The sequence below is a fragment of the Rattus norvegicus genome, chromosome 5, assembly GCF_021556685.1.
Source record: "Rattus norvegicus strain SHRSP/BbbUtx chromosome 5, alternate assembly SHRSP_T2T, whole genome shotgun sequence".
NCBI classification, from domain to species: domain Eukaryota; kingdom Metazoa; phylum Chordata; class Mammalia; order Rodentia; family Muridae; genus Rattus; species Rattus norvegicus.
The window spans coordinates 159407330-159526922 of NC_141538.1; the positions used below are offsets into that span (position 1 = coordinate 159407330).

General features: G+C 48.8%; 4 protein-coding genes and 1 long non-coding RNA gene across 28 annotated transcripts in view; 3 read left to right on the forward strand and 2 right to left on the reverse strand.

Annotated features, from left to right (window-relative positions):
• Spata21 (spermatogenesis associated 21) overlaps positions 1 to 12699 on the forward strand; it is a 25823-nt gene extending 13124 nt beyond the window's left edge. For 6 of the 10 annotated variants that reach the window (XM_087550251.1, XM_087550255.1, XM_087550252.1 and 3 more), the window contains exons 8-15: positions 2247 to 2701; positions 3175 to 3263; positions 4263 to 4400; positions 7186 to 7257; positions 7371 to 7488; positions 11267 to 11442; positions 11965 to 12148; positions 12532 to 12699. In XM_087550251.1, the coding sequence (XP_087406377.1) occupies positions 2247 to 2701; positions 3175 to 3263; positions 4263 to 4400; positions 7186 to 7257; positions 7371 to 7488; positions 11267 to 11442; positions 11965 to 12148; positions 12532 to 12589 (1290 nt within the window). In that variant the 3' untranslated portion in view covers positions 12590 to 12699. The remainder of the gene's footprint in view (positions 1 to 2246; positions 2702 to 3174; positions 3264 to 4262; positions 4401 to 7185; positions 7258 to 7370; positions 7489 to 11266; positions 11443 to 11964; positions 12149 to 12531) is intronic. The other 4 variants (XR_015619949.1, XR_015619948.1, XR_015619947.1 and 1 more) reach the window with 2 other exon arrangements.
• Positions 12700 to 12884: 185 nt separating this feature from the next.
• Szrd1 (SUZ RNA binding domain containing 1) lies at positions 12885 to 37423 on the reverse strand. 5 transcript variants are annotated; one of them, XR_015620033.1, is made up of 5 exons: positions 37346 to 37423; positions 20045 to 20094; positions 18255 to 18506; positions 16367 to 16469; positions 12885 to 15766 (listed from the first exon to the last, which is right to left on the reverse strand). XR_015620033.1 is itself a non-coding variant. In XM_087550729.1 (4 exons), the coding sequence occupies exons 1-4, from the start codon at positions 37394 to 37396 to the stop codon at positions 15664 to 15666; spliced, it is 456 nt and encodes a 151-aa protein (XP_087406855.1). In that variant the 5' UTR covers positions 37397 to 37423; the 3' UTR covers positions 12885 to 15663.
• Positions 37424 to 45315: 7892 nt separating this feature from the next.
• On the forward strand, positions 45316 to 103594 carry Fbxo42 (F-box protein 42). The gene is given in 10 exon segments (NM_001395590.1): positions 45316 to 45578; positions 65982 to 66248; positions 67662 to 67778; positions 76992 to 77126; positions 92704 to 92857; positions 94105 to 94215; positions 96769 to 96865; positions 97305 to 97361; positions 98448 to 98564; positions 99007 to 103594. Coding segments are annotated over 9 exon segments (2154 nt in total). The 5' UTR covers positions 45316 to 45578; positions 65982 to 65998; the 3' UTR covers positions 100123 to 103594.
• LOC134487028 (uncharacterized) lies at positions 53026 to 60986 on the reverse strand. The gene is made up of 3 exons (XR_015621293.1): positions 60092 to 60986; positions 56599 to 56699; positions 53026 to 53190 (listed from the first exon to the last, which is right to left on the reverse strand). It is a non-coding gene; the product is annotated as an uncharacterized LOC134487028 (long non-coding RNA).
• Positions 103595 to 109535: 5941 nt separating the features above from the next.
• Positions 109536 to 116973, forward strand: Cplane2 (ciliogenesis and planar polarity effector complex subunit 2). 11 transcript variants are annotated; one of them, XR_015620037.1, is made up of 8 exons: positions 109536 to 109635; positions 109895 to 110044; positions 113241 to 113393; positions 113900 to 114024; positions 114362 to 114498; positions 114690 to 114967; positions 115443 to 116260; positions 116429 to 116973. XR_015620037.1 is itself a non-coding variant. In XM_087550732.1 (7 exons), exons 2-6 carry the CDS (start codon positions 109933 to 109935, stop codon positions 114937 to 114939), a joined length of 777 nt encoding a protein of 258 aa, XP_087406858.1. In that variant the 5' UTR covers positions 109536 to 109635; positions 109895 to 109932; the 3' UTR covers positions 114940 to 114967; positions 115443 to 116973.
• The last annotated feature ends 2620 nt before the right edge of the window (positions 116974 to 119593 follow it).

Consider the following 119593-nt stretch of genomic DNA (forward strand, 5'->3'; position numbering starts at 1 on the left):
TGGGCAGCCTAGTCTCCATAGCGAGTCTGAGACCATGTCTCAAGATCAATCCATTAGTCAATAAATACGTTCATTGCTGAGGTCAACCCCAGGACTCACACTGTGGAGACAACTGATTCCCCAACTTGTCCTCTGTCTTCCGAGTGTCCAACACGGCACATGCATGTCCACCTATGTCATGCACGCAAAGACTTTATAGAGCTATTTTGACTGAGGCTCCCCCTCCCTCCCACACCCATCTTCCCTGGGCTTAGAGGCCTGGACCTCAAGGCCCTTCCTTCCTAGTCTCCCTCCATGGTGTTCTGGCCCCTCCTCTGCCATCTGTACTTCTTCTGGAGGACCTCAGTCAGTCCCTCCCGGGTGACTCCCAGATCCACATCTCCAAGTCAGACTGTGCCTTGAAACTCCCCGCTCCTATACCCAGCTGCCAGACGGAGTGAACTCACTCCCCAGACTGCAGACCAGAGCAGCGTCCTGTACCCTCCACTTCCCACTTACCCCTGACCCAGTCTTCACCTCGGTAAAGGATGCCCTAGCACTTCACCCAGAGGCTCATGGGAATTAGCTCCACATTGCTCCTGATTCCTCTGATCCCTTCCCAGTACATCAGCAATCCCTCTCGGCCCTACAAAGCCGTTTCCGAGTCCATCCCTTCCCCGCCCCCCATCGCCTAGCCCAAACTTCTCCCTCATAGAACAAGACCCCAAATCTTCAACCAAGCACGCAAGGCTCTGTGTCTGGCCACTCTGGTGGGATTTCTACCCTTGGACCTTTGCACATGCTGCCCACTAAGCCTGTCTGTCTCTCCATAGATAGAGCCATGGCTAAGTCCATGGAGTTACTCAGGCTTCGTCTTAAATGCCACTCAGCAGTTTTTCCCCGATCATCCAGGCTGAAGTATCCTGTCAGCCATGGGCACTCTATTAGCATGTTCATATTTTCGTTGTCTTTTGGGGTGGTGGGGGGCTGTTTGCAGTGTTTGCCTGTATGTACCACATGCATGTGGTTCTCAAGGAAGCCAGAAGAGGGCGACAGATGCCCCGGAACTAGAGTTACAGACTGAGGAATGTCGTGTGGGAGCTGGGGTTAAAGGTGTCATGGCCAATGGTGCCTTGCTTCGGCTAAAGGAGGAGTGAGTTAGGGATGCAAGCACTCCTATCATCACTGAGGTTTCACGTTCGATCCTTAGCACCGAGAAAAGGCTGCCAAGGAGAATATGTGAGGGAGAAAGGCAGGTCAGGCTGCCTAGCTCAGGTTATCCTGACTTGGAGATGAGAGGGACCAGATGTAGGCATGGCTGGCTCTAGGTAATGGATGAGAAACAGTATCTGAAGTGTCCATTACGTGCTGGGACACCTGTGTGACCCAGGCATCGAGAGTGAGAAGGTCACAGCTGTGTGGGCTGCTATAAGGGAAATTGGCTCATTCATGAGTATAGCCTGCAGGTGGGACGTGGTGAGTTGCTGGTGGGTCAGAACCCTCCGGATGGGGCCTGGAGTGGTACTCAGAGATTCGGAGTACCTCCTCCAGGCCTTTGGAGAGAAAAGGACAGTTTGAGTATCCCCAGAGGCTCTGCGGGAGGCTAGAACCACTGTAGGCCAGACTGTCTGTCTGTCTGTCTGTCTGTCTGTCTGTCTGCCTGCCTGCCTGCCTGCCTGCCTGCCTGCTTATCTGTCTGCTTGCCTGCCTGCCTGCCTGCCTGCCTGCCTGCCTGCCTGCCTGCCTGCCTATCTGTCTGCTTGCCTGCCTGCCTGCCTGCCTGCCTGCTTATCTGTCTGCTTGCCTGCCTGCCTGCCTGCCTGCCTGCCTGCCTGCCTGCCTGCCTATCTGTCTGCTTGCCTGCCTGCCTGCCTGCCTGCCTGCCTGCCTGCTTATCTGTCTGCTTGCCTGCCTGCCTGCCTGCCTGCCTGCCTGCCTGCCTGCCTGCCTGCCTATCTGTCTGCTTGCCTGCCTGCCTGCCTGCCTGCCTGCCTGCTTATCTGTCTGCTTGCCTGCCTGCCTGCCTGCCTGCCTGCCTGCCTGCCTGCCTGCCTGCCTGCTTATCTGTCTGCTTGCCTGCCTGCCTGCCTGCCTGCCTGCCTGCCTGCCTGCCTGCCTGCCTGCCTGCCTATCTGTCTGCTTGCCTGCCTGCCTGCCTGCCTGCCTGCTTATCTGTCTGCTTGCCTGCCTGCCTGCCTGCCTGCCTGCTTGCCTGCCTGCCTGCCTGCCTGCCTGGAGGTATCATAGGTGCCCTCCCCTATCCTCAGGAGGAGAGAGATGTTGAGAAGAAGGAGCTGGGCCAAGGGCAGAAGCAACGGCAGCCGGCCTTGGCAGCTGCAGGCACCCAGGGTCCTGGGAACTTCCGACGGGGTTTCATGAAGTGCCTACTGGAGGTGGAAGAGCAGGAGGAAGCCACCCACAGAAGGACTCTGAAGTCCCGGGCCCTGACAGCCAGGAGGTCCCCCAAGACTGTGACTTCTGTGCCCACCTCAGGCCCCGTCAACAGCTCTGTTCCACCCTTACCTCCGACCCTGCATGAACCTTCCACCTCAGCTCCAGCCACTGTCCCATCCTGGGTCAAACCACCAGCCCCTGGGCAAGCCCCCATCCCTATGGGGACCCCTAGCTCAGTCCTGCCAACTCCTGCCCAGGACCAGAGCTGGAGATGGCCAGAGCTCTTGCCCCAGGGCAATGAGAGAAATCTCAACTATGCCAAGACACGGTAGGAGCCACCTCCACTAGCCTGCCACCTTACCAGGGCCCGGCCTGCAGTCTGTCTCCAACATAGGCCCTTACACTCTGGTCCTTGCCCACATCTCTGCTCATCCCCTTTCAGTCTCCTTTCCGTGCTTCCCAGCAGGGTGTCCCCCAAGTTCTCACCCCTTTCCACTCTTCCTCCCTCCCTCCCTTTTCTTTCTGATGCTGGGGACTCATACTAGGCAAGCACTGTACCCCTGCACCGTACCCCCAGTCCTCCCACAACCAAAGGGACCACCTGTGGCTCCTGTTCTCACTCCCTTGGGTCTCTGTCACTTGTAGCTTCTTGGCATAGTAGAGTCCCTCAGGGAAGTTTCCTGACAGTCTGCTGCCCTGTCTTCCTCTTCCCTGCCCCTGGGTGGCGTTGGCAGGGGCAGGAGCAGGAGCAGAAGCAGGCAGGAGGTGGTTGCAAGCTGTCCTGGGCCCATTCTCCTGCAGGCAGGAGTCGGAAGAGCATGGCCTCTTCAAACTGTATCAGAACTGGGAGGAGAGGACTGAGGAGCACCTTACCCTGAAGCAGGAAGAAGGTGAGCATCTCGAATTATTTACCTGCTACCCCACTGCCCTACACCACTGTTCCACTGTCCCGCACCACTGCCTTCCTGACCCATACTGCTGCCCTCCTGCCCTACACCGTTGCCCCACTGTCCCACACCACTACACTGTTGTCCCACACCACTACATTGCTGTCCCACACTGCTGCCCTGTTGATTCACACTGCTGCCCCACTGTTACACACCATTGCCCTGCTACCCCACTGTCCTACACTGCTGCCCTGTTACTCCACTTTCCCACACCACTGCCTCACTACTCCAGTATCCCATACTGCTGCCCTACTGTCTCACACCACTACTCCACTGTCCCACACTGCTGCCCCACTGCCCCACTTTCCCACACTGCTGCCCCACTGCCCCACTTTCCTACACTGCTGCCCCACTGCCCCACTGTCCCACTACAATAAACAGTGTCTCCAGGGGGTCTACTGCACTTGACCCTAGGACATAGGTGGGCTGCCTCCCCCACTCCCTAGAAGAAGCCTGAAAGAGAGGCAGGGTTCCCCAAGGACCCTACCCATCTTAGACAACCCCTTTCCATTTAACAGGGCCGCCAGCTCTGAATAGGTCCCTACTGCCCATCACACCCTATCCTACCAACAAAACTGGGAAGTGCTCATCTCCCATCCTGGCTGAGGTCTCTGTGGACCCTGTCCTCCCTGCCTCTACTACTCATGGCGGGCTGGCCCTACGAGAATGGGTGTGCACCGTCCTACCTCCTACTCCTTCCTAAGGTCTAGAACCTTGTTGACCACAGCAGTTCCTTTCCTCAGATTTTCTACAATGTTTCACTGACCCAAGTGAATAAAACAAGACACTCGAGGCAGCTACCTGCTGCCCTCCTCATAACATGCACACACAAGCATTCACCAAGCACACCACGCGTGCCACAAAAAAGTCAGAGGAAGAAGAGATGATGTAATGATGATGTTGCAGGAGCGTCCCACTTAGCAACCCTGTCTCCCTTGACAGCCTTCCGAAGCTACTTCGATATCTTCAACGGTCCTGGTGAGGTGGATGCGCGGAGCCTCAAGAACATCTTACTCCTAATCGGCTTCACGTTTACTCCAGCCCAGGTGGAAGAAGCTCTGATGAGTGCTGATGTCAATGGTGAGCCCTGGAGAGGGGCTTCCCCTGCACGAGGCCGTGAGGCCACGTGGGCTCCTTCCTGAAGGGATCCCTGCTTGGCTTAAAGGTCTGGGTCAGAGTTTAGTGTCCCTAAGGTCTGAACCCACTATGCCTGCCTTTTCCTTCCACACTGGGTCTCACCAAGTCTGTAGCAGGCTCTGATTCCAGAAGCTAATGGTCCCCGAGCCACTGTGCAGTGGCAGTTTCTGGGGATGCAGAAGTGACCAGAACTGTGTTGGTGACCTCTGGAATCCTTTCCCTCAGGCCCTACATACCAAGTATTCTTTCACGACTCTTAGACTTCTTCCTTTCTTTTGTTTTTGTTTTTCCGGACAGCATTTCTCCATGTAGCCCTGGCTGTCCTGGAACTTGCTCTGTAGACCAGGCTGGCCTCGAACTCAGAGATCCACCTGCCTCTGCCTTCCGAGGGCTGGGATTAAAGGTGTGCGCCACCCAAACCGCCACCACTGCCTGGCAAGCCTTGCATTTCTTTTTACCGGCCTTCTGGCTTTGAGCAAGTCCAGCAGTTTGCTAGGCCTCAGTTTCCCTGTCTATAAAATAGAACTGATAAGCTAAAATGGAGGAAGCAGGCAAAGGGTGGGGCAGAGCCTGTGGGGCAGGAGACAGCAGCTGCTAGCATTATCCGTGTGGGATGTCTGCTGTCAGTGTTCCTGCCCAAGGATAGAGACGTGTAAGACACAGCCCTGCTATCCTCCAGGGGTTCCCAGGTGATAAAGGTTGGCACAGAAGTTAAGCGAAGCATGGAAACTGTGGTTACGGCACTTTGGAAGATGGGGGTCTGGGAGGAAGGCTTCCTGGAGGAGGTACAACTCAAGCCAAGTGGTGCCAAATCAAACAGTTGTCAGGGAAAGGAGAAGGAAGTAGTAGTCCCTGAGAAATGGGCACAAGACACTTGCATGTGGCAGGGTGTGGCCTGTCAAAGGGGAGGGTAGGGCCACGTAGAAACTGAGTCCTGACCTCTGCTCAGGACTGTTCTGTCTGCCACTGCAGACTCCTCACACACACTTGAAGGGGTGCTGCTAAGCGTATACTGTTAATCTAGGAAGACAAAGGTTCCAGGCCTCAACCCTCACTGACCTAGCTCTGCCTCCCGCCCCATGGGAACTAGGACAAGAACCTTTTCTCTGAGCCTCAGGTCCCACCAGTGGCCAGGGTTAAGTCCTAACTAAGCATTCTCATGCCGGTCTTTAAGGATTGGAGATCTCCTGAGTCCACTGTTAAATTAAGCAGCTCAGAGAGCAGGAACTGAGTTCCCACTGGCTTGAGCCTTGGGGCACAACGTGGGACAAACTGTCCTGTCCTTGTCTCTCAGAGTCTCTTCTAGAGGCTTTTGGAGACAGTCTAGAAAGGGATCTTTTATTTTATTTTATTTTTAAAGATTTATTTTATTTATTATATATATAAGTACACTGTAGCTGTCTTCAGATACGCCAGAAGAGGGCATCGGATCTCTTTACAGATGGTTGTGAGCCACCATGTGGTTGCTGGGAATTGAACTCATGACCTCTGGAAGAGCAGTCGGGTGCTCTTAACCGCTGAGCCATCTCTCCAGCCCTAGAAAGGGATCTTACCTGGTTTGAACTTCTTTGGCTTAGCTGGTGAAGATGCTTGCTGCCTGGGACACTCACGGTGGAAGGAGAGAACAAACTCCCAAGAGACCTCACCTCCACACCTGTGATGTGGCAGGCACATTGGTGCCTCCCCTCACAGAAAATCAATAAAATGTGACAAGAAAAAAAGTTAGATGCCAGGGGTTGGGGATTTAGCTCAGTGGTAGAGCGCTTGGTAAGGCCCTGAGTTCGGTCCCCAGCTCCGAAAAAAAGAAAAAAAAAAGTTAGATGCCAGGCTGTGGTGGCACATGCCTTTAATCCCAGCACCAGGGAGGCAGAGGCAGTTGGGTCTCTAAGTTTGAGGCTAGCCTCGTCTAGAGTGAGTTCCAGTATGGCCAAGGCTACACAGAAATCCTGTCTTGACAAACCAGAAATAAAAAGAATGTTGGAACCTCTAAGGATGTGATGGGGGTTGGGAGGCCATCTGTGGCCAGCTAGCAGCATGTTGAACAGAGAAGAACTTGGCCTTCTGGGAAAACCGATTTAGCAACAGAGAGCTTGGCAAGAGACGAGACTATTGGCTCAGTCTGGTGGGGCTTGCAGGGCCCTCAAGTCTAGCCAGAATATTCTCAGGCAGACACCAGCACTCAGTAATGACAGCTGCTGGCCTTTCGTGCACATGCGCCATGCATGCAGCTGTTAGGACCGTCTCCACTCCATAAAAACGAAAGTTTCCTGGGGCTTGAAACTTAAGCAGGTCGCATAAACGGGAAGTGGTGGGCACGGGCTTTGAACTCACACAGCTGTCTCTCAAGAATGCAAGACCAACACTGAGTGGTTTTCTTACATTCCACAACAGGGTTGTGGAGCTGGCTGTGTAGCCAGGATGACCTTGAAGCATTAACCTTTGCCCCTTTACCTCCAGGTTTATTCGGGAATTGAACCCTTGCACTTTGTGCATGCTAGGCGAACACTCTACCAACTGAGCTACAAAACCTGTCCTGGCCCAATAGTTTCTAACCCGGAAGACTGTAATTTTTGGCTTTTCCATCCCACACTTTCTGCTGATTCAGTATCGATGTTACAGTCCTCGGTGGGTGGGAGGGATGTCCGAGAACACCAGGGTCACTGGATTTCGATACCTGGCCTGCTGCAGAAGAAGGCCCCTGGCCACTCTCATCTCTTTGCCTCTGCAGGAGATGGTCATGTGGATTTCAAAGACTTTTTGGCTGTGATGACAGACACCAAGCGCTTCTTCTGCTCTGTGGGTGAGCCGGGGTCACCCACTGGGCCGCTCAGAGCTGGAAACGGGATCTGGAGGCTGATGGGTTACATTGAGGGGCACCTAAGAGTAATGGCGGCTAATACTTCATGATCCCAGAACAGAATGTCCTGATGGATATGTCGCCCCCGAATCCTTACACACTGTTCTTTGAGATCCTCTCTTTGCTGGTGGAAATGCTGGCCCTGCCAGAGGTGGCCCTAGAGGAGATAACAAAGTAAGCGGGGGTTCTTTGTCAGGGGTGGGGTGGGGTGGGGCGGGTAGCTAGTGCTGTGATAGTAGGAGACTTTTGAGGGTTTGGATTCTCGGTTGCAAGGAAAAGAAAACCCCAATAAAACTGCCTTGGGTGGAGGAGGACTGCACTGTTCAAATGATCAGCCAGGGATTCAGGAATGGCTGGATCTAGGAGAGTAGACGATACCAGGAAAGTTTTACTTCTCTACCTCTCCATCTGAGACAGGGTTAGGGGGGTGGCTTGGGGAGGGGGGGGCTGGCTAGCTGGCTGGCTTCAAAGCTCAGCTAGGTTCTCCCAGTGTTAAGGTTAAGGTAATGGCAACCCCACATGCAGTCTTCCAGGTTCAGAGGTTTCAGCCGGGCTGCAGCGATCCTTCCCTATAAGACTCTTAGAAAAGGAATCATCTTACATGCCTCCAGGAAGGGCGGTGGGTGCGTAGTGGGTGCTCATCCTCCAGGAAGGGCGGTCGGCGCACAGTGGGTGTTCAGAAAGAGATGACTACAGCCTAAATAAACACGATCATTCATTCTCAGGCTAAAAGGTGATGGACGGAGGTGAAGGCCCAGCTAATCTCACAGAGAAGCCTCTGAACCTTGCCCTCTACTTCCTGGCCTGACTGACCATTCTATAGTATTTGCTCAGTCCTATGGTAGGCTTGTCTTGGGCCTTTTGTGTCTTCACACTGTTTGCAGAGTGGCTGCGCCAGGCTGCAGTCCCACCATCAGTGAGAACCCATAGCCTTGCCGGCATGCTGCCAGCTGTTCTCTTGAGCTTTGCCATTCTGACTAGGGCAGAAGATGAAATCTCAAAGTTGCTTCAAAGTGAATTTCTCTACTTGCTTAGGATGATGGAGACATTTTGAAGTCTTTCTTAGCCATTTTTATTTCCGTTGAGAACTCTGTTTAGATCCTTGTGTTTTGAGGTCAGTATATGTTCTGGTTATCAGTCACTCCTGTGAGACAGACAGCTGGCAGTCCCTCCCTCTCTGAGGGCTTCCCCTGCTCTCTGCTCTTCCTTGCTCGTGAGGAAGCTTCAGCCAGGATCAGTGACCGAGGTTAAGACAGATTCCTTTTTCTCTGTATAAGCAGCCAGTGCTGTCAGTGGTTGAACCTGAAGAGGTCAGCCAATGTCACTCATTTTTGAGAAAACATCTACAGAACACCAGGGCGGCTATCCTCCTGTCTGAATAGACTGTGCTTCTCTACCCTTGGCGTCTCCTGAACTGTTCCTCCTCTTTCTCACCATCAACGATCTGATGTCCAGCAAGGAATCTGTGGTTCTTTATGAGCTCATTTGTGAAGGTGCTTTTTCTTGAGAGCAAAAGACCTTGACAAAACACCCGTGGGCCCTAGGAAGCTGTGAGAGTTAAGGTTTTTCTTCCTTGTTAAGACAGGATCTATGGGGTTGGGGATTTAGCTCAGTGGTAGAGCGCTTGCCAAGCAAGCACAAGGCCCTGGGTTCAGTCCTCAGCTCCAGGGGCAGGGAGCAGCAGGGGGTGGGGGTGGGGAGACAGGATCTGTGTTATCCCAGCTGGGCTGGAACCTGAGCTCCTCGGTCACTCTCAAGCATCAGAGATTAGGGGTACGCCTCAATGTGCCCAATAACCAATGGCCAATCATTTTACGTTTGGCCACGTACGTACGTACGTAAGGTAGTCCATGCTTTTGATACTTGTACTCAGAGGCAGTCTACACAGTGTAGTCCAGGGCAGTGGGGCTGTAGAGTGAGACTGTCTCAAAATCAAATTTCACTAAGGGGCACATGTAGCTTAGGCTAGATTCCGAGTTGATATATAGCTGAGGATGCCCTTGAGGTTCTGACGCTCGTCTCGTATCTCCTGAAGTAAGGGTGTGCACAGCCATGCTTGGTTAGTTTGGTTCAGGTGCCTCGAGCATGCCGGGAAAGTCACCTGACCACCCACCCACCACACATGCTCTTTATACTCAGGGCAAACGAGTTCAAGCCGTAGGCTCGATGACCCCTACAATTTGTCGATTTCTTTGATCCTCTCACAGTTACTTCTGTGGGCTCCATACAAATGCCAACACAGAGACCTATTCCCACATTGCTCCATTCCCTGTTCCTTTGCACGCCCTTCCCAATGAGCTATTTGGCACAGCCTAACATGTTATTTTCCTGAAATTCTCATCTTTTGCTTCTTTGAGAGTCTTCAAGAGAGTTGTTTTTAGGGGCTAGAGAGATGACTCAGTGGTTAAAGAGCCACCGGATCCTCTTCCAGCACACGCAGGTTCAATTCCCAGCATCTAAGAGCTGGAGGCAGGGGGTATTGGGAGCTTAAGGTCACCCTTGGCTACACCGTGACTTAGAAGCCAGCCTGGGCTACATGAGACAGCCCCAAGAATAAACAGCCAAACATATGCTGGCCATTCACAGGCCTTTGTAGTCTGCATCAGGCCCTTTTCAGGTGTGGTTCTGTGTGTAAGCCCACGCTCAGGTACCCTCACAAGGCTAGAAGGTGTCAGGTCCTCTGTAGCTGGAATTACCACAAGTTTTGAGCCATCTGATGTGGGTGCTGGGAACTAAATTTGGGACCTTTGGAAGAACGGGAACTGCTCTTAACCACCATCTCTCCAGTCCTGTTCTCCTTCTGCATCCCTTCTACTATAGCACTTCTGTTGTCCATGGGTATACCTTTTTTTGGTTTGTACCAAAGCTTCTTGAGAAACAGTGTATAGGAGGCAGGGTTCCTGAGTATCCACAGCTTCCAGTGCATGTGGTCTTTGTTCCCTGGGTAGTCTAGCTGGGTATAGAAATCTGGTGGGCGTGTCAGTTAGGGAATGGGCCTCCAGTTCAAACAGGACAGTTCATATCTAGAAGCAGCAGGTAGGGAGACAAAACTGCCCAGGCACCCAAGTCAGAAGCCACAAGAAAGCAGAGGGAGGAGCCAGTGATGTCCTTTAGAGCTGTATGCACTCAGTAAAATAAGAGACAAGTTAAGCTTAACACGGTTGACACTGATCAGGACAAGGTGGCTCATGCATATGTCAGCACTTAGGAGACAAGAGTTTTTAAGATCACCTTGAGTTTGAGGCCAACCTGGGCTAGAGCCAGTTCCAGGACAGCCAAGGCCTGTCTCCAAGTAGGAAGGAAAAAGAAAAAAGGCAAGCAAAGCAAGACTGGTTTGGGAGCCTGGCTAGTGCCCAGACAGCAGGTGTTCTGACACCACCATAGACGCTGCGTCTTGGATGAGGCCGCGCTAGCTGCAGGCCGGGGTTTGAAGTCTGTCTTGTTGTTTTGACACAAGGACTTCATGTATCCCAGGACAGCCTAGAACTCAACACTTAAGACAAGGATGACTCTGAACTGAGCGCCCCCACATCCACCACACCCTGAATGCTAGGATGACAGGCACGTGCCACCAAACTCAGTTGAGCTATTTACCAAGGCTTCCTGCATGCTAGGCAAGCACTCTGGCAACTGAACCACACTCCCCAGCCCTGCACAGCTGGTTTATAGGCAGAAATGTTATCTAAGTGAAGGTATCAGTAACAGAAATGGTGGGTAATACATATCGACTTCTAATCTGTATGCACATTCGCCCCTCATCTTAGTGGTGGGAGAGAGCCTCAAGTCCAGATGTCAAGTGACATGCGGTGACACAGCAGATAAAACCATTTCCTCATATTTCCTAAGAGGACTGACTGCATCTCCAGATGCAAATGGCCAGCTAGAAGGGGGCTCAGGAGGAAGGGGTAAATCATCCACAACCAGGCTGAGCTGCTGGGCACTACATCCCTAGCTACTACCAGAAGAAGCTGAAGGAAGGTTCTTCCAAGGCCCGAGAGATGGAAACGGCGATGGGCGGGATTCGGCAAAGGAAGAAGATTCCTTACAGCTCTCAGCAAGTAGAGAACTTGGAAGTCCCAGAACGAAGGGTCCTCAGGATCCTGAGCCGGCTGAAGCAGCAGAACTATGGTGAGGGCCAGTGAGCCGGCTAGACTGGCAAGCAGATCCCTATGTTGCCAAGTTCCCCTAGATGGAGCCCATGGCTTAGCTTGTGGGAGCCATTACCAAAATTGCTGCTGTATACTGTGAAACACCCAGCTCCACGCTTGGACTCTACCTTCCTGCCTTAGCCCAGTGCCACAGCTGTCCCACCAGTCAGTCCTACTTCAAGGTCACCCCACTTGCAGAGATGTGAACCCTAGCTAGTATGCTGACAAGGGCAGTCTGTACTTCGGTCCATCCCCAAATTGTGTGCTTGCCCATCCTCCTGGGCTAGCTTCTCTTTAAGCTGTAGCCAGCCCTACACCCAGCCTTCAGCCTTGTACATCATCCTTGCCATCATCTACTCTGTTCGGCGGGTACCAATATCCTCTCCAACCTAGAGGCTCAGATGCTAAGGTATTTGCCTAAGCCCACTCTGCTGACGATGTGGCGAGTCTAGGATTTCTCCAATGTGGCCATGCTGAGTTCTCTTGCTCCCTCTTACTCCAGCTGCCAATCTGCAGAGCCCCTATGCCCAGGTACCCTGCATCCCACTCTGCCCGAGGCTGGACAAGAAGGCAGTCCGTCGAAAGCAGGCTAGCCATAACCATTCTGTGCTGGATCAGTGTGTCCCCACAAGCCTGGGCCCTGACCTCCATGGCTTCTTCCTCCAGCCAGGACAGCAAGGAAGCAGGTGGGTACTGAGGCCAGAGCCTCTCGGGCCCGTCTACTTGCAGAGGCCTCTGGCCTGGTAACTGGGGAATCCACTAAGACTGTGGGGAAGCTGCTTGCTATGGAAGCCACCCAGGGCAGGGCAGAAACTGACCTTTGTGGAAAGCCGGATACCACTTTCATGGAAGCCTGCGCATCAAGCATCCCTGGACCCGGGACTCAGTGATGCCTACCATCCTCCTTAGAGTGGTGTCAATCCTCCTTTCCCAAGTACGGGAACCTCTGAGTCATGGGAAACTTAGAAACTGGGAAGAAGCGGGTGTTCCCCGCAGAGTCCTTAGGACTTGGGAACTTCTGGCTCCATTGATTGCTTCTAGAAGCCTCTCCCCTCTCATGTCTTCCCAGGGAACACAGCTCCGACAGTAGAAAGTGGCTTAGCTCCGTGCCAGCCCGAACCCACTGATCCTCGGGAACTCTGGCTCCACAAGTTCAAGGCCTGCAGACAGTAGGCAGGGCCTGGATTTGGGAGCTTGCTTTCATGGCCTGGTAAGCCAATAAACACCAAGAACCTCGGCCTCTGTGTTGGACATCAGTGAAGCCCCCCATACCTCCAGGTTTGAGGCTGAGGCAGGAGCCCTACAGTGATGGCTTTAAGCCAAGTACCCCAGAAACCTCAACCTCTGCCAGAGCAGGGAGCCCTCAGGGCCGGACAAGCAGCCACAGTATGAGGTAGGAAGCCAGAAATGAGGACAAGTGTCTGACAAGTTTAAAACATGTATTTAAAATACAATTTATAAAATGCTTAATCTGCCGACTCAGGAGCCCGCGGTGGGGGTTAGGGTGAGGAGCTGCCTGCTACACCAGCAGAGCAAGACTGCAGGGTGCGGCCCTCCCTCCCAGTCCCTTCTGTACAGGTGCCCAAGGGCCCGCCCCCTGGGTCATATGACCAGAAGCAGGACCCCAGAGGTTTTCTTGAGTCTCTGCTTACCAGGGAGACTGGATCAGCCCTGCCGGCCCATCCCTGAGCACAGCACCCCCAGATGGGGCAGAGCAGGGTATGGCAGGGCAGGACAGGGCTGGGCGGGACAGGTGGGCTCTGGAAGGGGCTGATGGCAGCAGATAGGGTGTTGCCTCCTGCCTGCAGGTGGGGAGCACCCTGATTGAGGGGACTGAGAAGGGCTGGTCACCAGACCCGGACCCCCAGCTCCTTTGGTTATAGGCTGACATCAGAGTAGTGGCTCATGGGAAGCGGTTAGCTGGAAGGGCTGAGGCCTGGCTCATGGGGTCCAGGAAGAGCTGGGGGAAGGGACAGTACCACGAAGGCAGACAAAGGGGCAGCAGCCTCAGGGTCCTGCCCTTCATCCCCCTGGGGATTTCCAAGCCAAAGCCTGCAACTTACTCAAAGACAGAAAGAGAGAAAAAAGAAAAAAGAAAAAAAAAAGCACTTATGGAGTTATAGACAACTACAAAAAATGGAAAACACACACACACAAAAATAAACCCCACAAACACACACACAAAATCCAAACCGTTTCCCGCGCCCCCCACCCCCAACACCAGTCTGTTTTCCTTCTTTCCTTCCTTCCTTTAGTCTTGCCCGGCCACCTCTCCATCTAGAAGGCCAAATGCATGACTGCTGGTGGGCTTGGGAGGTGCAGGGGCACTGTGGGCGGGGCCTCCTTTGGCCAGACTGGGATGGGAGAGCCACTCTTGCACACTCTCCATGTGCAGATGCTGCCTGCCCTTGGCTTCCACTAGAGGGGACCAGGCAAGCAGGGTTCTGCACCCTTCTCCAGAGAAAGGACAGTCTGTCCTTCAACCAAAACCACTAGCCCCTGTGGGCGGGCCCTAGACGCTGAGCTAGCAGCCCTCCTGCTGAGGCTCTGTTCCAGCTCACTCACAGATGGCCCCTGGTTTCAGGCAGGTCTAGGGCTGTGTTGGGGAAGGGCTCTTCCCAAGGGGAAGGTGATGTGGGCCATTGCTACAGGGCACAGGCCAGAGGAACCAAAGGCAGTATGATCCTGCAAAACTCAACACCTTGGCTGCTATGGCTGCCCTAATCCCACACCACACCACCCACTCCCAAACCTGAGTGCTGGTCAGGAGAGGGGAGGCTGTCAGGCTGGCTGAGGGATAAGGCGAAGTGCATTGGAAGAGACTACAAAGCCAGAGAGCACCTATCGGGACACAGCCGCCCTCTCAAGCCTCTCCCACCAAGAGCCAAAGCAAACCTCCAGGCTCGGGAACACAAATGGCCTTCATGTCAGCCTTGCTCTGCTAAGGGAAGGGCAGCTGAGCCCTCTGAGGAAACTGTCTGAGGAACCTGTTGGCCATCTGCCTTTGCAATGCAGTTTTTTCCGATGCTTCCCCAGCTGCTCTCGTCCACTCATTTCACCCAGGCTATGCTCCTGTATAGCCCCTGAGCCGGGACTGTCCATAGACGTGGCACGCCACAGGTCCTTAAGCGTTCCATCCAGTCTTGCTGGAAGGGACAGGCCTCTCTACCTTCTGAGCTCTCCAGGCAGAGGCCTGGAGTTCTGGAGCCAGACTCTCTCCTGGGCTTGGGCTGACAGCCAACACTGGACAAGTGTCACCACTGCCTTGCTGAGCCCAGAGTCACTCTGTGCCCTCCTCGAGAAGCAGCAAACCTGGCTGGTAGGGGGCCAGCCCACCCTGAGGGGTGTGGGAAGGGGAAGCTCACCACTTTCCCCATCTCTCACAATACTAACGTGGGGTCAGCCCCTCCCCCAGGTTCTCTGAGCTATCTCTATGTGACTTAGCTGGGACTTAGCTGGAGGAAGATGACTTAGGCACAGATGCTCATCTATGGGGGGCTCCCGAGCCCGGCCTCTCTTCTGGGTGGCAGTAGGAATACAGAAGCTAAGCTCATCAAAATCCTATTGGTTAATGTTTCTAGCAAATTTCCTAGAAACATCTTTTAAGTGACTACTAAACTACCCTTTCTCAATTAAAAATTCATTAAACTGCTAAACCCCTTCCATGCACTTTTTCTTGCAAATCAGGTATTTGTATTAAACAAACAAAAATAGGAAGAAAAAAAAAGTAAGGATATTTTCAATGGAACTTACTTTAAGTGATGGCGACATGCACTTGGGGTGGGTGGGGGAGTTCTCATTTGTGTTTTGAAATCCCAAATTAATGAGCATGATAAACTGTTATTGCTGGCACTGGCTTTACCCCAAGCGGCCAAGTGGCACTGTCTGACCCTCTACTCTGAGTCCTTGGTAGGTTCCCCTAATCCTCCCCTAATCCCCACCCTTTCCCTTTCTATTGACTTGGGACAGCCCTTGTCAACATGCCAATCACAGTGGGAAGGGGGGGAGGCAGAGGTCACAGTGCATGGGGTTCAAGGTCACAGTGGGCGGAGCAAGGGGGATCACAGTGCAAGTAAGTCAGGTTATTCCCTCTGCTCAAGTCCAGACGTCTGCCACAGCAGTGCGACCCATGGCAGACAATCCAGGAGGCGGTGGTGGTGGTGGTGGCGGCGGCGGCGGCAGCAGCCTTTCTGGCCTGCATTTATCTGCGCTGTTTGAAGCCTTGTGACCCGTCAGGACCCAACGGCTGTCTGATCACATTACTGGGCTGCCTGCTATCTTCGGGTTGGGAGATCCTGGTTGGCCTAAAGGAAGATAAAAGGAAGGCTTTGAGGACAGAGAAGATGCCCAGATTCATTTGTGTCTGCCACACTGAGTGTGGGACACACGTGCATAGGTGCATATGTGTGGCCAGAGACCATCAGGTACCATCCTCTATTCTCCACTTCTTCAAGACAGGGTCTTTCACTGAACCTAGAACTCACCAGGGATCAATTTAGGTACCCCCACGCCCGCTGTCCCCCATACCCCCCCCACGCCCGCTGCCCCCCAGTGCCAGGGATACAGTCACTTGTAGCCTTGTTTGGATTTTATGTGGGTGCTGGAGATTCAACTGGGGTCCTCATGCTTATCTTATAGTGCAGGCACTATGGAGCCACGCCCCAGCCTGAAGTCCCTGAACCTTAAAATCAACCCATGGTTGAGGCTGGGGATAGCAGCTGACTTGAGCTGCTGTGCCTGCTTTGACAAACAGGCTAGGGCATGCACTTCCCACTTTGACAGCTCCGGTGGGAAGGAGGAAGCGGTCAGCAGCCGCCCTTCAGGTGCCATTGCTTATCTGTAGGCAGGCAGACTGTTCCAGGGTTGGGCCCCTAGCCATGAGCTCAGGAGTGAGCTGCACCCACCTGGCTGACTCCTGTTTCCCTCCAAACCACGAGGCTAGCTGCTGACTCCTAGTACTAGAGAAGACAGAAGGAGATGGACTTTCCCACTCCAGACAGGTGCAGACTAAGAGGAGAGAACACAACGGACGTTCCTTCAAAACAACGACGGCACTAGACATGGCGGCACCTGCCCGTAACAGTGCAAGGGAGGCAGCAGGACCCGAGTGCGAAGCTGCCTAGGCTACACGGTGAATTACGCCAGCTTGTGTAAAAACTTGGTTTCAAAAAGCCAAAAGCAAACCAGGCATGGTGGTGCAGGCCTTTAATCTTAATCCCGAACCTGGGAGGCAGAGGCAGGTGAGTTCACAGCCAGCCTGGTCTACATCAGGGCTAGACCCTGTCTCGGGAAAGAATAGCCAGAGAAAGCCCTCAAAACTAGAGGACTGGGTTACGCTCAGAGGCTGGCTGCTTGCTTAACAGGTTTGCACCTAAGTGTGCAGTCCTCAACAATGGGGGGAAAAGAAAGAAGAGTCTATTGTGGTGTGGCTGTCACTTTACCATCAGAGAAGCTGAGGCAGGAGAACTGCTAGGCCAGCCCAGGCTACAGGGTGAAACAGTGCCTCAAAACACCAAAATTATGGGTTGGCCCTGTGCCTCAGCGCAGTGCCTGCCAGCATATAGAGAGCCCTAGGTTTGACTGCAGCCCCTGCAGGCGAGAGGACAGCTGTAAGCCCAGCAGACAGGAGGTAGGGCAGAGGGATTGGCATTCAAGGTGGTTATTTCTACAACTCTGAGTTTGAGGCTAGCCTAAGCTATATGAGAGCCTGTATCAAAAACAAAAACCAGGCTTGTGTGTGCCGGCACCAGCATCTCAATCTTCAACCACATCGTCCTCATTTATTACGTGCAGTGTTCTGTCTGCATGGATGTACATGCACTCATGATGCCAGGAGAGGGCACTGGATCTCATCATAGATGGTCATGAGCGCCAGGTGCTTGCTGGGAATTGAACTCAGGACCTCTGGAAGAACAAGCAGTGCTCTTAACCGCTGAACTATCTCTCCAGCCCATCCACACTTAAAACTTTTTAAAACTTATTGTACGTAATACATGCGCACCCCAAAGCACAAGTACCTCCACTGTCACTGTGAGGGTTCCAGAAACTGAACTCCGGTAACCGGCAGGCCTGGCAGCCTGAGCCCAGCTTGGAGCTGGGTGCTGGGATCCTAACGCAGGTCCTCAGGACAGCAAGCACCCCACTGACTGAGCCGCATCTCCAGTCCCCAAAGGCAGGAGCCTTTTTGTTGTGGCCAGGTTTCTCTGTGGCTCTGGCTGTCCTGGACAACTCACTATGTAGACCAGGCTGGCCTGAAACTAACAGAGGTCTAACTGCCTCTGCCTCCTGAGTGCTGGGATTAAAGGTGTGTGCAACCACTGCCTAAAGGTATGTTTAACAATTACTATTTCATCAGAAAGTAACACAATACAAATCTAAAAATCTAAAAAGAGTAAGAAAATTGAAAAAAGACACAAGTAACAATTACTGCAAAAGTCACTGGCATGGGGCTGCTGGAGACCCAGGCAACGATACTGGGCTTTTCTGGGGCCTGGGCAGAATTCAGCACCTCACAGTCATTTGCTCACTCAACGCTGGTGGGCAAGGCTTCGAATGACCCCACCCCTACTTCTGAGATCTGCCATCAGGTTAAGTGGTTGTAACCTGTGACAGAGCCTGACTCAAAGCCCATCGGCCACCACACTTAACACCTGACAGTGCCCTAGGATGGAGAAAACTCTGCTACTCCAGTGCTTGGCTCTTAAGCTAAGGACCTCAGTTCGATTCCCAGAACCCACATAAAGGTGCCCAGCAGGCTGGTCCTCCCTTGCCACTGCTGGCACCTACACTCACCTGTCGAGGATGGGTTTCTCCTGCTCCTCCTCAGGGCTGGCACTGCCTAGGATCCGTCTCCGAGCCTCTGCGTACTCTGCCTCCCGCTGTGCTAGGGACTTGACAGGAAGGGCTGGCCTGCTGGTGGAGTTGGGGCTGCTGACCACACCGTTGCTGGTGGGCCTCTTGAGGATGCGGATCTGTGGAGGGGGCCCCGTGGGAAGGCTATCGTCTTGAATCACAATGGGCACTTTGGGAGGAGATTTGGATTTCCTGCTGACAAAGAGCAAACACAGCTTCATAAATCCCACAGTGAGCAGAAGGCCCATCTGAGCCCCACACCCTCCTCGCTGTCTTCTCCCTTCCTACTAACTCTTCACCTGGCCTAGGACCAGACAACTGGACTCCCACTCATCAGGCAGGACAGCAGCCTTGCCTCCAGCAAGTACTCCAGAGATCTAAGCCTGCAGGTCACCACCCCGTGGTCCTGGGACTTCCTCTCCACGTGCATAACAGACCCAGCAAGCACCATTTTGCCCTCGAGGCCAAAACATTTCACACCCAAAATTCAGTGACTTTGATGAAAACCCCAGCTTCCTTACAGAGACCAGAGTGTAGGAGGTTGGTGAACGGGGAGCCCCTCAGCCCAGGTCTCCCACAGCATGTGCTCGAAATGAGACAATACACAGTTACCTGCCGTGCCACTCAACCTGGCAACAAGCAAGACAAGATTTACCAAACTCTCTCTGCCTTCTGGCAAGTGACCTGTGCCTCTCAAGAGACAGGCTACACCAGACCAGCAAGTTACCGCCACACAAGAGCCTTTGAGCAGAGAAGTCTCCCTTACTGGGGCTCTCTGCTCTAACGGGCAGCGGCGGGGCTAGGATGAAACTGCTTAGCAATGCTCAGAAGAGAAGCATTGTCCAAGGCTGGGAGACGTGCACATCAATGCCAGGTGGCCACAGCAGAGGTCAAACTCCCCAAACACAAAGAGGACCAGCAGCACAGGGAGGGAGCACACAGAAGCCCCAGATGAGAACAGGAGCAAGGCGAGAACACCTTCACCAGCCACCGGTGCTTCCCCAGCTCCTGTTCACAACCATCCAGACAAATGCCAGAGCCTCAACTGTCAGGAGGGTGGAAGCTACATGCTCTGTACCAGATACAAAGGCCCTAGGTGTGTGGGGATGACAGGGAAAGGGTCTGGGGCCCTGGGGAGTAGCTCCTGGGAATCTGCAGAAGCCAGTAGTCTGATCACAACAGCAGGGAGTGTAGACTCCCAGAATCCCCTGGGGGAGGAATTAGTCAGTTCTCTGTTGCTTGTTCCTGGGTTACCTAAGCCCAAAATCACCCTCTGAAACCCACTAACCGTGCTACACAATGGTGAGAAAACAATCCTTAAAGATCTCCAAAGAACTTCCTAGAATCTTCTCTTCCAAGATATTCTCATAATACCCTAAGCTGCCAAGCCATCAAGGACACAGGCTCTTCATGTCACAAAAGACACCAATACCATAGGAGAAACAACTACCCACACCTTGGAGCCACTGGGCACAGCCACACATAAACCCAAATCTTGTCACCTCCCTCTTTCCATCAGACAAGGGTCCAGTGAGGCGGAGACAGCTGCAACAGTCTCACCTCAAAGCCTCCATCCAGTGTCCTCATGGCCCGCCTACTGGGAGGAAGTGCTAGCTGCCCAGGAACCTAACACCTAAGGCTACCAGCCAGCTGGAGAACACGGCCTGCCCGGCCTGCCCAGCTCTCCAGTGGCAGAGAGCACGAGCCCTCACGCCAGACAACAGCCTTACCTCTCCTTTTGTGTGATCTTCAGTTTTTTTTCCAACCGTCTGTCTATTTCCTAGAGGAAAAAAATGTATATAAAAGTGGAAAAAAAATCTCTCTCAAATAAAACCTTAAGTCTTTATTTTTCCAAACTAAGGGCAGTGTTTTCTCTCTTGTCAGGGACTTGGCTGTGCCCTTCAAACAGCCCTGAGGTTTGGGGACCTGGCTCCCTTTGAAGGTCCATCTCCCCTTAGCCCCACGAGCACAGCAACAGCTCTGGAGATCATCGTCAAGTGGGTTTTTTATTTTTTGCACAGCCTCCAGCCAGTCTCCTGTTGTCTCCTTCAGACTCACTCCAACTTTCTCAACACACAGCTAACCAAGCCACCTCCCAACTCAAGTGCTCAAGGGACCACATCTGAGCTCTGCCTCTCCCATCCCCCGAATCTACCCTCCTTGTTTGCACTAGAACAGGACTGAGCTGTCAGTGCCCAGGCCCCACCTGTCTGCAGCCTCCTCAGCCTCCTCAGACCCAGGAGCTCCTCCTCCTCTTCTCAGATCCCACAGTGCGTTGAGTGCCTGCCCCCTGGTGGTTAGCTCTCCCTTTTACATCCCCTCATAGCCACGTGTGTCAACTAGTTCATAATCTAGCACATGAGCTTTCCGTGGCCAGCACTTAGGGCAAGAAGCCTGCTCTTTGTCTCCATGGAATCTGAAGGTGAAGCAGAGGAAAGAGTTCTCACCAGAGCTGTCACAAAGTCACTATTGTAGGAAAGGTAAGAAACGAGCCTGAGGAAGAGCAGGTGAGACTCATCAATACATGGAGGAGCTCAACTCCCAGCACCTGAGCCTGTGGCAGCCTCTACCTAGCGAGAGGAACTCCAGATGCCTGCAGTGAGAGCACAAAGTCTTAATCCCCAGGCTGTGTCAGTCCCTCCCTCTGACAACCAGAGAGCAGCCAGTTCCTGGAGGGGAAGGGCTATGTACTCAGCAAACGGCTCCCTCAAGAGTGGCCACTGGCTACTTCGCTGGCAGGGGATCTGGCAAGGTCAAGACACTTTTTTGGTTGTGACCACAGTGGAGGGTGGCAGTGGGGGCTGTTCCTGGGTGGAGACGGAGTACTCTTAAGTGCCCTGTAATACAGGACTGCTGTGCTCTGCTCAGCACTATGTGCTAAAGTCGTGTGGAGACAGTTCAAGCTGGCCAGTCCCATCCGTCTAAAGCTTCCCTGGCTCACCTAACGATTGCCTAGGGAGAGAAACAGTGTTTAGCACAGACAGCTGATCATCATGAAGTGAACCTGGCGTTCAATCCACTGGTAGAGAGTCAGAGACAATCAGGCCAACTTTCTTTAAGTGTTTTCTAGAAGGTTCTTTCCTAATTTGTGTCTCTTCCAACAAAACAAAATTATACTGCCTGAAGCTACCTTTAAGTTTGAGCATTGCCTCTCATTTCGGGCAACACAACACACTGTGCTCGGGAGGCACAGCAAGTCTCCGGGGCACCTGGAAAGGCGGGAAAACCTTCCGCCCCGTGCCGGCTGGAGCACAGCTGTGCCATGAAAGTCAATGCATACACAGAAGACATGCACAGCAGTAAGAAAGTAGCGAGAACGCTTCTGACAAACACACTGATCCTACACCAAGCCTCACTCCCGCAGAACCATGTCAGTTCAAGGGCAAATCCAAATGTCTTACACTAGCCTAATGCCTGCCTATTCCTCCTGCTTTCTCACAAGCAACCTCTTTATTTGTGGGTGCCAGCGTGTCTCAGTGTCTGTGCAGACATGTGCTGGTGTCCGTGGAGTCCAGACAGACGATGCAGCTGCACTTAGATGTTTGTGAGCTGCCTAGTGTGGGTGCTGGGATTTGAACTTTGGCCTTCATGGCTGAGCAGAAAGTGCTCTTAATCGCAGAGCCACCTTTCCAGTCCCAAGCTTCCTTTGCTAACTCCCCCTGCTGATTCCAGTCTCTCCATCTTAACCACTTCAGCATCTGTGAAATTTAACTTTCAAACAGGATTGAAAGCCAGCACCTGCAACAACCAAGGTAGGAGCGCAGCTTTATTTGCAGGGACAAATTTGGGGCAACAAAGGGGTGGCAGATCACAACTAAAGACAGGGACAGGCTACTGCCACGGCTTGGATGACAAGACTTAGCACACTATTTTAAGAAATTCTCAACTCATAGTTATTACAGGGGAAAAATCTGAATCAGGTGATTCTTACTTTCCTATCACCACAAAGGTCACAGGGTCCAGACAGACACAAGCTGCTCAGACACCCTGATGGAACCGAGCTTCCTTCTTCTCTAGGGCTACAGGAAAGTCATCGGACTGCCCAGTACCTGCACACAGACCTGCATAGAAAGAAGCCTTCCAGAGGACATAAGGAGCTAGCTCTGAGTAAACTCTGTCCCATTTTGTAATAATTAGCACATGCTGCATACAGTATTGCTGTTTCTTTTTTATTTTTTTTTTTTGGTCCGGAGCTGGGGACCGAACCCAGGGCCTTGCGCTTGCTAGTCAAGCGCTCTACCACTGAGCTAAATCCCCAACCCCATATTGCTGTTTCTTTAAAGTAATACCCCGACACTGAGGCGAGCTGCTGGCTGGGAAGGTCTTTAGATTTGATGTGGTCATTCCCCAAGTCACATCACTGGCACTGCAAGAACTAAAACTGTCATAACAGCCATACTGTCAGGCAGGGGAGCCAAGGTGGGGGTGGGGACTCCTGTCAGGTCACAGAGTGACACATCAAGCTGAGCTGCTCTGGTGGAGTGGAGCTAACTGTCCACAGGCTATTCAGGACAGTGAGAAGGGAGCCCACTCTGCACGCAGCTGGAGAGGGAGGGCCCTGCACCAAGTGTCTGTCAGTCTGCTTGCTCATTCTGGGAAACTGAGCCCAGGTACAAGAAGAACAAGCAGGTCTCCTCCAGAGACACAGGCCTATCTGTTGGGTCACATGGGGAAGAATGAGCTTGGAGGGCCCTGCTAACAGCAAGGACCAAACTACCTCTTCCTCTCTCCCTCCCTCCCTCCGTCCCTCCTTCCTTCATTTAAACAATGTCACCAGCCTCTGTCACAGTGTCAATGTCACTGTGGCTAGGGCAATAAAACCTGCAGCTCTGACCCTGCTCTGAGTAGACCCAGGACAAGGAGAGTATGAACATGCATGTGAGCTGACGGTCGTCTGTGGTGCTGTGCCTTCCCCTGGAGAGGTCTCTGGTGGCAGGAGAGGAGACTGCTCTGGAGAGTGAAGTGGATTCCTTTTCTCTGGGTCCACACCCATGTCAAAGATCAGCGCCGAACCCGAATCCCGCATGCTGACAGGCTTTCCGCAGTGAGCGCTGAGCGCGCCTGTGATGCCAGTGTGCGGAGGCTAAGGCGGAGGCTGAGGCGGGCTGAGTTCTGGCTCTTCCTTGGGTCAGTTTCTCCACGGATAAAGCAAAAGATTTCAAAGGCGGAACAACCTAGAAGTAATGCAGCCTACACAAGGCAACCGGGTCTCAGAGACAATGAAAAGAACAAAACCCAGGCTGCTCCCTGGCCGAAGAGTAACAAAGGCAGACAAAGGGGAAGCCTGGTCCGGAGGCAGATGTTTGGGCAGGATGGTCCTTTGGGAGGTAATCGAGTGTCTACACCCCCAGGTGAGTGAAAGCAGACACCACCATCTCCAAGTTTGCTCCTCTGAAGGGTAGCACAGCTTCTCTGGCTGTTGACGCTCTCTAACCTCACAATGATGCTTGTAGAAAGCCTGGCTGGAAGCTGTGGTGGAAGGCAAGAGCATGAAGGGGAAAGGATCATTCGAGGAGGGCAAGGCTATGGAAGGGCCTCACATAGCCTACCTTCTTATTGTTAGTTTTTCGTGTGCTTCGCCTGCATGGACCGTGTCCTGGGAAGCTGGGGGTGGGTTTGAGAGGGGTGAGGGGTGGGGATGGAAAGGCAATGCTTCCACTGTTAAAGCCCTGGCTGCTCATCCACAGTCCAGGTTCAATTCCTAGCACCTGCACGACAGGTTCCAACTGTCCCAGGGGATCTAATGTCCCCTTCCTTCTGCTCTCCACAGGTACCAGGTGTGCACAGTGTACAAACACACCGACAAAGACACCCACACACATAATAATTGGCAGAGTGGCACACATCTTTAGTCACAGTCAGAAACAGGTGAGCCAGCTTGGTCTACACGGCAAGTTCCATGAGAGCCAAGTGTAAGTAATAAATAAGACTTTGTCTTGATAAATAGATTTTTTTTTTCTTTTCTTTTTTTCGGAGCTGGGGACCGAACCCAGGGCCTTGCGCTTCCTAGGCAAGCGCTCTACCACTGAGCTAAATCCCCAACCCCGATAAATAGATTTAAAAGCTTAACATTTACTGTGTGCACATGCTTGTCATGGAGCACGTGCAAAAGGCAGAGACTATCTCCAGGATAGTCTCTTTTCCCTTCTCTCCTCTCTCCCTACCATGTGGGTTTATGAACCGGTCATTACCTGTGTAGGAACAAGGGAGACAAATGGGACCAGGTCTGTGTGAAAGGAAAGGACAATTAAGACCCAAGGTTTGCTCCTGTAACATTAAGAGGTGGCCAGAGCCAGGTATGGCAAGCCTATGCTTGCAATCCTAGCACTGAACAGGCTGAGGTCAGATGCTCATGAGTTACTGGTCAGCCTAGACCACATAGTGAGTCCCAGGTAAAGCTGGGCTACAAGATCCTAAATCAGAAAAACAAAACAAAGAAAGCAAACAAACAAACACCCCCCAATGAGCTGTAGAGATGGCTTGATGGGTAAACTGGGGATTTGAGTTCCAATCCCTAGCACTCAAGACAAAGTCAGGCAGTGCTACAAGCCTATACCCTAGTCCCAGGGGGTGGAGATGGTCAGATCCTAGGGGCTTGCTGGGCAGCTAGTCCAGCTGATATGGTGAGTTCCAGGTTTAGAGAGCCTGTCTCACAGAAGGCATAAGGTAGAGGCTGTGGACCAGACACAGGGGCACAATGTGTAATTTCAGCGCTGGGCTTGGGAGGAGAAAGAGTTGCCATAAGTTCCCAGCCAGTCCTCATGGCAAGACCTCACAAAATTAAAACTGGGCTAGAGACTGCGTGGCGCTTCAGAGTGCCAGCTGCTCTCGAGGAGGCCGAGTTCTGGTATCCACATCAGGTGGTTTACAACTGCCTGAAACTCTAATTCCAGGGGATCTGAAGATCTCTTGTGACCTCTGTAGGCACCAGGATGCATGTATTCATACTGGTTACACAGATACACACACATACAAGTAATAAATCTTAAAAAATAAAAGGGGGAGCCAGGCAGTGATGGGCTACAGAGAAACCTTGTCTCAAAACGCTAAATAAATAAATAAATAGATAGATGGATGGATGGATGGATGGGGGGCTGGGGAGATGGCTCTGTGATTAAGAGCATTGGCTGCTCTTCCAGGTCATGGATTTGACTCCCAACACCCACGTGACAGCTCACAACCATCTACAATGTAGTCGCATGGGATCCAATCAATGCCCTATTCTAGTATGCACACATAAATACAGACAAAATGCTCGTATGGTCTCGGTGTGAAGTGCAGCATGGAGACCGCCACAGTGCACCTTAGATGGGAAGCCCGGTCTCCTCTTTGGTTAACCTAGGGATGGAGCCCTGAGCCACGCACACAGGAGACGGTGAGTAAGCTCCCCACTTAGTCCACAAGGGTAGGAGGGAGTGGCTTGTCCTTTCAGGAGCTTGAACTGCTCTTGCCAGTTCTCCACCCCCCCTGCCTCAGTGTCCAGCCAAGACGGTAGCTGCCTCAACCTAGTGCAGAGCTAACAGGACCTTCTCTCGTGATTACTGCAACCAACCTAACCCAGAACAGCCCCATAAACTGCTTCCAAAGAAACTCTGGCCCTAGATTAGAAAGATCCCCTTTTTACTGGCAATATAGGTAGTAAGTAACTCTTCTCAGATAACTTCTACCTGTCTGTCAGTTTCTGGCTTTCTCTCACACAGTGAGTACGTTCCACAGCTGGGCGGACAGGAAGCACGTCTCCGAGCTGACCAGGCAGGGCTAGGGAACCGGATGTGTGAGGCGAGATGTAAAGAACAACAGGGCTGGACTGGTATTGCCTTTAATCCTAGCACTGGAGAAGCAGAGGTAGGCGGACGTCTGTGTGCTCTAGGGCAGCCTGGTCTATGTAGCTAGTTACAGGCCACAACAGACATAGGTACCCATGTCCCTGGTTCAGGGTGGCCAGTGTTAGAATTCAACAGAACTGTGTCCCTGGTCATGGTATGTCATGGCATGTCATGGTTCCCAGGAACCTGGGCAGGATTCCGGCTCTTCCTGAGGTCCTCAATCTCACTTAGGGACAAAGCAAAGGAATTCATAAACTCAGATGGCTCATGGCTAAACTCCTAGGATATGAGAGCCCGAGGCAGGAGGACTACTATGAATCTGAAGTCAACAACTTCATAAGGAAGAACCCATGTGTAACCCATTTGTAATCACAAGAAGGTTGTGGTGCCCTTAAAGGAGCATCTCTAGTGCAAATGTGCAACCCACAGAGCTCTCCAAACACCTGCAGAGCCCGTCCTGCATGCAGTCCTACAGTTCTACATGTCGGCCAGCAGCGGCCCCTGTTCATTTTACTTACTCTGGCAGCCCCATCCCTGGGGAAGTACCCAAAATTCTGGCACATCGGGTTCAAAAATTAAGCAAAGGTCCAAATGGTCTAAATTATAAATACTGATGTATGTGGTTTTGATGCCTTTTAAAAAAATATTACAAAAGCTCACTTGTGGGGAAAAGTCAAACTACATATGGCTAAGTTCAAGCATCCATCAAATCAAAGCATCCAGAGAGGATTAGAGATGGCCACTGTTTGCCTTTGACTGAGTGAGCCTGTTTCCATTCCGTTCCCCACAAAGCCTCCCTCCCTTCTTTGTTACTTCTGGAGAGTTAATTAAGTGGGTCACCACAGGTCACAGGATCGGTCCCCTCTGAGGAAGTCTAGGCTTTGTCAGTGCCTTCCCTCTGAGTCCACCCTGCTTCCCTAAGGAGGGAGAGAGCTGGGGAGCATCATTTGTGGAAAACCTGCTGCAGCAGATGTCGTCGGTCCTGGGGCCTGGAGGTGAGCAGGCCAGCTAGGCTGCTGGGCAGAGCCAGAGAGTGGGAGACATGAGCAAACCACAGAAGCTGTGTGCTGTGGCAAAACCTGTGCATAGCAAGTGACCCTGCCATGTAATGCACAGCACATGGATCAGATAGAAGCAAGGAGAAAAGGAGCTCAAGAAACTGGGAAGAGGATGAAAAGATTAATAGAGGTAAAGTAGAGGAGACGACGCCTCCCCAAGGGTGCCACTGCAGAACAAGTTTCCTTAGCTGTCAGGGGAAGGTTTCCCTGAAACCCCCTTCCCACCAAGGCACAATCAGCTCTCAGGGTGTCTGCTCTAACCTGGTACTGGGGAGCACTCTGACACTCCCCCCTGCCCTAGATCTAGTTATACACCTCTTAAACGGGGGGCCACACTGAGGTCACTATTAAGTGCCAAATGCACACCAGATTTCCCACTTAATTCAGAATGTGAATTAGTATAGTTATAATATTCTAATGATTAAAAAATTAAATTTTGTTTATTTTATACATTTGAGAACCTACATGGTATTATCTACCATCCAGGTGTCTGGTGCTTGTGGGGCCAGAAAAGAGCATCAGATCCCTTGAACAGGACTTACAGGCTATTGTGAGTCACCACATGGGTTCTGGGAATTGAACCTAGGTTCTCTGCAAGAGCAAGTGCCACTGAGTCAGTTCTAGCTCCATATTTAAAAATCTTTAACATGGATTACATGATGGAATATTATTACTTTTGATATATACAGTAAAATTTAAATTACTAGGCTGGGTATGGTAGGTGCCTTATAAGTTTAAGGTCAACCGGGTCTACACGGCAAGTTCCAGGGCTATATAAGTCTGTCTCAAAACCATAAATAAACAAACAAACAAATGCCAGGAATGGTTGACACACACCTTTAATCCTAGTACCGAGGAGGCAGAGGCAGGTGATCTAGGCAAGACAAGCCTGGTCTAATTAACAAGTTTCTAGACAGCTAGAAGAATATAATAGAGAGATGTTTCAAAACATATCAGACAGACAGACTCCCGTGGCTCACAAGTACTTTCCTCTGAACGTGGCTTTACAGTCTAACAGTATAAGATACGGTCCACCACAAGGGGAGGGCACTGTTTACTGAAGGCCACAGATCTGCCTAAAGCAAGCAGCACTTCCCAGGTACCCACTGCTGGTGTAGGCCCTGCCTGGCTTCAGTCAAGCCGAATTCCTACTCAGCCACGGAGTGCATAGCTGCCAGACTCATAGATTTTGAATTCTCAATCCCTCAGCCTCCCAGAAGCACTGACTATCCACAGCTTCTTCCTGAAGAGCTGTTTCTTGACCCATATACTACTCTTCAGAGCCTGTCTCTGCCCCCAGAGACTCTTTCTCACCCTCTTGACCCCTCCCCTAATAGGCAGGTTCCTTTGCTCTCCTGACCTCTGAAGGCTGGAGGTCCCAAAGTTCAGACCCCTCTGCTACATCCTCCTTGGGCTTGGCTTCTTTCATTTATCTGTTTGCTTGTTTGTTTTATTTCAAGATGGATCTCACTATGTAACTCTGGCTGTCCTCCTGCCTCTGCCTGTCAAGTGCTGGGATTAAGAGCCTGTGCCACTGTGCCTGCCTGCCTTTCTTTGTTTTAATTATGGTTATTTATCTTACACAGGTGGAGGTTAGAGGTTCTCACCTTCTACCCTACCACTTGCCTCAACCACTGAGCCTTCTCACTGACCCTGAATTGGTTTCTTTTTGAGATAGGGCCTTGCCTGTAGGGGAGACAGATCTTAAACTCACGGTAGCCTCAGCCTCAGCCTCCTAAATGCTGGGATTATACAGACACCTGTTACAGTGGCTATACCTCATCTACTCATCTAGGTCCAGAACTTTACAAACGCTGACAGATATTTATAGGGCAGATGGGCTCTCCCACTCTTAGGAGGTATAAACGTAAGACTCTGCCCACCCAAGCCTGCTTCTTCCACCATCACAGCAACACAGACTTGCAGCAGCTCAGGCCAAAGTCTTGGCCTAGTACTACAACTACTGGTTGGTTCTGCTTTCAAAATACACACTAAACTTTCTTCACAGTGGTGGTTCAAGTCATCAACAAACCCTGGCTCCTGCCCATTCCACCTGAATTCTCCATGGAAGGCAGAGTGAGCCTTAAAACTGACTGTGGCTTCCTGCTGCAAGGCAGTACCACACCTAATGTCCCCACCAAATCTGGAGCCCCAGTGCCTTTGACCTCATGGGCTACTTTCCCTCCCCATTTAGCCGCCACATGAGCCTCCATTGTTCCTCAGACAAACACAATTCTGCTCCAGCCTCAATGCCTCCAACCACACTCAATGTCCCCTGCCTGGAATGCACTGGTGGGGCACAACTATTTCTATCCTGAACTCTCATCTTTTATTTTGTCCTGGTAATTTTGGTTTTGGTTATTTAAGACAGGGTCTCTACATAGTGCTAGCTGTCCTGGAACTGGCTATGTAGACCATGCTGGCCTTAAACTCAGAGATCCACCTGGCTCTCTGGAACTTAAAACACCCCTTCTGCCTCAGCCTCTCCAAACCAGAGTTTCAGGTGTCTTGCCATCATAGCAGTCCTTTTACCTTTGACCTTCTCAGACCTAGCTTTACAAAAAACGTACTCTGCCCCAGCCATTCGTGCTTCCTGTGCCTCTAAATCCATTTGCCTTTCTCGGTCAAGCGTTTGTATAAAACATATGCCGGGGATGTCACCAACAGAGCTTTGTGAGCAGACACGTCACACTGGGCCCAGGAGCCTAAAAACAATGCCCTACACACCAATCTGCTAACAGTCCTCATGGAGCAATTCTGGAGCTGCCCCAGTTTTACAGATGGAAGAGAACCAATTCTGAGAGGTTATGTCACAACACAGTTCCAGTGTGGACTGGAGCCAGGATCAACTGGGCTTGTCAGTGTCCAAGGAAGTGACTACACACTTTCAAACTGGAGCTAAGGCTGCTGGGGGTGCAGCTCAGAGGCAGAACATGAAGCAGGCCTGGATGAGACTGTTCAATATTCTCTGTTAGGCATGTGAACCAAGTGTATGTACTCCTCGGTGGGACAGCAGGGTCTGCAGTCTTGTATGTGGCACATCTTCTGGTCACCATCTCCAATCCCTGCTGCAACCATAGGTGCAAATCAGTCTTGCGGCACACTCAAGAGACAACTTGACAAAGGATGGAACCAACCGGCTTCTGCACCAGGCAGGTTCCCGTGAGCCCAGGTTTGTTAAGAAAGGGCCGGATGACTTCATGGCCAGCCAGGCAGCAGCAAAAGGAAATCTCTCTTCAGCAGAAACCAGACCCAGTAATTTAAAAGGACCCCAGCTGAGGTCTTCAGAAACTGCCAATTGCAGCCCTGACACAATGGAATGTTTGCCTTTGGACACTTCATGGCTAAGTGTGGGAGGGAATCCATGCAGGTCAAATAAAACAGGGCAAAGTCTCTAGCACTCCGCTTTGTGGGTTTGCTTTTCTTCATTGTTTTACTAGTTTGGTTTTCACACAGCACTGGGCAACTGTACATTAGTACTCAAAAACATGGAGCAAGAGAACCCCTAGACAGTCTCAGGACTTGTGAGCCCCCAGGGTTTGGAGACACACACACACACACACACACACCCAGAGCACAGCCCTCACACCATCACTCTCCAGCCTCTAGGCCTTCAGGTTTACAAACGAGAAGGAAGCTAAGAGGAGGAAGGAAGCTAGCTGCCCCAGATCAGACCTGGCACCAACCCCCAGGCTAAGTGGCTTCTGTGGCCACACTGGGGGTGAAGAATCCATTCTTCCTAAGGAGGCATCTCCACTTCTCCCAGAGAAACTGACAAGTGGGTGGGCTTTGGAGACTGAATCAAGTTACAATCACAACACCTCCAATTGTATTTGACCCAAGGGTGCGCTTATCAAGTCCAGCTTAGAATCAATCACTTCAGCAGGCAGAAGTGAACACAAATGAGTCACAAGACAAAGAGGGTCCAGAAGAGAGAGCAACCAGGACCCACAGGAAGGCACTCAAACCTAATCATGAGCAAAAAATATTTCTATCTCTCTTTCATCAGGTCAAGTGTTAAAAACGGTATTTCAGGGCTGGAGAGATGGCTCAATGGTTAAGAGCGCTGACTGCTCTTCCAGAGGTCCTGAGTTCAATTCCCAGCAACCACATGGTAGCTCACAACCATCTGTAATGAGATCTGATGCCCTCTTCTGGTGTGTCTGAGGACAGCGACAGTGTACTCATATACATTAAATAAACACATCTTTTAAAAAAAAAAAAAAAAAAAAAAGGTATTTCAAGCCAGATGAAGGAAGGCTGAGGCAGAAGGATCACAAGTTCAAGGCCCACCTGGGCTACACAGCGAGACAAAATAAAGGACTGTCTTGTTTAAGATTTCCAGCAGCCAGGGTTGGGGATTTGGCTCAGTGGTAGAGCACTTGCCTAGCAAGTGCAAGGCCCTGGGTTCGGTCCAAAAAAAAAAAAAGAAAAGATTTCCAGCAGCCAGCACCTCACTGGCAAGTCACTGTTGTGGGTGTTAAAGCTGCTCACCCCTGTTGAAGCAGGTCAAGCTCAGGTGAGAACACGGGAGAACTTCAAAGAGCCAACAAAAGAAGCATGCTGAAGCTCTGACAAGCAAACGGAAACAACTACAACAAGGTGCAGGACCCAGGGGTTCTGGGGCTAGAACTGACCTTCCTTTCTTGGAGCAGGGACAGAGCAACTTCTACCCTCTAGGTTGGTGACAATGAGCACTAAGGTACAGTTAAGGTACAGTCAGACTGACTAGAGTGAGCTCATGCCCCAGTCTCAGCCCTTTCAGAAAAGGGTGGTAGTGTCTGTTCACCAGCGAGCCACGCAAACAGGCAACAGGAGCAGAAGCGCCAGCTGGAGGATCTCCAAAGACCCATAAGCCACGAAGGCCAAGTCTGACTCTCAGGTCCATAAAGAATGACAAGCTGACCTCCACACACTTGCAGACAACTCGCCCCAGCATCAAGGCTGCTACTGTCCACATTTACCACTCTTCTGGGAGCAGAATGGCTTACTTCCTGCGTGCAGATGGGACACGATAATGTGCACACAAACCACTGATGGGACTTGTTCCCTATTTCTGTGGCGTCTGGTTTCTTAATGTTTGGAACCAACAGCCTGCAAGAACGAGATGTTAAGAAGCTGTGTGTCAGAGGCTAGCAGAGTTAAAACTCTTTGCGCAGTGAAATCTCTGGGGTTACTAACAGGGCTTCTGATGGCATGCCAGGTGGTGCTCTTCCCGGCCCCCACGCCACTACCCAAGAACAACAGCGGAGGGCTTTGGCTGTAAGCTCAGTGATACATTCCAAGGTCAATTCCTCATACCAGAAAAAGAAAGAATAAATTAGTTTTTAAAAAATTTTGTACTTTGGCCACAACCAAAGTATTAAACTCAATCTCCTCCTAGGAAACCAACAAGTCAGTCTCAGTCTTGACAGGAGAAAACTAACGCCCACCAGTGAGGAAAGCATTCAGAAAACTGTGCTTTGTGGAGGCTGGCTACCTGCATCAGAGGGCTGCTGCTCGCCGAGGGGGCCAATGTCCTTTAGAGGAGGGACTATTAAGAGGCCTGGCCCCCAGAACATGTCTGGGTCACTACATCTCCACAAAAGCGACTTTCTCTTGCAGGATTTCACCAACAGCTTTAGAGAGACGCTTCTCTCCTGCAGAAGGAAAAGCAAGGCTACAGCCCACGGCAACCATGGCAGCTCCCTCAAGAGCCCAGAGCATGCTGAGAACACGGCCCCCATGCAGCCCCAGTGAAAAGGACTGAGAGCCACTGCTGAAAAGCTCATTGTCCTTCTTTCTCTGAAGCCACAGGAAAGCAGATCTCTTTCCAGAGGTCAGGTTCAGCCAACTCACAGCCATCATGCCTCAAGTGGCCAAAAGCTCTGGGGAGAAAAAAACCTTCAGAGAACACTGTAGATCCCAGGACTCAGGGTTGTGAAAAGAAGGGCAGTGCTGAGGCCTTCAGGCTCAGCAGAGCAGGGTGTCCAGACTAACTCACCTACTGTCTTGTGCCTACTACACAGCCAACTGCACACACTCCAAAAGAAGACAGAATAAAACAAAACACCTTAGAGAATACAGCCACTCCACCCAAGAAAAGGAACAGATTTTATCTCTTAAATGAAAACCCAACTCCCCCTGGCCTCTGCTAGAGTCGGACAGAGGTAGGGAGACAGCGAATTCAGCTTTCCTCCGCTTTAAGGACAAAGTTGCAGCTTCCAGAAGCGAGTTCAAAGCGCCCCTGCAAACCTCTCTGGCTGCATCTTTTTCCACTGCGTCCTGCCAACCTTAGTGTCTCCAGCCAGGAGGAAATGCTTGCAGTGTGGGAAGCTCTCCACACCGCCTCATCTATGTGTGTGCTGGCCACACCACCACCTGCCCAGCGATCAGACAAGGCGGCTCTATTCAGCTCGACTTTCAAATCTTCATTTTTCTTCCCCTCGCCTCCCCCTGCCCCAGTCTTCCCACTTGCCCAGGCTGGCCTCAGACTCATGACCCTATGGCCTCAGTGTCCTGAGCCTTGTGGTTACAGGTGTGCACCACTATTCTTGACTCTTGGTCTTTCAAGGCTGGTGTGGACATAATCTACACAAGACCCCTGGTCCCAGGCATGGCACCCACTCCTTCACCTTCTACAGTGCACACAACTGATACAATGTCTACGGACGCTTTCTCACAGGGCCAAGCATCACTGGCAGGGCAATGTCTGGACAACTGGCTCACAGGAGTGGAAAGTAAAAATGCATTTGAATTCTCAACCCAGAAGACTAGTTACCTAGTTACCTTTTTACTGGAAGACATTTATCGGGCTTGGAAATGAGCTCAGTAGTAATCTCTTGCCTGGCACATATGAGACCCTGGGTTTCATTCTTGGCGCAGGCAACATATAAAGGGCTGGGGAACTGATAATGGAGGCGCACAGCTATGATCCCAGAGGCAGGAGGATCTGAGTTTAAGGTCAGCCTGGGCTTCACAAAGACCCTGCTTTTAAAAAGGAGCTTAAGGGTGCTGATGGCACGTTCAATTCTGGGAACCCATGTGGTGGGAGGAGAGTCAATTCTTCTAAGCTGCTCTCTGACCTCTCCGCATACCAATTCCCCAAAGCACACACACACACACACAACAATAAGTGTGGAAAAGATACATGTTCTTCCCCTTAGCTGCTTAATTTGGGGGGGATATCAAAGGAAACTCTGGGGGTTCATGGATACTGGGAAAGGTCAGAGTGCCTCACAGCCACCAGCCTAGCTCTATCTCTCACCCCCTTTTCTAGTTGAGGTGGTTTATCAACAAGGGAAGATAGGTCACTGTCCATGTATTTCTTTTGTCTAAATAACTCTGTGTTTAACTAGCTTCAAACCATCACTACCGAAGCTGAGTGTGGTGGTACACACCTTTAATCTGAGTTTGAGGTCACCCTGGTCTACGGAAGGAGTTCCAGGACAGCCAGAGCTACTACACAGAGAAATCCTGCCTGGAAAACCAATCGCTGATCTATTTTCTGGGGCAGGAAGCTGTCTTCTAATTACAAACTACTCCTGTTGCCACTAGAGACTTGCTGAGGAGGACAAAGGCCACAGGTCAAAGTTCAAAGCAGATGAAGACTCACCTCAGAGTAGTTAGTGCCTGTGCTTAGCAAGCACAGGCCCTGGGTCTGACCCTCAGTGCCCTCCCTCCCTATCAGTAAGGTGTGAATCAACAATGACTCAAGTCAACATTTTCACATCCCCACCACTCGCATTTCTAAAGAATCATTTCTCGGCAAAAGGCACACTACACTCTCTTTAGAGTGTGGCTGTAATCCCTCAGGAGGGAACACGCAAAGGAGCCACTGTACAGTAGGGAAGCAGTCACAGACGAAGCAGCGGCCTGGTTAAAATCCACCTGAGGTGACCCTTCAAGCCAGCCCTTCCACCAGTGCACACCACACTCTACCCCGGGAACTTTGAAGACACTCAAGGGGGAAAAGTGACGTCAGATCTGACCCAGCCAGAGCCAGCGCCACTGTGCTGCAGGGCAGGGATCCTCTGGATCTGCAGTCTAGACACTCAATTTTACATCCAGCCAACTCCCAGTCACTGATCCCTCTGCTTCCACCTGTTTCCTTCTGTTTGTTTGTTTGTTTAGGGCTTTCTTTTTTGGAGGTCAGGCACATTCAAAACTCACTACCGGAAGGGAGACAGGGTAATGTAAAGCCAAGAATGTTTACACCAGCAACCACCTGCCCCTCAAAGACACCAAAGCAAACATATGAAAAATGAAGGCCAGCGGCTGGAGGGATGGCTCAGGGGTAAAGAAGTCTGCACTGCTCTTGCAGACTAGGGTTTCCTTCCCAGCGCTCCCATCAAATGGCTCACAATGGTCTGTGACCCCAGCCACATGACTTCTGGCATCCTAGAGCACCCACACATCCACGAGTAGAGAATGAACACCCTCACTTTCTCTAGAAATAGTGAGTGGTGCGTGCTTCCAATCCCAACACTGCCCTCAGGAAGCTGAAGCAGGCAGAGCTCTGTGAGTTCCAGACCACCTGGTCTACAGAGCAAATTCCAGGACAGCCAGGGTTACAGGAAACCCCATCTTTTCAAAAAAAATAAAATAACAAATACATAAAAATCAGAAAAAAGTGGGTTTTTTTATCTTTTCTATTTTTTTTAATGCAGGAGGTGACAAGAGGGGTGTCTGGGTGACAATCCTCCCTCCTAGTGGCAAGCCATAAATGCCTGTACCGGAAATTGTGCATTTTCTGGCATAAGTCACTATTGCACACATTTCCTAACAGGCAGCACACACTCGAAAACATTGGTGGGATGAATAAATACCTAAATGACACTTGTCACTCCCTAAAAATCTTATTTGCTGCTGAGTGTGATGGCGCATGCCTTTAATTTCAGCACGCCAGAGGCTAAGACAGTCAGATCTTTGGATTTTGAGACCAGCCTGGTTTCCTGATTTCCAGGACAGCCACGGCTACATAGAGACCTTGTCTCAAAAATACCAAAAGCCAAAAGAAACTCTTTCTTGATTCAAGGGGAATGTATTCCTTCAAATGCTCGTTAATGCTAAGTGGGAGAACATCACCAATCTTTCGAGAAATGCTGAACTAGCGGAAAAAACTTCGAGACCAAGTTTCAACATTCCTGTGAAGATACAGCACTGCTATGCTGGTCAGAAGCGTTAGGGGCAGACAGACCCAGCTCCTCCTCTATCCTTGTTTATGTGACTCCCCACGCATAAGCTTTTGAGGTGAATGTCACCGGAGCCCAGCCCAGCCCAGGCGCGGACACATGGTCACCAAAGAGACATTTCCGTCTCCACGAGGGTTAGCGTCGAACTTCAAACTCTGAAATTACCACGATAAACACGAACCTAAGAGACAAGGTTCCTACTTAGGAAAATATTTTTCATTTCCTATAACTTTTGGAGGCAAGCAAAAACTCCCAAATCATACCGATCGGTAATCTCCCCTTCTCCTAGCAGGCATGAGGCTATCTTACAAATCACACCCTTCTTCCCTTCCCTCCCCTCCACCCAGACGAACGTAGTCCGAGATCCGCCCCACTGCGCAGATCTCTGGGTGGGTCCCGGGGAAGAGCGGATGCTTGCAGAGTTTAGGGGAGCTCCGCTGAGATCCCCGGGAGACTCGGAGTAAAACTGAAAGAGGAAAAGGGAAAGGAAGAGAAAACCCAGGCTCGCTCACTGGGGCGGAAGGCGCACAGTGGCGGGGGATTTCGGCCCAGCGCCCAGTGGTCCCAGAGGACACATGGTTGCTTGCTCCCCGCTGTCTCGGGGCCTCCTCCCGCTCTTCCTCCGAGCCAGGCACGCCGCCCGAACCCCTCCCTCACCAGACAGAGCACAAGAACTTTAAAATGGTCCCTGGGGCGCGGGGACTAGAGAGAGTTGCCCCGGGGTAGAAGGTGGGGCGCCTTGAGCGACGCGCACACCGCTGGGCGGAGAGGCACCCGGCAAAGGTGGAGGGAGAAATGGAACGCGGCCCCTTTAAGAGGCCTTCGCGGCGCTCCGGGACCGGGGGCCTCTCTTCCACCTCCCGCCCGGTGTGGGAGACCCTTCCTTGGGGAAAACTATCCCCAGACCCGCTCCCGGGAGGCTTCCCTCACGCCAGGTCCGCCGGCCCTGCCGCGGGGCGGCAGCTCCTCCTTACCCCGCTGTCTGCCGCCTCCTCCCAGCTCTCAGCGACCTCCTCATCTTCCATCTTACTCGCCGCTTTCCCTCCTCCCCCAACCCCTCCCCGCGCCTGCGCCTTGAAGCGCGCTGGGTCGCGGGCGGAGGCACGCAGGGCTTTCCTCAATGGACCACGCCCCCTCCCTCACTCAGCCCGGAAGAGGCTCCAGACTAGGCCCGCAACTAGTCTGGTCTGCCATCTTGGAAAAGGGCAAGGAAGTCAGATAGATCTCCATCTTTTTTGAGGTCAACACGCTCTCTGGTTTACTGAATGAGAGAGAGTTCAAATGACGTTACCTGCTCCAGTTCCGGAACTGTGTACTTTGGAACCATCCTTTCTTAGGGCAGGCAATGGTTGAAAAAAACTTTTTTTTTTTCAAAATTTGAATCTCAAAAGAAAAAAAGTGAGTCTAAGTTTATCTAAGTTACAGGTTATGCGTTTGTTCTATAATATTCTCAAAACATTTCTATAATTCAACAAAGGATTAAAAATTGGGCTGGAGAGATGGCTCAGCAGTTAAGACTGCTCTTCCTAGAGGTCCTGACTTCAATTCCCAGCAGCCACATGGTGGCTCACAACCATCTGTAATGAGATCTGATGCATTTTCTGATGTGTCTGAGGACAGCTGCAGTGTACTCATATACGTAAAGTAAATATTTTTTTTAAAAGCATATTGTTTAAAAATATCTCTCATACATAAAACATTGTATTGTTTCGATTTGATAGAGTAAAATTATCACTTTTTTTTTCTCATAAAGCAATATTCTAGGAGCTAGAGAGATGGCTCAGCCATTAAGAGCACTGGCTGCTCTTGCAGAGGACCCAGGGTCAGCTCACAACCCTCTGCTAACTTCAGCTCTGGGGGACAGAATGTCCTCATCTGGCCTCTGTAGGTACCAAGTATGCATATGGTTCACAGGCACACAGATACACAAAACATGGCCAAGGACTTTAATCCTAGCACTGGGAAGGCAGAGGTAAGTGAATTTCCATGAGTTTAGGCAAGGCCAGCCTTGTCTACATAGTGAGCTCGAAACTAGCCTAGGCTACGTAGTGAGACCCTGCCTCAAAGTAAATAAATAAAACTCTCCAAAAATTGAGAACAAACAGCGTTTCAATGACCCGACACTGCTTTGTGTCCCCTGTGACTGCGTTAAAATTTTTAGTTAGGCTTCCTAATTCTAAGGGTTGGGGTTGGGGATTTAGCTCAGTGGTAGAGCGCTTGCCTAGCAAGCGCAAGGCCCTGGGTTCGGTCCCCAGATCCGAAAAAAAGAAAAAAGAAAAAAAAATTCTAAGGGTTTTGACTGGGGGTACAGGGCTGGAGGTACCTCGCCTGTCTGTCTCACCTCTCCAATCCTTTCCCCAAACACAGAAGGCAAGAAGCAAGTGTCATGTGTTTTAATGTCAGGGACATGTTCCTTACAGTTAGCTCTATTAAAACATGCTGCAGAGTAGGGGCATAGTTTTAGGGTGCCATTAATCTTAATAAAGGAATGATTTCCTGTTGTGACATTTTGCAGTTTGTTTTCTTAGTGATTATAATTGCAACCACATGGGTAAAATGTTACTAGTTCTTCTCTCCTACTCAAGGGACCTGTTCACCAATTCTGCGTTCTATCTTGTCTTCATGTCTGTCCTCACTCTGCGCTGTTACCTAGAACCTTCTGCTCTATACCGAATACTGTATACCGAAGACTTTCAAGATGATTTCTTTCAAGATATTTCTGAGTCTAGTCTCCCACCACCACCACCCCGCCCTGGGAGGGTTTCACTATGTATCCCTGGCTGTTCCAGAATTCACTCTGTAGACCAGGCTAGCCTGACCAACTCACAGGGGTCCACTTGCCTTGAACGTGTGTACTGCCATGCCCAGCCTATTCCAGTTCATGCAATCAGGCTTCTTCTTATTGACTCACAAGCACTTCAAAACTCAAAGAACTATCTCACTGTCTTCAAGGATAAAGGATGTCATCCTTGCCCTCTTGCCCTCTTCCCCTTTGTCCCTTCTCTCCCCATTCCCCTCCCCCCTTCCCTCCACGTGCTCATGGCCGACCTTTACTCCCCTCTTCTACTTTTCTTCTCTCATTAAACCTCTCCACGTGGAAAAAAAAGAATAAAGGATGTCATATTGTCCCATCTCTGGGGGCTGTATTTACTTATGAGTCTTCTGTGAATTCAATTTTTTTTAACGATATTTGGCTTTTTAAGATTTACTTATATATGAGTACACCGACATACCAGAAGAGGCTATTAGATCCCATTACAGATGATTGTGAGCCACCATGTGGTTGCTGGGAATTGAACTCAGGAACTCTGGAAGGGCAGTCAATGCTCTTAACCACTGAGCCATCTCTCCAGCCCTTGTGAATTCATTTTTGTGTGTGTGTGTGTGTGTGTGTGTGTGTGTGTGTGTGCTCATGCAAGCCAGAGATCGCATAACAGGTGTCTTCCTTGATCACTCTCGATATATTGAGGCAGGGTGTCTTACTGGAACCCTGGCCTATAGGATTCAGCTAATTAGAGATGTCTCTCTCCAACTCTCAGTTCTGTTCAGTGGTTCCAGGCATGCCCTCACTGTCTTTTATGTGGTGCCGGTGATCGGAACCCCAGTCTTAATGCCTACACAGCAAGTGTGTTACATGGTGGCCTCTGAATACATTTTTTGAAGCAAATTCTCTCGGAAACAGTGAAGTGAATGAAACTCTTAACACCAACATTTGGAGAAATGGACGTTTTCAGCCTTGTAGTTACAGAGTGCGGCCAGCAGAGGGAAGCAGTTTCTTATAATTCCTAAAGGCAGGATGATCTTTAGCTCTGATTTTCAAGAGAATCAGAAAGACATAAATCTTGGGAATAATTTGAGGGTGCTGCCAAAATAATCTTTGTTCCATTTAAGTGAGCAGCCAAGAGGCTAGCAACCCCTTGAGACCTGAGGCCAGCCCTTTCTTCGGTTGGACTGTTCGCTTCTCTACAAAAGGGGGTGAAGGGACAGAAACTTCACAATTAAGGCTGCAGGGCAGTTTTGTTTTCCAAGGGGAAGCCCCAAAAGTTGAGATCGTGGCACGAGTCATGTGTTGGCAGAGACCCTAAAACACATGCTTCTGTTTCTGGCAAAATGTCTTTAGCCACACGCTTGGCTTGTATGCTAGGAAATTGCCTTCGAACCAGGTGTGGTAGGAATGCAAGCTCAAAGACCACAGTGAGACTGTCGCTGGCATAAGGTGAGGATGTGTAGACAGGTAAGGTTTGAGTAGTGGGCACACGAACAGACAGGAGTGTGCCTGCACTCACCCATACACATGTAAAAACAAAACTAAACAAATGAACAGAAAACTTAAATGCTTGGCTTCATGTGGTTCTCTCTCCCTCTCCCTCTCCCTCTCCCTCTCCCTCTCCCTCTCCCTCTCCCTCCTCCCTCTCCCTCTCCCTCCTCCCTCTTCCTCTCCCTCTCCTTCCTCCCTCCCTCCCCGCTTGTTAAGCAAAAGAGAAGTTGCCAGGCAGAGCTCAGGAGGCAGAGGCAGGCAGATCTCTGAGTTCCAGACCAGCCAGGGGTGACACAGACCCTGTTTCAACAAACAGACAAAAAATTGCTGATACTGAGTCATCTTAAAAAATATATACATTTTCCCCCATTTATTCTCACCTGTAAATCTCTGGAAAGGCGTCAGGGGGTTTAATAGAAGTTGATTTGGTGTGACCAAAAATATCTGAGAGACTAATAGGAGGCTTAAAAAGATTTATTTTATGTATATAAGTGCTTTATCTGCATGTACACCTGCATCAGATTGCATTACAGAACCACCATGTGGTTGCTGGGAATTGAACTCGGGACCTCTGGAAGAGCAGCCAATGCTTTCTTTCCTCCAGCTACCTCGTTTGTTCCTCTTCTTCCTCCTCCTCCTCTTCCTCCTCCTCCTCCTCTTCCTCCTCCTCCTCCTCTTCCTCTTCCTCCTCCTCCTCTTCTTCTTTTGGATGTTGGGTTTCTCTGCGTAGCCCTGGCTGTCCTGGAACTCACTCTGAAGAACAGGCTGGCCTTGAACTCACAGAGATCCCACATGCCTCTGACTCCTGAGTGCTGGAATTAAAATCATGTACAGATCTGAGGATTCTAGGCAGGCTCTGCACCACTGAACCATGCCCTCAACTCCAGTTTCCATTTTATTATACTTCCTGTTTCGCTCTTGAATGCTGTGCTATGTGCATGTATTACCTCACCTAAATAACTAAGACCATAAGACGCTCTCTGTAGCTATTTGGACAGACTCTAAGAAAAGCAGGTTTGACTTACTGGACCCATCTGAGCGCCATCCATCCTGGTCTCAGCCCTGACCTCTCGCCCTGTCCCCCATTCTCTGCCCCAGGCTTTGTGTGCCCGAGAGACAAATCTGAACCATTATCATATATTCCCTCCCCTGTTGGTTGGAGGTCATAGTCAGTTCCCCTGATGGTCCAGGTCGCATGGAACCAGGCTTAGCCTCTGGTTTATCAGAACTCTTTCAGAGTTCAAGAGCCTAGGCTTTGCGGGCTGGGGATTTAGCTCAGTGGTAGAGCGCTTGCCTAGGAAGCGCAAGGCCCCGGGTTCGGTCCCCAGCTCCGAAAAAAGAACCAAAAAAAAAAAAAAAAAAAAAAGAGCCTAGGCTTTGAAGCAACAAGACCATGTAGCCTTGAACCCTGCCTGTTTTGGTGAGCTACTTAACCTGGAGAAGACTGTTTCTCCATTTGTATGAGGGGCACAAGGGTGGCACCTGGGTAGCAGTGTTAAGTACCTAATAAAATGAAATTGAGAGAGGCTGGGAAGAGAGAGGGCTCATTGGGAACATGCTTACAACACAAGCATGAGGAAGGACTTAAGTTTAAAAGGACAGGGCCTACCTAAATCTGAGCATAGTAGCATCTGGTGTCTGTAAAGGTCGCTGTGATCTCAGTGTGCCTACCGTGAGACAGGAGCATCGCTGGATGCTTATGGGCCAGAGAGCCCTGTCTCAACTGAGGTGGAAGGGAAGGACAGACAGCTCAAGTTGTCCTCTGATTGCTACACACATACCGTCGTATTTACACATCGTAAAAATAAAAACTATTGGAGAACGTGAACTGATTAGTATTAAATGATTCGCTTTAATAACTTTTATGTGTATCGCATTGAATATGAACATATATTTATTGTCTTTCTCATAAGAGCTCTTTAAGTATCACGGACCTTGTTACTTTTAGTTACGTCGCAGGCTGGTGAGATGGCTCAGTAGGTAAAAGCACTTGTCGGGGTTGGGGATTTGGCTCAGTGGTAGAGCGCTTGCCTAGGAAGCGCAAGGTCCTGGGTTCAATTCCCCAGCCCCGGAAAAAAAAAAAAAAAAAAAAAAGAAAAGCACTTGTCAATCCTGACAACCTCAGTTTGCTCCCTTGGAACCACGTGGTGGAAGGAGGCAGCCAACTGCTATGGGTGGGCTTTTCTCTGACCTCCATCCTCTCCCCTCATATACACTCTCAGAAATGTTAAAATCCTGATATATATATATATATATATATATATATATATATATATATATATATATATGTGTGTGTGTGTGTGTGTGTTTATATGTAGGCTGTACACATATATACGCGTGTATATATGTCAGACTTATGCTGTAATCCCAGCACTTGGGAGGCTGAGGCAGGAGGGTCACTTTTAAATTCAGAGTCAGTCTGTACTACATAGGAAGTATAAGGCTATCCTGTTCTACAGTGTAAGGCTTCTCATCAAAAACCCTCTGAATGGGCTGGGTATGATCACAGTACTTGGGAGGTAGCGGTGAGAAGATCTGAGTTGGAGGCCAGCCTGGTCTACAAAGAGAGCTCCAGGAAAATTAGGATTACACAGTGGGACTCTATCTCAAACAAAAAATCCAAACAAAGAAACAAACAGAAAGACATGTCACATACTCTGGTGCATAGTAGGTGTTCACTAAATATGCATCCACTGAATTCCCTTAGTTCTCAAATTCCCAGTTCATCATTCTTTTATTCAACAAATATTCAGTGAGTCTCTACTGGGTACTAGTCTGTATGAGATGGTTATTCATGATAAAGGTTTATGCCAAAACAACAAAACTCCGTGTCATCTTTGAGCTAAGGGTAAAATGGTTCTGTATTTGAACTTTAACGTGACCTAGCAGTTCCCCCAACCCCACCCCCAAGTCAATGTTTCTCTGCGTAGCCCTGGCTGTTCTGGAACTCACTCTGCAGACCTGGCTGGCCTCAAACCCAGAAATCCTCCTGCCTCTGCCTCACGAGTACTGGAATTAAAGGTGTATGCTACCAACACCTGGTAGCAGTCTTGTTTTAATTATTTTAGATTTTGTTTTTATTTATGGTTGTGTGTGTGTGTGTGTGTGTGTGTGTGTGTGTGTGTGTGTGTGTAGGGTGGGTGGGTGGGTGCCCAAAGAGGCCAAACAGGGTATCAGATCCCCTGGAGCTGGTATTAGACAGTTGCGAGTTGCCTGAGGGACTGGCAGCTGAACTCAGGTCTTCTAGAGAGGGGCAGCTGGCTGAGCTATCTCAGCCCAGCTTGAGTTTTTAGCACTTGTTTATAATTTAGATTACAGGGCTGGAGAGATGGTCAAGATATGTGCTGCTCTTGAAGAAGGACCCAGGTTTAATTCCCAGCACCCACATGGTGGTGGTGGTGGGTCACAACTGCCTGTAATTCCAGTTCCAGGGGATCTGACACCTTCTTCTGGCCTCCGAGGGCACCCACCCATGTGGTGCACACAATATGCTCAGGCACACACAATAGTCACGGTCTATATGTTCACAAGTGTCAATGAGAATGAAGATCAGAGGGCAACCTGTGGGAGTTTGACATCTTTCTCCCTAGAACCATGTGAGTTCCAGGGATTGAACTCAGGTCTTCAATCTTAGGGGCAAGCACCCTTACCTGCTGAGCCATCTTGAAGGCCAAGTTTTTGGTTGTTTTTTGTTTTTTTTTTCCCCTCTTTGAGACAGGGTCTCATTATGTAGACCATGCTGGCCTTGAATTCAGAAATGTACCTACCTCTGCCTCCCAAGTTTGGGGATTAATAGTCAACTACCATGCCAGGCCAACAGAATTTCTTAAGTTAGTTTCTCACATACTGTGTGCCAGAGTTTTTTTTTTTTTTTTGAAATGTTCATTTGAAGAACATATTTTTTTTTTTTGTAGATTGAAGTTCCTCAAAGTAGTTTCAAACACCTGGATCAAGTAATTCTTGCCCTTAAACTTCCTGCATAGTTGGGACTTCAAGGAGGGTCGCCAAACCTTGAGGTGCTTCTGAGCCTATGTTTCATAGGCTACTAACCTAGGAGGTCTACTTTATCCCAGGGCTATTTGCTTGATGTCTCAGAATGCTCCGATTGCACAAGGGGTGAAGCCCTTGAGCTCTCTGTATCTGGCATTCCCTTAAACCACACCTGTAGGGATAGGTTCTAGAAGGTTCTCACCTACACACAGCTTTCTTGAAGTGAGACTTTTGCGGGAGTGGGACTCTACTCCTCCGTGATGGCCACAGTGGGAAGCAAAACACACAGGCCTGTTTCCTCCCGGGCTCCGATCTACATGGGGAGCTTTGAGACTGGGTTTCCTCATTTAAAAAAAAAAAAAAAAGGTGGTAGCAACAAAGCTGCTACTACAGTTTCCAGACGCTTCTAACGCGGTGACATCTAAAAGGCACTTACATTAGCCACTGCCCTTTCTCTATGCTCAATATGTAGGTACCTGAGGACACAAATGACTTAGTCTAAGTCTGTAGCCTCAAACAATCGGGAAAATAGCTCAGGGACCGCCGATTCCAAACAAGAGTCCTAGGAAGCTCCGCTCCCTCGGTCCTTCTCAATATGGCGCCGCCCAGCGGCCACCGCGCGAAGGCCGGCCGTGCTGACGTGTGTGCGCGCGCGCTTCCTCCGCGCCCCGCCCCGGCGCATGCGCACTGCGCGCTGTCTTCTCCCAGTCTGAGCAGCAGCGGCGGTGGCATCAGGGACGGCGGCGGCGGCGGCGGCGGCGGCGGCGGTAGCCGCGACGGCGTTTCAGTGGAGGAAGATGGCGGCTCCGGGCGACCCCGGGTTCCGCCAGCTGTGAAGATCCCCGGAGCACAGCAAGCACCGGCCTGAGGCAGAGCGGCTGTGCTCTGGCCCTGGCCCTGGCTCCTTCGCCACCTTCACCGGAGACGCGAAACCGAGAGCGCGGAGCGGGCTGGCCCAGGTGAGGCCTCTCCCGGTGCCGGGCCGCGGCCAGGCGCCGACGCCTCCTGCGCTTTATGCCTGGGGACCCGGGGGCACCCCGAGTCCGGCGCGGGCCCTGTGTCCTGCGCGGGCGTGGGTCTTGGCGGGCCTGGGGTCTTGCTGTCGTCATCCTCGGCTTCCCGGGCTGAGGTGGGGACAGGCGCCCCTTTGCAGCCACCCCTGGGATGGGTGCAGACCTGTGCCCTCTTCTCAGCAGGGTGGTCCTGGGTCCTCATCCGGGCCGGGAGAGGATGCGTGGCCAGGGCAAGAATGGCTTTCGGGGTGTCATGGAGCCTCACCCCGCCCCCTGAAACCCTTAAGTCCTCGGTGAAGAGCGGGAGACCGCTGCCCTCCCGAATTGGGGCTGCGGCGAGGGGGCCGGCGTCTCGGAAGCTGCAGCTGCAAAGAGATGATTTTTTTTTTGGAATTGGCTGACGAAATGAAACACAAGCAGTTCCTTCCCTGACCCCTAGCCATTTGAGTGTTCTCTTAGGAGTGGGAACTGCAGCTCTCCCGGCTGGAGACAGCAGTCCACGTTGTGACTGAGGAAGGCTTGCCCTGGTGAGAATTGTTTGTGGAGAGAGAACTGTGGAAGGTGGCAAGGAGTTTGTAAATCAAGAAAACCACAATTAGGTGAGATCCCGATAGTATCAGCAGAGAAACTTCAGATGCTGGAGTTGGTTGGAAACCTTTGGAATAAACCGATTGCTTTGTCTGTTGGATCCCCTTGAGTTTTAATAGGAAAATAAAAGCATCGTTTTGTTTCTCAATGGCCAATACGTCTGCACTTTTCTGTGGTAGCGTTCTTATGGATCTATATGGAGAACCAGACACATTCCGGGTTTTCCCTTGCAGGAGGCAACACTGGACCATTTTTGTTGTTTATTTATTTTTCTCAGAACTTTTTGTTGTTGTTGAAACGGTAGTAATTGAGACTTCGGTTTCGTTTCTCTAGGGTAGAGAAGATGTTTGATGCCGGGTGGCCTTTTCATTGAGCAAGAATGGCTTCACATGGAATTGTGCTGTTGTGAATTGTTGGGGCCATCTCTTTTGCTTGGACACACCAAATGTCTTTTGTAACACCTCGGGTTTTGCTTGTGCTTAAGAATGATGACATCATGGATTTAAAGGGACAAGGGAAATTGACGAAGAGATACCATCCCTTAGAATTCAGTCTGCAGCTCTTAAAGCTGGACAGGGAGGGATACCCCTTGTATCATAGTTCTGACAAAGTATTCAACTGTCTAGTCTGGTTGGCTGTCCTTTCTGGTGTATGTTAATCAGTTCATATCCCGTAGCTGTTTTGCTTTTGGAATAAACTCAGTTTAATATAGCATCCAATCTACATTGAGCCATGGGAGCTTTATGCACTTCGTTTTAATGGCAAATATTAAGTTAAAATGACAATTAGTAAATTTAATATTAGCTAGCTCTTTGACCGTTTTCCCCTTTCTTAAATCATTTTTTTTTTAAACAGAAGTGGGTAGAGTTCCTTAGTTTCTTAGCTAGAGATGTAATTGAGCCAAGCAAGGGTAGGAAGTTGGAGGGCCACTCTGCCTATTAATTTGCTAATAGAGGATCGTAGGATCGGTGGTGGTTTGACATCATGCTCCTTGCCGTCCTCTGTCTATCAGGTTTGGGCAGAACTCTGGGGCATCATTTACTCACAGCATTTTGCCTTATTTCCTTACCTGACTCAGGTACAAAATGAGAAAGAGTAGGAGAAACAGCTGGGGCTGGCTCATTTGTTTGTTTTAGATTTATCTTTTTTTTTTTTTTTTTTTAAGTTTACAGGTATTCTTGCCAGCGCTCACCTGTATGTTCCCATTTGCATGCCTAGAGCCTTGTATCCATCCCCTGGGAACTGGAGTTACTGATGGTATAAGCTGCCATGTTGGTGCTGGGAATGGAACCTAGGTTAGCTAGAAGGGGAGCCAGTACTCTTAACTCTCTATCTAGCCAGCCCCTGGATGCTTTTGCTTTTAAAGATTTATTTTTATCATTTAAAAATTTTGTGTGTGTGTGTGTGTGTGTGTGTGTGTGTGTGTGTGTGTGTATGGGGGTGGAGAAGGACAGGGGAGTGGGGGGGATCTCCATGTGTTAGCAGAGGCCAGAGGTATCAGGACCACTGGAGCTGGGGTTACTGAAGGTTGTGACCCATCTGGTTTGGATGCTAGGAGCGCACCTTAGGTTCTCTGCAAGATCAGAAGGCACTTTTAACTCCTGAGCCATCCCTCCAGCCCTAGGATGCTTCTTTAGTATTTTATTCTTAGTTTTATTTTATTTTATTTTGTTTTTTGAGTAGGGTTTCTCTGTGTAGCCCTGACTGTCCTGGAACTTGTAGACCTGGCCTTGAACTCAGAGATTTGTCTGCCTTTGTTCCTGAGTGCCACATATTAAAGGTGTGTGCCACTAATGCCCAGCTCATAGGATGCTTCTTGGTGTCCAATATCATTTTATTTATTTTTATTTTTTAATATTTATTTTTGTTTATATGCGTACACTGTAGCTGTCTTCAGACACACCAGAAGAGGGCATCAGATCCCATTACCACCATGTGGTTGCTGGGAATTGAACTCAGGACCTCTGGAAGAGCAGTCAGTGTTCTTAACTGCTGAGCCATCTCTCCAGCCCAACGATTCTTTTTTTTTTTTTTTTTTTTTCTTTTTTTTCAGAGCTGGGGACTGAACCCAGGGCCTTGTGCTTGCTAGGCAAGTGCTCTACTGCTGAGCTAAATCTCCAACCCCCAGCCCAACAATTCTTTTTTTTTTTTTTTTTTGTTCTTTTTTTCCGGAACTGGGGACCGAACCCAGGGCCTTGCGCTTTCTAGGTAAGCGCTCTACCACTGAGCTAAATCCCCAGCCCCGTAGCCCAACAATTCTTAATAAAACCCAAAGCTCCTCGGTTCAATAATAGGATTCCTACTTTATAAGATAACTACGTGGACAAAACGAGGCAAGGTCTGTGAAAGTGCTCTGAGAGATCGCACTCTGAGTATGTGAAACAGTTGGTCATGGCAGTGCGACCCTCGGAGGCCACAGAGGCAGGCAGATCTCTGTGAGTTTGAGGTTAGCCTGGTCTACAGAGTGAGTTCCAGGAGAGCCAGGGCTTCATAATGAGACCCAGACTATTAAAAAAAGCACAGTACAAGAGAAATAGATTATGTATCTTCAGTAAAAAGGTCCTCTATGTGTTGAGGGAGGTACTGACTATTTGTAAGGACAGCTTTTCTATCTAAAAGTTGTCTGAGGCTGGTTGGAAAGCTGGACAAGAAAATCAGTGTTTATGGTAGTGCAGTAAGTGTGTTCCTCCAACCAGGGGGGAGCAGAGCTTTGCCTAGGCCGTTACTCATTTCTTCCTCCTTTCTTTATTTTTTATTTTTGCTTTATTTATTTATATATATATATATATATTTTTTTGAGATAGGACCTCACTATGTATCCCTGGCTGTTTTGGAGCTCACTCTGTAGACCAGGCTGGCCTCCAAGTCACAGAGAGCCTCTGCCTTCTGAGTGCGGGGACTGGAGAAGGTGTCCCCACCTCCTAGCTTGTTTCTTTACAACTTTTTTAGATTTATTTTATATGTTTTTCCTGCGTGTATGTATATTCAGCACGTGTTTCTTGGTGCCCTCAGAGTTTAGAAGAGGGCATGGGACCCCTCCCGGCTGCCGCCCCCACCCCCCAACCCCCGCCTACACACACACACACACACACACTTGGAGTGGTGGATGGGTGTGAACCATCATGTAGGTGCTGGGAATCCAGCTGTTGTTTATTTCTTTCTTGTCTCTCATGCTAGCCCGGGTCCTCCCCATCCTCCTCCTACCTTCTCTAGGGCTGGGATTTTAAGTGTGCATTGCCATGTATGGCTTAGGAATACTTAAGTCTTTGTCCTGAGCTCTTTCCCCTTTTATTCATTCACCGTCATGATGCTTCCTACACAGCATGCGTGCCCCAGTTATAGCTTCTGAATTGTCAAAGATCTAACAGCCTCGGGAGAGCCTTTCTGAGTGAGTCACAGGCCCAGGCAGCAAGCATTCGCACAGTGAAAGTTTGTCAGATTCTGCATGAGGCAACTTCAGAGTGACACTTTTTAAAAAATGCTTTGGACAAACAGCACATGAGGCATAGTGTTTTAATTGCTGCAGCGGTGGTGGGGTGGTGGTGATGGTGGTGGTGGTGGTAGTGGTGGTGGCGGCGGTGGTGGTGGTGGTGGTGGTGGCGGCGATGGTTATGGTGGGTGTGCCAGGTATTCAACCCTGGCCTTGCAAACAGTAGTCAAATGCTTTGCCACTGAGCTATATGCCCATCCCTGTTTTGTGTTTTTATTTTATTTTATTTTATTTGTTTATGTATTTTTTAGTGTATATGGGTCCTTTGCCTACGTGTATGTCTGTGAGCCTTGTGCCCCACATTGGGTCCTGTGATACTGGGGTTACAGAGGCTTTGAGCAGCCATATGGATGCTGGAGTCCGACTCACTCAGGTGTTCTGGGCAGTACTCTTAACTACCGTTGAGCCATCCCTCCAGCCCTCTTTCCTCCCCCATTTATTTGCTTGTTTTGTTTTTGTCTGAGACAAGTTTAGTGATTCCCCAAGATGGCCTGGGACTTGTTATCTCTCTTCCTGCGTCCCACTCTCTAGGTTGGGATTACAGATATGTGCACCATGCCCAGCCCTGTGTATTTTCACAGGCCTGGAACTCACTGTGTAACAGAAGATGACTTAGGACTCTGATCCTGTTCTTACCTCCTGGTGCTGGGCTGACAGGCTGTGTGTACCAAGCCTGGTTTATTTGGTGCGGAGGATCCAGGTGTGGGCTGTGTGTGCACACTCATCAAGCACGCTACCAGCTGAGCCACATACCCAGCCACTCATTATTGTGTATTGTGACAGTTCGTTATGTGAAGGAGATGACCTATTTATAAGTCATTTTAAAATCATAGGGAATTAGGGGTTGGGGACTTAGCTCAGTGGTAGAGCACTTGCCTAGCAAGCACAAGGCCCTGGGTTCGGTCCCCAGCTCCAAAAAAAAAAAAAAAAAAAAAAAAAAAAATCATAGGGAATTGAGTGCATAAAAAAAATTTTTTTTTTTTAAATTTTTCCCCAATGTTATTCTGTTTTGCTTCAGAAGGTGGAAGGTATTGTGTGATGCTTTGGGATGGTGTGTTTTTACTCTGTGTGTGTGTGTGTGTGTGTGTGTGTGTGTGTGTGTGTGAATGGTAAACGTAGGTATTATGTAAAACTTTATTGTTGTGGATTGTAGCTTAGCTCAGCTAACTCACATGTCTTCCTTCTCTGCCTCCCTGCCTCCCTCCCTCTCTTTCTTCCGAGTTGAACCAGGGACTTCTTTGTGATCTGGTCACTGCCCCACTCCACCACTCTACCACGGAGCTATGCTTTCAGCCTCGATAGTTTTTACATTTCAACATGGTCATGTCCAGTTCTGGGATAGTTCCTAGCAATTTTTAGTTTTAGCAGGTAATGTTCCCTAGACATGTTACCCAGGCTGGCTCAACCACTCCTTTCTTCTTCTTTTTAAGATTTATTTATTATATACACTCTTCAGACACACCAGAAGAGGGCATCAGATCCCATTACAGATGGTTGTGAGTCACCATGTGGTTGCTGGGAATTGAACTCAGGACCTCTGGAAGAGCAGTCAGTGCTCTTAACCACTGAGCCTTCTCTCCAGCCCTCCTTTATTCTTTTAGAAGGCAGGCTAGTTAGATTGTGGTGTTTTCTTTTCTCTTCCTAATAAAGTTTATTTTAAAAATCTTTTAAAAGCTCTCTTTCTGTCTTCCTTTTCATCTATCTCTTCCTGTCTCTCTTCCCCTCTGTGTGTGTTCCTGTGTCTATATGTCTATGTGTCTGATGGGACCCGAAAGTCACAAATTGGCTAGACTGGTTGTTGGGCAAGCCTCAGAGACCCATCCACCTGCTGAATCCTGGGACTACAGGCACATGCTGCTCTGCCCTAATTTTTGTGTGGGTGGTGGTCTGAATTCAGGTCTACATGCTTACATAACACTTTCCCACTGAGATATCTCTCGAGCCTTAATTGTGCTAAGGTTTAATTCGGACATTTCCAGAGGTAGGCTGTGTAAGTACCTGATGTGTACATTTAAAATATTAATAGATAGAATAATTTTGAGATTTTTGACAATTTATGGGTGAACTTGGAAAATGCTGTGCTACGAGAGATAAGCCTAACTTGTAAGAGGAAATACGGTATGAATCCATTCACAGGTGATTGACAGTAGAATGGGAGCAGCCATGTGAGAATAGGATCCAGAAGTTGGGGCAGGCAGGGGAGAGTACAGTTGATGAATGTGGGCTGTCTGTTTGAGATGGGTACTGTGCACAGTGAGCGAAAGGACTTATGCCACCAAACTGTGTTCTTTAAAACAGTAGTGAGCGGCATAGTTCATTACAAGAAAAAGTTTTAAAGGGGTGGGGAGGTGAGACTGAAGAAACAGCTCAGAAGAGGAGACTTGCTAGGCTCAGTCTCTCGCACCCAAACAGTGGCTAACAGTTGTCTGTAACTTGAGTTCCATGGGACCTGATCCCCAATTCTGGCCTCTGAGCGTGCTGCATACAAGTAATATACAGACATGCATGTAGGCAACACATTAATTCACATAAATAATAAATCTAAGAGAGGTGTTAACCAGAGTTGAGGATCTAACTCAGTGGTACAGTATTTGTCTAGCATGCACAAGACCCTAGCTGGGCGTAATCCTCAGCACCCCTCTCAAAAGAACAAAAGCAAAAAACAAGTCTGGGCTGGAAAGATGGCTCAGTGGTTAAGAGCTCTTGCAGAGGACCTGTATGGGGCTCACAACTGCCTGTCACTCCAGCTCCTTGTCCTGACTTCCTCAGGCACCTGCACTTGGTCCTGCACAAACACATAAGTAAAAACAAATAACATGTCATGCTAATGGCCTTCGGTTTAAAGAACAAGAGTTCAGGGGGTTGTTTATTTGAGACAGGTTATTTTTTGCTCACTGTGGCCTGGAAGTCATTTACTATGTAGCCCAGGCCTGCAATTCATTTTTTGGAGACAGGGTCTCACTATATGTTTTTGACTGGCCTAGAACTCTCAGTGTAGATCAGGCTGGTCTCAGATTCACAGAGCTTTACCTACCTCTGCTTCCAAAGTGTTGGGATTAAAGTTCTATGCCACCATGTATGGCTGGCATCTCATATTTCTAATACCAGCAGTCAGGAGTTAGGGCAGGAGGATTGATGTGAGTTGGAGGCCAGCCTGGACTACAGAGTGAGTTCTAGGACAGGCAGGGCTACCCAGAGAAAGCCTGTCTCACCCCCACCCCTTTCATCATGTTGGGGAGGAGTGTTTAGGAAACCTAGTTTCTGATCAGTGTTGTTAAAACAGCTGGCAGAAGGGAGAGAGCAAACACTGTTCTAGCAATTTTATATCTTTTATTTAGTTTTGTGGAGTCATTTGAGAACACTGCTGAATGTGACAGGAGCAGTCAGTGGCTGAAACAGGAGGATTGGCTGTTCTGGGCTGTATCCCTCTGTGATTGAGAGCTTGGGCAGCTCGGCATGTCCAGGACCGATGCTCCAGTGCTGAAAAAGAAGACCAGAAGACACAGAAAGGACTTGGGGTGCTTCTGTCTACTTGTTTGCTAGTACAACCCATGCTGATGCACTCTGGTTATCTCGAGTCTCTCCTGTTGTGAGTGCTTTCTGGTTTTGTTCTAACTTTCTTAGCTGCTTAGGATTGAACTCCGGACCTTTGATATGGAAGGGAAGCGTTTAACCACTGAACTAAACCCCCATCCTATTTTAAGCTTTGATTTATGGTCTGTAGCTTTAATGATGTACCAGGACTAAATGTGGTGTCGTATATCTGTAATTCCAACACTTGGGAAGCTGAGGCAGGAGAATGGAGAGCCAATGGCTTCACAGACCTGGTCTCAGAAAAACAACACCAAAACCCCAAAACAGAAGCATGATAGTTGAGTCCTCGGGTCCTAGCTAAGTACATTGTCCTTCTCTTGTATGGCAGTGTCGTGGGACGGGTGGGCTTGATGTTAGAATCTGTGAACTGAGCTAGCGTAGTGATTGAGAAGGAGCTAGCGTAGTGATTGAGAGGGAGCTAGCGTAGTGATTGAGAAGGAGCTAGCGTAGTGATTGAGAGGGAGCTAGCGTAGTGATTGAGAGGGAGCTAGCGTAGTGATTGAGAAGGAGGCAGTGAGGTGGAGTGTGCTGGACACTGCAGACGCTTAAACCCTGGACTCCAGAGCAGAGGCGGCTCTAGAGTGAGTGCTGGGACAGGCAGGGCCTCACAGGAAACCCTGTCTCAACAAATCGAAGAAGAAAAAAATTAGGCGGATTTATTTTCAGTAGAGCATATTCTTCTTCTGAGTTGTGGGTTCTTTAAAGAATTTATCATGTCTTTCCATATGTCTGTCTTAAGGTGCCAGGATGTAATCCAGGGCCCTTTGCATAAGTAAGTGCTCTGTCTGTCTGTCTTTCTTTTTAAGTTTTTAGGTAGCATGTAAAGTACTGGGATTTCGTTGTGACATTTTCAAATATATGTATCATTTTATCTTCTCATATTTGCCCCTATTCAAATATTTATTTCTAAAATGTATTTTTTTTTTTTGAGAGTATGTGAGTGTTGGATGCCATTGTACAACCTTTGGGAATTGGTTCTCTTCCACCCTGTGAGTCCTGTTGATAGAGCTCAGTCCTCAAGCCTGGTTGTCAGGTGACCCTCACAGTGTTGTTGACCTGAAAACTGGCCAGCACGGAAGAATGTGTATCTTACTCGTCCTTTAAATGCTGACCCTTAAGCCTCAATTTGCCGGCTGTAGTCATTCCTCCTTTCCCACCTGGGAAATATAGTATGGGGTGACACAGAACACTGAGGACAGTCTGTGGTGACATTTCCCATATATCTGGACATGATACCTTTGGCTTTGATTTTCATTCGGTATACAAGACTGGCCTTGAACTTGGAGCAGTCCTTGTCTGGGAGTATGTATGAGCCACTGGCTGGACATGGTATCTTTTTGTTTGTTGTGTTTTGTTTTGTTTGAAACAAGTTTCTCTGTGTAGCTCTGGGAGTTTTGGAAGTTACTGTGTAGACCAGAGATTCACCTATCTCTGTTTCTCAGGTGCTGGGATTAAAGGATGGCTAGCCCCTGTGTTTTGAGACTTTCTTGTTATCTTGGAGCAAAAACCTGGCAGTGTTGTTGCCGCTTAGTTTCTTCCTGCTATTTATTGCCTTGTTCTCCACTTCATCGGCAACCATAGCAATGAGGACAGAGACGTGGGTTTAATTAGGCAGGTGATCAGTGGGTGGAGTCTAACTTGTGAGGCCCTGAGAAGCAGGAGCTGTCTGTAGGATAGGCCTGGATTGGCTCTGCTCTTGTAAGGCTGCCACCTTGCTCAAGTGTTCACATAGCCCTAAGACCATTGCTATCCTGCCTAAGAGGACAGAGGTTAGAAGGAAAGCTCCATTAGCAGAGGGTCCTACCACACTCCCAAGTGGAGAGGGATAGTTCAGACACACAGATGGCCAAGAGAACAGAGGCCAGAGGTGGAAAGAGATATGAGAGTGTCTGAGAAACAGGAGTTCACTGGCTGAAGTGAAATCTGTGGGAAAGGCCACTGATCTCACTGTGGGTAAACCCTAGGCACAGCATGGTAAATACTGTCTGACAATTTTATTTTTTGTTTGTTTTGAGAGTGTTTCTCAAGTAACCTAGGCTGGCCTAGAACTCCAGGTCTCTGTCACAGCTTCCATACTGCTGAGATTACAGGGGTCTGTCTCCTTATGCCTTTCCCCTAACCAAGCAGCAGAATGCACCAGCTAGGTATCCTCTAATTCAGTAACTCATTTAATTCAGACACTACCTGGAGGTAGTTTCAAATACCCAGGTTGAGTGTTCAGCACCGTAGAGTGACCCCACCCCAGCCAGATGCCAGCAGAAAGTCTGGTTTCTCACAGTGTCTTCTCTGGGTCACAGAGCCTCCACAGACACTATGTGTGTTATTTTACTCTAAACATTACGTTTACTACTATGTTATGAAGGATACCGGTGCTGGATTGCTGGGTGACTGCTGCAACATGGAGAACTGTGTGCGTTTGGTCCCTCAGCCAACTAGGTGTGGTCCACACAGGCCTGACAGGGTTGCTAGAATTTGCTGAGTGCCAGCCTAGCCAAAAAACACTAGCTTCAGGGTCTGTAAGGGACCCTGCCTCAAAGGACTATGGCAGAGAAGGATAGAGGAGAAGCCTGTTCCTGGCTCCGTGTGCATGCACAAGCCACACAAGCCACACAGGCGCGCGCGCACACACACACACGCACTCCAGGCTATGGGTAAATGGGAATGCCTACAGTGAGTCATGTGGGAGGGTACACATGTCCCTCTGGGCACACCTCTAGATGCCTCTACATACTCAGTAGTCTGCAGTCTTCCCAGACACAGAGTTCTTATTTTGTTTCTGTGTTTTTTAGGCAGAATAGTATGTAGCCCAGGCTGGCCTTAAACTCACTGCTATACACAGCATGACTTTGAGTTTCTGATCCTACAGCCTCAGCCTCCTAAGAGCTGGGGTTACAGGCTTGTCCACCATGTCTAGTGCTTTTTGAATTTGATTGATTAAATCATTGGCTGTTGGTGATCAAGTTAGCAACTGGAGGGTTGGCTTAGTAGTCTGACTTTTTAGTCATGCCTTAACCTTTCCTATGATCAGTCCCAATCCTGAAGCTCATAGGGCTTCCAATTAACTCATTAGTACAGAAGGGGTCTACTTTGGAAATTCTTCTGTTTTTAGAAGTTGTGTGCCAGGAAACAGAAGAAAGGCCAGTCAAATATTTCACAATTGTCACAATCACACAGGGATCCTTAGCATTCAGCATCTCAAGGTTGTATTTTACTACTAGTCATTAGCATTAGCTTCATCAGTAAGACCACAGCCAAGCATGGCAGTACACGCCACTGTTCCCAATGGTGACTTACAGCCTTCTGTAATCCCAGTTCCAGTGGATCTGATGTTCTTTTCTCTTCTCCACAGGCATCAGGTACACATGTGGCACACATAGATATGTGCAGGCAAAACACTCATACACATAAACAAAACAACAACAAAATGGCATTAAAATAGACCCCAGGGGGTTGGGGATTTAGCTCAGTGGTAGAACGCTTGCCTAGGAAGCGCAAGGCCCTGGGTTCGGTCCCCAGCTCCGAAAAAAAGAACCAAAAAAAAAAAAAAAATAGACCCCAGGAGCATGCACAGCTGACAGAGTGCTTGTGGTGGGATTGCTCCTCAACATTACAAGAAAGACAATAGTGCTATTGATAAACACCGGTTAGTGTGTTACAGAGGTGAGGTTTTAAAAGCGAGCAGGCTTCCTGGTGACACCCGATGGAGATTAGCCAAGGCTAAAGGTTCAATGGTATTCAATGTTTACAAAGCTGAAGTTGCTTGTGGAAGACGTGCTTGAGATGTGTGTGTCCACTGATGCCCAGCTAGTGTCCGTTTTAGTTACGTGCGTAAATGGAAGAGGTAGTTGAGGCCACTGAGCTAGCTACTGAGGTGTGTTCTAGGCGAGGGCGAGTGAGGCCATGGGGCCTGTTATAGCCACCTCAGTTCTGCATATTTTATTACAAAGCCCTGCAAGTGTGCCGTATGTGTACTGACTGTTTTCAGTGGGAAGATGCGTGAAGATTACCTTGCTCAGTCAAGCGCCCTGCCCCCTACCCCGTTTACATATTTAAGGATAAATATTGTCAAATGCAGTAGTTCTGAAGTTTTTCTGCCCTTTGGGTTCCTTCTGCCTGTGTAGCAGGAATCACTTGAGTGAAGCTCTAAGAAATGTTAGGCGAGAACGTCCCCTGCAGCACTGGATGGAGCGAGCACAGTGAACTAAGGATTTGAAGGACACAGGTGGACGAGTGAGCCGCCCCCTTAACCTGCACCGTGAAGCATGCACAGGCCGGGGGAGGTTGTGTTCCTTTTCTCCATTGGCATTAGACTAATATTACTTGAGAATCTAATAGTAAAATACCAAGCTCTGTGGAGTAATTTTATGAAACTCTGTGATTTGACTGTAGTAAGGTTTCATTGATATAATCAGTTGGAATTTATTAGATAAAAGTAAAATACAGTGTTAGTTAAATTTTGTTGACGATCTAGGACTGTCTGAATCATGTAGTGAGACAGCTGAACATAGAGGCACAGGCAATCAGGAAGCAGAGGCAAGAGGATTACAGGTTCAAAGCCAGCCTGGAGTATTGGATAGAGAACAAGTCTGAAAAAGAAAAAAAAAAGGCACTGTTTCTAACCCCTTTTGATTTGTACTGTATTTTACAACCACAGCCTTCTGTTTAAAGTTATAGTTACATCAGGTTATTACAAGCAGAATTGTCCTGTACGTTGCATATTTGTACCATGTGTTCTTAGATACAGAAATTCAGGGTCAGTGGTGGCTATTTGGGTAAGAGTGTTTGCTACAGTAGTCTGGCAGCCCAGCCTTCCTAAGGTGGCGGGAGTGCTGTCCTCTGACCTCCTCTCTACACACCTCTACCATCAATAGTAGATTTAACCAATTCAGATTCGGCTCTTAGGTGTGGGGGAACAAGCCTGTAATCACAGCCCTTTGGAGGCTAAATCCAGAGGATCATGGGTTCAAGACTGACTTAGGCTATGAGAGCTTGTGGAGAAAGCCAGCATCTCCATTTTTGGCTGAAGATGTAGCTTACTTAGTGATGGCTTTGTAGCAGGTCCCCAGTTCAATTCCCTAGTACTGCATAATGGGGAAGAATATAGCCCTCAAAAGAAACAGAAGTTTGGACTAGAGATGGCTCAGTGGTTAAGAGCACTGGCTGCTTTTCCAGAGGTCCTGAGTTCAATTCCCAACAACCACATGGTGGCTCACAACCATCTGTAATGAGATCTGATGCCCTCTTCTAGTGTGTCTGAAGACAGCTACAGTGTACTCATATATAATAAATAAATCTTTAAAAAAAACAAGTTTAAGAATTACAGTATAATTGTGATTTTTCACAAAGCACAGAACATTGAATCTAGAATGCATGATTTGGAACATGAGTATCTTCACTGTTGAAACCTGTGCCCTTTTCTTAACCAAACTATACTTGGTGGTAGCAAATCCTTTGACTGCTCCATATAGACAAAGAGGGTGGGCGGCCTTGAGGCTGCCCTGTTTTTACAGCCCCTTGAAGACCATTGTAAAATGGCATGATCTGGGACTGGAGGGAGAGCTCTGTGTTTAAGAGCAGTGGTTGCTCTTCCAGAGGACCCAGGTTCTGTTCTTAACACCCACATGGCAGCTCACGCAGTCTGTAACTCCAGTGCCAAGGGGTCTAACTCTCTCTTCTGACCTCCAGAGGCACCAGGCACACACATGGGACACCAGGCATACATGTGGTACATAGACATACTTTGTAGAGAAAATATCCATTCATAGAAAATATATGCATTTTTAAAGATTTGTTTGTTTTATTTAGGAGTACACTGTAGCTGTCTTCAGATACACTAGAAGAGGGCATCAGACCTCATTACAGATGGTTGTGAGCCACCACGTGGTTGCTGGGAATTGAACTTAGGACCTCTGGAAAAGCAGCCAGTGCTCTTAACCTCTGAGCCATTTCGCCAGCTCTAAGGGTTTTTTTTTTTTGTTTTGTTTTGTTTTGTTTTGTTTTTTTCCTTGTTTTTTTTTTTTTTTTTTTTTTTTTTTGGTTGAGGACCAAACCCAGGGCCTTGTGCTTGCTAGGCAAGTGCTCTACTACTGAGCTAAATCCCCAACCCTGCATTTTTAAAAGTATGATTTGACCATTGTGCCACTTGGTTGACATTGTAGCACTTTGCAGTCTGAGGCAAGATGATCACAAGTTTGAGGTGAGGCAAGATGATCACAAGTTTGAGGCCGGTCTAAGCTATCTAAGTCTAAGGGCTGTAGGTCTGGAATATGTTCAAAGTCTGTCTCCAAACAAAAAAGAATGCTGATAGGTAATGTGAGGGCATACTTTATTTTCCTATTTTATTAAAGGAAATCTAATTGGGTAACAGACGTGTTAACCACTGAAAAACACGTTCCTGCTGACATCTGTTATTAAATATGGGACGCTTTATAGAGCCACCCTGTGGTGTCTGTGTCAGAGGAACTCGGTTTGCTAATAGAAACTGTACAGCAGCAGTTAGGCCAAAACATTCTATTCCTGGACATTTGGGGACTTAAATCATTGACTGACAGGAGAGGAGTTTCCCAATTAGAGCCTCTGTTGCTATAGATAAGATATTTTAATACCATGTGTGTGGCCAAAACATCTGTTTGAGTGCCAAGTGGATTTTACCCTTCTCTCTAGTGCAGTTTTTCTAACTGGCAAATTACTAGTTTAAAAAAATAGCAATTAAAAAAAAAATAACAAAAAAATAGCAATTTAAAACCCTCCCATCCCCACCTTCCCTTTTGGTGCTCTGAAATCCTACCTGGTCAGCAGAGTGGGGTTCAGCACATCTGTCCAGCGTCTTTCTTACCACAGTGGGCGGGAGCTTCTTTCCCACTGGAGCCGCTCAAGCTTGACAATACGCGTAATTTATCATACGCGGCCCACCCGTGCTGTTGCTTACTTATATGTCTTTGGGTTTTGTTGTGTTTCAGACAGGGTTTCTCTGTGTAGCCCTGGCTGTCCTAGAACTGGATCTGTAGACCCGGCTGGCCTAGAGCTCACAGATACCTGCCAACCTCTGCCTCCTGAGTGCTGACATTAAAGGTGTGAGCCACTATCAACTGGCTCTGTTAACTTGTGCTTAGTGGAGTCATTCTCTCTGTACCTTCTGTGAGATCCAAACGTAGTATTCTAATAATTGCCACAATTTAATGTGTGCGTGTGTGCGTGTGTGTGCTTCAGTATATGCCCACTGCAGTGGGCGTAAGAGGGCAGCTTTCAGAGTTGGCTGTCACCTTCCACTTAGGGATGAAACTCAGGGTCTGGTTCGTATGGCAAGTGTTTTTACCATCTCACTGGCCCTGAACACAGTAGTTTAGTTCATGTACATGTTACATTGATACTTGTTGACTGCATAAAATAGAGTAGGATATTCTATAAATTTTCCAGTTTCTGTCATTTTACATTTGACTTGGTACAAAGATAGTGGTGGTGGTGGTGGTGGTGGTGGGGGTGGTGGTGGTGGTGGGGGTGGTGGTGGTGGTGGAGGAGGTGGTGATAATGATGGTGATGATGGTGGTGGTGATGATGGTGATGATGGCGGCGGTATATTCTTAAGGCTTACTCTAATCTGTTATGATTGTGTATAGATCTTTTGTCCAGCAATGTTTGTATTTTCAGGAGCAGTGTTGTCTTTAGCTCACACTGGCATCTCTGAGGTAGGAACTTCCTGAGCTTACAACACCATCTGGGCAATCATGATAAATATTTTTTGAAATTATGAAGAGCAAGCTAGATTCTGTTCTCGATCTTCACCAGCATTTTATTTAAGTGAATCAGTTGAGTTTCAGTTTTTTAATGTTTCTTTTTTTTTAAAATTCATTTATTATATATAAGTAACACTGTAACTGTCTTCAGACACACCAGAAGAGGGCATCGGATCTCTTTACAGATGGTTGTGAGCCACCATGTGGTTGCTGGGATTTGAACTCAGGACCTCTGGAAGAGCAGTCGGTGCTCTTAACCGCTGAGCCATCTCTCCAGCCTTGAGTTTCAGTTTTATCTCTGTCTGTCTACATGTATGTATGTTCTTTGGTGTATGTGTGGAGATAGAGAAACTTTGGGAACTGGCTTTTTCCTTCTACCCTGTAGGTTCTGGGAACTGGACTGAGGTGATCAGGTTTGGGGTAAAGTGTCTTCTACTCACTGATCCATTTCACCTTCCCTTCAACTGCATTTTTGAAACAGAGTCTCTCACTGAAGCTGGATCTCAGTGATATAGCTAGTGTGACTAGTTAGTGACTTCCTGGCAAACAAAACATTGGCATTATCAAACAAACAGGCAAGCACTCCCCCTCTTTCTGCTCCCCTCTTTAAAAAACAAATAAAAAGCCAAAAACTTCCGAACTCAAGAGAAATAAAAGCTGTTAGTTTTGGCCAGCTGACTGCCTTGGCACTCGGTGATTTATTGGCGTATCTGCTGTATTTTGATTCAGTTTCTGTTATGAAGTGAGGTCAGCATTTGGGATGCTCTGAGGACTTGCCTGGAGACCTTGTGCTCATGAGGAGGCCCCGTAGAAGGCAAAGTGACCCAGCTTAACAGCCGGTCTTCACATTCTAGTTCTATTGAGCTGACTTCCAATTGTGAGTTTTTTGGGGGAATGAGGAGTTCTGGCACAGGTGAGGGTGAGAACTTGTCTTCATGAAAACCTCGTTCTCAGGGTCAGTGTGGTTTACATGGGAAATGCTGTAAGCCAACAGAAAACAAAATGAAAATGAAAACAAAACGAAAATTCCAAAACTTGAGAGCATCAAAATGCTTCCTTCTCCTCAGGAGCTCTGAGTACCTGACTGAGGAAGAGAAAAAGAAGCTGTGTGAATTGGTGCAATGCACAGTTGCCAAGGAAAGGTATCTACCAGGCCTGTGTCCAGGGCTGAGCTGGCAAGCGTGCCTCTGGGAGCATAGGGCTGATGTTTCTGTGGCCCACCAGACAGTGAAGCTCCTTAAAGCTTACCTACGGCTGTGTGAGCACCACTGCTCAGGGGTGCTGATGGTGCTGTTAGAAGGTTCAGAATGCGAGTAAACTGCTTTATTGAGCCGACAATGCACTCTGCATGGGAAATAGTGAGAACGATCTTCCATAGCCTCCTCCAGTTCAGTTCTGGAGCTACCCGGGCTCGTTGGTCAGCACTGTGCTGAGGATGGCTGGCTGGCTGGGTTGGAATTAGATGTGAACAGTGGCCTACTCAACAGGTCTTTTTCTTTAGTGAGTTTGTACAGTGAGGCTAGTGTTAACTCATAAGTGAGAGAAGGGAGTCAGTCCTGTGTGTATGCAGAAATGAAAACAGAAGTAAAACGCTGTAGGAGAGCCAGGGCCTGACAGGAGGGGAGAATGGGAGTAGTAGGAGAAAAGGGGGAATAAGCGCAAAAGACATCAGGTACTTGCAAAGCAATGTGTACACAAGGCAGGATTATATCCACAGGAAGGAAGGAAGGAAGGAAGGAAGGAAGGAAGGAGGGAGGGAGGGAGGGCGGGCGGGCGGGCGGGCAGGCAGGCAAACCAAACCAAACCAAACCAAGCCAGGCATGGTCGCTCATGCCTTATAATCCTAACACTTGGAAAGCTGAGGCAGGAGGATCAGTGCGAGTTTAAAGACGGTCTGGGCTACAGGATATCAAAAAACCCAAACCAAATCAAATCAAACCAAACCAAACCAAACCAAACCAAACCAAACCAACCAAACAAACAAACAAGGGCTAGAGAGATGGCTCAGAGGTTAAGAATGAATACTATTGCTGCCAGCGGCAGACAGAGATCTCTGAGTTCAAGGCCAGCCTGCTCTACCTGCTCTACAGAATGAGTGCTAGGGCAGCCAGGGCTATATAGAGAAGCCCTATCTTAAAACAAAACAAAAGTACATATTACTCCCACAGAGGACCAGAATTCAATTCCTACACTGGGAGGCTTCAGGGGATCTGATGCCTCTGGTCTCCTTAGGCACCTTCACTCCCATGCCCATACCCCACACAGAAATATGTAGATCCATAATTAAAATTAGATAATTTCGAAAACATAAAACTAACACCATAAGGCTGGCGAGTTGGCTCATAGTGGTTAAGAGGACTTGTTGCTCATGCAGAGGACTCAGGTTCAATTCCCAGAACCCACAGACTAGTCCCAGCTGTCTGTGACTACAGCCTTAGGGATCCAGGGCCTTTTTCTGACCTCTGTGGGCACCAGGCATCAAGTGCTGCTCATAGATACAGTAGACGAAACATACATAGACATTAAAAAGTAAAACAAAAATACCAACTAAGCCTAGTGCTCTTTGCACTTGTGTTTAAAGAACTTGGGTTGGGCTTGGTGCCCTTGGCAGGCAGAGGCAGGCGGCTCTCTGAGGCCAGCCTGGTCAACATCTTCTACATAGTGAGTTTTGGGATAGCCAAGGCTGTTCCACAAAGAAACCCTGTCCAAAAAGCCAACCCCCCACCCCCCCAAAGAAAGACAATTTTAAAAGCTACATTCCTTGTGAAGGATCTAGCTGAGCTGTTGCCTCTTTGAAGTCTGTCAGAACTTTGCAGTGAGTCCTCTTGAGTGATCCTCAGCCAGCCTTCATCAGGTAGTGATGCAGGAGCTCCATCCTGTCTGTCCTTTCATCCGATCTTTCTCACTGGCCGCCTCAGAAAGCTGTGTGAGAGAGGTTTGCTCAGCTTGGCATCCTGATCTGGTGTCTCCTCTTGTGAGCTCCCTGCATTCCTTAGAGAATTTCCTCCCACTAAACCTTTCTAGTCCTGATTCTGCTAAGCACCTTCTCCTCTCAGAGTCTAACTGGAACCTAATTCTCTTTTTGAGCAGCCTCACTGAGTAGCCTGGCTGGCCTTGAACTCACTGTGTAGACTAGGCTGGCCTTCAACTCACAGAGATTCCCCTGCCTCCTTACCTCCCCAGTGCTGGGACTAAAGGTGTGTACCACTGTTCTTATATAAATGGCAGTTCCTTCGTTTTGCTGTTTTTACCTTAGGCTGTGCACATGCAAATGATTCATTTGCCTATGTGTATGATATAGAATTTTCTTTCTAGAGATTTCTGGGAGTAGAGTTTAGCGCAGAAGAAAATTTTGATTATCTATAATATCTCCATTAGAAATAACTATCAACAAGAACATATTCTGATCAATTCTTGTGAAGTACATGAGTATTCAGTCCATGGCTTCTTCACAGACTGAACACTAGTTCCCGATTAGGAAGCAGAATTTTACCAGCACTTTGGAACTTTGTATGTTAATCACTGTTCTCACTCAGAGTGGCATAAATGAGCTTTGCTCTGGTGTAAATCGTCATGCAGTATGCACTCGGCCTTCTCTGTTAAATATTTCTTCTGAGAGACGTAGGGCATGTGCCTGTCATTCCTGACTTTATAGGTTTCCATTGGGAATGACAGTTCTTATTATTGGTTCTGTTGTTAGGCATTTGAGTTTTTGCTTGTTTATTTGTTTTTATTGCCTAGATTCATCATGTTTTCTGTTGTCCATATTGTTTTATGGTTGGCAGTTTAGCCAGCTAAGCCTGTTCTTAGAAAAGTTATTATTTTCTTTCTTTTTTTTTTTTTAAGATTTATTTATTTTATATATAAGTACACCATAGCTGTCTTCAGACACACCAGAAGAGGGCATCAGATCCCATTACAGATGGTTGTGAGCCACCATGTGTTGTTGGGAATTGAACTCAGGACCTCTGGAACAGCAGTCAGTGCTGAGCCATCTCTCCAGCCTGAAAAGTTACTATTCTCTAGTTGAATTGTCCTATGTAAGGGTAGGCACTCTACAGTTGAACCGTACCCCTTCTCAAACTGATCTGTGTAAATACATGTGTTAGAGTTATAAAGCCTCCGACTTCTGCCTCAGCCTCCCAAGTGCTGGGATCTCAAGTGTGCCACTATGTCTGTCTTAAAGCTGTGCTTTCTTAGCTCCTATCTTCCCAGCAGTCTTCTATTCGTTTCTAGGTCCCAGAGTTAGTTTTTTCCTTGTCAGTGGGAGGTTTTGGATCATTGGCTGTGTTCCCTGCACCACGTATTAGTCAGATCTCTGAGTTAAAGGAATTATGAAAGAACAGGTTTTCCAGGTTGCTTTTGCTTGCTTGAGATGGTTCCACTATACATAGTCTTGGCTGGCCTAGTACTCACTATGTAGACTTTAGGCTGGTCTAAAAGTCACAGAGATCTGCCTGCCTCTGCCTCCCATGTGCTAGAATTAAAGAATTAAAGGTATGTGCTACCATACCCAGTTGGCAGTGTTTTGTTTTTTATTTTTAATGTGTTTTAGTGTTTGCTACACATGTGCAGTTTCCATAGAAGGCAGAAGATGGCGCTAGGTCCTCTGGAAATAGAGTTCAGACTACTGTGAGTGGCTGTGTGGCTCTGGGAACCAAACCTGGGCCCTTTAGAAGAGCAAGTCTCTTAACTGCTGAGCCTTTTTTCCTCTCCAGTCTTCTTGATTTAAGATTATATGGGACTTGTGTGCCATTCTAGGGGGAGGGAGGATGCTATGGGCTTGGCATTTGAACTCCACCTATCAAATTAATATGGACCCAACCAGTATGGGAAGGTGTGGAGCAGTTTCATGCTGTGCGAAGGGGACCATGAGCAACTCAGGGGCTCAGTGTTTGTGTGCTTCTGCAGGCTGTACACTGATGTTTACTTCTTACCCTCTAGAGCTTCAAGTGTGTGTCATGGCCAGCTCCTCAGACAGTGAAGATGACAGTTTCATGGCCGTGGACCAAGAAGAAACTGCACTGGAAGGGACAATGGAGCAAGATGAGGACCCACACCCAGTATTGGAGGTTGAGGAAACAAGACATAATAGGTCCATGTCTGAGCTGCCAGAAGAGGTTTTGGAGTATATCCTGTCCTTCCTCTCACCATATCAGGAACACAAAACCGCAGCTCTGGTCTGCAAGCAGTGGTATCGGCTTATCAAAGGTACAAGTGTTTCAAAGAGGTGTGTGTGTGTGTGTGTGTGTGTGTGTGTGTGTGTGTGTGTGTGTCTGTCTGTCTGTCTGTCTGTCTGTCTGTCTGTCTCTGTGTATGTACATGTGTGCAGGTGCCTATGGAGGCCAGGAGAGAGCATCAGATCCACTGGATCTTGAGTTACAGGATCTGTGAGCCACCTGTGTGGGAGCTGGGATTGAACTCTGTCTCCTACAAGAACAGCGAGAGCTCAACCACAGAGCCCTGGCTGTGTCCATTCTTAGTGAGCAGTTTAGCTTTAGACTCCTCCCTCCCTGTCTTCTCTCCCTTAAAGACATTGTATTTAAAGAGTTGAATTTAGTATTAGATAAGTTAACACAGTTTTCTTCCTGTCTTGGTTAATTTATGAACAGCTAGAATACTAATTTAGTATTTGCATCTATATCCGTGTTTTATGTACAATGCCTGGTGCTTGTGGAGGTCAAAGAGGGCATCAGACCTCCAGAACTGGAGTTACAGATAGCCGTAGGCCTGGTAAGTGTGTCTGTTAACCGTGACTGTGTATATATGTATGTGTTGTATGTACTCGTTAGTGTGAGTACATGTATGTGAGCGTATGTGTGTGGCCACCAGAGGTTGACTTTTAGTGTCTTTCCTCAATTGCTCCTGATCTTCATTTTTTTAAAATATTTTTTAATCCCCATTTCTAGTGGGGATAATGGAGATATTTTAATATATGCTTAAATATAAAGGAAGAGAGAGAGGTGTGCTGGACAGGTGGCTTAACATGGCACGTGGCTTTAATCCCAGCCCTCAAGAGTTCACGGCTGGATTTTGTGAACTTCACATAGGTGCTAGGAATCGAACTCAGGACCTCAGGAAGAGCAGCCAGTGCCCTTAACCACTGAGCCATCTCCAGCCCACTCAAGCTCTTAACCTTTAAGAGACAGTTCTTAGACATAGTCAACATCTCATAACCTGTTACGTAGTAATCTACTTATATGATCTCGCTTAACTGGAGAATTCTGATTGTTGTGATCCAACCGCAGATGCTTTTTAAGCAGCTGTTGTGCTGTAGACAGTGCTTTGTCGTATTTCTTCGCAAAGATGAGTCATTTCTCAGCCCCTCTGCTTTGCAGTAAAGGCCACCAGTTTCTTTATTGCCTCGTGGTAAACATGAGGACAAGGATGATCACGTGACCTGATGCAGTAACTCTCTTAACTGTCTATGGCTTGATAAAAGCAGTTCTTTCCATTTTGACATTCCTTGATTGTTTCCTTTCTTTGAACAAAAATGAGAAATTTCGACTTCCTCAAAACATTTATGACATATACTGTGATACAACAGTTTAAAAAGACAATTGTAATGATTTCCCCTTTGAAGTTAGTATCTAAGCTGATGCCTTTGGTTTTTCTCATCTTTAGGTGTAGCCCACCAGTGTTACCATGGTTTCATGAAGGCTGTCCAGGAAGGAAACATTCAGTGGGAGAGCCGAACTTACCCTTATCCCGGAACCCCCATCACTCAGCGCTTCTCCCACAGTGAGTACCCATGGTGGCAGAGCAAGTCCCACACTGCCTGTGCTGTGTTTCTAGAAATGGTCTTGGAGGCATGCCTTTGTCTGGCTTTTTTTTTTTTCTTTTCTTTTTTTTCGGAGCTGGGGACCAAACCCAGGGCCTTGCGCTTGCTAGGCAAGCGTTCTACCACTGAGCTAAACCCCTAACCCCCTTTGTCTGGCTTTTAAGTGAAGAGACGGTAAAGTGAGAGTTCCTAACAGAATGAGGAAGAAGTGAGTGTGGACATGAGGTACGGCCTGATGGAGAACTCAGCGGCACAGGGCTTGCCCAGGAAGGCCCAGGTTCAGTTCCGTCCCTGACACCCTGACAGATACAGTGCTAGGGCTTGTTAATGTTACATTATGCTGTTTAATTTGACTGTACTCCTGCTTCAGCTCCTGAAGGTGATGGTTTCGGGCATGTGCCACCATCCCTGTCTAGAGTTTGAGCTTTTGGTAGGAAGGAGCATGTATTGGTTACCCAGGCCATAAAAAAGCAGCCCTAAAACGTAGCAGTTTAAACAGTATTTCTTACCTGTTCTTGAAGGTCTGAGATTTGGAGATGGTCATGATTTCTGATTTAGAAGTGTCATTGAGAGAGGCCTAAGGGGTTTTTTGTTTGTTTTTTAAAGATTTATTTATTTCATGTATATGAGTACACTATCGCTGTCTTCAGACACACCAGATCCCATTACATGTGGTTGTGAGTCACCATGTGGTTGCTGGGAATTGAACTCAGGACCTCTGACCACTGAACCATCTCTCCAGCCTGTGGCCTAAGGTTTTTGTTTTTTGTTTTGTTTTGTTTTGTTTTTTCTTTTCTATTTTTCGGAGCTGGGGACCGAACCCAGGGCCTTGTGCTTGCTAGGCAAGCGCTCTACCACTGAGCTAAATCCCCAACCCCTGGCCTAAGGTTTTTACTGATAGAACCTGTCACACTGTCAGCTGCTTACTGTATTACTGAGAGGGTGTCTGAGACAGAAGCTAGAGTAGTCTTCACAATCTCTGAACTAAGTGCATCTCTTCTGTTCTATTTTCTTGGTCACACAGAGATTGACAGGAGTTGTAAACACCAGGAGGTGAGGCTCCTCAGTGCCACCAGCCCCCAGATCTTTTGCTATACTTGTCTGAAGATGTTCAGAAATAGTTAGGACTTGTTTCTTGCTTTGGTGTTGGATGAAAGTAGACCAAGGAGACAGATGAAGGGAGCTACCCATTCACTAATGCTGCTCAGGAGGGGACACCTATGAGCCCTCCATGGGACTTGATGAAATCAGAACTGTGAGTGTGTGACAGTGAAGAACGCTGGTGTGTGACAGTGAGGGCTGGCGAGATGGCTCAGCAGGTGAAGGGGCTTGCTGCTGTCATTACCTGAGTTCCATCTCTAGGAGCCACATGGTGGAAGAAAGCCAACTCCTGCTGGTTGTCTGTTAACTGAGAGTTGTCCTCTGACCTCCACACTTATACTGTGGCTTATGTCTCCTCCCCCAGTGAATCAATCAATAAATGTAATGGGAAAAAAAGAGAATAGTGGAGTGATAGTGTCTTGACCCATGTTGAAACACCAGCAGTTTACCCAGTGCTGCTGAGCTCTTAAAGCCATTGCCAACACAGTGCGAGAGAAGTCTGCCAAGGTGGTGGGGGCAGGAGGGCTTCAAGACCAGTTGGGCTGTCTAGCAAAACTCTGTCTCCGAAACAAAAAGCGCGTACCATCATCATCATTGCTGTTCTGTTCCTAAGAGTTCTGAAGAGGTCTCAAGTGTTTCTGAAGTTTGCAGGCCATGACTCAGAATGGCTGGATTAGTTGGCGTTCTTTCTGTCAGGATCCATATTTGATCAGTGTGTGTTACTACTACAAATAGTAAGAAAGATGCTGACAGGGTTTCTGAAGGCTGGTTTTTGCAAGACTGGGGATCAAAATCAGGGCCTTTTCCTGAGGGCAAACTCTTTACCACAGAGCTATGTCCAGCCCTAAGACTGTCCCGCACATGGTGAGTGTAAGGAGAGTGAGTCTGCCTATGTCAGCCAGCTTTGTGTGAGCAGAGCAGCACACTGGGGGCAGTCAGCTTGTGGAGGGAAAGGACTCTTACCTCAAGCTGCTGCACCTCCCAGCCTGTCACTGTGATCCTCTGGCAAGGGCAGCTCATCATGCTGTTTGAAATCCAGGAAGGAGTCATAGGTAATTTTTTTTTTTTAAAAAAAGTTTCCACATCATTGCTTTTTTCTGGTTCTGACTGACAAACTAAAGAGGACCATTATAGAAAAACAGGCAGTTCGGCACACAGATTACAAATTAAGAATTTGAGGGCTGGTGAGATGGCTCGACAGATAAGGGTGCTTGCAGCCAAGGCTGACAACCTGAGTTTGATCCCCAGAACCCACATGGTGAATTGAGAGAATCAAGTCACAAAAAATTGCCCTCTCACCTCCACACACGCACCTTGGCACGTGTGTTCCTACGTACATGCACAAGATTAGTGAGTGAATGCATGAATGAAAAAATAAATGAATGAATGAATAAATGAATAAATAAGATATTTGTTGTTGTTGGTTTTAGAGACAGGGCTTCTCTGGGTAGCCCTGGATATCCTGGGAATTGTTCTGTAGACCAGGCTGGCTCTGTAGACCAGGCTGGCCTCAAACTCCGAGATCCACCTGCCTCTGCCTCCCAAGTGCTAGAATTAAAGGTGTTTGCACTACCACTGCCTGGCTAATAAATGTAATTTTAAAATTAAAAGAAAACTAAAGGGGGCTGGAGAGATGGCTCAGTGGTTAAGAGCACTGACTGCTCTTCCAGAGGTCCTGAGTTCAAATCCTGGCAACCACATGGTGGCTCACAACCATCTGTAATGGGATCTGATGCCCTCTTCTGGAGTGTCTGAAGACAGTGACAGTGTATTCACATACATAAAATAAATAAATCAAAAAAAAAAAAAAGAAAAGAAAACTAAAGGATTTAATCTCTCCCCCTTGGTTCCTTCCTTTTTCTATTCTGTATCTATTTTTGATCCATCATTTTTCTTTCTTATCCCTACTTCATGTTGGTTCAAGATCTGCATTTTTAATTCTTCACTTACGTTACCATGGAGATACTGGATGTTTCATACTCATTTAGCTAAAAGTGGAGCCAGCCCCCACCCCCCAACTTTTTCCCTTCCTTAATTTAGTGAATGTCACTATCATCTTAGATACACAGGCTTGAGGTATTGGATTCATTCTCAATTCTTGCCCTCAGGATACAAAGCTGGACATGGTAGTCTGTTTATACTTTGTAGAGTGAGGAGGATCAGGAGTTCAAGGACAGCCCCAGCTACTGAATGAGTCTGAGGTCAGCCTGTGCTGCCTAAGATTCTGTGTAAAACAAAACAAATAGCCAGTTTCTGTTGTGCCTCGGATCTTTTCTGTTTTCCTTTTCTTGATTGTTACAGCTCAGGCACTCAGTGCAGGCCTCTTTTCTTCCCATGGTGCAAGGCAAGCCTGAGTCTAGTTCTGCCCTCTCTCCCTCTGAGTGTCTTCTTTCTGTCTCTCCACTTCTAGCTGGATGAAACTAAAGCTAGACCCTACTTCCCACAGCAACAGAAAAAGCCACATGGTTCACACACTGCCCTGACCTCTGCACTGCGGAGACTACACTTTCCCTCTGCTCTTTCTGAACACAGGCACCTTCCTCACAGTCTCTGTCAGAGAAGCTTTGTCAGCCCACAGCAAAGACCTTTACATCTGGGAACCAAGGTCCCCGAGCTTCTTACCCCGTTTCTTTATTTGTAAGATATATATGGCAAGTTCTGCTTATGAAGTGTGGTCGAGAAACAATCATAATGTCCTCAAATGCTTGTCCCTTGTCACTTGAATCCCATATGGTAGATGTCCTTGTACTTCCTAGCACCTAGTTCAGAGCTCGTCTAGAGTTACTGTGCCTTTGCAATGAGAACTCACTCCACACACTTAGATTCATAAAGGAAAAAGCTCTTTGACATAATGAATGTCGGCTGTGGCTGGTGCCCCAAGAGAAGCAGCCTCAAGCAGATGATCTCCTAGCTCATGTACATCTTACGCACTTCACAGACCCTGTCTCCCTTACATCTCTTTCAGGTCCTGGCCCCTGCTCACACTTTGAACAGTTTAGGCCGAGTCAGGAGACTGCAAGTCTAGCTGCTTAGGCAGATGGGAGATCCATACAGCAGAGATATTGCCAGACTGTTTTAGCGCGAATAGTTGTCACTCACCATGTTCACCTGATAGAGTATGCTTTTCTCAAGAAGAGAACTGAGGGGGCTGGGGATTTAGCTCAGTGGTAGAGCGCTTACCTAGGAAGCGCAAGGCCCTGGGTTTAGTCCCCAGCTCCGAAAAAAAGAACCAAAAAAAAAAAAAAAAAAAAAAAGAAGAGAACTGAGGGACTACACAGCAGGCCAGAACTTGACATTGGCTGTGACCATGTGTTGATCCGGGGATGGGCCGGATGGCTTGTTGAAAGAGAGTGGAGCCTTCAGCAGGTTGATTCTGATGAGTGGACATTGGCATCCTCACTCCTAACCCCTTCTGCCTCTCACGGCCTGGTCAGGACTCTGCTTGTCTCGGGGGCTTGGGAGGCAGCTCCCTAGTTAAGTTCTCTTTGAGCCACATCAGTGCTAACGGATTTTAACCATTGTCAGGGTGTGTGGGCTTAAGCAGCAGCAGGTGTGGTTTAGCAGGGAAAGGTGCCACCACCAAGCCTGAGGCCTGAGCTCAGTTACTAGGACACACACAGGAGAGAGAAAACCAACTCTGCAAGTCATCTGACTTCCACAGATGTGCCGTGGTGTGCTCTCTCACACACACACACACACACACGCACACACGCACGCACACACACACGCACGCACGCACACACACACGCACAATTAAAAAGAAATGTTCAAAGCCATAGGCATAACAAATACATGTCAAGTACAAGATCCTTCCTGTGTTAAAAGCCTGGGACAGAAACGACAGGTGAAGTTTCACTTGGTGGATGTCTGCAAGTCTAATCATGACAGTCTTGGTTAATGGCGGATTCTCTTGTCAGATTACTATAGACACTTCCCAACACCGTAAGCCTCGAAGTATTTAGGCTTCTCATACAGTCAGGTAGTTCCACACACTGCTGACCTGGCACCTGCGGGAGCCTGCAGGCCCAGGCTGGATCCACACCCTTGGCTGTCCTGAGTTATATAATTACAGGCCTTATCAAATATGTTCCAGCTTGTAGCTGGGAGACACATGACAGCATAGTCTCTTCCAGCATGGGATACATGCCTCAGGGCCTTTCCCTGGTGACAGGAGGAAAACACGAAAGTCTGAATGTAAAGAGTGTGCAGCTCACCCAGGGAACTTTTGGGGACTGTTCAGACATGGTAGAAGACCTGTTTCCTCGAGATCGTGCATCTGAGATGATTGTAGTTCAATAGAAAATTACTGTGGTCAGTGGAGAACTGTTGGCTTTGCGTGCAGTTAAATTGTGGCTATGCCTTTGCCTGGACACTGTTGAAATTTGAGATAAGTGTCTGTTATAGCTGTTCATGGACAAGTTTGGGGATTTAACAAGTGGGACACACAGGCTCTACAATTACAATCTTAGTGTAGTATTCACACTGCTGTGAGCTCTGACTGCTGCAACATCCCAGAGGTCTAGATGTTCTGGAAGGAAAACCTATTTGGGTGGAGAACGTGAGGCAACAGCGGGACTTGGTAGGACAGACCTGCTTGAAGTCCTTATCTCCTCGGGCGTTCCCTCTGCTGTCACCACGCAGTGTCTCACCCAAGCAGGCAGTAAGTGGAGTGAATGGGATGCTTGTTGGACTGTTTGAATCCTATTTTCTTTCTGGATTTTGAGGAAGAGTCTTGCTATGTGGCCCTGGCTGGAATTCATTATTTGGACCATGTTGTTCTTGAGCTTATGACTAAACATGCCTGGTGTCCAATATGTAGTGTACTCTTGTTCTGTTATATCTGAGTTCTAACCATTGTGTTCCAAGTTGACTCCTTTTCTCCCCAGCTCACTGGTCACTCGTGGTTCAGTACCTTAGCTGTCGGCCCTGTTTTCTGCTTCAGAAACCTTTGTTTGTTCAGAGCAAAATAGGCAAGTGCAGCTCGCACTATTTTAGTATAGGATTAAAATACATGTGAAAGACCTCATGGGGCCCAGCTGACTGGGTTTTCAATCCAAATAGAGGAGAAGAATGTTTGCCATCTCTGAGAAATAAAGGCGCCCTGCTCCTTCGCTACGTGAAGGAAGCTGCTGCTAGGACTCTGGGGCGACTTGGGGCGACATAAGCTGGACTTGACAATCCTAGCAAGGAAATCAGGGACTTCCATACCCTTTATTTTACTTACTGTATGTGTGCGCACTACCAAGTGGTTCCTGGGTCATCAGACCTGACAGCAAGCACCTTTATCCATTGAGCTGGCCTGGATAGCTCTGGCGTATTGTCAGGTAGTTCCTCACAATGGCTCTATTACTGGAGTTACTTGTCCACTGCACGTCTGATGAGCCATGTGCGTAACCCTAGTTACCTGTATTCCCAGTGCGCAGGAGGCTCCCCACAAGCTCAAGGCAAGCTTGGGCTGCAGAGCGAGACCAAGGTAACCTGGAGCTGCTGAGTGTCCTTAATGGAAATGGAGATGTAGCACCGGGAGTTGTCCTCACACCTTTCAAGCCCCTTAACTGAATTGTTTGTTATTTGCAGTTCTTACAAACGTGAGCAATGGGAGTTGATTGGACTCTACTTTTTACTCTATTTATTTATATTACTTTTTTTTTAAGATTTATTTATTTATTATATATAAGTACACTGTCGCTGTCTTCAGACACCCCAGAAGAGGACATCTGATCTCTTTACAGATAGTTGTAAGCCACCATGTGGTTGCTGGGATTTGAACTCAGGACCTCTGCAAGAGCAGTTGGTGCTCTTCTTTTTTTCTCTCTCTCTTTTTTTTTTTTTTTTTGGAGTTGGGGACTGAACCCAGGGCCTTGTGCTTGCTAGGCAAGTGCTCTACCACTGAGCTAAATCCCCAACCCAGCAGTTGGTGCTCTTAACCACTGAGCCATCTCTCCAGCCCCTATTTACATTACTTTTATTTTGAGTTAGGAGCTCACAGTGTGAGCTGGAACTTGCTTTGTAGAACAAGCAACACTCTTAAAATAGACTTTCTTGTTGTGAAGACAAGAGGGTGCTGGGAACTGAACTCTAGTCCCCTGGAAGAACACCCAGTGCTTTAAACATTCTTTTTTATGTAGCGTGCTCTCCTGCATGTGCACTTGCATGTCAGAAGAGGCATGCCTTTATAGATGAGCTACCACGTGGTTGCTGAGAGTTGAACTCACAACCTCTGGAAGAACAACCAGTGCTCTTAACTGCTGATCCATCTCACCAGCCCCAGAAGGCTTGGTATTTAGAGACTGGGCATGGTGGTGCACACCTTTAATCTTAGCATTTAGTAGACAGAGGCAGGAGGCTCTTTGTGAGATCTAGGCCAGCCTGGTCTATGTAGAGAGTTCTAGGACAGCCAGAGCTACATAGAGTCTGTCTACAAATAAACAATACCCTCCCCCCAAAAAAACAATCAAAACCAAAAACCAACCCAGAACATTTAAAGCTCCTATGTCACTGGAGTGGGTGCTGGGTGAGCAGTGAGAGCCAGTATGTCATAGTGCAGCATTTTTGTTGTTAATGCAGTGACAGCCATGTGGTCATTTGCTGCTTTACTGGGGTTACTGGGGCAACTAACAGAGCACATGGCTTTATTCAGCTGGTTTCTGACATGGCCTGGGTATGAGTTTACTTAGAGGCCTGACAGCTGGCTGAGAGGAAAGAGACGCGTGCCTCACACAGCCGGCGCACACTACTGCTGTAACTAACCATGGCAGCGAATGCAGGCTAGGAACTCAAGGAAGTGGCATAGCAATTACAAAGAGACCTTGAGAATAGTGTCGAGCTAGACTAAACCACAGCCAAGCATGAGCATCTCAGGATTCCTGATTCTTTGCTCTTTGCCCTTCCTCTCTGTGACACCAACTGTTGGGTTTACGTGAGAAAGGAGGGATGGTTCTCTAGCCTGTGTGCCTGACTTGGACATGGGGAAGGAAGCTTGCCCAGTGTCTTCCTGCAGTGAGGTGGTGATGTGAGGCTGCAGGGCTTGTGTTCATCGCCTCAGATCGTCTCCTCAGAACAGCACCGGGATAGCAGAGCTCAGCTGTTCTGCTCCCATTGAACTCTGGATTAGGTTCCTCTGGGTTTATTCTTGGGAATGCTCCTATGATGAGCGTGCGATCAGCTACCTGTGGCTCTTCTGTGGCTTTGGTTCTTTGCTGCCTGGGGCTCAGTCGCTTCAGCTTCTTCCTTCAGTTGCTTTGGGCCTGAGCTGCTGTTTCCTTTGCTGTACTTCACAAAACCCATCTTGATTTAGGCACAGTGGTGTCTGTGTGGTGTCCATGGTGCTGGTTAAAATTGTTTTCACACTTGATGTTGTGTTTCATACAAAGCTTTGTACTTTAGGTTACCTTTGGAAATGCAGAACTTAGAGAAGAGTCTTTAGAGGACAGAGGAAGGGCTTTTGTGGAGGCTGGCTTGCTTTGCCCTAGGGCACCTGGTGTAGTTTACATTAGCAAGAGTGACAGAAGCCCCACTCCGAATGCCACCATCTGAATGTGCGTTGCTCTTTCTGGAATTGTGCCATCCTGCTCTGTGATGCCATTGTTGGGGTGCGCCATACTCAGAAATGGAACGGCTAGGGGCTAGAAAGATGCCTTGTCTGTAGACGAGCACTGTGGGCTCCTCTAGAAGACTGAGGTCCGCACATTTTTATGGCAGCTGATAATTGTCTGACTCTAGCTCCAGGGGAGTCTAACACCCTCTTCTGGCCTCCATGAGTACTGCACATACATGATGCGCATGACATACACACAAGAAAGAGACCCTTACACATAAAAGTAAATGTTTAGATATTTTTAAATAATAAAAAAGAAACTTCTGAGGCTTTTCTCTGGGCTTTTTTTAGTGATAATAAGATACCGACCAGTCTGAAGACACGCTGCTAAGGAGAGAACTTTGCTGCCTGGTCCAGAGCTATTGAATGTGTGGGATAACTGAGTTTTGGGAAAAAGTGGGTTATGGGTAAATGTTAACAGTATCTCAGAATTAAGCTGCAGTCACTTGTTTGTTGTTTTTCTCTACCCCCGTAGGTGCATGCTATTACGATGCCAATCAGTCTATGTATGTCTTTGGAGGCTGTACCCAGAGCAGCTGCAATGCTGCCTTCAATGACCTCTGGAGGCTCGACCTAAATAGCAAAGAGTGGATTCGACCGTTGGCCTCAGGTAAGTGATGGACCGCTGACTTCTGCCTTTCCACAAAGGACTTCTTGGCATATGTTACCAGTCCCATGTTCTTTGTTACATCTGCTGTGTAAACGCCTAGGGTCATATGCTTATCTAAAGCTTTGCAGTAAAAACAAAATTATAGGTGGTGCACGTCTTCAGTCTCAGCACTTGGGAGGTCAAGGTCAGCCTGGTCTACATAGAGCGTTCTAGGGCCGCCAGGGCTACATAAAGGGGTTCTGTATAAATAAATGAATGAATAAATAAATAAATAAGCAAGCAAGCAAATAAATAGATAGACAGACACGTTTGTGCTTTATTGTCGATATTAGTATTGGAACCTGTCCAGCATCATTGTGGCACTGTGTGAACCATGGTGTGGTTTTCTCAGGTACGTGCACAAGTGTGATTTCTGTTTGGAATGAAGTTGAAGAACAGAACAGAGTCGTGAGAACCATGGTTGACTGACAGGCGCTATTGTCCCAGGCTGAGGTCTCTGAATAACACTTGTTCTTGCCAACTCAGATATTCGGGGAGTGTATGGGGCGTGCCTCTGCTGGTTACTCAGGAGTGTGGGAAGATCTCATAGTAGGTGCATTCCTACCAGTCCCAGGATGGCAGTATTACGCTGGAGAACAGATTCCTTTTCTCCTTTTGATTTAATCTTTTCTTTAAAAGACAACAACAAAAAACAGTTGTTTTTGCACTCGTGAGGCTGTCCTGTCAATTTGAATGTCAGTCATGAGATTGGAGGTGCTGGAGTCATGGAGAAGTTGAGCCCCTGGGGTGTTAGATGCTCCCCTTACATTCATTGGCAGGCTTTCCCCTAACTCTTCTTCACTTGGCTTTTCAAAGATGGAGCTGAGTTTCGGCGCCAAGGAGACTTGTGTTTTTCTTGGGCTCTTGTCATTTACTTAGACCTTGCCTTGCTAATTGGCTTAGGTTGGGTCAGCTTGGCCTTTTAGGAAGGACACTGGTGAGGAGGCAGGGGCTTCACTTCTGGCATGACCTCAGTTCTCAGTGACAGTGACTTACCGTACCTCTCAGAAGTGTGGACTGCATGATCCTGTCTTAAAGGCTGGGAAGCCAGTCATGCTCCCTGTGCTTAAGAACTGCTGCTGTAAGGCTGTGGCCAGAGGCTTAGCTCTTCTTCCACAGATCTCAGCAGACAGAGCAGGAGCACACAGGCAGGGTTATTGGAGCACTCTGGGGGTGGGCGGGTGGGGGTTTGTGCAGGGCTATGTGAAAAGTTGAAAGCATGGCTAAATGCTGCCGATTTAGGGTTCAGGATTTTATGCTGACTAAGGACTCCTTTTTTAGTTCCTTTGTTCCCTATACGTGTAAAGAAGCATTGATTAATAAGTGTTTGAAGTCACAAATTCTTTTTTTCTTTTTTTTTTCCTTTTCTTTTTTTCAGAGCTGGGAACCGAACCCAGGGCCTTGCGCTTGCTAGGCAAGCGCTCTACCACTGAGCTAAATCCCCATCCCCCACAAATTCTTTTTTAAAAATAACATTTATATGCATTTTGCCTATGCGCATGGATGTGAACCATGCGCTTGCTTGTTGGATCCACTAGAACTGGGGTTACAGATGGTTGTAAGCCACTGTGTGGACACTGGAGTTGAACCCCAGTCTTCTGCAAGAGCAACAAGCGCTGTTAACTGCTGAGCTATCTCTTAGCCCCTGGAGCTACGGTTTGTAAAATCTAGAACATTGAGGTTGGAGAGATGGCTCAGTGGTTAAGAGCATTGCTGCTTTTTCAGAGACCCAGCACGTACAAGGTGGCTCACGGCTGTCTATAACTCCAGTCCCATACGATCCAACACCCTCTCCTGGCTTCCACAGGCACTAGACACATACATGCACAGGCCTACCTGCAGACAGAACACTGATATACATTAAATAAATAATCACTTTGAAAATGTTGCACCCGGTAGCCACTATACCTGGCATTAGGTCGAGGCACCATTTCTAAGCACCCTTCATTGTCCCAGTCTCAGTGCTGGTTCAGCTGTGCCGTGTACCCTCCCTACACACCTTGCTAATCTGCCGTGGGTATTGTTCCCTTCTTTGCAAATGGAGCTCTGGGCTGGGGACCTTCACAACTTCCTTTAAGAAACACATGAAACTTTATTCTTTTTAGTAAATCACTAAGTTTTGTTGTCATAAAATTTATTTTATTTCCAGTTGCATGGGGAGGGTTTGTGCTTATGGGCACCAGCGCTTGCAGAGTGCAGAGTGCAGGTCAGATCTGCTGAGCTGGAGAGTAGGAAGTTTTGAGCACCCGGCATGGATGTTAAGAACGAACTTAGTCTTCTGCATAAGCAGAATGTGCTGTCTCTCCAGCCTGGTAAACCATTAAGTGTGAAGACGATGCTTTGAAATCCCCATAGTAGCTGGGGTGGTAACTAAGAGTCTACATAGACGATAGTCACTGAGACCGTTCTCTTTAGGTTGGCTGATTGATTGGTCGGTTGGTTGACTGTCTCTTGTATCTCAGGCTGGTCTTGAACTCCTGATCTTCCTGCCTTTGTCATGTGCTAGGACTGTTTGTTTCCTTTTTAAAACAAGCTATTGAATGTTTACAGTCATCTTTTATAGAAGTGCCTTAAAAGACTCTAATTGCCATCTCACCCTAACTTTTTAATTAGAGCCTAGTGTCTTTAAAGATTTATTTTATGTATATGAGTACACCATTGCTGTCTTCAGACACACCAGAAGAAGGCATCAGATCTCATTACAGATGGTTGTGGGCCACCATGTGGTTGCTGGGATTTGAACTCAGGACCTCTGGAGGAGCAGTCAGTGCTCCTAACCACTGAGCCATCTCTAGCCCTGAGCCTAGTGTTGTTTCCTGGATATTCGAAAAGAAAGGAAGTAGATCAAAGAGAAGAGGCTGGAGGTTATTACAGTAAGAGCAGTGTGGGGTTGTGGTCTAGAGTCATGGTGTGGAGAGAGGATCTAGTGGATGGCTTTCGGCTGGATCTTTACATGGAAATACATTTGGTGGATTGGATGTAGGAGAGAGGGCCAGCCAAGGCACAGGTTCACAGCTTGTGCAGCTAGATACAAAATAGAACCTGTTTTGAGGGTAGGATACATAGTAAAGAGAAGTGTAGGTTTGGCTCTTTTATGTTATTAATCCCACTAAATCTGAAGCAAGCTTTAATTAAATACGGCCAGGATGATAGATTCTAGCCAGACCCATCCCAGAGTTCCCAGAAAATGACCATGAGCTACTACATTAGCTGGGTACTTGTAAAGGCCACCCACTCTGTCCAATTGGGGGCAAGCATACGTCCTGACATACTTCTGCCTGCCTATGATTAAGTACATCCGGTGCAGTCGGGTCAACCAGACTTGTTTAAGGAAGTGAAACATGTGGTTGTTAAAAGAACAACAGCCTCCAGCATCCCTAGAAGTGTGTGTCTTTGGACAAGTGGCTGCTAGTGATCTGTAGGTGAGAAATGGTGCCAGCTCAGAAAGGTACGAGCAGGTTTAGAGTCAGCTAGAGTGGTCCGCCAGTGGTTTGTAGAGTAGAAGGAGAGTGAGCTGCCAAGAGGCGTGGCATGGGACTGAGAGGGCGGGGAGTGTGTGCATTTGGTCTATTTTGCCTATGTTTGCCCATGTCTCTCTGTGTGTGGGTTGGAGAGTTGCCACTCACGAAGGCCAGGGTGTTAAAGCTGGAGTGACAGGGATAAGCTGCCCGACGTCAGTGCTGAGGATTGAACTCCGATCCTCTTGAAGAACAGTAGGTGCCACTGAGCCTTTTATTTTTTCCTGTTTTTCGAGACAGGATACAGGATTTCTCTGGAACTCACTCTGTACAGCAGACTGACCTTGAACTCATACATCTACCTGCCTCTGCCTCCTGAGTGCTGGGATTAACTACAGGCATGCACTACCACCACCAGGCCATTATTACTTTTTTGAGACAGGGTTTTACTGTGCAACGCTGGCTACCTAGAAATCACCATGTAGACCAGGCTGGCCTTGAACTCATAGAAATCTACTTTCCGAGTGCTGGGATTGAAGATGTGTCCCACCAGCCCATCGAGGCTTAGTTGCAGTTTTATGGCGGTTCATCTTCCAAGTGTGATGGTGAATACTGTGATCCCCATACTTGGGAAGCAGAGGCAGGAGGATCACTGCAAGTTTGAGGCCACCCAGGTCTTCATAGTGAATTCTAGGCCAGCCATCACTATGACTCTATAGCTTGTCTGCATGCCAGGGACAGTGGTCTTCTAGAGGAGGTGACTGATCAGACAGAGTGGGGAATTGTCAAGTGGAGGATTTGAGCACCGGCGGATAGGAGTATGGGTATTCATGCTGACCAGTGGGGACTGGGGCGGACTTTGTACTGATTGTTTTATCACTCATGATCTAGTGGAAGATGAGAGGAGAGGAGTCGTCGGAAGTCATGTGAGTGAACCTAGTCTTTGCCAAGCAGTTCCAGGAAATTAACTGACCTTCTAGAATTGTACAAAGGAGGCACCTTAATTCCTAAAGAAGTTTGTTTGGCTTAGCCTGTGTTTAATTCCCAAAGTATATAAGCTATTCTTTAAGTGTGTGTTTCAAAGGACTAACACTTAAACCAGTTTCTCAAATAAATTACCTATGATTCAAAATGAAGCTGACTCCGACACCTAGTTAATAGCAACTGTAAGTCACACTGCCCTTCCCGTTGCTTTAGCTCAAGATAAAGTTATTAAGTTAGCATTTGAGCATTCTGGCTTCAAAACTTCCTAAAGATTACTCCACTCTCGTGCAAAAAAGGAGAGAATTTGAGTTGGTGAAACATGTTTCCTCAGTTAGAAGCAGCTTTAAATACTGTGCTGCTGGAGTCTCTGAATAGTAACGCTGTGGAGCTAACCGGTCATGGCTTAAATAGCCCTGGGGCATCATTTGATTTTCCCACCACTTTCTTCCATAGGATCTTCCAAGGATTTTTGTGAATCCCATCCCAGTTCTGTACCTTCACATGGAGTTCCCAGTCCTGGCTTGTGGGTTCAGAATCTTGTTTTAGAAGAAAGCCCCACATTCTCACGTGTCTTGGGATGTCTTCTGTGTACCTCCTAGCTGCATAGAGAAGTAAGGCAGACTGTATTCCTCGACAGTAGAGTGGCAGACCATCCTCATGTCCACGTAGTCTTTAGTCTAACGCACAGAGTTGTGGATGGGGTGATGGATCTGGGGGGTGGGGTGGTATATGTGTACATGCCAGTGTGAATACACAGAGGTGTGAATACACACACGGAAGCCAGAGGAAGGTATCAGGAGTCCTCTATCACTCTGCCATTGAGACAGGGTCTTTTCCTAAACATGGAGTTTACTTTGGGGGAAGGTGGGCAGGTAGGCTGGCAACCAGTGAACCCCAATAGTCTTCCTGTCTCTACCTCCACAGGACTAGGATTTTAAGTGTCTTAGGACTCTACCCAGGTTGTTACCTGAATCTGGGATAGCAATACAGGTTCTCACACTTGCCACAGTAAGTGTTCCTAACCACTGAGCCACCTCACCACTTCCTGGATCTGCACTTTCAAAAGAGACGAGTGCACCAGCTAGATAGCCCAGCAGTACCAAGATGATGGATCCTCAATACCCAAAAAGTAGAAGGGGACAGCCAGTTCCCGCAGGCCTTCCTCTGACCTCCCGCCAGAGGCGCATGTGCACATGCACATCAGCATAAAGAAAAATAGGTAGAAAACACACTTGTAGGCGAGAGAACCCTCTTCTGGGGTCGTTTTGAATCCACCTAGTCCTAGATCCCTGAGTTATAGACCTCTGCCAGCTGCCATGTGGGTGCTGGGAATGGAGCCCATTCCTCTGGGAGAGCAGGCACTGCTCTAACCACTGGGCTGTCAATGCAGCTCTTAGCCTCATTGCTTTCCCTTTTAATTTAGTTTTGTTTGTGAATGAGAAGACTCGGTTCTACCTTTAGGTTTGTTTTGTTTTGTTTTGTTTTCTTTCTTTTCTTTTTTCTTTTTCTTTTTTGTGGTTACCAAATGCATCCATTACTAATATGTCACTGGCTCCTCCCATCATCATGTGACTCTGAGTCATTTAGTCAAACTCTGGAGTCTTTTACATTTTTTTTTATTTAACATGTCACTTAAACAAGACAGTGTCACTGGAAATAAAGCAGACTCCTCAGCTTTCAGAACTCCCTGTGCAGCACTGCCCCTGTTCATTCTCAGGTATCCGTGGAACTTCCTAACCCCGTCCTGTGCTTTAGGACACAATGAACTTCATTTTGTATGCTGTCTTATGGGTCTCCGGTGCCATCCAGATGTTAACCTTCTATGAACTTGTAGAAATCCATTCTAATTGTGGAAACACAGGTTTTATCCTGAGGTGCTTCTAACTTTCTCAGTGTGCTGGTTTGAATAAGCCTAGCATATTGGAAGACTTGGCTCAGAGTCTGTTGTGGAAAAGCTCACCTGCTCTTGAGAGGAAGATGAGCACTGTGATTGGTCATGTATTGACTTCTGGGTAGGAGACTGCGTCTTCCTTCAGAGCTCAGGTCTCCTGGACCTTGGGAAATCAGATTGAACTTCTCCCTAGAATCTATATTTCAGACAGGTAGAGCCCTAGAACTTTCTCCACCAGTAACTTTATCTCGAGTGTGGTTCTACTCTGTGCCCTCTCAGCCAGCACCTTTGTACTGTGTGTGTTGAGTGCCTTTGTATGGAGTGTGGCTCTACCCCATGTGCTTTTTTTGGGCACCATTGCTATTTTACTACACTTTCTGAAATCTTAAAATGATATTTGATTGGTGTATGTCAGTGACAGTGACATACAAACTGTATTTATGTGAAGAATTATGTATTTATTATCGGTGATGCATGCATTTAATCCCAGCATTCGGGAGGCAGAGGCAGGAGGATCTCTTAGTTCATAGCCCGCCTGGTCTACAGAGTTCCATAACAGCCAGGGCTGCACAGAAAGAAACCTTGTTTCAAAAAACGAAACAAAACAAAAAAGCCCCAAACCCTGCCTTGTGGTGATGCAGACATGAATGCTCCATAGCACATGTATGAGTGGAGAGGAATTTCCGAGTTCTTTCTCCTTCCTCCATGTGGGCTCCAGAGATTGAACCTGGGACAGCGAGTATCTTTGCCATAAGAATTATCCTGCTAGCACCTAAGCATGACTTCTTGAAAACCTCACTCCAAGAGGTTTTGACTCTAACAGTTGTTTACTAGTTAAAGTACCTACGACATCACGTAACCAGGATAGCAGAATGCTTACAGACCACTGCCAGTTTTGACATTAACTATTTAGTTTTGTTTCAGGCAGGGTCTCACTTCATAGACCTGACTGGTCTGGAAGGCACAGATCCGCTTGTCTTTCACAGGAGTGCTGGGTTTAGAGGCATAACTTCACACCTTGCATTTTTATTTTTTATTTTTTTAGATTTATTGGCTTGGTGGGTGGTGGTACTGGAGGAATGGTATCTTAGTTAGGGTTTTATTGTTGTGAAGAGACACCATGACCAAGGCAGCTCTTATAAAGGCAAATAGTTGGTTGTTGGAGGAAGAGTGTCACTGTGGAGATAGGTTTTAAGGTCCTATGGTCAAGAGAGACCCTCCTCCTGGTCCTGTGGAAGATAGTCTCCTTCTAGCTGCCGTAGGATCAAGATGTAGAACCCTCAGCTCCCTCTCCTGCACCATGCCTGCCTGGACGCTGCCATGTTCCCACCATGATAAGAATGGACTGAACCTCTGAACCTGTAAGCCAGCCCCAAGTAAATGTATGTCTGTGCCTCTGTCCCTTCTGCTTCTGTCCTGCATTGGCAGGCGAGCTTGCTCTGTCCTGTTGGGACACAGTGGGAGGAGCTTATGTCCAGGCACCTTTCATGGGGTAGGTCTGACTTGGGTCAGCTCCTGCCTGCCTTCCGCTCGTTGGTGGGCAGTTGAGTCCCAGGCATACAACATATGCTTGTAGCTGGCTCAGAACAGAAGCAGGGGAAATGTGCTTGATTCAAGGACTTCTCCACCGGGGTTGGGGATTTAGCTCAGTAGTAGAGCGCTTGCCTAGCAAGCACAAGGTCCTGGGTTCGGTCCCCAGCTCCAAAAAAAAGAAGAAAAAAGAAAAAAAAAGGACTTCTCCACCATTTATCACCAGCTCTGGCTTCTCCTTACTTTGTTTACAGACACAGTTTATTCTTCTTGGGGTGGCAACTTTGCCTTGTTTTCCTCTGGCCTGATGTAGTCCTGGGGCAGTGTGTGTGTGTACCTGTGCTCTCGGGGTTTATGGGGAAGAGCAGAGGGAAGGGAGGAATTCTTCAGACTCTGAGGTTTTTCTAGAACACATGCCTTTGGAAGTGAATAGTATTCTGTGCTGCGGGAGAGAAGGGCAGGACCTACCCCATAGAGAACCGTGTAACCTTTGGTCCTCTGGGGACAGTGAAAAGACCAGCATGGTTCAGGGCTGGTGGGGCTTTCCCATTTCCCCAGGAGGGAAGGCCTGTGACTAGCACATTGTCTTCACTGTGAGGGGAGCTACTTGAAAGGGAGCTGACTGGGACTGCAATTAACATGTTATCAGATGCACCTCTCCTGCCCCAGAAAGAGAGCTTGCAGTGGAGACAAGGAGTCTTCCCTGTTTTTCATGTTGTTAATTTCTAGCTGGTAAACGTCCCCCTGTTCTGCAGTGCCCTTTCATGTGGCTTTGTTGGCATGGAACAGTGCCCATGGAGTTCTTTGTGTTCAGGCTCCTGGCTGGCTTCTCAGAGCAGGTACTAAAGTGTTTGCCACGGGGACATTCCACAAACGACTCGGGGTATTTTTAAAGGCATGGGTGTGGGTGTAAGAGTGAAAATGTGTACCTGTAGTGGGCCGTGGCGCACATGCCTGTGTTCCATCACTGCAGAGCCTGAGGCTAGAGGGCTGAAGCAGTCAGTCTCCCTGGCCCACAAAACCCGTAGGGATCCCATCTCAAAACACCAAGCCACATAGTGAAACTTTTCTGAGACTATATATCTGTATCTGTACCTCTATATCTATCTCTATCTCTGTATGTACCTGTCTGTCTGTCTAGCCCTTCAAGCTCTCAAGTCAGTGACTTCTTACATCAGTTGATGTTCTGCTCTTGTCGAAACTGAGGCATACAATAGAAAGACAGGGAAATTGGAGAGACAGGTTTACACTAAGAAAGCCAGGCATGGTGACACACATACCTTTAATCCAAACACTTGGGAGGTAGAGGCAGGTGGATCTCTGGTTTTTATGCTAGCCTGGTCTACAGAGCAAATCCAAGAGCACCCAGGGCTATATAAAAAGACCCTGTTTAAAAAAATATTAAATATGGGCTGGAGACATGGCTCAGTGGTTAAGAGCACTGATTGCTCTTCCAGAGGTCCTGAGTTCAATTCCCAGCAACCACATGGTGGCCAACAACCATCTGTCGTGGGATCTGATGCCCTCTTCTGGTGTGTCTGAAGACAGCTACAGTGTACTCATATAAATAAATAAAGAGAAATGTTTGGATTTATCGGGTTGTGATTGTGGCTGCTGCCTGCAGGCTGTGTCATGGTCACAGGGAGGCAGCTCTGTCCTACCATGGGAGGGCCCTCTCATCAGTAGACTTCCGTGTGGTAGACTTCAGTGCAGCAGATGTTTCCAGAAGAAGTGGCCCCTCTGTCCAAGTATAGTCTGTTATTGGGAGACACTGAGCAGCTTGTTTCTGCACCGTGTGCCAAGCAAACCCTCTGGTGTAAAATAGGTGACAGATGACAGCTCTCCCTCCAGTGCCCAGACAGACAGAAGTGCTGTGTTGTCCTGTGAACCCCGCATACAGTGCCTACAACAGCCAGAAGAGGGCACCAGAGTCCCTGCGGCTGGAATTACTGGCAGGGTGAGTGCTGGGACCTGAAGTCAGGTTTCCTGGGAGAACAGTGAGCACTCCTAACCTTTACACCATCCTGAACCCCAAAAGGAGAGTGTTTACCCCTGGCTTCAGGGCACTTTAGACCATGCCCTCTTTAAAACACAGCAACATGCAGTTAAGCATATGGGAACCTATAGCTGAACTTTGTTTTGCTTGCTGAGTTTCTTTTGAAATCATTAGCATGCTATTGTGTTCCGTTCTCAGACTTTACCTCTGACGTGTCCCTAATGTCTAGTCTTAGATCAGCTTTCAAAATCATGAACTATTAACAAGTCACATGTGTAGCTGGAAGTCTTTTGTCTAGAAGTCAGTAGTGGGAACAGTCTGGGTTTGCTTTTATTTATCTGGCAGTAGCTATAGATGATGGTGACCAGGGAAATACTTGCATATTAAAATATTAATTTATTTTAATAACCCTTTAATCAGAATTTTTGTCAAGTAAAACCCATATTGGACTTCTGCCATTATCCAATTATTGAAATGATAGTCACATGCATATAGTTACATGCATAATAAATGCATATAAGGGGGCGTGAATCACTATGAGTTTGTATGGGTTATAAAAGGGATTAACAGCCAGGTATGGTGACGAATGACTTTAATCCCAGCACTTGGGAGGCAGAGGCAGGCAGATCTCTTGAGTCTGAGGCCACCCTGGTCTACAGAGCCAGTTCCTGGACAGCCAGAGTCATTATACAGAGAAACCCTGTGTCTTAGTTAGGGTTTTACTGCTGTGAACAGACACCATGTCTAATATAACTCTTAAAAGGACAACATTTAATTGGGAATGGCTTATGGATTTAGAGGTTCAGTCCATTATCATCAAAGCATGAACATGGCAGCATCTAGGCAGTCACGGTGCGGGAGGAGCTGAGAGGTCTACTTCTTGTTCCTGAGGCAGCCAGGAGAAGACTGGCTTCCAGGCAACTTAAACAAGGGTCTTAAAGCCCGCCCCACGGTGACACACTTCCTCCAACAAGGCCACACCTCCAAATAGCGCCACTCCTTCAAATAGCGCCACTCCTTGGACCAAGAATATTCAAACTACCGTTCCCTGTCTTGCAAAACCAAAATCAAAACAAAAAATAAAAATAAAAGGGATTCGTTAGAATGGCTTACATCATAGGGACTGGGTGGCCCACCAGTAGCCATGGAACACTAGAGAAGGACACAGTAACTGCTGTGTCCCCTGAGCCAGATGCCTCAGCAGACTGAATCTGGTGCTGAAGGCTGGAGGACTTCTGGAGACCTTATTGGAAGGTCTGATGTCAGCCGAGGATGGAGGCGGTGGCATCAGAGATAAGGACACTGGCCATCAGCACCAGCTCCTAGGGGCTGGAAGTAGTGTCTGTGCTGCCATGGCCAGCAGGAGGGTAACCCTGACCCGTCCTGACATTTAATCATGACGTGAGGGCATTTCCAGAAAGGGTTATCTGAGAGCAGAAGGCCCTCAGAATGGATGGCACCCTGCAGGGACAGGCCCTGTATATAGAGAAAGCACTTTCACCTGCACTCTGCCTTCCAGACGGACTCCATTCCTGGACCCACAAAATGAAAGGAACCACAGGTATCCTGTGCTCTCAACACAAGTGTGTAACCACCACACACCCGCGTGAATAAGTGGAGAGGAACTGGGTTCTGTTTTTATTTAAATATTAAAACCAAGATAACAAGCGTGTTTGTTGAGACAATGAATGAATTTTGAGAAAGTAGTAGGCTTGTGACATTTGTGAGTTCAACCTACCCCATCAATCAAGTGCCCTTCCGACTTCCCTACAGGCAGGGCAGTGGAGGCATCGTCTCAACTGAAGTTCCTCTCCCAGGTGACTCTACCTTGTATGGAGTTCAGTGTTGATTCTTTCATTTGCTCAGGAATCTTACTAACCTCCAGAAATAGAGTCTGTTTCTGTTCCTCAGTGTAGATGCTGTAGAGTTTTATCCAGATTACCAAGTTTGTATTGCAGATTGTGTTTTGAAGGGCTGGGGAGAGTTCAGTAGTTGACAGCACACACTGCTCTTGCTGTTCCCAGTTCAGTTCCCAGCATCCATGTAGGCAGACCACAGTGCTTCATGGGGATCTGATGCCTCTGGTTGCACTCATGTGCACACATCCATGTGGACACACGCACACACACGTGCACACATGGGCATGCCCACACTTACATAAATACTAAGATCAGTTTAATAAATAAATAAAAGTAAGAATTGCTCTTTGGATTGTCCCATTGTGTGGCTGTTGGGGAGACCTAGTGGCGATGAGCTTCAGTTTCCACATTGACTGCAAACCCTATCACCAGGTCTCGGATGAAACCCGCGTGCTAGTCTAGAGGGTCCAAGTCACTGAGTCATGCTGCAGTCTTTTAGCCTTTTCTTTTAACTCTTTATTGATTCTTTGTGGATTTCACATCATTCACCCTGATCCTCGTCTTCTCCTCATTCCTCCCTCCGTAGCCCTCATCCACCTATGCAGTCTTTCCCCCAAAAGAAAACAAAAATATAGCTGTGGAAGCTGCAGTATGTGATGGTGTGTCACACAGGAAACTGTAACCTGAGTTTTTCAAAACCTATTTTTTTTAAAGATTTATTTATTATATATGAGTACACTGTAGCTGTCTTCACACACACCAGAAGAGGGCATCAGATCTCATTACAGATGGTTGTGAGCCACCATGTGGTTGCTGGGATTTGAACTTAGGACCTGTGGAAGAGCAGTCAGCGCTCTTAACCATTGAGCCATCTCTCTAGCCCTCAAAACCTTTTTTTTTTTTTTTTTTTTTTTTTTTTTTGGTTCTTTTTTTCGGAGCTGGGGACCGAACCCAGGGCCTTGTGCTTCCTAGGTAAGCGCTCTACCACTGAGCTAAATCCCCAGCCCCTCAAAACCTATTTTTAATGAAAGTTCTTAAACTCTTTAACCTTCCTTGTAGCCCCCACACACCAGAGATAGTGGAAAAGAAAGAATATGGGGGAAGTGGACCTGTTTAGAAAAGTTCTTTGGAGCAGCTCCAGTCTGTATTATCTGGAAATCGGCAGTTCAGTTCACAGGTCACCAGTGGCAGCTGGATCCACTTGCAAACACTTCACAGACACACCAGCAGTCCAGTTCAGTAGAGTTGGGACCGCAAACACAAATCAGCAGCAGTGGCACTGCCCAGCAGAGACTGCCAGGTCCACAGCCTTGGCTTGAGTCAGCAGGAAGGACCCAGAGGGACACCAGGACAAGTTCTCAGCTGTGGCTCTCTCAGGGAAGCAAAGATCAGCGAAGACTTGAGACCCACAAGCATTGCACAGCTAGCTGTACCAGCAGGCCAAGTCTGTCTCTATGGAGTCTGTCACTCTCCAAACATCAGGTGTCCTCCAAGGGTCTCATCTCCGCACGTGCATCTGTCTCAGCTGACATCACTGTGCCAGTCAGCCCAGGTCCACAGAAGTGGCAAGAAACTGCAGCACACCACCAGAAGTTTTTTTGGAGCATTTCTCTCTATGGAGCCCTGACAAATGGAGCTCAACTACTCATGTAAGGTGGACCAATACATGGTGTTGTAAGCAAAGAATCTTCATCACGTGTCCTTTCACGTGCTTGATTTAACAGAACACCCTCTCTCCTGTGTCTGCTTTAGCAAAACGTTCCTTCACAAGTCTGCCTTAGCCTTTCACACCTGTGCCCACTTCAGGAAACACTCCTTCACATGTTTGTCCCAGCAAAACACCATCCAACCGACTTTCCAAAGAACCTTTAAGTAAGTTCCCACTTCAGTACCCTTTTATCTACATCTTTTCTTGCAGATGATGGCTGCAGTGAGCCATTGGTCTGTGAGGCCTCTGGCTTCTGCTCCCTGTCAGTACTGGAACTCCTCTCTGATAGCCTGTTGTTGTGCTGTCGTTGTCCTGTGCTGTGAAGATCTTCATCCAGCACTGCCCAGCTTAGAGGTGGGGCCAGCCCACCCCTGCCGCTGCCCAAATGAGGTGGGGTAGGACCGGGGCTCCTGCTTAGCTCTCTTTTCTTGTGTGAGACAGGGGTTCTTTGTGTGGCTAGCTGTCCTGGAGCTAGATCTGTAGGCCAGGCGGGCCTTGAACTCTGAGATCCTTGTTCCTCTGCAGCTCCAGTGCTAGGATTAAAGGCAGATACCACCACCACCTGGCCTTTATGTTTTTTCCCTTTAAAGATAGGATCTCACTGTATAGCCTGGCCTGTTAGACATTTTATTTGTGGGGTTTGTTTGTTGGTTTCTTTCATTTTACCCATAAGTTCCAAGTGAGTTTCAAGGGTATGAAACTTTGTTTTGTATTTCACAGAATGAGTCATTTTGGAGTACAATAACTCTGAACTAGATCATTAAAATACAATGAATTGTTAGATTTCTCTAGTTGAGCTAAGCAGCCTTCCCTAGGGAAGGGAAATTATTCAACTAGAAGCAGTTACGGACTGAAAACAGATTGTGGGCTGGGGATATGTCTTAGTTGGTGTGCTGTGTGTCAAAGGGAACCCTAGGTACCTTCCCCAGCAGCCCATAGACTAGGCATGGTCAATTGCACCTGTCAGAAGTTCAGTGTCATACTTAGCTACATAGCAACTCTGAGAACATCCTGGGCCACATGAGACCCTTTCTTAATAGTGTAAAAGAAAAAATTGCTGAACGATGTTTGCTCATACCTTTGCTCCCAGTACTCGGGAGGCAGAGGCAAGCGGATCTCTGAGTTTGAGGCCAGCCAGGGCTACACAAAGAAACCCTGTCTCAAAAAAACAAAAACAAAAACATAATAAATTTAAAATTTTCTTTTATGCGCTTGAGTGTTTTGCTGGCACGTGTATCTGTGTTCCATATGTGTGCCTGATGCCCATGGAGTCCAGAAGAGGGCATCAGGTCCCCTGAAACTGGAGTTACATGTTGTGACCTGCCATGTCATTTCTGGAAATTGAACCCTGGTCCTCTTATCTGCCTGGTAGTTTTGTTTTTTAATATTCCAGTATTTTCTGACCCATAGATATTGGGACAGATTACTTTGACCACACTAACAATGAGATACCAGTAGGGGTTAGGGGCGATAATAATGCTCATATCAAAACAAAAAACTCTGGAAAGGTATGTCTGTCTATGAGAGATGTGTCATCTCAACACGAGCCATTTCTTTCTTTGCTTTTTCTTTTAGATAGGGCATCATGGAGCCCATGCTGGTCTCAAACTCGGTGTGGAGTTGAGACTGCCCTTAGACTAAGTTATGACAGGGTTGTATCTCACTGAACCTGTTGTAAGTTGAAAGTAACTCAGTATACCTCCCAGACACCGCAGCACAGCCACACAGATGGTTTGTAGTGCTCACCATTCTTTCTGTGACCGTGAGACTTGAGGTGAGGTTCCTCTATTACCCAACATTCTCACTAGCCTATAAAAGATCCCACTAACTGTGGGCCATTGTAGCTCCATATGTAAGGTGAGCCAAGGTAAGTTGGGACCTTTTGAGATGGGCGTCCTTGCACTGCACTTTCCCAAGAAAACTGAGTACCTCTCTGTGCTGGGTATGAAGATGTATGAGTCAGTAATGGGTCCCGTAGACCTGAAAACTGAGCTTTTCCCCCTTACCCTTCTGCTGGGTGACAGACATTGATTGCCCCCTTCTCATCCTTCCAAGGAAAGGTGATCTGTGGGTATGCTCCTCAGTCTAACCCGTGCTGTTGCTTTCTCCTAGGGTCCTATCCTTCCCCCAAAGCTGGGGCCACTCTGGTCGTGTACAAGGACTTGCTAGTGCTATTTGGTGGCTGGACAAGGCCAAGTCCCTATCCCTTACACCAACCAGAGAGATTCTTTGATGAAATTCACACATACTCACCATCTAAAAACTGGTAAGCCCCACAGATAACCTGTTCTGTGTCTGGAAGAAATGGCTTCATTGTGTTGTATTTTAGTTATTTTGGGTGTGTGTGAAGGGCAGAGACTATCTGCAGCCATTTCTCTCTTCTAACCTTGTGAATCCTAGAGATCACGTTCAGGCTCGGGGACAAGGGCCTTAGCCCACCAGGCTGTCTTGCTTCCCCCCAAATGGGCTTTAAATCAGTGGATTCTTTATTTCTGTGTCAAGAACCTCTCGGAGGGGCTGGAGAGGTGGCTAAGAATGCTTCTGGTCTTACAGAGGACCAAAGCTTACTTCCCAGTACTCTGCTCCAAAGGATCTAACACACACACACACACACACACACACACCAGGAGGAGGAGGGGAGGAGGAGGAAGAAGAGGAGGAGGGGAGGAGCTCTGGTGGGAGAAGGAGGAGGAGGAGGAGGAGGAGGAAGAGGAGGAGGAGGAGGAGGAGGAGGAGGAGGAGGAGGAGGAGGAGGAGGAGGAGGAGGAGAGGAGGAGCTCTGGTTGGAGAAGGAGGCTCCAGCTTCTGCAGCTCTCCTCTGGGAACACAGGAGCACGATGCTGCCACAGTTTCAGGCTGTTTCTCAGACATGTCTGTCTTTTTTTGTTTTTGTTTAGTTTCGTTTTTTTGAAGAGGTCTCTCAACATTTCCTTGACTGTCCTAGAACTCACTGTGCAGACCCAGCTGCCCTCAGATTCACAGAGGTCCTCCTTCCTCTGCCTCCTGAGTTTGTTTTGTTTTGCCTGCATGTGTCTGTGTGAGGGTATCAGGTACCCTGGGATGCAGTTACAGACAGTTGTGAGTCACCATGTGGGTGATGGGAAATGAACCCAGGTCTTCTCTGGAAGAGCAGCCAGCCAGTGCTCTTGACTGCTGAGCCATCTCTCCAGGCCCTAGACATGTCTGTCCTAATGACAGTAACCATCAGTCAGATAAAATGACAGAACGTCCTCAGCAAACCAGGCTGAGGGAGCCACCAAGGCAAATCTTGTCCTATGATGGTCTTCAACTCTTCCTTACCTGTTTGTGGCCACATTGTGATCTTGACGTGGATGTAACTTGGAGAAGGAAGCTCGTGGGAAAGTTGTGAATACCCTGTGCTTTGCCCCCAGCCTTGTCCTGTCCGTGTCAGCTGGGAGGGTGGAAGACTGTGTCCCTAGTGGATCACACCTTACACATTGAAGATGGAGCAGGCGGTTCTGACTTCTGCTTCCTTCCCCTGCTTTCCATTAGGTGGAACTGCATTGTCACCACACACGGGCCTCCTCCTATGGCTGGCCATTCCTCCTGTGTGATAGGTGACAAAATGATTGTCTTCGGTGGCTCCTTAGGATCCCGGCAGATGTAAGTATTTCCAACTTGCTTCATGCTAACAAGAAGGTAGAGACTCCTGTTCATAACAGGGCAGAAAGGTGAAGAAGGCACAGGCCTGACACAGTTCTCCTGAGCCCATCACTTACCTCACCCCAGCATTAGTTCTTCAGTCCCCCCATCCGTGTCAGTGGCTAAAATATTTGCTCCATAAGCTCAGCATTAAGACTTTCTTTTTTCGGGGTTGGGGATTTAGCTCAGTGGTAGAGCGCTTGCCTAGGAAGCGCAAGGCCCTGGGTTCGGTCCCCAGCTCCAAAAAAAGAAGACTTTCTTTTTTCATTTCTATTTATTTAATGTATGAGTGCTGCATACGCATCTGTAGGCCAGAAGAGGGCACTGGATCCCATTACAGATGGCTGTGAGCCACCATGTGGTGCTGGGAATTGAACTCAGGACCTCTGGAAGGGCAGCCAGTGCTCTTAACCGCTGAGCCATCTCTTCAGCCACAAGAATTTCTTTCTGTTTAAAACAGTGGGATCAAGTTCTTGTGAAGGCTCTTTCTTGTTCTGTGCCTATAGAAGGCCATCTTTCAAGAAGCAGGATGTTTCATTGCCCAGCTCAGACCCTTCAGAAGAAGGGAAAAGGTATATTCACAGGATGGGTAGAAATTGTGGACTCTCCAAATGGGATAGGAGATTGGGAAAGTGGATTAGAAAGAGGAAACTAGGGCTGGAGAGATGGCTCAGGGGTTAAGAGCACTGGCTACTCTTCCAGAGGTCCTGAGTTCAATTCCCAGCAATCACATGGTGGCTCACAACCATCTGTAATGGGATCTGATGTCCTCTTCTGGTGTGTCTGAAGACAGCGACAGTGTACTCATATAAATAAAATAAATATTTAAAAAAAAAAAAAAAAGAGGAAACTATCAGGTAGGCTGTTCCCCAGCCACCGCCTTCTGTATCACTGCCTGTCCTGTGTTAGAGTCAGGACAGCAAGTCCATCTGTATCATTGGCATGAATGGGTGCCACAGGAGTGTCCTGTATGCCCTGAATATAGTGGGAGGTTGACGATCTATCAAGAAAATCATTGTAGCTGGTCATGGTGGCACACCCCTTTAATCCCAGCACCCTGGAGGCAGAGGCAGGTGGATCTCTGTGAGTTCAAGGCCAGTCAGGGTTACATAAAGAAAGCCTGCCTCAAAGGAAAAAAAAGAAATAAGTGAGTTGTTGCAGACCCAGGCTTGCCCTGTGACAGGACCCACCAGCTTCGTTTAAAATAGTTATGGAGGAGTTGAGGGCCATCCTCGGCTATGTAGCAAGTTTGAGGCCAGCCTGGGGTATATGAGAATCTGTTTTTTTGTTTTTGTTTTTTTTAAAGCAAAGCAATACAAAAACAAAAATGTAAATTAAATACAAAATATTTATGGAGAAAAACAAGAGGAACTGCGCTATAGAGAGAGGGGGCTTAGGGTTTAAATTTAAGAGTATGTGCGTGCTTGCTTTGCTTTGCTTCGCTAGTGCTCCCGTGCTCGCTCGCGCGCGCGCGCGCGCTCTCTCTCTCTCTCTCTCTCTCTCTCACGGGACAGCCATGCCAAGGTCACCCTGCCCCTTTCCTTGCAGGGGGAGTTGGTGTTTTGACACAGGGTCTCTGACCAGCCTGGGATTTATGTAGACCAGGCTAGTGACAAATTCACTGTGATCCTCCTGCCTCTGCCTGGGACTGTTGGAGTGTGACACCATGCCCATCGCCCATCGCTGCTACCTTGTGGAGATAGCAGCTGGTTCCTGATGAGCCTGCAGCTTTATTGGCCTCTGTGAAGTACTCTTTGTCCTCATCAACAGAGCCTTTTAAGCTCTTGCACAATGAAAGATGCCTTCAGAGCTATTTTTCTTTCTTGTGGTTTTGGTTTTAGAAGGCCATCACTTGACCAGGAGCCGCCTCCTACTGCCACTGACAGACTTGTTCTTTGGATCCAAAGTGTGGCTGTGCTCAGCTCAGACTTTATGGCCACAGAGAAACAAAAGTTGAAAGGTGTCAGGACATTCAGTGCTGACTGTGTACTGAGAAGCCATTGTAATAGAACTGCCCCCTCTAGTGCCTGCCCTCTCCCCACCCCTCCGTTTTTTTGTGGGGAGTTTTTTTGGTTTGGTTTGGTTTGGTTTGGTTTGGTTTGGTTTGGTTTGGTTTTGCAGAGACAGGGTTTCTCTGTGTAGCCTTACTGCCCTGGAATTTTCTGTACACCACACTGGCCTTTTACTCAGAGATCCTCCTGCCTCTGCCTCTGCACACTGGAATCAAAGGTGTGTGCTACCATGCCTGCTTTCTGTCAGTTCTGTAGAACAGCAGCATAAGAGAGGACACAAAGGTACAGAAAACAAAGTTTCTTGTTTAGGCTGCAGAGGTCTTTCTTCTTCTGAAGGCCCTGAACTCTGAGGAAACCGTCTCTGAAGACTCCTCCAGCCCAGACAGGCTGTATGTGTGAAAATGGTGGAAGTCTACCAGCTGGGCACAGGCCAGAAACTCTCAGCCAGAACTGTGCTCTCTCGAACTCACAACTTCCTTCTGACTGTGTTCTTACCTCACAGGAGCAATGAAGTCTGGGTCCTTGACCTGGAGCAGTGGGCGTGGTCCAAGCCGAACATCTCTGGCCCCAGCCCTCACCCCCGAGGTGGCCAGTCTCAGGTGCTAAAGAGTTTAACTATTGAGCAAGCACTGTAGTATCTTTGTGGAGTGTGTACTGAGTGAGGTGAGGTCCCTGTGCAGTGAGCCAGAGAGAGAGAGAGAGAGAGAGAGAGAGAGAGAGAGAGAGAGAGAGAGAGTGTGTGTGTGTGTGTGTGTGTGTGTGTACAGTTTCTATTGTGCTGTGTTACCTACAGTGGCCTCTGGGGGTTTTAGTAAGAGAATTCTGCATTGCTGTGGTTAGCATACTTGCATGGATACTTTTTCAAGGAAGAAGGTGTCCTAGGGTCGTGAGTTCAAAGGGATGGAAGGAAGTACATGAGTTGAGTAGAGACTGCAGCTGGGATACTCACTTGGGAGCTGGGCCTGATGTTGTGTACGTCGTGGGAAGTCAGGATCCTGGGTCTCTGTAGATTTATTTTAACTTTGTTTGTCTCCCCAGATTGTTATAGATGATGCAACCATCCTGATCCTTGGTGGCTGTGGCGGTCCCAACGCTGTGAGTATTGCAGTGCTGCTTGGTCGAGCTGTTAAGTCTGGAAGTGTGCTTGTCCTGCTTGCTCAGTCAGGCAGAATCCTCCTACACCATGCTGGCTTTGAATAGACAGCTTTTATATTTTCTGCCTTCTTCTCCATCTTTTTTTTTTTTTTTTTTTTGGAGGGGGGTGTTGAGAAGTTCTTAAGAGGGCTGGAGAGATGGCTCAGCGGTTAAGAGCACTGACTGCTTTTTCAGAGGTCCTGAGTTCAAATCCCAGCAAACACATGGTGGCTCACAACCATCTGAAATGAGATTCAATGGCTCTTCTGGTGTGCCTGAAGTGTCTACAGTGTACTCACATACATAAAATAAATAAATCTAAAAATAAAATAAAATAAAGGAAGAGAAATATTTAAGAAACATTGGTTTATTAAATATTCATTTCTCAGTTCTTTCTATTCCTGTTTTTTCTTTAAGCTCTAAGGTTTTCCAATATGATTTGTTTGGGGAGGGGGACAGTGGAATAACAACTCTCTCTCTCTCTCTTTCTCACACACACACACACACACATACACACACACACACACACACACACCCCAGTTGCAGTTGGCACAAGGGTCACAAGAACAGTTCCATAGGCCAGGGCAGTCAGCAGCCATGAATGAATGAATGGAGGCAGAAGTCATAGCTGAATGAGCACCTGAGGGTTAGGATGTCCACCCTGCCAAGCCCACACGCACACTTTATACCAGGCACCACAGCCTTAAGACAGTGGCTCTGTCACATGATAGATGGATGGATGGGTGAGTGGATGGATGGATGGATGGGTGAATTGATGCATGCATGGGTAGGAGGATGAATGGATGGGTGGTTGGTGAATGGGTAGATGGATGGATGGGTGAATAGATCGATGGGTGGGTGGGTGGCTGAGTGGATGGGGGGAAGGGTGGCTAAGTAGATGGGTGGCTGAGTGGATGGGTGGGTGGGTGGCTGAGTGGATGGGTGGGTGGGTGGATGGGTATAAAGCAGTTGTGAGCGAGAGACAGTAGTTGTGTGTGCTGGAGCATGTGCCTACCCCAAGTTCTGTTCTTGGTCCTTCTCTCACAGCTGTTCAAAGATGCCTGGCTGCTGCACATGCACCCGGGTCCCTGGGCCTGGCAGCCACTTAAGGTAGAAAACGAAGACCATGGTGCCCCGGAACTATGGTGTCATCCAGCCTGCCGGGTAAGTAGGGAATGAGCAGCCAGCAGGAAAGGCCCTAAACTACAAAACTGAATTAATTTGTTAAACTTCAGGAGAAATCTTTACAGAAGTAGCAAAAGAGTTTGGAGTCACATACTCTGTTAGTATTTCCCACGTCCACGAGCTGCTTGGTAGGAGAACATCATTTTACTTTCTAGCTTTAAGGATCTATTTGTCTGCGGCCTGCTCCCCAAGGTCCCTCAAACATATGTCCCTGCTCCACAGCCATAACTGATAACCTCACACTTAGCAACAGCCGTTCTCGTCTACCTGCCTTCCTAGCCACCATGACTGTTACTTTCCTCTCCATGGAGCAGGCCTGCAACACCTGCCGGTTCCCAGTGGCTGTGTTAGGAAGTCTGACAGTTGCATGAAAGATCAGAGCTAAGGGCAGGGCTGTGAGCACGAGTCCTTTCTCTTCCAGGTGGGACAGTGTGTGGTGGTCTTCAGCCAGGCGCCCAGCGGGAGAGCGCCCCTCAGCCCCAGTTTGAACTCTCGCCCATCACCTATCAGTGCCACTCCTCCAGCCCTGGTTCCTGAGACCCGAGAGTACCGCTCCCAGTCCCCAGTGAGGAGTATGGATGAAGCTCCTTGTGTTAATGGCCGCTGGGGAACACTGAGGCCCAGGGCTCAAAGGCAGACTCCCTCAGGTTCCCGGGAAGGGAGCCTCTCCCCAGCCAGAGGAGATGGCTCTCCCATCCTCAATGGTGGAAATTTGTCTCCAGGGACAGCAGCTGTCGGGGGTGCTTCCTTAGACAGCCCTGTGCAGGTGGTATCTCCAAGCACTCCATCTGCCTCTGACGGGTATGACCTAAAAGTAGGGCTTTCTCTAGTCCCCCGGCGAGGGTCTTTACCAGATCAGAAGGACCTGAGGTTAAGCTCTATTGATGTGAATTGGGACCTGAAGTCTGCATCCACTAGCAGTCGTGTGGACAGTACAGACAGCAGGACAGTTGCGGGGAGTGTAAGACACCCTCCTGAACAGACCAATGGTGTTCACACCCCACCGCATGTGGCCAGTGCCCTTGCCGGGGCTGTATCTCCTGGTGCCCTGCGTCGGAGTTTGGAAGCCATCAAAGCAATGTCATCCAAAGGCCCCTCAGCCTCAGCAGCACTAAGTCCTCCTCTTGGGTCTTCTCCAAGCTCCCCTGGGAGTCAGAGTCTGAGCAGTGGAGAAACAGTACCCATCCCCCGCCCAGGACCAGCCCAAGGAGATGGTCATTCCTTACCCCCCATTGCTCGCCGCCTGGGCCACCACCCTCCACAGTCCCTCAATGTTGGCAAGCCCTTGTACCAGAGTATGAACTGCAAACCCATGCAGATGTATGTGCTGGACATTAAAGACACCAAGGAGAAGGGCCGGGTCAAGTGGAAAGTATTTACTAGCAGTTCTGTGGTTGGACCTCCTGAAACCAGCCTGCACACAGTGGTACAGGGCCGAGGAGAGCTCATCATATTTGGAGGGCTCATGGACAAGAAGCAGAATGTGAAGTACTATCCAAAAACCAACGCCTTGTACTTTGTGCGAGCAAAGAGATAATGTGTTCAACACCCCTTCCCTTTCTGTGTCTTTTAATTTGGAATTTTGCAGTGTGCAAACATTTGGACTGAGACTTGGGAAAACAACATGACTCCCACAAACCAAAACTCCAATTCCATGCCTAACTTGCTCCAGGCTGGGATTAAATCCCCACTAAGGAAAAGATTATATATATACAGATATATTATATAGCCAACTCTGTTTACAAATAAAGGCGAGATCTTCCTCCTGGTTCAGATCAGCTGTTTCAGTCTTAGTGGAGGCAATGCTGGTCTTTTCTACTCTGCTGGTAACTAGAGCAGGAAGTAAGGGGACAGACAGCGGTAACTTCCCACAAGAAGCTGAAGAGCCCCTGTGATCTTTCCATGGCCTTCTCGGAGCCAGAAACCATGGCCTCGACAGGACACCAAGGAAGAGGCTTCAGATGCTGTAGGATCAGAGTCAGGACCCGTGATGGCTCTGGAGAAGCACCCTGTGCCTGGTCCCTTCTGCCCTCTGTGATCCAGAGAAGTCGCCCAACAAGAAACACTTTCCCACGTGCTGGAGTCGTGCTGAAACAATGTGCATAGAGCCGCCATCCCTCCGTCTGCCTCCTGCCTGTCCATGGTCTTTTTGGGTCCTTTCTATGTGTCTCAGCAAACACTCAGTGTCTGATTAGGGGATTTTCTGACAATCGTGTTTGGTTGCAAGTTGCCAAACCATACTTGTTTTCCTTTTAGAACTGGGTCCTGAGAGGTCTGTCCTGTCTGTAGGCTGCTCCCTGTCCTTCTGTGGTTTGGTTTGGGATGTTTTGTTGAATTTTTTTTGTTCTATTTGGGGCATTTGGCCTTTTTTTGTTTGCTCGTTTAAAGCACCAGAACTTTCTCACTTCTTCCTCTCTGACAAAGCTCCAGTGTCCACAGAATTCAGACATTTTAGAGCCTTCCTGGCACCCTCAGGGCCCGTTGGGATCGACCCACGCAGTGTGCTGGTCTACATCTGTGACCCTAGCACTCAGGGCAGAGGCGGGATGGTTTCAGGTTTAGGAAGCCTGGATAATGATGAGACTCTCAACAAAACAAAGTAAAATTAAGATGCCAGGATCATTTTAACAAAATCTGTGAAGCATCAAAAGACACCTTTTATTTTTTTCCAAGGCAGATCTCACTACGTACCTCACAGATCCTCCTGCCTCTGCCTGTCACTTGTGATACCACCCTGTGTGCTGTGCTGTTGACAAGTGACTGGCCTGAGTATCATGTCCTTGACGTTGGAGATACACACTGACCCGGGGGTAGCTCCGTCCTTCATGTCGTCTTGTCCCTGTGTCCCCCAAACCAGGACAGTGGTTTGTTTGTTTTGTTGTTGTTTTTTATAGAGAAAGCTATAAATTAGTGGTCTCTAAGCCACAGCCTGGACACAGGAAAAATCAAAGTAAGATTATTTCAAATGACAATGCAACTCTGGTTTTGGTGGTTTCTCATCAGTGGGTAAAGGATTTTTATTTTGCCTTTAAAACAGAACTTGAAACAACAACAGCAGCAGCAGCAGCATCACCCCACCCCCGGCAGCATCTCCCAGGCACAGGGCTGCTGCAGCTTGGCCTAGCTCATGGCCAGCACTCCACCTATCCGACCGACAGACAAGTGTGTCAGTCTGCTCCCAGCTGTTAGCTTTGCTGTAGTGATCTTGGCAAGAGCACACGCGCGCACACACACACACACACACACACGCACGCACGCACGCCCCAGTCTCGAAGCCCCAGAAAGGGCTGGCTCTAGAGGAGGGGTATGCACTCTGGAGCTGCTCCCAGGGGATCACCCCCGTGCCTACTTCCTGCGTGCCCCACCACTCCAGCTCCCTGCTCTGTTGCTGCCGCCAGTCCTTTGGCCGAGACTGTTCGATCTGTGGGGTCTTGACTCAAGAGATGAGGCCAGCACATAAGCAGCCTAGCATTCATTGCTGAACCCTCTTTGTGGTGTTTGCGTGTGGATGGCGCCTGTGGACTTGGTCTCTACTTAAACATCAACTATGAGGACACCTGAAAATTCAGAATCTCTACTTTGTAGTCTTTCTCTTTCCCTGTGGCCTTCCTAAGCTGGTTGTCAACTGTTGATTCTTCGACTTTTCCCAAGTAGACAGGCAGGAGAAATAGTAGGCGATGGGAAGCGATGGGTTCCTCTGCACTCTGGGGTCCTGGGGCACTGCTGAGAGCAAGGGGTCTCCAGTCCCTCCCGAGAAAACAGATCAAGTCTCGCTTGCACCCAGCCCTGTGGGACTTGGTGGTCCCTGAGCCCTGTAGATGTTGCTGTGGGAAGCAGCTCAGCAGTGGAGATGGTGGTCTCCTCAGCCTCATGAGGCTGAGCGTTTACTACGACTTCCAGTATCTCAGCAGAGCTCAGCATCCCCACACCACCATCAGTTCAGATTTAACCACGACCCTTTTGACACGATACCAATTTTGTCTTAAAATTCACCAAGAGACATGAGACAAAATATTTTGTTTGAACCCTCAGGAGCACCTAAAGAAAATATTTATCAGTATTTAAGTATTTAAAATACATCTTGTTTCTACTTGAAGCTTTAACCCTTTCCATTCCTGCAAGTGTGCCTTTGAGAGCCCTCGGTCATATTAACGTCAGCCATTTTGTTGGCCTCCTGTGAGAGTTCTGGACGCTGCTCTGCTCCTGAAAGAGCTTCCTGTTCATGCATGCCACACTGTGCAGCAGAGAACATTCGTTTTCACTCCTGTTTCTGCCTTTCTTCCTTGCCTGGGATGAGGACTCCGCCATCCCTGCCTTCTGATTTTAATGTTTGAGCTCTGGCCAGCACTGAAACCATCAACTGTGGAGGAGTGGTCTTGGCACTCCCTGAGGAGAGGAGAGGGCAGGGCAGGGCAGGGCAGCACTGCAGGAGGCTCAACTTGGAAAGACAGGAAGCTGCTGCGGTGGAGCAAGGGGACCCTCCCTTCATTTGTCTTAAGTTCCTTCTGCTTTGCTTTCTCCCTTCCCCTTCAGTCTGTCCATCTGTCTGTCCTTGTCCTCATGGTGACTCTGGCATGGTGATGCACTCTGTTTGCATTATCTGTGGTCTCACCAGCACAGACGACAGCGGGGAGGATCTGAAGGAGTCCAGGGTGAGGAAGCCTGGCCTCAGAGACAGCTCTGCTGTCGTCTGCAGGTGGCCTCTTGCTGCCCCCATCCTTGGGAATGAAAGCCAACCTCTGGCTCCACTCTGCTCGCTCTGCCCCCTCCTACCAACCAGGGCTCCCGTCAGCGTGCACCCACCGTGCCCTGGCAAAGCTGGTGCTGTGAGTGATGTTTCCCATACAACCAGGGGTGCCGGCGGCGGCGCACTCCAATAGTCATTTTAGGCACATCACAGTGTAGGAATGAAAATGGATTCCATGGATATTTAAATCTGTCAGTTTCATTTTGTTAATGTTTTCCCCGATGACTTTTTAGCAATTTAACAAATAAAACAACAGACTGAATTGTCTTAACTGTCCTATTAGTACAGGAAAGAAGAGGGGGGGATCCCTGGGGTGGAGGGCAGTGGGAGGAAAGAGGGTGGTCAACAAGGTGGTTTGCTGAGTGGGAGTGCTGTCCCTGTCCTCACCTTGCCTGAAGGACTTTACATTGCAGATCCTCAGTCTCACCCTGAGGTGGAAACCCAAGGGAGGTGAGAGTTGTAGAGAGGGCCAGGACAGCCTTTGCACCGTAACTGACCTGAGCAGGGGTGAGGACGGGCAGATAGGATTTAGATACCCTGGGTGTAGGGCTCACCAGCTGTGGTGTAGTTGTTTCTGCCCTACAGCATCAGGATGCACTGGAGCAGTAGAGGAAGTGGCCTAGTGTGGTGTTCGTGGCCCATGTAGTACTCCAGCCAGGGTGGCTGCCTTCACTTCAGTGTAAGTTACAAGAGAGGGAAAGGGAGGGAGGGAGAGAAAGCGAGCAGATGCACCAGCCCAGGTCGCCAGCCTGAACCTTTATATTCTGGGAATCTGAAAAAGGTCCCTAAAAGCAGTGGGCTAGAGTACCCTTGGTTCTGGGCCACCCAGCAGGCTGGCCTTGCTATAGGGCTGCCATGCATACCTGGGGCCGCCCCTCGAATCCACATCCTCCCCATAGGGAGCTCCCCTTTGCTGTTATAAGCCCATCTTAAGTATTGGTAGTGGATGTGTGTGTGGGCGGGTGTGATTGCTCCATTGCTGGGAGTGCTTGAGTGGGGACTGATGGGTGGCAGGGGAGGGAAGGGTGACAGCTGGTTCACCAGAAGATTAGAAATAAGATCTCCATGCCCTTTCAACTCTTGAATAGATGTGATTACTCGCAGCGGCCACTTGGGGGAACCCTAGGAAAGGCTTTGAGTGCATCTGCATGCTTGCTCTACAGCAGTGGGGAAAGAGAAAGAGTTTACCCATTGTTTTCCCTTTGAAACCCTGACTGGCTTCCTCCCTTTCCAGCCGGTCTTAACCTGTAACCAGCTGCATCAACCCCAGGCTAACCCTTACAAGACCAACACAGCAAGTCCTAGCGTCCTCTGTCCCAGTCCCCCCTATGATAAAGTCCCTGAAACTGAGCTGTGGGCCACAGGTGCTGTCAATACACACAGAGCCAGAACTGGTGTCTTTAATAGACCTAGACGTCCTGGCATCATGACGTTCCTCACCAGGAACCCTGCCTGCCTGCCTACCTGCTGCAGGAGAGAGGATGGGGACTGCTGGAAACAGGAAGACACGCTCTGCTGCCCATGAAAAGGGTGGAACTGACCCGGGGATCCTTGAGTGTTTACTGACCCTCACCCCAAGGCAATAGGACACACTAGTAACCCAAAGAAACTCACCCCTGTGGGGCTTACAGCTTCCTCAAGAGCCTTTCTTCACCCCAGTAGCGACGGAACAGAGGAACCACTCCATTCAAGCCCAGCTAGTGAGCAGTGAGTTCACTGGGTCCATGTGTAAAAAAGTGTGAGTGACCCCCACCCCAGACAGCGGAAACACGGAAGAGTCTCACGCCAGCATAAAGGATTGCCTCCCCAAAGCTGCAGAGACGACATCTACTCCTTAGTTAATTTTCCTCCTATATATTCTGTTTGGCGAGATTTGTACAATCAGTACAGTTGGGTGAGTGTGCAGGAGGGAGTGGTGGCTGGGACCTCGGCTGAAGGTCTTTCTTGTGAGGGACTGTTGGCAGACCTGATCTGGAGGGGTCTCCTCTGTAGTCTCAGGTACTCTGATTAAGCTAGTAATGGCTCTCACACTTGGCAGACAGCGTTCCACACCAATGTTACAATCACAGTCCATTCTATGTGGCAGGGAACGCTCATAACCAGAATCCTAGTAGGAGGAGAAAGTCTGGTCTCAGCACCGAAGCGCTCAGTGCAAGAGTTCTCCCTGAAGCAGAGTGGCTGTGACTAGGTGACCCCTCCTACTGTGAGTCCCTGGTATTAAAGTAAACCTCCCACAACACTGAATATTAGCCCTAAGGCTGGGGGGAGCAGGAGATTAAAAAAAAAAAAGAGGGGCTGGAGAGATGGCTCAGCAGTTAAGAGCACCCACTGCTCTTCCAGAGGTCCTGAGTTCAATTCCCAGCAACCACATGGTGGCTCACAACCATCTGTAATGGGATCTGATGCCCTCTCTGGTGTGTCTGAAGACAGCTATAGCATACTCATATACATAAATAAAATTAAAAAAAAAAAGAGGGAGAGACTGGGCACTTGAGAAGCTGAGGCTGGTGGATCACTGAATTCAAGGACAGCCTAGTTTACATAGTGACTTCCAGGACAGACAGGGCTACCTAGGGAGTCCCTGTCTCAAAAATAAACAAAAATAAAGACCAGGAAGAAGAAACTTGGCACGTTAACCTGGAAATTATGGAGCTGAAGTAACTGATTCAGAGACTACTGAATGAGGCAGGAGGTGGTGTGTGTGGTGCTTCCCCCACTTCCCTGGGGCCTTCAGTTACACCCAAGATCCTGTGCACACTGAAGCACACACTACCATTGAATAGGCCCTGTAGATGATGAAAACGCGTACCCACATCTTTGTCGCACGCCTTTGGTCCCAGCACTCAGGAGGCAGAGGCAGGTGGATCTCTGAGTTCAAAGCCAGCTTGGTCTACAGAGCGAGTTCTAGGACAGTCAGGACTACACAAAGAAACCTTGACTGAAAAACAGAAGGAAAGGAAAGGCAGACTTGTTCTAATTAGTTCCTGCCCTCTGCCAGAGATGGTTCTCACCAAGCCACGCCCCCAGCCCTTACCAGCTTCAGAAGGAGAAATCAGGGCCTCACCTGGGATGGTAGCAAGTGCCAGTAGAACCAGGGCACGTGCTCTAGTACATCAAGCAGCCCTTGTCAGAGCCTGTCAGCGTGAGCCAGTGATGTGGTCCTTCTAGAGCCTTGAGAAGGGCAGGCTGGATCTGCATAATGAAATGAGATGTTGAGCCCCGAAACTGGGGTGCATGAACCAGGGGGAGGTGGTATTGGGGAGAAGACATCAGGGAATGTGGCGAGTGTGGAGTGGCTGAGGAGTGGAGCACTGCCTGGTGTGGCGTGTGCAAGATTCTGGGCTGAACATGTAGCACAGTGGGCAGGCGTGTAGGGAGCAAAGCGCTCAGCCTCGTGACTGAGTGGAGCTGCTGGAGGAGGAGGTTACTGAGCAGCACCCACCACTGCGCTCAACGCGTGCATTGTGTCTGATGCTTAGCAGGTGGCACCCCGCCCTGTGGACTTTACACTTGAGCCTGGAGTCCGGAGCAAGGGCCAGATGAGTCTATAAACAGCAAAGCAGAGAGGGTGTGCCCGTGGGGCTGGGCTCTTCCAGAAGGATTTTAATTTTTAAATGTGTGTGCGTGTGATATTTATGGAGGCTAAAAGAGGGTGATAGATCCCCTGGAGCTGGGATTACACACGTTTGTAAGCCACTAGATGTGGGTGCTCGGATCCAGCCCTCTGACAGATTGACAAAGCAGTAAACACTCTTCATTGCTAAGCCATCTCTCCAGCCTCTCTTATTTCAAGTGTGTGTGTGTGTGTGTGTGTGTGTGTGTGTGTGTGTGTGTGTGTGCCTGTGTGTTTCTGCATGTGTATTGTGTATGCCTGTGTGTGCATCTGTGTGTGTGTATTTCTGTGTGTGTCTGGGTCTGTGTGTGTTTGTATTTCATAGATGCACATATGCCACAGTCAAAAGATAATGTGTGATCTGTCATGTGGGTCTCAGGAATTTTGTCTCCCACTATGTGGGCCCCAGGGATCAAACTCGGGCCATTATCAGACTTGGCAGTGAGTGCTCTGACCTGTGGAGACTAACTACTACCACATATCCTAACTGATCCCAGGAGGCCTTAGGAGAGGCTCGTCTCAGCTGAGAGCTGACTGTGGAGAAGCTATCAGAAGACCAGGTAGAAGGAACATCAGGAAGAAAGGCCCTGCTTGCTCTGTCTGTAACTAGGGAGTCCCCACCCATCCATGACTGACAGCACCCACCTCTGGCCAGACCACTCACATCCTACACCCACCGTCCGGTGAGCTAAGTCACCTCACCGGCCTCTTTCAGAGCCTTTTTCTCTGATACTCTCTGCTCTGCACCTCCTTTCCCCCACAGTCAGGAGATCCACTAGCTATCCAGTTGCTGGAGGGTTGTCATGATAGCAGGTCGGTACGTTTGACTGAAACAAGAAAGAGGGTGGGCGAGCAGCAAAAGCCACCATGGAGGTCTACACTTGGAATTCCAGCACCCAAGAGGATCAGGAGTTTACCAGGCTGATCTGGAGTACATAGTGAGAGCTTGTCTCCAGAAAAGGGAAGGACCCCACATCGACGTTGGCTGTTCAGTCTCAGCTGCACGGAAATACTTCTCTGTCGTATGAGCCCCCAGTTTATGGTGCTATCAGCATTCTAATACATGTGTTAAATGTGCGGACTCTTGTCCCCCACTAGCCAGACCTGGGCAAGGCTGAATGTGAAGCCTAGAAGCCCAAAGACAATTCAGATCTAAGCGTTCCCGGCCTGTGGGGAGAGCTGTGAATATCTATGGACAATCCTGACTGGGCAGATAGTTCCCTAGCACTACAGAAGGGACCTCAACCCAGGAGCATGCGCAATGGGTTCTCTCTGGCCACAGAGTCCTGTAGGAATGACTTCCTCTTGTACTTCTGCCTTGCTACCCTGTAAGCCAGTGAGTGAAGCACCCTCTCTTGCACGGCTCCTCCCTTCCCCACCTCTGTCTGCCTCTTGTGGGTTTGTGCCCTCCCTGCCCCCCACCCCGGGTGCTATTGGCTTCACTGGCATCTCCTAGGTGCCGAGGGTGAGGTGTTGAAAACCCAGAACCCAATCTGGCTGGGTAGATAACGTGTCAGGTAACCCAGGCTTCTGAGTCTGTTTTTCCACCGACTAGCTGGATTCCGGCTTCTTCGTCTGTAGTAGCAAAGACATAAAACTGCGTATTATAGAGATAAATGTTCAGACTCCAGGGCAAGCGGCCCTCACAGAGCCTACTTAACTCATGCCTTACAAAACAGTGGCTGGCTCTCCTGGAAGATACTGTTCAAGATGCTGGTGAAGATAACAGACACCTCCCAGAGTGCCTCAGACACTCGCTCATCTTGTCCAGCTCACACGCATTTACTGCCATCTTCGGGGTTGCACAGGTCCGGGCTGGAGCATCCAGTCCCAGGGTAGGACTTCCAGCTCACCCTTGCCTCCCCAGCACCAACCAGACGCTGGGTACACCGTGGGGCTTGGTCCTTGTTGAATGACAGGAATGAACAAATCTATTAGTAGACAAATGGCTCTTTATTCAGACCTCATACAGAGTCCCTTGATACCTCAATCCAGAGGTCTCTGACTCTGGACCTGCTGAGCAGGATCGATGAGGCTGTAGTGTTGATGACAGGCGCATAATAACTAAACCCGCTGAGCTGTGCTGCCCAGTACTGTGGTAAAGAACCCTGTGAGGGTGGATAAATAAATAAAAGACCAGATACAGTGGCACACGCCTTTAATCCCAGCACTACGAGAGGCAGAGGCAGGGGAATCTTTGTGAATTCAGGGATAGCCTGATCTACAGAGTGAGTTTCAGGACCATCAAGGCTATTACATAGAGAAACTCTGTCTCGAAAGGAGGAGGAGGGGAGGGGGAGGGGGAAGGAAAGGGGGCGGGGCAAGGGGAAAGGACAGAAAGGGAAAGGAAAAAAGAAAGGAAATAATGTCCACTTTGTAGAAAAGGAAACAGAGGCGCAGAAAACTGAGGAAGCCTCTTTCCTTGAGGAGATGATCATGTTTGACAGGAAAATATGAGCTCACAGTGGTAAAGCCGAGTAAGATCCTGGGAGGAGCTGCAGACCTTGCAAAACCCCCAAAAAACCGGCCTAAATTCAGGAGCCCCTCCTCCGCCTGCGTCGCCATGGCAACATTCCTGCACATGCGCTTCGTGGACAGCGTCTAGGCCTGGCGGAAGCAGGCTCTGCAGGCAGGGCAGAAGAAGGGCGGGCTTTTAAAAGATCGTCACCCTGCTAGCGGGGACTGTGAAGGTTGGTGGTCCCGGGAATCGGAATTGAGGGAGTAGAGGCGAAGCGGGCCTCAGAAGGAGATAAGGCAGAGGGGGCTTGTGGAAATACCTTCCCAGGACAAGGATGGGCTAGTTCCCCACAGAGCAATGAGGAAGAACAGAGCTATGGAAATTCACCTTCCGGAGGGGGATCCAGGTTCCAAAAGAAAACCAGAGAGAGATTAAGGTCACGGGGGTCGCCTTGGGATAATGGTTGCCCCTCTCTCCACTCCTACTCCCAGTATTCGGACACACCCTTACTTTGCTAACGTGCTCAACCATGGCCAGACTTCCCATGCACGGTTCGGTGATTGTCCCAGACTGGCATGAGACGGTCGAGGGCAAGGAGTACTTAGCCTGCATCCTGCGCAAGAATCGCCGGCGTGAGTTTGGTAAGCACCGACCCCCACCTCATCGCGTGCCACCGGTGTGCTCTTGACACTTCCTGGGGCGGCAGAAACAGATCTGTGGGACCTGCCCCACAGCACTTCTCACCATTGAAGTTTCCTAGGTGCCGCACCTCTAACCTTTAGTCTCAGGCCCCCTTTCCCAAATTTCCTTACAGCTAATTCTGCCAACAGAGCCAGGAACATGGAAACAGCCCATCCCTGCCAACAGCAACTGTCACCAGAGATGCTGTTGACTGAGTCCTCACTTAGGGTCATGCCCTCTGCTGGGCACTTTGCACAGCAACCTTGCAACAGGGTTTCGCTATGTATCCAGTACTCGTTATTGTGTATCCAGTACTTGTTATGTAGACCAGGCTAGTCTCAAACTCAAAAGATCCACCTGGCCTTTATCTTCTAAATGCTGGGATTAAAGGCATACTCCATTATTCAACTTTTTTCTCTCTTCTTTCCCTCGTTCTTTCTTTTTTATTTTTGGTTTTTCTTTTTTTTTTAAGATTTATTTATTTTGTGCATATCAATGTTTCGTCTGCATATATATCTGTAAACCAGAAGAGGGCATCAGATCCCATAGAAGGTTGTGAGCCACCATCTGGGTTCTGGGAATTGAACTCAGGACCTCTAGAAGACCAGTCAGTGCTCTTAACCACTGAGCCATCTCTCCAGCCCATTTTGGTTTTGGTTTTTCAAGACAGATTTTCCCTGTTTCTCTGTGTAGTCCTGGAACTCACTCTGTAGATCAGGCTGGCCTCGAACTCAGATCCACCTGGCTCTGCCTTCGGAGTGCTGGGACTAAAGGCACGCATCACCATGCCCTGCCTCTCCAACGTTCTATTTATTTCATGTATATGAGGGGTCTGTCTGCATGAAGGCCTGCAGGCCAGAAGAGGGAATGGTTGTGAGACACCATGTAGATGCTGGTAATTGAACTCTGGAAGAGCAGCCAATGCTCTTAACTGCTGAGTCATCTCTCCAGCCCCTATGTGCAGGTTTTCTTTTCTTTCTTTTTTTTTTTTTTTTTTTTTTTCTTTTCTTTTTTTCGGAGCTGGAGACCAAACCCAGGGCCTTGTGCCTGCTAGGCAAGCGCTCTACCACTGAGCTAAATCCCCAAGCTATGTGCAGGTTTTAAGAACTTAAAAAGATCCCAAAGAGTTGGATGGGGGATTTATTTGTAGTAGCAGAAAATACTTTTGCTTATATTTCCCTATTAATGAAGGACTTGTAAAATACCATATTTTTATGTATGAGCAATTCAGATTGAATAACAGTATCAAAAAAAACAAAAAACAGGGCTGGAGAGATGGCTCAGTGGTTAAGAGCACCCGACTGCTCTTCCAGAGGTCCTGAGTTCAGTTCCCAGCAACCACGTGGTGGCTCACAACCATCTGTAAAGAGATCCGATGCCCTCTTCTGGTGTATCTGAAGACAGCTACAGTGTACTTATATATAATTAATAAATAAATAAATAAGTAAATAAATAAATAAAACAAAAAAAAAACAAAAAACAAAAAAAACCCAAAACATTTCAAGCCAGAAGGTGGTGGCACATGCCTTTAATCCCAACACTTAGGAGGCAGAGGCAGGCCAATCTATGAGTTCTGAATTCGGGGTCAGCCTCGTCTGCAGAGTGAGCTCCAGGACAGCTAAGGCTGCACAGAGAAGCCCTGTCTAAAAATTTTTTTAAATATTTAAAAATCAAACTTAAAAGGGGGCAGGGGGGCTGGAAGAGCTGGAGGGATAGCTCAGCAGTTAAGGGTACTGCCTTTCCAGAGGGCCTGGGTTGAATTCCCAGCATCCACATGGCAGATCACAACTGCCTATCTCTCCAAACGCAGGGATTCAACCCCTCTGTCTGGCCTCTGCAGACACCCATCATGAGCGTGGTATGCATTCACCAGGGCAGGCACTCATGAAAATACGTGCAGAAATCTTTTTTTTTTTCCTTCTTTTTTTCAGAGCTGGGGACCGAACCCAGGGCCTTGCGCTTGCTAGGCAAGCGCTCTACCACTGAGCTAAACCTCCAGAAATCTTTAAACAAAATCAACAGCAACAGGGGCTGGAGAGATGGCTCAGCGGTTAAGAGCACTGGCTGCTCTTCCGGAGGTCCTGAGTTCAATTCCCAGCACCCACATACGGCGGCTTGCAACCAACTGTAGTGGGATCTGATGCCCGACCGTGTATAAAATAAACAAACAAATCTTTAAAACAAAGAGCTTTGTGCTTGGAGGGTCATTGAGGTGGCTTAGCCATGAAGTGCTTGCTGCATAAGGTGGGCAGCCCAGGGTCCCCAGAAGCCATGATAAGGCGGATGGAGAAAACAAGTCTCACAACTTCACATGTGTAATGTGACATGCAGACATGCACACACACACACACACACACGCACACACCCCACAACATATTATACATAATAAATGCTTAATAGAGGAACCCTCACATGTGAAGTTTTGGGCTAATGATGGCAGTGACCACGATTTGTAATAACTCACTTAAGAAAAAAAAAGGGGAAGAGGGTTGGGGATTTGGCTCAGTGGTAGAGCGCTTGCCTAGCAAGCGGAAGGCCCTGGGTTCGGTCCCCAGCTCTGAAGAAAAAAAAAAGCACGGGGGGCTGGAGTTCCCAACACGTACATGGTAGCTTACAACTGTCTATAACTCTGGTCCTAGGAAATCCAGCACATTCTTCTGGCGTGCAGGCACCAGGCACACATGTGGTATACAGACAGGCATGCCAGCAAAGCACCCGCTGTTTTGTTTCTCTTTTTTAAGATTTATTTATAGTATGTATGAGTGCTCTATCTGTATGTACACCTGCAGGCCAGAAGAGGGCATCGGATCCCATTATAGATGGTTGTGAGCCACCGTGTGGTTGCTGGGAATTGAACTCAGGACCTCTGGAAGAGCAGTCAGTGCTCGTAACCGCTGAGCCATCCCTCCAGCCCCAACACCCAGAGTTTTAGCTGTGTTATCCGAGCCACCAACAAGTCTCCAGAGCAGTTGACAATGAGAAGCAAATCAACTGTGAGATTCTAGAACATCTCTATGGATCCTGGGCCTCCCTGGGGGCAGAGCTGAAGGCTGAGAACCATGCTGTCTAGTTAGCTTTTAAGATAGGGTGTCTCTCCCAGGGTCTGAGCAAGCGCAGAAGGGACTTCCTAACTACCTGGCTCCCTCCTTGCCACAGGGTTGCTGGAACGCCCGGTGCTGCCCCCTTCCGTGGTCATTGATACTGCCAGCTACAAGATCTTTGTGTCCGGAAAGAGTGGCGTGGGCAAGACAGCACTGGTGGCGAAGCTGGCAGGACTAGAAGTGCCTGTAGTACACCATGAGACCACTGGTGAGTGGGTTTAACCCGCAGCCTGCCCTTGGCGTCCTTACGGGATGGGGACAAGAACCTAGCCCCGACGACGACATTAGCGGGGGTTGGTATATAATCACGCCATTCCTCCTTGGGAAGTCATGTGGTTCGGATTGGTACTGGAGACAGTGGTGACCACATGCCTCGGGTGTAGTTGGTTTAAAGGTTCAAGACCTGCCCGTGCCACAGTTATGTTTCTGATCCATCATATGTCCCAGGACCTTTGAGATCTCCCTATACAAGCATCAAGACTATTTTCTCCTGGCGAGGGCCAACTCTTCCTGCTCTGCCAAGGACTGCAGAGGGAGACTTTATTTCCCGAGTCTGAGGATTCTCCCAGGTCAGGGTCCATGCCTTTCATGTCAGCGTGGTGGCCCACAAGGTGGGGCTGTATCTTTTCTTCTTACCTCCTTCCCAGTCCCGCCGCCCCCCTACCCCCACCCCCGCCATCCCGCTTCTGAATGGTGGACCCCAATTCCCCACAGGTATTCAGACCACTGTGGTGTTTTGGCCAGCCAAGCTGAAGGCCAGCGGCCGTGTTGTTATGTTCCGTTTTGAATTCTGGGACTGTGGGGAGTCTGCCCTCAAGAAGTTTGATCACATACTGCCGGTGAGCTGGGCGGGTGGGCCTGGGTGGGCTCTGGGTGGAGGTCGTTGTTAGAGACCCATCCTCTACAGGATCCTGACTGGAACGTCAGTTACCTGAGAACCGGGCTAGGCTGCAGGGCTCCGACTGGCACCGGGTATTACATCCCAGTCACTCTCTGCTCTGGGGCTCAGTGTCCCAGTCTGGGGAAAGAGGGGTTGCTACTGATTCTTCTTGGGGCCCTGAAGCTAGTCAGAGGGTTCTAGTCCTGTGTGATTAGGTGGCCATGTAGCAGTGTGCTGTTTGTCCTGTGTGATTACATGGCCACGTGGCAGTGTTCCATCAGCCTCTCTGTCCCTAGGCTTGTAAAGAGAAAGCGGATGCCTTCCTCTTCCTCTTTTCCTTCACTGACCGTGCCTCCTTCGAAGACCTTCCCGGACAGTTGAGCCGTGTAGCCGGTGAAGCCCCCGGGGTTGTCAAGATAGTTATTGGTTCCAAGTATCCTTTGAGTGGCCCCTAGGATGTTCTCCTGGTAAAGTACCTGTCCCCCTGTGAGGCCTGACCTGTGGGTTTCCATTCAAGGGTGTCTAGAATCTACCCCTAAGCCCCTGGGTATGGTCTCTTGAGAGGCTGGGTCTGATGGGGTGGTGAGCAGAGCCTTTTGGCTTGGCACCTTAACCCTCCCATAGGTTTGACCAGTACATGCATACAGATGTGCCGGAGCGGGACCTCACAGCCTTCCGGCAGGCCTGGGAACTGCCCTTGTTCCGGGTGAAGAGTGTGCCAGGGCGGCGGCTGGCAGATGGACGAACCCTGGATGGGCGGGCTGGGCTGGCTGACACAGCCCATGTGCTCAATGGCCTTGCAGAACAGTTGTGGCACCAGGACCAGGTGGCAGCCGGCCTGCTCCCCAGCTCCCCAGAGAATGCTCCTGGCTGAATGGTGACAGCATCCTGAGTAGAGACTGGTACTAGTGATCCCCACTTCTACCCTGAGGACCAGCTGGGAAGGGCCCTCACATGGTGATGAGATGGGGCACGAGGCTCCAGAGTTAAAAGGCACCCCACCCCTGCCCTTCACTCTGACGCAGCACCCACAAAATGGTGATGGGGGTGGGTTCTCAGACGGGCCCTGTTGTAACTTTAATTTTTTTTCAAATCCTGTTTTTTGGTTTTTTTTTTTTTTTTTTTTTTTTTTGGTTCTTTTTTTTGGAGCTGGGGACCGAACCCAGGGCCTTGCGCTTCCTAGGCAAGCGCTCTACCACTGAGCTAAATCCCCAACCCCGCTCAAATCCTGTTTTTAATGATGGTTCTTAAATGCTTTAACCTCCCTTGTAGCCCCACACGCAGCAGAAGTCGTGGAAAAGAAAGAGTTTAGGGGAAGTGGACCTGTTTAGAAAACCTTTGGAGTAACTCCCATCTGTGTTGTCTGGAATTCAACAGTTCAGTCCATAGGTCAGCAGCAGCAGCTCGATCCACTCGCAAACACTTCACGGATGCACCAGCAGTCCCGCTCAGTAGAGTCGGGTTAGCAAACAGGAATGAGCAGCAGTAGCACTGCCTAGCAGAGACAGCCAGGCTTCAGCCTCGGCCCAAGTGAGCAGAGCGGACCCAGACAGACACCGGGAGACGTTCTCAGCGGTGCCTCTCTCAGGAAATCAGAGGTCAGCGAAGACTTGAGGCCCACAAGCATTGCACAGCTAGCTGTACCAGCAAGCCAAGCTCTGTCTCTGTCACTCTGTGGAGTCCTATTTATACCCTCCAAACATCACGTGTCCTCCATGTGCCTTGCCTCAGTGCGTGCATCCAATCAGCCCGAGTCCAAGGAAGCTGTAAGAAACCACAACACATCGCCAGAAGGTTTTTGGTGCATTTCTCTCTATGGAGTCCCGACAATTACAACTCAACTATGCATGTAAGGCGAACCAATACATGTGTGTCATTAGCAAAGAAGCCTTCATCACGTGTCCTTTCACATGCTTAAGCAGAGCATTCTCTCTCCTGTGTCTGCTTCAGCGAGACATTCTTTCCTGTGTTTGACTTACCCAAACACCATCCAACATGACTGACTTTCCTATGAGCCCTTAAATTTCCACTTCAACAGGCATCCAAGGTTTCAGAGGTGAAAACAACCCTTGGGGCTGGAGAGATGGCTCAGCGGTTAACAGCACTGACTGCTCTTCCAGAGGTCCTGAGTTCAAGTCCCAGCAACAGTATGGTGGCTCAAAACCATCAGTAATGGGATCTGATGCCCTCTTCTGGTGTGCACTTATAAATAAATCTGAAAGAAAGAAAGGGAGGGAGGGAGGGAGGGAGGGAGGGAGAGAGAGAGAGAGAGAGAGAGAGAGAGAGAGAGAGAAAACAACCCTTATGCCAGTGGACCAGGCCTCTCACTGGCTTCCCCTGCCTATCTTGCTTCTACCCTGCAGGAGAGGAGACACTGTGCTGGGGACTGCCTCCCTTCTTCTGGGATACAGGACCAGAATGTGCAGAAGCTGCTGGGTGGGCCAAAGCTGCGGGGTGGGCCAAAGGGAGGCCATGGCTAAGTCCTGGGTGGGGCCTGAGTAGGTCTTACCTCCTGGCCAACCTGGGCCAGTCCTAATGTTAGCACGACAGGTCTAGACTAGTGTAGCATGGTGGACTGTGCCAGGAAACTCAGTCAGGTAGAGTGGGTCTGAGTCCCCGGAAACTTGGGGTACTACTGAGGCAGAAGTCAGCTCCCTGCTCCCTGCCAGATTCCTGGCCTGGGACATGGGCCACAGTTTTCACATAAGGAACCATGACCTGTGGTCACATAGGCCCAGAACAGAGCTCTCCATGCTAATAAGGTACCTAGAGGCCCTGAGAGTTTAGCTAATAAGCTTCCCTTCCCAGACATTCCTCCCTGGAAAAGGTATTTAATCTCAGGTACCCTGAGAAGTGGGTACCGCATCCATTTTCCACAATGAGCAACCAATAAACAGTTTGGAACCAAGGACTGTCTCTTTGATCTGTCACCACCATGGGGAGCATGAAGAAGGCCTTTGCCTACAGAGCCTCTTCCTAAGTCTCCCATCTGCATCCCCAGACAACTGCTTCTACCCTCGTCAGTAAGCTAAGCCAGAGCTCTTGGCCCAGGCTAGACACTGTCCTCAGCCGGAGGGCCTCCCAATGGTCCTGGCTCCATTGCTGGCCCATGGGCCCCTGACACTTAGTTCCCAACATCTCTGTGCGGTTTTCTAGCAGCAAATAGATTCCCCGGGAGTCAGGGAATACCAGCTTCACCTTTCCCATATCTCAGACGGTGTTTCCCCAGCCCCCAGAGTGGTGTCTTGGCGCTGCCCTGAAGCCTAGCACCTGCCCAGCAGTGGCATCAGGATAAGCTCAGTAAAGCTCCAAGTTTTGCCTCTCCAGGGACCCTGCCCAACAGCAGAGTGGAACTCTAGGAGCCAGACTAGGAGAGGGAGGAGTGTGCGGAGTTGGGGGCAGGGCTAAGAGTCAGGGCAAATCAACAGAGGGATAAACTGGGTCGGGGGTGGGGGGTGGGGGTGGGTTAAGGATGGGGACTAGAACAGTATGGGGGAGCGCTCAACTCTTCTATGAAAAAAGTACAGGAGAGGGACTGAGGGATGCTTAAGGGATGGTCCATCAGGAAGATGAAGAACTGGGTGACCTTGAACTGTTACAGTGGTCCACATGTGCTCAGCTGACACACTGTCCAGGTGAAGGTTCAGCGTTGTGCAGCGTCAAGATTAGGTGCATAACATTGACCATCGCTGAGGTCTTGTTTTGTTTTGTTTTAGAATAGCTTCTATTCATTTGACCATTTCATACAGGAATACAGCATATCTTGAGCTTGCCTGCCCCTAACTCGCCCTAACTGCCTCCCAGCACATCCCTCTCCTAGCTTCATGCCCTTCTTTGTAACCCACTGAGTCCACTGATCTTCCTGGCTTGGCTGAGCGTAGGGAACCATAGTTACAGTGGGCTCCTGAGTGCAACATGCCCAGAGGATAGCTTTTCACAGCGCTCCTCCCCCTCCTTTGGTTCTTACATTCTTCCTGCCTCCTCGTCTGCCTCATTTCCTGACCCTGGGGCCGAGCTGGGGTTGGTGGATGTGTCCCATTTATGCCTAAGCCCTCAGCAGTCTGACTAGTTACAAATCTCGGCATCAACTGCTACCCACTGCAGAAGAGGGCTTCTCTGGGCAAGGTCGTGGACAGCACTGATCTCTGGGTATAAACAAATAGGCATTTAAAAAAAAAAAAGACTTATTTATTTAATGTATATGAGTACACTGTTGCTGTCTTCAGACACACCAGAAGAGGGCATCGGATCCCATTACAGATGGTTGTGAGCCACCATGTGGTTGCTGGGAGTTGAACTCAGGACCTCTGGAGGCGCAGTCAGCGCTCTTAAGCGCCGAGCCATCTCTCCAGCCCTTAGAAGGCCGTTTGACAGCATCCACTTAACAAAGCAACAGTACAAGGCTTCCACCAAACCTGTGACCTCCAGAGCCTTTGACCAGGTTTACAGTACCAGGCTCGAACCCTCTTCCTCCAGGGCAGACAGACCTCAGATCCAATCAGAAAGTGACCAGTTACCTGGTTACTCCAGAGCTCTCACGGCACTGTTCCACCAGTGCAGAGGCCATTTTTATGATAGACGTGAGTGTCCTGCTCAGAGTGTGGAGGGGGTGAGAAGGGACTCGGGTCTGTCAGGGAACCTCTCTCCCAACTCCGTCCCTACTCACCAGCTGGGCTGTTTAAGAAGCTGTTTATTCCTGCCTACCCTCCTTCTCTGGTCCCTTCATGCCTCTTCTGCCTGGGGCAACCAACACCTGCAGACACAAACGTAATGACCCGGATGTCTGGGTCCTACAGGGGCACTCATACTCCACTCTCCAGGGACAGCATTTTCTCTCAATGGGTGAGATATCTCTAGATAGCCCCTCCACCCTAACCACACCAAGGAGTCTGGAGAAGTCTGGAGCAGTCTCCCATGAGCCTCCTCGGCCCTCTCCCCAAGAATGCTACAGCACCTCCTGTCCCGATTCTTGGGGCGGCCAGTCCTGGGGAACCTGCTCCACCCTAACACCTGGCTTCCCAGGAGGCCAGCTTCTGAGTGATGCTCTTGACCGTCCTGACCTCGCCATGGGGACTGCTGATGTTCTGCTAGCACTCAGCCTAGGTGCGTGCTGTAGGTAGAAGAGCCATGGGTTCACCTCAGGGATGGAGTCTCTCCAGGTGGCTCAGCAGTTCAGAGCACCGGCTACTCTAACAAAGGACTCAGGTTCGATTCCCAGCATCCATGTGGCGGCTCACGGGGGTATGTAACGCCAGTTCCAGGGGGTGCAGCATCCTCTCGTGTCCTCAGGCACCAGGCACACATGAGGCATTCAACTGTACATAACTCCAGTTCAACGGGGTTTGGTATGTGAGGACAGCAGGTACAGACATGGTGCACAGACGTACATGCGGTGTATACACAAAATAAAAATCATAAAAACATAAATAAATGCTACAACCTTGTTGTGTGTGCTCATATGAGACACACTTGGTGATCCATTCAGACCCTCACAACAGCCTGCAAGACCCCATTTCCTGGCTTCTGAC

Excerpts from the sequence above, each read along its gene's own strand:
- Szrd1 (XM_087550729.1), bottom strand. The coding sequence starts at position 37,396 with ATGGAAGATGAGGAGGTCGCTGAGAGCTGGGAGGAGGCGGCAGACAGC. Across the intron at positions 20,095-37,345 it reads AGGAGGCGGCAGACAGCGGG|GAAATAGACAGACGGTTGGA; the intron begins GTAAGGAGGAGC and ends TTTTTCCTCTAG. Across the intron at positions 18,507-20,044 it reads AAGATCACACAAAAGGAGAG|GAAATCCAAATCTCCTCCCA; the intron begins GTAAGGCTGTTG and ends CTTTGTCAGCAG.
- Cplane2 (XM_087550731.1), top strand. The coding sequence starts at position 109,933 with ATGGCCAGACTTCCCATGCACGGTTCGGTGATTGTCCCAGACTGGCAT. Across the intron at positions 113,394-113,899 it reads AGTACACCATGAGACCACTG|GTATTCAGACCACTGTGGTG; the intron begins GTGAGTGGGTTT and ends AATTCCCCACAG. Across the intron at positions 114,025-114,361 it reads AGTTTGATCACATACTGCCG|GCTTGTAAAGAGAAAGCGGA; the intron begins GTGAGCTGGGCG and ends CTCTGTCCCTAG.